This window comes from Taudactylus pleione, unplaced genomic scaffold, assembly GCF_031769625.1.
Source record: "Taudactylus pleione unplaced genomic scaffold, aTauple2 ptg000116l, whole genome shotgun sequence".
Taxonomy (NCBI): Eukaryota; Metazoa; Chordata; class Amphibia; order Anura; family Myobatrachidae; genus Taudactylus; species Taudactylus pleione.
Window position 1 is genome coordinate 17,009,214 of NW_028284518.1, and position 144,179 is coordinate 17,153,392.

The 144,179-nt window shown below is 45.2% G+C and overlaps 1 protein-coding gene across 1 annotated transcript; it reads left to right on the top strand.

The window, feature by feature from the left end:
* Positions 1 to 24,936: 24,936 nt before the first annotated feature.
* On the top strand, positions 24,937 to 114,742 carry PXDC1 (PX domain containing 1). Its single transcript, XM_088471791.1, has 5 exons — positions 24,937 to 25,952; positions 56,462 to 56,553; positions 59,049 to 59,166; positions 94,142 to 94,253; positions 112,826 to 114,742. Exons 1-5 carry the CDS (start codon positions 25,697 to 25,699, stop codon positions 112,941 to 112,943), a joined length of 696 nt encoding a protein of 231 aa, XP_088327917.1. The 5' UTR covers positions 24,937 to 25,696; the 3' UTR covers positions 112,944 to 114,742.
* The last annotated feature ends 29,437 nt before the right edge of the window (positions 114,743 to 144,179 follow it).

The following is a 144,179-nucleotide window of genomic DNA, read 5'->3' on the forward strand; positions in this document are numbered from 1 at the left end:
AATTCTCTTTTAACCCATCCATTAATATCGTGACTATCATTCCCCTGTGGTGAATGCTATCTTTAATCTCTTCTATCCCAGTGTACTGGGTGATAGCCTGCAGAGCCCGGTCGCAATATTCTTCTGCAGTTTCACTCTCTTTTTGTTTGATTGTGAAGATTTTGTTCCAGTTAACTACCACTGGATAATATACACCCAATTGAGTCACAATGCAGGAAATGTTACCTTGGTTTACTTGGTCTGTTAAGGGAACGTCGCCATCCAATACACAGTCCGTGATAAATTTTGTCACGTCGGTATTGCGTGGTAGACAGGCCCTTAACACCACACGCCAATCTTTATTTGTGGGCTCATGAGAACTACCCAAATTTCTCAAAAATCTTTGACATTTGGCTAATTCTTTTTTTGGATCAGGGAAATCATTTATGATGGAATTTAGTTCTGCCCTTGTCCATGGACAATGCATCACTACTTCCCTCGTGAGTACTATACCGTTTGCATCCGCATTTCCATTTGGAACAGTTATTGTCCGAATGGGATGCAGACCGGCAGTGTTGCCACCTCTGACCTGGTTACCTGGCTGGGGGTTTAATCTGCTGCTGCTACATATGGTATTAACAACTTCCTCAATGGGTGAAGAGTGTATTAACACTTCCCTTGCTGTTACCGATGGAGATGGCGGCACCACCCGTGATTGTGGTGATGCAGCATCTATCATTTGCACAGCATGGGAAATGGCAGACATTACAATAGGCTCATCTTCTACATCATAAACATTTTCTTTATGGTTACTTAAGAGGGGGTACAAATTACTTGTTACATTTTTATTGGTATTTTTGGTAACTGTACTTGCACCTCCATCCACATAAGGTGGGGGAGGTGAGCGTGAACTGCTGGCAATACTCTCCACAACGCTACTTTGCCGCACGTGCGCGCCAATTTGCGGCTCGCCCGTATTGCAACTCAGCGTCGTGGATGTATTTTCTGGCAATGCGTTCGCAACGCTAGTTTGCGTCGTTTGCACATTTTTAAGTCAAGCATCCCCTTCATGCTGCCATATTTTTAAACATTCAAAATACTTAATCTTTTTCTCTCGGGATCGCACCATACTGATGTGATCCTGGACATTATCTAACACATTTTTGTCAAAACTACCAATTCTGGGAAACGGTCTAACACTCTTTCTCGTCATATTAAACCATATATCACAATACCTTATTGCATAAGTACCGTACTTGGTATGCATGATACGACGGGCCGACCCGATCGGCGCTTCCATTAGCAGCACATCATTGCCTAACATTTCTACTGTTTGCGTGGCTCCCATTCTGAGAAAACTCCTACGCTTTTCAATAAAAATTTAAGCTGGTGAAAGACAATCAAGATACTTTCACTTACCTGTGAACGATTTAAGTCGGCGGCGTCCACACACCTGGATAAGATTTGATAAGGCAACTTCCACACCTAGATAAGTTTTGAAACAGGCAACTTCCAGACCCGGATAAGCTTTAGTAAGGTAACTTCCAGACCTATGAGAGTTTATATGTCGGCCACTCTTATGCACCTCTATACAACAAAGACAACATGTACACCTGCTACTGTGTTTAGAATGGTAAAGCTGCTTACCGAGCGACTAGGCTAACCCTTGCACCTAGCCCTTAAGGATCATATGGTACCCTTAACTTTAGGGAATAAATTACCCCTACCAACAATACACTCACTATTACACACTTTTTCCTGCGCAGAAAATAAACGTTAACCCAGATATTGGTAGATAAAAAAAAAAATGTAAACCTCAGTGGCTTTGTACAAACACGTGGCAGCAGAACCGGAAGTGCGTATACGCTATTGTGCGATCGACCGCATACACAATTATGCGACTACCACACAAGCGTATAATTACTTTTTTAACTGCGTACTCAAAAATGCATTTTAGCTGCGTACGCAATACTGCAGCACCCCTCTAAACACAAGGTTCTATCAACAGAGGAAAAACAAACTTTTTTTTTTTCCTCTCGTCCCTGGATTCTAATCAGCGCTTCCTCTACACAATAACCGGCAGTACGCTCTCAGCAACACTGTGGTAATGAAAGACTAATGCGTCTCTCAAAAGGCGCCTCCGCCCTTTTGCTGAGAGAGGACTGACCGAGTGTTATCGTGTATCAGATAGTGTGATAAACCTATGAGCCCCCAACTGTTGAATCGTCCGTATTAACCTTTAGTATATTCCTTCCTATAAACCTCTAAGATTCACCTGCCTAGAACCTCTAAGACAAAAACCTGCCTATAACCTCTAAACAGAACGCTAATTGCATACACAGTATAACCGCAAATAAAGACAGGAGTTGAATCTGTGGTTCCAACGCACAAGTATTATTCAGGTAAAAGTACAGTCAGTTACACGCAATCTATACATACACAAGTTAGGCGTAAAAGGAAATAATACAGACCCAAGTAAAGTATACTTACGCTGCGCCTCCAGACCCAGAGATAGACCTCAGACTAGAGATCCTCAGTACACCCAAAATTCAGCATGGACTGGCAAACCAGTATTTGGACACATGTATTTATTCTAGGGGTGTGCACCGGCCACTTTTCGTGTTTTGGTTTTGGATCTGGATCTTTCTTCGTGTTTTGGATCTGGATTGGTTTTGCCAAAACCACCCTTCCGTGTTTTGGGTTCTGGGTTTTGTGTTTTGGATCTGTATTTTTTTGAAAAAAAGCATAAAAACAGCTAAAATCACAGAATTTGTAGGTTTTTCTGCTCCTATGCTATTATTAACCTCAATAACCTTAATTTCCACTCATTTCCAGTCTATTCTGAATACCTCACACCTCACAATAGTGTTTTTATGTCCAAAAGGTTGCACCGAGGTAGCTGGATGACTATGCTAAGCGACACGAGTGGGCGGCACAAACACGTGACCCATCTAGGCGTGAAACTGCAGTGGCAGACAGGATGGCATTGAAAAACTAGGCCCCAAACTGTACATAATGCAAAGAAAAAAAAGAGGTGCAAGATGGAATTGTCCTTGGGCCCTCCCACCCACTCTTATGTTGTATAAACAGGACATGCACACTTTAACAAACCAATCATTTCAGCGCCAGGGTCTGCCACACAACTGTGGCTGAAATGATTGGTTCGTTTGGGCCCCCACAAAACAAGCTGGCAATTAATCTGTCCCTGCACAAACTGGCTCTACGGAGGCAAGAAGTCGTCCTCATCCTCCTCATCCACAGATTCCTCACCCTCTTCAGTGTTATGTACATCCTCATCCTCACAGAGTATTAATTCGTCCCTGCTGGAACCACAGGTCCCTCTGTACGTTCTGGAGGCTGGTCTCCCTGGAAGAGTTGATCATTCATTTTATGAACATCATCTTCTCCACATTTTGTGGAAGCAACCTCCTACGCCTTTCGCTAACAAGGTTCCCGGCTGCACTAAACACTCTTTCGGAGTACACACTGGAGGGGGGGCAACTCAGGTAAAATAGAGCCAGTTTGTACAGGGACCTCCAAATTGCTTCTTTTTCCTGCCAGTACAGGTACGGACTGTCTGACATGCCTACTTGGATGCTGTCACCGATGTAATCCTTTAACAGACAGACGCACGCTTGTCGCTGCTGCTTTGAGGATTCAAGTGCGGCTACAGCCCACACAATTCACAAAGACAGAAAAAAAAAAAGAATATTTTTATTGTTTGTGGAGCACACTTTGAGGGTTACACCACCCTCTAACAGACAGACGCACGCTTGTCGCTGCTGCTTTGAGGATGCAAGTGCGGCTACAGCCCACACAATTCACAAAGACAGAAAAAAGAAGAAGAATATTTTTATTCTTTGTGTAGCAAACTTTGAGGGTGTCACCACCCTTTAACAGACAGACGCACGCTTGTCGCTGCTGCTTTAAGGATGCAGGTGCGGCTACAGCCCACACATTTCACAAAGACCGAAAAAAAAGAACAATATTTTAATTGTTTGTGTAGCACACTTTGAGGGTGTCACCACCCTTTAACAGACAGACGCACGCTTGTCGCTGCTGCTTTAAGGATGCAGGTGCGGCTACAGCCCACACAATTCACAAAGACAGAAAAAAGAAGAATATTTTTATTGTTTGTGTAGCACACTTTGAGGGTGTCACCACCCTTTAACAGACAGACGCACGCTTGTCGCTGCTGCTTTGAGGATGCAAGTGCGGCTACATCGCACACAAGTCACAAACACATAAAAAAAATAGTTTTTTATTTTTTGGAGCACTTTGAGAGTTACACCACCCTTTAACAGACAGACGTACGCTTGTCGCTGCTGCTTTAAGGATGCAGGTGCGGCTACAGCCCACACATTTCACAAAGACCGATAAAAAAGAACAATATTTTAATTGTTTGTGTAGAACACTTTGAGGGTGTCACCACCCTTTAACAGACAGACGCACGCTTGTCGCTGCTGCTTTAATGATGCAGGTGCGGCTACAGCCCACACAATTCACATAGACAGATAAAAGAAGAAGAATATTTTTATTGTTTGTGTAGCACACTTTGAGGGTGTCACCACCCTTTAACAGACAGACGCACGCTTGTCGCTGCTGCTTTAAGGATGCAGGTGCAGCTACAGCCCACACATTTCACAAAGACCGAAAAAAAAAGAACAATATTTTAATTGTTTGTGTAGCACACTTTGAGGGTGTCACCACCCTTTAACAGACAGACGCACGCTTGTCGCAGCTGCTTTAAGGATGCAGGTGCGGCTACAGCCCACACAATTCACAAAGACAGAAAAAAGAACAATATTTTAATTGTTTGTGTAGCACACTTTGAGGGTGTCACCACCCTTTAACAGACAGACGCACGCTTGTCGCTGCTGCTTTAAGGATGCAGGTGCGGCTACAGCCCACACAATTCACAAAGACAGAAAAAAGAAGAATATTTTTATTGTTTGTGTAGCACACTTTGAGGGTGTCACCACCCTTTAACAGACAGACGCACGCTTGTCGCTGCTGCTTTGAGGATGCAAGTGCGGCTACATCGCACACAAGTCACAAACACATTAAAAAAATAGTTTTTTATTTTTTGGAGCACTTCGTGAGTTACACCACCCTTTAACAGACAGACGCACGCTTGTCGCTGCTGCTTTAAGGATGCAGGTGCGGCTACAGCCCACACAATTCACAAAGACAGAAAAAAGAAGAAGAATATTTTTATTGTTTGTGTAGCACACTTTGAGGGTGTCACCACCCTTTAACAGACAGACGCACGCTTGTCGCTGCTGCTTTGAGGATGCAAGTGTGGCTACATCGCACACAAGTCACAAACACATTAAAAAAATTTTTTTGATTTTTTGGAGCACTTTGAGAGTTACAACACCCTTTAACAGACAGACGCACGCTTGTCGCTGCTGCTTTGAGGATGCAAGTGCGGCTACAGCCCACACAATTCACAAAGACAGAAAAAAAAAGAACAATATTTTAATTGTTTGTGTAGCACACTTTGAGGGTGTCACCACCCTTTAACAGACAGACGCACGCTTGTCGCTGCTGCTTTAAGGATGCAGGTGCGGCTACAGCCCACACATTTCACAAAGACAGAAAAAAAAAGAACAATATTTTAATTGTTTGTGTAGCACACTTTGAGGGTGTCACCACCCTTTAACAGACAGACGCACGCTTGTCGCTGCTGCTTTGAGGATGCAGGTGGAATCTAGACGGGATTTGGAACCGAGGACACACTACCTCCATCAATTGTCTAAATCCCACTGCACTAATGTCGGATACCGGACGCACGTCTAACACCAACATAGCAGTCAAGGCCTCAGTTATACGTTTTGCTTCAGGATGACTGCTGTCGTACTTCATCCTCATCGCTAGGGACTGTTGGAGGGTCAATTGTTTAGTAAAAGTAGTGATGTTCCTACTTCCTCTCTGGGATGATGAACAACTCCCAGCAGCAGCAACAGCACTAGTAGGAAGTGGTTCTTGATCTTTCCCTATTTTATTTTTATCAGAGAAAGTTTGGTCCTCCATTTATGTTATACTGATATATATACGTGCGGCTAAAGCGCACACAAACACAGAAAATATTTTTTTATTTTTGCTGGAGAGTAGTGCACTTTGTGGGTTACACCACCCTTTAAGAAATGAGCCAGCCGGCTCTTTACTTATGGGACACAGGCGCACGCTTGGCGCTGCTCCTTTGTTGATGCACGTGCAGCCACAGTGCACACAAGTCACAAACACAGAAAATATATATTTTTTTGGTTTGGAGTGTACTTTGGGGGTTACAGAACCCTTTAACGGTCAAGCCAGCCGGCCCTTTACTTATGACACAGGCGCACGCTTGGCACTACTTTGTTGATGCACGTGCGGCTACTGCGCACACAATTCACAAACACAGAAAATAATTTTTTTTTTGGTTTGGACTGGAGTGTACTTTCGGGGGTTACAGCACCCTTTAACGGTCAAGCCAGCCGGCCCTTTACTTATGACACAGGCGCACACTTGGCACTACTTTGTTGATGCACGTGCGGCTACTGCGCACACAATTCACAAACACAGAAAATAATTTTTTTTCGGTTTGGACTGGAGTGTACTTTGGGGGTTACAGCACCCTTTAACGGTCAAGCCAGCCGGCCCTTTACTTATGACACAGGCGCACGCTTGGCACTACTTTGTTGATGCACGTGCGGCTACTGCGCACACAATTCACAAACACAGAAAATAATTTTTTTTTTGGTTTGGACTGGAGTGTACTTTCGGGGGTTACAGCACCCTTTAACGGTCAAGCCAGCCGGCCCTTTACTTATGACACAGGCGCACGCTTGGCACTACTTTGTTGATGCACGTGCGGCTACTGCGCACACAATTCACAAACACAGAAAATAAATTTTTTTTTGGTTTGGACTGGAGTGTACTTTGGGGGTTACAGCACCCTTTAACGGTCAAGCCAGCTGGCCCTTTACTTATGACACAGGCGCACGCTTGGCACTACTTTGTTGATGCACATGCGGCTACTGCGCACACAATTCACAAACACAGAAAATAATTTTTTTTTTGGTTTGGACTGGAGTGTACTTTGGGGGTTACAGCACCCTTTAACGGTCAAGCCAGCCGGCCCTTTACTTATGACACAGGCGCACGCTTGGCACTACTTTGTTGATGCACGTGCGGCTACTGCGCACACAATTCACAAACACAGAAAATAATTTTTTTTTGGTTTGGACTGGAGTGTACTTTCGGGGGTTACAGCACCCTTAACGGTTAAGCCAGCCGGCCCTTTACTTATGACACAGGCGCACGCTTGGCACTACTTTGTTGATGCACGTGCGGCTACTGCGCACACAATTCACAAACACAGAAAATAATTTTTTTTTTGGTTTGGACTGGAGTGTACTTTCGGGGGTTACAGCACCCTTAACGGTCAAGCCAGCCGGCCCTTTACTTATGACACAGGCGCACGCTTGGCACTACTTTGTTGATGCACGTGCGGCTACTGTGCACACAATTCACAAACACAGAAAATAATTTTTTTTTTGGTTTGGACTGGAGTGTACTTTCGGGGGTTACAGCACCCTTAACGGTCAAGCCAGCCGGCCCTTTACTTATGACACAGGCGCACGCTTGGCACTACTTTGTTGATGCACGTGCAGCTACTGCGCACACAATTCACAAACACAGAAAATAATTTTTTTTTGGTTTGGACTGGAGTGTACTTTCGGGGGTTACAGCACCCTTTAACGGTCAAGCCAGCCGGCCCTTTACTTATGACACAGGCGCACGCTTGGCACTACTTTGTTGATGCACGTGCGGCTACTGCGCACACAATTCACAAACACAGAAAATATATTATTTTTTTAGCACTTGGGGGGAGCACCCCTGATGGACAGAGCACCCCCTGGACAACACTACAGCACCTCTTTAGGACTGGGACACTGCACAGGACTTTGGAGTGGACACAGCCCCTATGGAGAACTGACTGCACAACACAGTCCAGCCAGCCCCTATGGACTTTGAAGTAGTGGACACAGCCCCTATTAACAACAGCAGCACAGCACAACACAGCCAGCCCCTATGGACTTTGAAGTAGTGGACAACAGCAGCACTACACTACACTACACTACACAGCCCTAACTCCCACCCTCCCTCTTCACTGTCCACAGCCGAGTGAGAAAATGGCGCCGACGTGGGTACCTTATATAGGATCCAAAACCCGCGAGACTCGGAAGGCGGGATGATGACGTTTTGCCTCGATTTCAGATCCGAGTCAGGCGGGAAAAGTCGAGCCTGATTCGGATCGGACTCGGATCGGGGGGGCTCGGGGGGGTTCGGATTTCAGAAATCCGAACCCGCTCACCCCTAATTTATTCCCCCCCAGACTGAAACAGGACAAAGGGAAAACTTCCTGCTGATCTCATTGGTTCCCAGAGGAGAAGCATATGTTATGGCACATTTAACAGGTTGTTTCAAATAGACTTTCCCTGCCTCCGACAACAGGGGTCTTTCTAGTAACGCCTCCTGAAACATTCCATCAGCTAAACATTTTGTTGCTTGTAAGTTCTGCGATCCGTAACTTGAGTTTGCATGATGCGATCTCTCCACCGATAACACCGGGATGCTGTAAAAAGCGTACGCATCAGAACGAAACCAAACACCTTGCTTATCATGTATAATACCTTAGTTATCAAAAACCTCTATTTCTTAGCATTTAAACTAACTTAACCAACTTGAATCATTCAATTTGATGCTAATGGAACCTTGTGTGCGAATATGTAGTGTGTGGGTATTCGGGGTTTGGTATAAGGACGCTAGTTATTAATGGGTGAGATTTAAGTGCATAATCTCTCATACACGAAGTGAACATCCAGCAGTGTGGATGGCTGAGGGTTGTAGTTCTACATGCCCTCTGTCAGCAGGCCCCCACCTGTTGTGTGTTCAAAGGAAAACAAAACCTCTTTTGTTCTCCCAGACTCTTGTGTGAAATGCAAATGTATTACCACCTCAAGCTGTGGAGTTTGGGGCCATCCTGTCTAGGATTCAGACAAATCCAATTGTGTAGATCAATGCCTGGATTATATTACAATTGCCACAACTATACTTTATCTGCATCCAGGGATTCCCAATTGGTATGTAAAAATACCCACTGTCTATTATTATTTACTTTTACTCAGAAAGCTTGTTTTTCCAGTTGCCCTTGGTAGGTTAACAAAAACATTGCCATCTGTTCTTAGCTCCTGAGTTATAACTTGAATTGACGCTGGCCACAAAATGGTGTCTTGCGATCTCATTTCCAAAATGGAGTCTTGCGGCCATTCTCAAGATGGCGTCGCCGCGATTAAATTTTAAACTGAACTTGTCTCAGCCAATTATTCAGCTTCGACACAGCATGGGGTTGGTCAGATGTTCAATACACTTTTGTACGTAAGCTGCAGATGTGAGATGCTGGAAGGAGCTGTCTCTTTGCAAAAGACAGTAACTGAGGGGTCTATTTACTAAGCAGTGTTAGGAGACAGAGTGAAAAGTGATAAAAAAGTGATAAGGTGCCAGCCAATCAGCTCCCACCTGTCATCTCACAGGCTGTGTTTGAAAAATGACAGTTGGGAGCTGATTGGCTGGCATCTTATCACAGACTTATCACTTTTTACTCTGTCTCCTAACACTGCTTAGTATATAGACCCCTGAGTCATTTGCAATTTCACACAAGCCAACTGCATATGGGATCACAGCAGCGACGGGCACGGCATGCTCTCTGTATCAGGCTCATAATCACAAACTTGTCTGCACACTATGTGAAGCATGTCTACGTAATATCCTGTTCTCAGTAAAGAACGCCCATGAGCATGACTTTATAAATGAATGGCAGGCAGTCTCCTTGGAAATCCGTGTAACATTGTGCAGCACACACCCATTTACTCACATGTCCAAAGTGTAAGAATTCAGTAACATTCCAGACATAGCCCAGTACCACAACAATAACTGAGCCACACTTGTTTTATTATAATCCTGGGAAAAGCAGACCGTTCCCTTCTACAGGGTAATATGTGTGCTTTTCTAATCGTCAAGCTCTAATTATAATACAATGGCTCCTTGAGAAAGGGAAAATGAGGAATTCTAGTACAGGAAGGAAAGTTTCCTGTGCTTTTAAGGAATAGATGTCCTACTGTACATGGTGAAGAGAGAGTTTTATCCATTAATTACACCGAAGACAAACACTGTGTATTGATTAGAATTCAGGACTGACATACCATAGTGGGTTCATCCATCTGGACACAATCAAAAGTTTTTTCATGGCCTTTCACCTCTGAGAATTTCACAGTCTTAAATTTTTTACTAGGTTTAGCCTGTGCTCATAGTGTAAATCTTGAAAAACAATTAATTTATTGTGTGGACTATTATAACTCTAATGAAAGACCCCTATATGCAGATCAATTAAGGGAGAATCTATAAGAAAAAATAGTGCACAGTTGTGTGTTTATGTATCTCTGGTGGGTCAATGAGTTTGTTTCATATCACATCAATACAGAACTCACTATAAGAACAATTCTTTCACTCATGACTTCTCTTAGCAAAAACCCTTCTGCTATGCAAAGGTTTACTCTCCCTTCCCGACAGCCTAACACTGCCAGCGAATTGTTCCAGCAATATGTGCATACGAAGTCAGCAGCCACCCATGAGGATTGTGATTTCACTTGGAGGGGATCTTGCAAACCAGGACCCCCAGTGATGGGTATAAGGTAACGCCACCCCAAGATGGTGTTACCTAGCGACAAAAATTGAGCCATTTCCCAAAGAGGGCTAGGGGACTGTGATTAAAGGTGAAATTAGAGAGACTGCATTAGAAATCTGTAATTTAGCCTTGTTATTAAACAGAAAGAAGCAGTGATAGCCCCTTTAGGGGAAAAATGAATTCCTGCTTCATAAATAAACCCCTTAGCAAGATTCTGATCTAATGGAAAAATGTATGCTATTGCATAGTTGCCAACTCTCCCTGAAATAGTAGCAATCTCCCTGAGTCCCTGAAGAGCCTAGTAATCTCCCTGATTGCACCTTAATCCCATTACGAAGCTGTTATATATAAAAATAAAAAATAGAGATGTATACATTCAAATGAGATCATTAGTATCAATTCCCTGAATTAGTTATAAGGCACAATGGGCCTGATTCAGACCCACTCGCGAGCTGCTGTCCGCTCGCAAGTGGGTCGATGGTCTGCACTGAGCATGCACACGACGGAGGGAGCTCCGTCGTGCGAATGCGCCAGACGCGACGAGCGAAGGACTTTCCTTCGCTCGTTGTGTCTGATCAAAGGGGGCGTGCTGTCGATGTTGATTGACAGCACGCCCCCTTTGGTGGGCGTGCCGGGGGCGTGCCTCCCTGACGGGGAGCCGGCCCACTGACATCACTAGTGATGTCAGTGGGAGTGATTTTGGCTCTGATAGAGCCAAAATCACTCCGGGCCTTGCGGTTGAAAACCTCAACCGCAGGCTCCGGCTCGCAGTGGCGATGGTCACGATGGTCACGACCATGACGGCCATCAAACTGCACGCTCGTATAGGCTGTGGGTGGTGACCCACAGCTATACGAGCATCCAGGAGGACGCTCCATAATTATGGAGGGCGGCCCTCATTCAGAGCGTGCGCTCTGCTCAGAGCGTACGGATCTGAATGAGGGCCAATGATCCCTATGGCTACATGCATTTTCTGTAATGTATCAGTGTGTTTTCATCAACAAGTAGATCTTACTAAATGCTTTGGGGCTCAGTTACACTAGGATGTAAATCACCTTTATGACACGCCTCTCAGATGTAGCTGTACACTTTACTTATTACTGCCTGCTAATAGGTGCTGCTTTCACAATCTCCCTGAAATGTTTTTTCAAAAGTAGGCAAGTATGTGCTATTGTAAAAGTCTGTTTAGTACTACAATGCTACTAACTTCAATTCTATTTGCATGCTACAACAGATTTATGTAGACTAGCAATAAATAAGTACATTTCCACTGAACAGTCACAATCCATTTCAGATCACTTGATTATAATGTGCACTCATCTCCGTTTCACAAAATTACAGCTGAACATAGGAGAGAAAACAGAAGTTGTGTAATGCTTTTTACAGCACAATGAACCCTGGGGTCAGTGGTGGTAATATACACGTCTGCTTTAACAGACTGAATCTGTTTTAGTGATCTGTACAAATCAAACCTCTGCTATACAATGGAGCTATAAAGGATAATTTAGAAACATGCAAAAACACATCCCTTTAGTGCATACTCCATTTTACCCTGCAAAATGAGAAATCATCTTCTACTTTGTTACGATCTAGGTGCATTTGATGCAGACTGGAGCATTTATAAGCATGCAAATACCCATGTAAAACAAAAATACTCAAGCACCTAATGTGAAACGTAATATAAAGAGTCCTGATGTCCTCTCACATACAGTATTTTAGGTGGAAACTCAAAAAGTTTAACTTAATGAAGAGGATGATCCTAAAGTAGTATTAGTTAGGTATAAAGTAGTATTAGATAAGTGTAAAGTAGTATTAGTTAGGTGTAAAGTAGTATTAGGTGTAAAGTAGTATTAGATAGGTGTAAAGTAGTATTAGTTAGGTGTGTAAAGTAATATTAGTTAGGTGTGTAAAGTAGTATTAGATAGGTGTAAAGTAGTATTAGTTAGGTGTGTAAAGTAGTATTAGTTAGGTGTAAAGTAGTATTAGATAGGTGTAAAGTAGTATTAGGTGTAAAGTAGTATTAGATAGGTGTAAAGTAGTATTAGTTAGGTGTGTAAAGTAGTATTAGTTAGGTGTGTAAAGTAATATTAGATAGGTGTGTAAAGTAGTATTAGTTAGGTGTAAAGTAATATTAGTTAGGTGTAAAGTAGTATTAGTTAGGTGTAAAGTAGTATTAGATAGGTGTAAAGTAGTATTAGTTAGGTGTGTAAAGTAGTATTAGTTAGGTGTAAAGTAGTATTAGTTAGGTGTGTAAAGTAATATTAGATAGGTGTAAAGTAGTATTAGTTAGGTGTAAAGTAGTATTAGTTAGGTGTAAAGTAGTATTAGATAGGTTTAAAGTAGTATTAGTTAGGTGTAAAGTAGTATTAGATAGGTGTAAAGTAGTATTAGTTTGGTGTAAAGTAGTATTAGATAGGTGTAAAGTAGTATTAGTTAGGTGTGTAAAGTAGTATTAGTTAGGTGTGTAAAGTAATATTAGATAGGTGTGTAAAGTAGTATTAGTTAGGTGTAAAGTAGTATTAATTAGGACCAGGTAATTTTTACACTTTCCAAAATGTGAATTTCCAGCTGTATCCACAATCCAGTAAAAGTAGTAGGTGTAAAGTGGTATTATAAGGGCAATTCTCAAAAGGTAGTCACATAAAAGTAGGGGCACCTAATTGCTGAGTGCTCATTGTGTTTGGGAATAAAAATAGTTAAAATATTTACTAAACTATTACTACTGTTCCTTATGTGTACCCTTTATGTTGCTGACATACAGTGCATTCTATTACATATTTCTGATGCCCCATTCATCTGAGGTTGGGGAGTACTCTTGGTGACACTAACCTAGATGAGCTAATATCAATGTGTATCTGAGAAGTGTTTTTATCACAGATAGGGGGAAAACAATATTCACCATTTGGAAGCCTTAACTTCTACTTTCACATATAAGTTGACCAGACAAGGATGGCTAAAGGAAGGTTGGCGTAATATTCTAAAAAAAAAATGCAATTGCATGTTTCATTATTTTGTACTTATTGGGCCAAGCTGGTTTAGTATTTAACATGCTTGCTGCTTTAAAAATACGGGCATACTAGCATGTATTCTCCCAACGGCGCTGGCTCGCAGGGTATTACATTTAGCCCATATACCGTTTAACATGGGTACTTTATATACTAGAATTCTGCAATTGCTATCATATATACCTATAACCTAACTTGAGATCTCTGGGCCTGATTCAGCAGCATATGCAATTGCGATTACCGATGCAGATCGAACAATTGTTTGCCATCGCGCATGCATAAAAGCTGCACTGCATGTGCGCAGCGATCTCATTGCGATTACGGCGTGTCTGTCTTTTAGAACGCCATTTCATGGGTGTGCATAAATTAGCCACAGCGATTGCAACGCAGCATGAGCGCTCTCTGCGTGCAAGGAGACTTGCAGTGTCTGCGGCTGGTCAGACTTGTTGTAAATGCTGCGTAGCTCTGCGATGTGCATCGATGGTTCCCAGAGCTGGATTAAGGACCAGTCCTCCCTCTCATAGGGGCCCTCCTCTCTCAGATGCCCCCCCCAGCCTTTAGTCGCAGCTGCACTGCAGTGCAGTAGTAGAGCACTGTGATCTGAAAAAAATGAGGAGAGGAATGGTGGAGGCGGAGTCCGAGTAGGGGGCGGGGTTACATGACACTGTGTGACGTCAGCAACAGGAGCAGAATGGATGGGAGAGAGAAGCAGAAGAGCAGCAGCTGCAGACAGTGTACCAGAGTGGATAAAGTGGGAGGGAGGACACCATATTGTCTGTATGTATATATTTAAGTGTGTGACTGTATGTGTGAGTTAGACTGTGATGGCAGTATGTGTGTGACTGTGTGACTATGTGATGACAGTATGTATATATATATATATATATATATATATATGTGACAGTATGTATGTGTATAAGTGTGTGACTATATGTGTGTGACAGTATGTATGTGTATGACTATATATGTATGTGTATTGTATATGTGTGTGACTGTATATGTGTGGCTATGTGTACAACAGTACATATGTAGTGTATGTATGCATACCCCAAACCATCATGATTGAGGTGTGACAGTCCTGGTTTTTGGGTGCTGTCACACTTGTGGGCTGGAGGAAAGGTAGGGAGGGCAGCCCAGCATCAAGGGAAGTAATGTGCATTCCCCCAGTGTGAAATGAAATAGGGACGTGCTATGTGGCCATGCCCCATTTTCGTTAGCGTGCCCAAGGCTTGCACGTAAGGACTTGATCCCCGTGTCCCCAGGCCTGGCGGCAGGGGGAGCACAAAGGGGACACTTGTCCCAAGACTCCAAGGGGCCCCATTCATGTGTCCCCCACATCCCTTGCCTCTTCCGTTGGCCAACTGCTGTAAGCGGGCACATGCAGAAAGAATCCAGGGCCAACAGCCTGGTGCAGAACCGAGAACCTGGGGCAGATGGACGGGGTAGCCCATCACAGCACATAGTCATGCCGCTGAATCAGAGAGGAGCTGGGGCTGGGTCTGAGCTGACCGCCCAGGAAGAAGGACAGCACAGCAGGGCAGGCAGCCGCAGCAGGTAAGTGTGGGCTGGGCTCAGTTAGAGAAACATGGGTGGGCGGTGGAGGCCTGCAGATGAAGGGGGAGATGGAGTTGAGGGAATGAGGCTGAGACACACAGGCTGGGAAATGGTCTGGGGAGACACACAGGGGCTGGGGGATGATTAAACTGAGAGACAGGGGATGGGGAGTGATTAAACTGAGAGACACAGGGGCTGGGGGATGATTAAACTGAGAGACACAGGGGCTGGGGGATGATTAAACTGAGAGACACAGGGGCTGGGGGATGATTAAACTGAGAGACACAGGGGCTGGGGGATGATTAAACTGAGAGACAGAGGGGGCTGGGAGATGATAAAACTGAGAGACGGAGGGGCTAGGGGATGATTAATCTGATAGACAGAGGGGCTGGGGGATGATTAAGATGAGAGACAGAGGGGCTGGGGATGATTAAGATGAGAGACAGAGGGGAGATGAGTGGGATGGTGCTGTAGCGACACCGGCTAGAATGAGGCTAGTGCAACACAGGCAAGGATAAGGCTGAGAGACACAGGGGATGAGCCAATGGCTGACCTGCATATGCATACTGGGAGAGGATAGGGGGCCCCACAAAATGAGTGTACCGGGCCCCAGGATTTCTGTTGCCAGCCCTGCGTGTGGCAAATGTTGCCTTCTATGGTCCCCCAGACCCTGGGCCCCCCAAAGACTTATTCTAGCTCTGATGGTACCAATATTTACGCAGAAGAGCAACATTGGACGGATATGAGAAGGCAGCAGTGGGTATCTTTATGTCGGCTGTGCTTTGGCAAGCATTAGCATATTTTAGCAATTGCAATCCATAAGCGTTGCAGTTGTGATTGCATCTGCATCCGCTGCTGAATCAGGCCCTCTGATTTAAGATCTTTATTCTGTGTATTGCATGACAGTAATTAATACAAATCCTTCCTTTTATTTGATAAATATTAATAGTCTTATACAATTATATGTATATATCTATGACTTTCTGTAGATAATGTGATGTAATTTTATTTTTGTCTCTGCAGTCGAATCAATACAGTATCAATTGATGTGTTAATCATTTTTAGTGTTAAGTAATATTATTATTACAATTGCCTTTGCCAACTTTAGGGGTTTAGCATACTGTAAGTGAAATAATAAATATTTCTTTAAAATAAATAAAAATAACTTTGGCTGGGTCTTGTGGTTCCATGACAGCAATATAATCATGAAGTCCTTAATACTGCTGTAGGAATATGACACATTGGGGGAGATTCTTGCACAATGTCTGGCCATGTGCAGACATGCACATAGCAAGTAATTATGGGAAGTGACAGTCAGGGCATTGTAGCAATGAAAATATCTTACATTAATAATAATTCAATCGTTGTTTTATACATGTAAGGTCATTAAGGGCAGATAATCTGAATGCCCTTTTATTAGGTTATTAGGTTATTATAGCAAAGTTGATTGAACCAGGGCCATAACTAGAGGTGTGCAACCAGTGCCGCCACCAATGGCTCTGTGGGCGGCATCGTTCGCTGCCCCATTAAAAAAATAGGAGCCTTTTGTTCTATGGAAGACTTGAAAGATCAGTTTTAAGACATGCATTTTTTTGCAAAAATAAGTCAACTGTAATTCTGTGTAAGTTTTTGTTTTTATCTTGAAATTGCAACACACGTTTGTTTATGTAATCTGTAACCCTTTTTATTTATATTTATTTCTGTAACTAAGCATTTTACTTCCTTCTGTAAATAACGTGTTCCTTTATTAGTCTATTTTCATATATCCACCAGAATCCAGTCTATTAGATTGCTAAGGTTACGCTACACCTATTATCAATTACTAGAAGCAGGGGGAGACCAACTAACTGAGTGCTAGTTTGTGTCACAGAGACGGTGCAATTGTGATAGAGTGTTTGGGAACCTGTGACCCCTTTATTTTCCATGGGTGGTGGAGGTAAAGAGAGGTGTATGGTACATAGGCAGAATAATAGAATATTCGTTTTGAGTATTGAGTATTATATCAGACTCTGCCCTCACTACATCAGGAATTGGGGATCTGCACAATCTCAGTCCTAACACGAGTGTAGTACCAGTGTAGTACCAGTGAAAGTGAATCAATTATTATTTTAGTAACTATTTATAAAAGAGCTCTTGCCAAGACAGCAGGTTGGCATCCCAAAAAATGAGCAGTGAAATCCCAATAGAAAAATTCTGCGCTACAGGGGCCAGAAAGAAGGAAATGATTTGCAAGAGGCTCACAAGTGTTTTCCCACAATGACCTAAGAACTCACTGCTTAAATCCCAAGCTTCATTAAGAAATAAGTAAAAAATAGTACATCATGCCCTGCTAACCTCAAATCAAGCAAAGTCTTTCCAGCCTCCCATCTCCATCATTGCCAGGTATTGGGTAGCACCATCTCAGGCTGTTGTTACTAGAATTAAGCCACCATCCCCATATACTGTAGGTCTATGAGGATGGAGGTAAGTGGCGTTAAACAGATGAGGTGGTTACTTTTACATAGGTTTTAACAGACCCGGCGACAGAGGAGGTACTAAAGGTACACCCATCCCAGGCTCTGAGGCTGAGGGGAGGAGCAAAAATGGGTCTGTGGTGCCTAATTGTAAAGGTGCCTAATTGTAATTTATAAACTGATGGGTGACTGGCACTCTGCAAGTGGCCAAAAATAAACTGTCAAGCTGCAGCTGCCTCGCCCACTACCGTCAATCCCCCCCCGTTACTCCTGTCACCTTGTCCAGTCCGTGCACATATGAATGACCTTGCTGTGCCCTTTGTTGTTCTGTTCCTGCCTTCCTCCCTGCAACCATGGACCACCTAAGAGGTGCAGTAAGTTGGAACAGGCAGCATGGCGATGAGCGCGATTTACATATGGAATGGAACCGCATGGTACAGGGTATATAATCAAATTTGTATTCAAATATATATATAACACTACCTTTCTCACAATTCTTGAGAGCAGTGAGAATAGCAAAAAATCATACAGAAGGAATTGAACAGCTAGACAGCATGTATGAAAAATTCAGAAATAGGGGCTACAGTGTGCCAGTATTAGAACGGGCCAAATTAAGAGCTTTCGCTATTCCATCAGATGAATTACTGACCTGTAAACACAAGAAGGATAACCGTATTAAGAATAGATATATTTGAGTCAATAACTACAACCATATGAGTAACACTATTAATAGCCAAGCCAAAGCCCTGTGGCACATCATCACCTCAGGCAAAGATTTGAAACCTTTACATAAGACCAAATTAATGTCTTGCTATTGTAGGGGTAAAAATCTTAAGGATTACCTTGTTCGTAATGATGTTTCCCAGTTGGGAAAAGGGATGAAGTCCTCAGTTTTAAGTATTCCTAAATTGGGGTGTTTTAAATGTCCCAATTGTACTACGTGTAATTTTTTTACAAATAGGGTCTGTGTTTTTTAACATGTCATCATTTAACATGCACAACCAAGTTCATTTGTGTATGCTGTCCGTGTTCTAAAGTATATATATAGGTAAAACAGAGTGTACGCTGGGGGGCGCATGGCCCCAAATCATTTGGCGATTCAGATGACCATTGCCACTGGTTTCAGTGAACAGCCAGTGGCGAGACATTTTGCTGTGGCCAAACACAGCCTTGCATCTCTCAGATATAGAATCATTGACCACATACCCCCCTTGAGCAGGGGAGGAGATTGATCACGTAAACTATTACAAATGTGACGCAATGGATTATTAGACTTGATACATTATCTCCTTGTGGTCTGAATGAAACATTGGGGCTCCAAGGTTTCATTTAGTTATGTCATTTAACAGTTTGTGATAGTCAGTATTCAACAGATTACTCCATTTTCCAATACCTGTGTTTCATAATGGTATTTGTATGTCATTTATTGAGGGATATAGGCCCTCATTCAGAGGCGGTTGGAGGATGCAAGCGGTCGCTCAGAAACTGGGCGGCCGCTTGCATCCTGACCGGCCGCCTGTGTTTCGGTCATTAGGCTGTGGGTTTACACCCACAGCTCTAACGACCGCTAGGGTCTCACTTGTCGTAAGCCCCGGAGAGCTTCTGGCTCTGTCAGAGCTGGAAGCTCTCCACTGACATCACTAGTGATGTCAGTGGGGCCTCCCCCAAATGGCAGCCCCCCCCCGGCCCGCCTACCAAACGGGGCGAGCTGTCAATCAACATCGACAGCTCGCCCCCTTTGGAAAGAGACCCGCTACGACCGGCGCTGTCGGTCGTAGCGGGTCTCACGCATGCGCACGAAGGAGCCGGCTCCCTCGTGCGCGTGCGCACTGGACAAACATCAAGGCGGCCGTGTGGTCGTAGACCGTACGGCCATCTCTGAATGAAGCCCATAGAGTGGAGGATATTTAGGCAAACTTTTGGTTTACATTAGCTTTTGTGCATCTTTGTGTGTAGTTTTTGACTGTACTTAATATGTACTAGTAGCAATTTATGCTATTGGCTAGTTACCTCATTACTGTACATTTGTTATGCAGTTTATACAATTACAACTACATCTGCACTATTGTTGTTGTTTTTTTATATGTATATGTCGTGTTGTGTATATTGATTACCATGGTAACGTCGGGAGTTGACATCACTTCCTGTGCGACTGCTTTCGGGCACCAGACATGGGAGTTGTATTTGGCTTTACAAAAGTGCTAATGCTAATAAAGCACTGAAACATTGCACTTTAAGCTGCGTGAAGTATTGCTTTTTCATTGAGCAGAGTGCCGCCTGTGGAACACTATATTACAGTACGTCCCAGCCTGGGGCTTACTGTACCCGGCGCAGTAACCTTATCTAACCACTGAGTGCCGGATCGTGGACATGTATTCAAATTTATATAAAAATGATTATATACCCTGTAGTGCGCTGCTTGGCTTATACTTATGGACAGGACGCAATGGGACTATATGATTTTCACGGTAAGGGCACCCATGTGGTTGCTGTTCATTCCATTCATAGGAGTGTATATATTTTTATATATATATATATGGGCTTTTCGTACCTTCATAAATAGACTGTTATGTTCTGGGTTGTTTGTGGACCCGGGGTGGCAGCAGGAGCGATCACAGAAGCGGGTTTGAATAAAAAACTAGGTTTTTTTAATATGTGCTTGAGCAGACATAAAATATGGCAGTAAATAAAAGTCCAGGTATATATAAACGTGCACTAGAGTTCTGTGGTGGGAGTAATGGGTTAATGTCCAAGTAGAAACAATTAGAACTGTCCAGGTGTGCAGGTAGTGTGACTGGAATAATCAACCAGTATTCAGGTAGTGATGCAGGAAAATAATAGCCAGGTATGCAGGTAGTGAACTAAGGCAATTGAGCAGGATGTCAGCAGGCTCAGGCACTCAGGTATGGGCAAGGGTGGTGGAGGAAGCGGGGTAGTCCAGTGGAAGCTAGGAGCTGACAGGCAGACTGGCAGACAGCGAATTACACAGGAACAGGAAAAGCACAGAGAACTCCCTCTCAGCTAGGCTGAGATACACGTTGCACTGGCAAAGAAGGAAGGCACTGACCCTTCCTAAATACCCCATGCCGTGCTGTTACTGGCCGGAGGGAACATGTGACTCACCAGGATTGGCCAGCCGCATCACATGGCCAGAAGGCAAAATGGCGGCGCCCATGCCAAACGGAACGGAGACGCCGCCAGGCCTTACCAGCGCAGAGTGACAACAGGCCCGCTCAACAACATGCGCAGCCAAAGCCCCCCGCCAGACACCAGCTCCGCCACCAGACAGCCCGCGCCACAACGACCTCACAGGTAACACCTGCCTAGCGCCATGCTGAAATACCCTGGCCGTGACATAGACCTCTTGGTGAGCTACACAAAATATGAAGTTTTATATTGTTATACCTACGGTATGTTGCTACAAGAATCAAAGCTGAGCCAAGTGATGACAGCTAATAGGGCCTGATTTAGTGATGGACACAATGCTGATTTTTATGCAGATCAAGCGATTGTTAGCCATTGCTCATATGTGTCCACTGCACTGCGCACCCACAGCGATTGTTTTGCAATTATGCCCACACAGAGGATCCATTTGCAAAGTGAGTGACATGTAGTCAGCTTTTGGGTGAGGTAACGGGGAGGTTAGAAAAATGTAGGCGTGCCTGGCTGTTTAAACGCCATTTCATGTGCGTGCATAAATTAGCCATTACGATCTCCTACGCATGAGAGCATCTCTGCGTGTCTGGAGAAAACACTGTATTTGAGGCAGGTCAGACCTGCCGCAAGGGCTGCATGGTTGCTCAATGTGCGTCGATGTTACCGTTGTTTATGCTGGTGCGTGACATCGGATGGACATGAGAAGAGAGCAGTGGGTGTCACTAAGCTCGGCTGGGTTTTGTTTTGGACAGCATTATCATATTTTAGCAACTGCGATCCGTGAGAGAATGCAGTTGCGATTGCATTAGCGTACATCTCTGAATAAAACTCATAATCCTCTAATTATGTATAGTTTCAGGCCCCTAATGGGGTTACTAATCCTACAGTCCATTATGATGAGCTTCCTCAAGTTTTCCTTTTCAGATTTGGTCAGCCCATATGGAAGAGACAATTGGTATTGTGTTATGCTAAAGATCACATCCATCTGGACCACCAAGAAAAAAACATTTATTTCGGGGGCAGGTTAATTGTCCTTGACCACAAGCTGCCGTCTTGCCATAATTACATTATTCTGAGTCCTGCTGTCCAGGTAGCATACACTGTACTGTAACTGCATCTGTAATACATTGAAGGAGAAAAAACAAAACTTTACTGTCACTGAATAAACAGAACATTACATACAAAGAGTTCAATGTACTATGCAAAGTAAACAGCAAGAAGTGCACTATGTCAGACCAACAGAATGTGAAGGTAACATATTAATCTGGAGTAAATCATTGCTTGATTGATACAGAAATACATAAAGTAGATATATTTATAACAGTTACTATTCCTGAAATTATGTTGTTAGAAAAATCATTAAATGATACATGATTGCAAACTAAATCACAGTGACTTATGATTTAAATGCTTCTTTGTGAGATGTGTCCTGTCAATATGTCTGCTTGTTGGTATCTTACATGTGTCAGTAAATTACAAATTAATAGTTGGATTTTGTATTTTTATTTGTTACTTTTCCTAAATAAATACATCGACATATCACAATACCTGGTGGGCAATATTACAGATTAGCACAAATGCTGCCATTAGAGTTGTTACTGAAATCTCATAGAATATTACAATAGGCTGAAATAAGTTTTATTTCATCTCATTTAGAAATGGACCATGTGATTTGTCATCATTACTGTGAGTTTAATCTATTGTACCCAAAAGTTGTGCTACACCAGTGTGTTTGGATCCCGTGAAAAGTTTGGTCACTGTTTGCAATTGCTCCTGGCCACCTGAAAAATGTCAAAAAGAAGAAACAGATGTTCCTGAGCAAATCAGGTGTAAGTAGCGGAACAGTTCCAGCCAGGTAAGGTGCTTGTAGTGTAATATGATCTACAACTTATGTAACTTGTAACAATTCAAACTGAATACATTGGGAGTTGGCCTCTAAAAAAATGTTAAGTTTTCACATTCTTCCTGCCTGTTCCCTCACACTATGCACTGAATGGGACATACTCAACACATTTCTGAACCGATAGACACAGCAAGGGCTGCGCTAAAGGCAGCATGACTGGTGCCACCGCCAGGGTGCAAGGTCAAGGATACAGCACGGTTGCTGCCATGGTGGCACCTGTCTCCAGACTGTGGGGTGTCTGGAACCTTGGTGTCTGGGAATAGGCTGGGCATGTCCTTAGGGCGTTCCTAGGGCTGAGATTCCTGCTTATGGCCTCTTCTCCTCTTCTGTGATGTCATGATGTAAAGTGTGCTGGAAAAAAGGTGCAGTTAGGCCTGGCGCAGGGCTCACACACGCCTTGGCACAGTGGTACAAACCCTTCAAATTGAGACTGTTCTGCACAAATCAGAACAGTTGGGATGTATGAAAGTAGGGCGGTAGACAATGTAGATATTCGCATTGCATGACTTCTCTTACAGAGTCCTTCAGTTAATAGCAGCCACACAACCTTACTGCTACTAGCTGGTACCTTGCTCTCGGCCACCTCCAGTTTGATGTGTAGAAAGGAATACGGCATGCAACTTGTCCTGTCAGCTGAATATGGGGTACACTTTTTATGGAGAGACTGTATGTGTGAGCATTGTATTTTGTATTTAAGCACATACTGCAATGTCTTTTTTGTAGCATATGAATATTCTTGCTAATGGCAGGTGGACACATCTCTATACAATGTGTTAAATTGACATCAATATCTTTCAATACATTTCCATGCGTTTGAATGCAAGGTGGTATGTAGCCTACCAACGTTAGAGAAATGCATATTGAGCACAAATGAGTCCAGCATTCGGACTAGCGTTTATAGATGATTATATAGGGGTCAATCCAATTGTACGTGATGCACTCATGGATGCGAGTCATCGCGACAACGGCCGCATTTGATGGCCTCACAGATGAGCATAAAATTTGAAAACCATAGAGCTCTGAGCAAAATTAACATTTCAAAAGCGTTGATACACCTTAGACACATCTCAATGTAAACAGTAAGGTTCTAGAATGCTACAAACGAGTTTGGATTGTTTATAACAATTGTTTGTGTGTTCTAAATGCATAAAAACGCTTGTTAAACTCCTTAATTCAAATGCCAATGCTTATGTGCTATTAAGATCATGCACTTGCTCCTGACCAGGAATGGGATGTAGATGGGCTGCTGATGGTCTAAATCCCGGCTCCAGAGTCCCGACAGCGGCGGGATCTCGGTTCCAGAATCCCCACAGTGTTGGGATCCGGCTCCAGAATCCCGACCGCTGGTAAGTATTGGGGATTAGGGAAGGGTTAGGGGTTAGGCACTAGGGGGAGGGTTAGGCACTAAGGGGTGAGAGTTTGGTTTAGGGTGCGGGGAGGGGAGGTTAGGTTTAGACACTAGGGGGGAGGTTAGGTTCAGGCAGGGAAGAGAGGGTTGGGGGAAAGGGTTAGTTGGTAGGGAACTTTTCCAGTGTGGGGATAGTGACTGTCAGGATGCCGCTGACAGTATTCTGACAGCCGGGATCCCATATCCAACCTCGATGACTAATATTACTGACAGCTACAAAAATGGAGGTAAAAGATAGCTGTATCTGAATAAGCTGTTGGAGAAGAAAAAGTGCATTCTCTCATGTGAACTGTAGAACTGCTCAGAGAACATGCCACTGTCAGGCACAATTCAAGACCATTTGCAGATCTGTGTCCCATCTGTAATGTCAAGAGCTACAACAGTCCCAAGTAATGCAATGAAATGACTGTATAACAATTTTCTTTGTTACTTTCCTAGCTGTTCTGTGGTATCTGTGTGAGTTGAACATTGAGGAAGAAGCATGCCAGCACTTTTTGCGTCTGATGATCGCATGTATTTCTGGAGGGTGCCGAGGGCGGTACCGTGCTGGCTATCCTCCTCTGCCTCCCTGTAGCCTGGCATGTGACATCCTTGAGAGGGAGCCGGACCTCAGTGTGATATGATCACTCTCACTCAGCATTCCTGGAACTATAGAGCCAGCCCCTCTTTCTCTCACAGCGGATACATAGCTGCAAAGTTAGTGGAGAGCCCCAGCCTCCGTCATACTCCCAGCCAGGGCTGTGATACTGCTGCAGCGTGTGTGTAGGAGGGAGGGAGGTACTCAGGATACTGCTCATCATCAGTAACACAAGACATCCACAGGCAGCAGCCGAGGGCTAGGAAACTTAAAGTTGGAGCGGACACGTAGCTTGCTGCCATCGCCCTGACCCTGACAGCAGTAGTCTGGCCCTGGGCATCCCTCGCCGCCGCTCACTGATCGCCCGTTTGCGGAGCCTACGACATCCAGCTGAATGTATTCTGCAACTTGATCACACAGAAGTAAATCCTGGTAAACACTTTATAGAGGTAATTAGTGGCTGTGCAGCTTTCTGCGGATCTCTTGATGCAGCCTCTCCTTCAGGAGGTAGTTTTGCAGCTGTATTTATTATTGTGAGATAGCGGCGCACAGAGCCCGGGGATCTCACTTCCAGCCTCTGCTGCTGGGATGCTCAGAGAGGAGGAAGCAGCAGATGGAAGTTCTCAGAGTACTTTTCAGTAGCAGCCGGGAGCCGGGAACCAGAGCCCCCGGATAACAGTGCTACCCGTGCCGCTGGTATAGGATCGCCTTACTGCACCATCTGATAGGTACTGACACAGTGTCAGGCGTCTGAGAAGAGCCTGGAAGTCGGTCACATCTGCCCACAGCAGCTCCCTTGGGGGATCGCGTTACACCCGTAAAGGAATCTCCTTACCCTGCTTATCAGGCAGTGGCCAGTTTTTGGAAAGAGACAAGGACACTGTGGCTCCTGTTGGGATGTGGGTGCCAAGGACTGTAGCGGGCTGAGGATGGCATCGGCTGTGTTTGAGGGCACCTCCCTGGTGAACATGTTTGTTAGGGATTGCTGGGTGAACGGGATCAGAAGACTCATCATAAACCGGAGAGGTGACGAGGAGGAGTTTTATGAGATCCGGACTGAGTGGTCAGACAGGAATATATTATATCTGCACAGGAGTTACTCCGACTTAGGGCGACTTTTTAAGAAGTTACTGGAATCCTTTCCAGAAGATCGTGGGGATCTGGCACAGTCATCTCTTCTGGAAGGTTGGTCACTGTCAGTCTGCAAGGCCTGTATTCACACTTTTCACACTGCTTGATTTTTTTTGTATATATATATATATATATATATATATATATATATATATAAAACCACAGCGCTTTACAGAGAATATTTCAGCCACTCACATCCCAGTGGAGCTTCCAATCTATAATACATATATTATATTTCATATTACATGGTCACACTGGGGCGTAACTAGGTATTTAAAGTCCCCATAGCAAAAGTTTGTAAGGCAACTATATACTACCCAATGGTGAAAAATGTATATAACATTTGTAATTTTGACAGGGAAGATGGGCCTCACTCAGCTCTGGGCCCCGTAACAGCTGCACCCCTTGCACCTATGGTAGTTACGCCCATGCATATGGGATAATTCAATTGCTTTTGAGTGCCTGTAGCTCCCGTCTGAAGTGTCGGGAGCTATTCAATTGTTTGTGCTGCTGGGTGCGAATGCCACGGGCGCCGATTACTTATCATAGATTTATGCTAAATTAGGGATTTTGGGAGCCTTAACCACATTGCGCCCATCTTTTGGATGCCTTAGCGGTCTCTTTAGATAGCGACTAATCCCCTGCATTTTGGACGCGATATCCGGGATAGGGTCCGTGGCACTCGCACCAAGTGGCACAATTGAACAGCTCCCATCACTTTAGACAGGAGCTGCGGCCGTGATAAAACAATTGCCCACCTATACACAGAAGGGTAACTTTTTTTGTCAGAATCCAATTAACCTACCAGTGTGTTTTTGGAGTGTGGGAGGAACATGATCATGACCTCAGGTATGTGAGGCAGTAGTGCTAAGGTTGATGCTAGATCCGAGTAGGTAGAAGGACCTCTGACGTCAGGGGGAGGGGCAAGGCCGGTGAGCTTGCAGTTTTACTATCCACGTGGACATAGAGTGAGAATAGTAACCTGTGGCGAGCAAAGCGAGCCACCGCGTGGCAAACGTAGTGAGACCCCAAGGGTACACTTTGAGTCCCAATCTGAACCTTGTTCCTCCCACTACCATCGCGATTCACGTGGTTGTGACGTCAAAGGTCCCTCAGCCCAGTTCACTTTAGACCTAACCGTAATGCTAATCAATACACCAACTTGCTGTTCTACAAGTACATTCTCTATAACAGAGGCAGACAATCTATGACTTTCTGTCTGTTGTGTATAGATGCTTGAATTTCTGGTTTGTACAGATTGAGGGGTCTATTCAGCAAGTGTGACGATGTTGTCCGGAATATTATCGGGCAACATCGTCACGAGTGTTTATCAATTATGATAAAATATGGATGCTATTCGGAAATATTCTCTGCAGGGACAGCGGTTGCGGTAACACGCTGTCCCTGCGATGTCACAGAAGGCATTGTTTTTGGGATTCCAAAAACAATCCCTTCTGTTTGTTTCTCTGCGCATGCCCAGTCATGCGCTCGGGAACAGTCTCCGTCCCTGCTTGCGGTGACCGCCAACGGAGTAAGTACAGCTTCAGCCTGTCCGAACTGAATGACATGTGTATACAGGCTTTATACTAGCCTGTATACATGTATATTTATGTGCTTTTATATTTAACATTTATACTGTATATAAATGTTAAATATAATCGCACATAAATATACATGTATACAGGCTAGTATAAAGCCTGTATACACGTCAATCACTTTCGGCAGGTTTAACAGGCTCTAGGTGGACTTATCTGTCGGCGGTCACCGGAAAGCAGGCACGGAGACTGGGCGGAGTTACAAAATGCTGCAGGGACTTATGGGAAGAGTTTCCTCTGTTCCTGCAGTTTTCGGGATATTTAAGTATTTTCTTCATATAACGCAATTCTGAGATGGCATTATATAAAGTAAATATTTATCAAGTGATTTAACACACTGAATAGCAAAAAGCGTTAAAGCACTGTAGAGATCAATTGCCTGCTCCCTACAGTGCGGTACTCTGCAAGATGGGAATTAGTGGAGAAGATAATTGCATTATCTTCTCCATTATCCCATTGCTGAATAGGGGATTTACATAAAAAATACGGAATCATAGCTGAATAGACCCCTTTGTACCTCTAAATTAGACTAATTAGACTCTCTCCATAGTGAAGAGGACGCACAAAGATGTTTAATTGACCTAGTGTTAACCTAACTCTTAGTAAGCTGGGCACACATGGACATATCCTGCCGTTGGAGCAACCACTATAGAGCTTGGTCACAAAATAGACAAGATTCTTCCATTCGGCACCTTAAGATGAATGGTAAAATCTCTTTTGGCATGACTGAGGCCATAAGTGTGCGTATGAGGTGTGCACGGTATGCGCCCGCACACCCCTTAAGAGGACCAGATCATCAGACACCAATCCAGGCAGTGTACCTGGGGGCAAGGCTGTGCAGCAGTAATGTTGCCGATGCACCAATCCAGCACCACCATGTCATCAGCCGGTCACCAGGAAGAGAACCTCAGCAGCTGAGCCTGAGACGAGTGAGGAACAGAGGGCCTGATTCAAACCCGGTCGCAAGCGCTGAGCGCTCGCCACCGGGTGGATGGTGGCCCACAACACATGCGCACGACGGAGCCAGCTCCGTCGTGCGAATGCGCGAGACCCGGCTAGCGATGGGCACTCCGTCGCTCCGGGTCTCACACCAAAGGAGGCGAGCTGTCGATGTTGAGTGACAGCTTGCCCCCTTTGGCGGGTGGGCCGGGGGGCGGCTGCCCAAACGGAGACGTTCCCATGAGAACGCCTGCTGTTTGGGGGCGGCTCCACTGACATCACAAGTGATGTCAGTGGAGAGCTTCCGGCTCTGTTAGAGCCGAAAGCTCTCTGGGGCTTGTGATGGGCGAGACCCTACCACAAGGGTCTCTTCACAAGCCCGATGGTCGCGATGGTCTTGACCATCACGACCATCATCCTGGCCGCTCGCAATAGCTGTGGGTGGTCACCCACAGCTATGCGAGTGGCCAAGAGGCCGATCCAAAAAAAAAAAAAGCCCGGCCCTGATTCAGAGCGAGCATTCTGTTAGAGTGTCCGGCTCTGAATCAGGCCCAGAGCTCCCCATTTATCAACGATGCATAACCTCTTTAGCGCTCGCTAAAGGGGTTATGTCACCCTTTCTGTATTCAACAAACAGCGGTAATCTTAAATGTTTGTCACAGCATCGTTCTCACCATCTTTAGATGAGGAGAGCGATGTGGTCCCCATTGATGGCTATGGGAATCTGGCGCTTCCTTTCCAACTTCAGCGAAGCCTTCCAAGCACTGCAGGGTCCCCATATCATGCACATGCGCAGACGGACCGTCACGCATGCACCTTACGCAGGAGCCCGTCGCTGGCAGTGTTAGGCTGCCAGCAGCCGAACAGAGGACTTTGCAGACGAGGAGGACTTCACTGGACCTCGCTGGAGGGGTAAGTATTGATAAATACTAGCGGCATGTGGCATTTTCATTTATATCACAGTGATACTAAATGAAAAATGTATTTACGTTGATTCATAAATGGGGCCCAGAGAGCAGTAATCCAGACGTAGAGGAGCATTCTATGTTTGGGAGTGGGCGTGATTTCTGGTGTTGGGGGAGTCTTCCAGAGACCCTGCACATGACTGCGGCCTTTCCACACACGTGCTGATATCACATTTACCAATTTGTACCTGGAATTTTGCAGCTGTTCCAAATCATTATTTTGTTTTTTCCTTAGAAGGGCAAACACTTAACTTCAGTATTGTCACTTGTACAACCTGCACCAGAGAGCAGTATCAGAGTAATATAGGCTTGCGTCCAGTCTTTGCTTCCTGGCATTTTTCTTAGGTCCATATAAACTGGATCTAATTTTGGCAAAAAAGCACAGAGATCAAAGTTTGGCTACACAGGTTCTATTAGTGTTTTCAGTCAAACAATATAATATTACACCACACATAAAAACAACCAGGTTAAATAATAAACAGACTACAACAAAAGTGTTACATAATGGAACAATAGACAATCTAAATAGATATTTGATTATTTAACCTGAATTAAATATACTCTATTTGCTGGGGAGATTCAAATACAATAGCACAACAGACAGACAAACAGTGGGCAACTTATAATCAGCCATCTGATCTTCACATAACAAACGCCTCTAAACTTTACACAATAAACTTAATGTACACAAAGCAAGGTCACAGATTGTTTAACATTAACTTTGATTAGCCAATAAACACTATCCTAATAAACAAGTAACCCTACGTCACCAAAGTGTTTCTGAGAAATATTTCACATTATGTTCTTATACATCCCAAAGGATCACTTCTAAACAAGCATCATGGCATTGGGATTTTATATACAATTGAGAATGTTTTTAGATATCCTTTTATAATGGAACAATATATATTTATATGTTAGCTGTGGCTCCTTAACCACTTGCCTGGCATGGTTGCATCAGATACGACCACGCCAGGCTGGGCTTTCTCTAACATGGTTGCATCTGATGCGACCAGTCAGTAACACACACTTGGTGGCTGCTGGAAAATGATCTTCCAGCAGCCGCCTAACTCACAGGAACCTCCTAGCCCCTCCTGCACCTCTGGACCCTCCCATATTGTGTATCGATCATTGCTGCTTGTGGGAAATCCAGCACTGCATGCCCCTACTCTGTCGGCATGACGGTGGGTCGGCAGATAGATCTTCCTGGTGTGTACCCAGTATGAGGATTTTTTTATTATTAACAATGTATCACTTCCTGCTTTCTAAGACTGTGTTGTCTTCAACAACTTTAACTGACGTTTTCTGAAGATAGTACATATACATATGCATGTTTGGACAAAATAAGAGGAAATAAAAAACACTATAAGCTACAGCAAATGTAAATCAGGGGTCTATTCATCATCATGTAATTTATACAAAAGCAGGTGACATGAAAAGTTTGACATAGTTTTGTATAAATTATTCATCAAGTTAAAAAAAAAACATTTTTTTCGGAGGTGGTGTTACTGTAAGCCATCCTGAGATGACGAACAGCCCCTGATAATCTTCACAGGCTGCCGTTTACACAGCAGCCTGTGAATATTTACATAGTGGCCTCTGCAATCAACAGAGAGATCTATTCAGATCCCTTCCTGCTGTATGTGCAGAGCTCCGGCGGCACCTCAGCCCATTGGCCTCCGGATCACATCAGTTGCTCCTCCCGTCCAGGATCCACGGTGCCGCTGTAGGAGAGAGATGAGGTGAGAGGATGTGGGGGTGAAGACACCGGCGGATATGGGGCTGGGACAGACATCGATGGCAAGGTGGACGAAGACCAGCGTGGGGAAGGGGGGAATGGTGGTCTGTGGTTTCAGACAGCGAGAGGGTTGGCGGGGGTGGGGGACACTGGCAGCGATGACAAAGCATGCGCAGTTTGAGGAAGTCCTTATGGACACCTCAGTTGCAGGGGAAAAGTATCACAATTCCCAAAAAGCTGACTCCACAAAAAGAGAAGCCTTTTAGAAGTGATACTTTAGGCAGTGAGGCATGATGAATGGTTCCGAAAGCTTGTTTAAACTCGCAGCGAGTTTTAAACATAATTATCACTAGTGATAATTAGGGATGTGCGCCGGACCATTTTTGCCGGATTTGGATTTGGTTCTAATTCATCGTCGGATTTGGATTTGCCAAACTGTAGTTACTGACTTTGGGTTTGGATTTGGATTTTTTACTAAAATGACAAAAAAAGCTAGAATCACATAAATTGGGTTTTTTTTTTCTAGAGTATTATTAACCTCGATAACATTAATTTCCAGTCATTTACAGTCAATTTAGACCACCACACAGCTTATAATATTGTTTTCACCATTATTTGCCAAAGGTTGTAGTGAGCTGACTGGTTACTAAGTGACAGAGCAGCAGCGCAGTGGCACAGACACCACAGTTTAAAGCACATCTATGACACATTGCCACACAGCAGTGGCAGAAATGAAAGGTAGTGCAAGATGGAATTGTCCTTGGGCCCTCCCACCCACCCAGTGGGGTACGGCCAGCAGAATCACAGTACTTGTTACACAGTGGGCTACGGCCCAAGGAGTCACAGTGCACAATCTTATTCATAATGCACTGCACATAGTGCCCCTGATTCACATTACACCATAAAGTAGTGTCTCTTATTTATGTTATGACACATCGTATTGCCCCTTTTACACAACGCCCACAGTAGTGCCCCTTTTAGACAATGCCCACAGTAGTGACCCTTATACAATGCCCACAGTAGTAGTGCCACTTATACAATGCTCACAGCAATAGTGTTCCTTGCACAATGCTCCCAGCAGTGGTGTCCCTTACACAATGCCCCCAGTAGTGGTACCCCCTATGCAGTCCCCTTAGTAGTAGGGCTCCCTATGCAGTGCCCCCAGTAGTAATTCCCCCAGTAGTAATGCATCTTGTAGTAGTGCCCCCAATAGTTATGCCCCCTGTAGTAATGCCCCCAGTGGTAGTGCCCCTAGTGGTAAGCCCCCATTAGTAGTGCCCCCAGTAGCAGTGCCCCCATTAGCAGTGCCCCCAGTAGTATGCCCCCATTAGCAGTGTCCCCAGTAGCATGCCCCCATTAGCAGTGCCCCCAGTAGTATGCCCCCAGTAGTATGCCCCCATTAGTAGTGCCCCTAGTATGCCCCCATTAGCAGTGTCCCCAGTAGTATGTCCCCATTAGCAGTGCTCCAATTAGTAGTGCACCCAGTACTATGCCCCCCCCCAGTAGTATGACCCCATTAGTAGTGCCCCTAGTATGCCCCCATTAGCAGTGGCCCCAGTAGTATGCCCCCATTAGCAGTGGCCCCAGTAGTATGCCCCCATTAGTAGTGCCCCCAGTAGCAGTGTCCCCAGTAGTATGCCCCCATTAGCAGTGCCCCCAGTAGTATGCCCCCATCAGCAGTGTCCCCAGTAGTATGCCCCCATTAGCAGTGCCCCTAGTAGTATGCCCCCTTTAGCAGTGTCCCCTTTAGCAGTGTCCCAAGTAGTATGCCCCATTAGCAGTGCCCCCATTAGCAGTGCTCCAATTAGTAGTGCACCCAGTACTATGCCCCCCAGTAGTATGCCCCCATTAGCAGTGGCCCCAGTAGTATGCCCCCATTAGCAGTGGCCTCAGTAGTAGTGCCCCAGTAGTATGCCCCCAGTAGCAGTGCCCCCAGTATTATGCCCCCATTAGCAGTGTCCCCAGTAGTATGCCCCCATTAGCAGTGCCCCCAGTAGTATGCCCCCATTAGCCGTGCCCCCAGTAGTATGCCCCCATTAGCAGTGTCCCCAGTAGTATACCCCCATTAGCAGTGCCCCCTTACTCACACACAAAGAAAAAAAAAAAAAACTTACCTGAATCCCTACTCCTGCCGCCGTCCGCTCTGCTCTATCACCCGCTATGGAGGGAGCCGGAAGATGGAGCTCATGAGTGAGCTCCAGTCGGCTTCCTCCGTGCAGCAGCCAATGAGAGTCTGTCTGACTCTCATTGGCTGCTATAACAAACACACAGCTGGCCATGGCGGCTGTGTGTTTGTTTCTGTGTAGGGCAGACCGCTATCACTGCGTTCTGCCCTACATTAGTGGGGCCCTGACGTCAGATTCTCTCGCGAGAATCCGACGTCAGGAGGCCGCCGTTCGGCCTCGAACGGGGATCCAAGACAGGCGGGGAACACTCGAACAGCGTTCGGGTGGACTCGGATCCCCAATGTTCGGAGCGGTTTGGATTCCACAGAATCTGAACCGCTCATCTCTAGTGATAATTATGTATTGGTGAATAGACCTCTCAAATGGTGGGAGGTATAAAAAAAAAGCTAGATGCACATGAAACAAGCATAATATTACCAATATATAAGTCTAACTAATGCCCATGGCAGTAAGTAACTAATGCCCATGGCAGTAAGTAACTAATGCTCCTGGCATTAAGTAACTAATGCCCATGGCAATAAGTAACTAATGCCCATGGCAGTAAATAACTAATGCCCATGGCAGTAAGTAGCTAATACCCAAGGCAGTAAGTAACTAATGCCCACGGCAGTAACTAATGCTCATGGCAGCAAGTAAATAATGTAATTGTTTAATAAAATTAGCCTATTTCAACCAAACAGTGTGAAAAATAGTCACTTTGATATTGATTAGGTAACACACATTTCCTGCTTACACATCACTATTGTTTTGGTAACCAAATAAAGTTGATATTGTTATAATTTGCTAAGTTAAGGCGGGTATCCACTACTACCGTGTTTTCCTGATAATAAGACACTGTCTTATTTTTTTTTTGGTTCAAAAAAACACCCTAGGGCTTCTTTTCGGGGTAGGTCTTATATTAATTATCATTGACAGCAGTGCCCCTTATGCAGGCCCCCTTGTAGAAGTGCCTCTTATGCAGGCCACCCCCTTGCAGGCCCCCTTGTAGAAGTGTCCCTTATGCAGGCCACCCACTTTCAGGCCCCCTTGTAGAAGTGCCCCTTATGCAGGCCACCCCTTGCAGGCCTCCTTGTAGAAGTGCCCCTTATGCAGCCCCCCCCCCTTGCAGGCCCCCTTGTAGAAGTGCCCCTTATGCAGGCCCCTCTGTAGCAGTGTCCCTTATTGCAGTGCACTTACCTGACTCGCCACCGTCCGGGATGTCGCTCTCACTTGCGAGCTGACTGGATCTAACATGATCCAGCAGGTGCTGCCGCACAGGATCCTCAGCATGCGGGTGACGTCATGACGTCACCCGCGCACTGCATGACTGGGAACGTTGCTCTCTGCAGCGTTCCCAGAGAGCAGCGTTCCCAGCTCAAAATGAGATTCAGGTAGGTCTTATTTTCGGGGTAGGGCTTAATTTGCACCGGGTTACAAAATTAAGGGTAGGGCTTATTATCGGGGTAGGTCTTATTATCGGGGAAACACGGTAGATATACAAACGAGAGCAGGATTACGACATTACAATCGTGCTCTCGTTTGTATATCTAGTGATATGCCTAGACTGAACATTCAGTCCAGGCACATCCATCATCCCCGCACATGCTGAACCCGACGGGTTTGCAAATGTATGTAACTAATACCTCTGAATCTCTATTATCATGTAGGATTTAAGTATTTTTGATTTTGCTACAGTGTGCTGGGGGGCAAATCCCTTTTTTCTGTGTTCAGTGTAAACCCCGCCCTTTACAAGCACCTGTAGGCATGTGGCTAAGCTGATTTGAGCAACTACCATTTTTTTTGTTTGGGATCGGCAGGATGACCAGCATGTACAGGCGATGATAGATGTCGGAAGGGACCAGCGTGCACGCGCATCGCTGGTTGCTTCCGACCAAAACATGCCCGATGCATGCGCGATTTGCAAGCGATTGCATGATATCGACGTCGTTATCGTGCAATTGCTTGCTAAAATTGCCTAGTGGATACCCCCTTTAGTTAAATTACCCACACTTTGGCTCCAAGACAGAACTATAACAGTGTTGTTCTTGTGTTCATTCTGTTCCCATTCCAATGAATTAGTCTGCTTGCCCGCTTGCCCTTCCTGCTCACAAACACAAGCCATAGCATAAATTCAGATGCTAGAGTAATCACACATAAGACCGAACAGTTTTCATTCTGTGTCCATTGCTGTAATGTTCTTTCCCCTGTAGGCCAAAAACCCCTCTTCTGGGTTTTTTTCTGTGGCATTTTGGGCAATAGAGGTGGCCATCTCTCTCAGTTTCCTAGTAACCCAGTTACTAATTTATGCTCATCCCTTCTTCATCGCTATGAAAGAGATCTCTTACATTTGGCAAGAAAGTCTCACTGAGATGCCAGCTGGTGACAGAGAAGCTCTGAATCCTGCGGTGTGCCTGGGGATGCTCCCTACTCATACATATAACTTTGGCTGTTCAGTGTTTTCAGCACATTCAGTTGATTCCACCCCACCCAAGCAGATGTTTTGTGAGTAATATTTATGGCTAAATGGCTCAGTATTTTCAAGGCGTTACTTCTGTCCAGACTCATTGTCCTAACATGTGATGCACATTTCTGGGCTTTTTCTGCAGGAAGCAGAAATAGGAGAGTGGAAACAAGATGTATTTTGTTCCTTCTAAAAGTTCAACCTATTGTGAAAGAAAAAAATATACTTTGCTTCTTTTTTTTTCTCCATTTTAGCCTCTTACAGTACGTATTGTCAAGTTTTTTACACTTACAGTACCTTAGTTGGGAATGAATTATGCTGTATGCATATGTACAGTATTATACGAGCGTACTGTAATTACATCAGCTTTGATGCTTCACATCAGTTGCCTCTTCATAGACGTCCATCTCAACACAGTCTTATAATTTAGAGAACATTAAAATTGAAAAAATACAGTGTTAAGAAGACATTAATAAAGAACATAAGGTGAGGAAATAAAGCAAATATAGCTTTGTCCAACTACAGACTTGAGTAAAAAGTAACTGTTATATTCCATGAGAACTTCAACAGTTTCTACTACATTATCATTATTACCATCACTGTAGGTAAAAAATTAGTAGAGTCTCTGTTTACAAATGTGGACGGAATCCATAGGTATTTATATAGCACTAGTTAGCAGCCCGTCAAAATGATGGGACATTGTCGCGCCAGTGAAAAAAGTCACGTTTGCGCGCACAAGCTAATCACTTTTTGTCATTTTGTTCGTCAGCTCTGGTGGCTGCGAGTAGAAATGTCAGCGCCGGTGGCTGTGCGCACCAGAACGGAGCAACAATTAAATTGCTACGTTAGGCGCCATCTAGTGGCCGCTGGTGTGCAACACACTTGAATTCCCCCTATAGAGGTGAGAAGCAGCAGTAGCCCTTTATATATATAGATGTACAGCACTATCCTATGAAAGCCAACTTCAAGCTCCACTCTGGCAATGACTGTTGTGAGTCATCATTACATATTCTCTGTACAGTGCTTCGTAATAAGGTTTGTCCTATATAAATAAACAATAATAATTAGTGGAAGCAAGATGTAGCATGCATACAAAGCAGTCCATCCCGTTGTCAGATAAATAAATACATGTGTTCTTTTTATAGTTATTTCAACAACTCCTGTGATGCATGTGTTTTATACTCTAAATTATGTTAAATAGTTTTATTCAGATACACACTGGGCTTGATTCAGAGATGTACGCAATGCCGATTTTTAACCAGAACAAACGATTCTTTGCTATTCCGCGTGCGTCACAGTCACACTGCGCACGCGCAGCAATTGTCTTTCAATTCCACACACACAGAAAACCCATTTGCAAAGTGAGTGACAGATAGTCAGCGTTTGGGGGAGTTAACGGGGGGGTTATTAGAAAAATGCTCTCTTACCGATTACACGCCGTTATATGGCATTCATAAATTAGCCAATGCGATCTCTTACGCAGCATGAGAGCTTTCTACGTGTCAGGAGAGCCGCTTTATGTGAGACAGGTAAGACCTCCTGCAAGGGTTGCATGTGGCTGGCCGATGTGTGTCAATGTTACTGATTTTTACGCTGGTACGCGACGTCAGACGCAGATGAGAAGGCAGCAGCGGGTGTCTCTATGCTCGGGTAAGCTCTGGAACTATTAGCGTATTCTCGCAGCTATCCATGCAAAATCACAGCTGCTGTCTGTGCAAAATCGCAGCTGCGATCGCATTAGGGTCCATCTCTGAATCAGGTCCACTATACGATATATCATCCGATACAGAAGTCAGGAAGTTAGAACCAGAGAGGTGGCTGAGGTGTGTATCTCAGAATGCCGGCACCAGAATCCCGACCCCTGCATCCAAACCGCCGGAATCCCGAAGGTAAGTAGTGGAGTTGGGGATGGTTAGGGGTTAGGTTTAGGCACTAGGGGGAGGGATAGTGTTAAGCACCAAGGGGGAGGGTTATGTTTAGTTTGCAGGGAGGGGGAGGTTAGGTTTAGGCACCATGCCTGGTCCCCGCACACTTACTGCAGCAGCGTGCAAAGCCGCAGCACCTCAGTTCCGGCTGCTGCTGGGATATGGGAGGCAGGACCTGAGGTTCCAGGAGCCGAGTGGGGGTTGAGAGTGGCGTGGTGTGGTGCGGCGCGGGTGGAACTGCCGGGCTGTCAGTCATAGGCAGACACCACCACTGAGAGGCTGAGCTGAAGTGATTGGAGGCGGGGCCCCTCACCAGCGCAGTCAGCAGGAGCTGAGGGCAGACTCCTGATCAGCGCTGGTTGGGATACATTTAAAAAAATAAATAAATAAATAAATAAAACAGAAAAAAAAGAAGATTTTAGTGGCCCCAACATGGTCCGGCCCACCGGGGAAAGTCTCAGTAAGTCTGCGGCCAATTCAACCCTGGAAGTATTGTTGGATCATAGACACGTCCCAGCAAATGCTCCTCTCTATAATCCATGTTCTGTTCTCGCTGTGCATAACAGTTTGGCACCATGCACATGCTGGTCTGTGTGGAAGCAAGTTCAGCAGTGATTTGCAAAAGCAGTTTGTATACCTGGTTTATCTGTTTGTTATTTAATAAGTGGTTTGGGGGAAAATGGGAGCAGTCAAGTCTGTCCAAGACACACTTGGCAGTTTTCTCTACAGAAACTGCCACATGTTTATGGCTTTACAAGATTTGTCCCTTGACATACAGTATGTTTGCAAATGTCCTTATATTCTGCTTTCTAACCAACTGCAAACTACCATTTGTATTGCTCTGTAAGCTGCATGGAATTCTAAGTATGTGTTTTTATTTTGAAGGCTGTATTACAAATGTTTTGAATGGGCTATTTATGGTGCAATGGAATGGAATTATCAATGTATTCGGTAATCATCCCGTATTGGGGTGTGTATATTGCTATATCTTCATAGGTCCTCCTGCCTGTTAGAGTTAGCTATTCTGCAGGATTAAACTCCAACTAATGCTGGGTACACACAATACGATATATCGTCTGCAATGGATCTGAACACCTATCATATAGTGTATACCCTGAAAACCATTTTCCAATGGAATATGCTGAACAAAGCTAATCAATAATTGACTATACATTAGGGATGAGCGGGTTCGGTTCCCTGAGAACCGAACCCACCCGAACTTCGGGGATCCGGGGCGATCCGAGCCCAAGCTCGGATCTCCCTGTCTGCCCCGGATCCCTCTCCCGAGGCAAAACCTCGAGATCTGCTGTCGGATCTCGAGGTTTTGCCTCGAGCGGCCATTTAAAAAAAAATGCCTTTGCCTTTAATGGGCAAAGTGCTGATTGGCTGACAGAGCCGTCTGTCACGGCTCTCAGCCAATCAGCATTATGGTGCTCATTTGCATGTAGCACGGACTCGTGAGATCCGTGCTACATGCATCTGTGTGATTGACAGTGACACAGAGCACAGATGGGTCAGTGAGACCCGTCTGTGCTGCTGTGTATTTCAATGACACAGATGCACGCACGGACCAGGAGATCCGTGCTACTTGCATCTGTGTCATTGACACAGAGCACTAACGGGTCCGTGAGACCCGTCTGTGCTGCTGTGGTAAATAAAAAAAAAAAAACCTGTGTAAAAAGAGAAAAAAATGGCGTCCTCCCCCCCAAAAAAAGAGCAACCAGCCCCGGGCATTAGTGACCCAGTGCTGGGTGTGCTTAAATACAGGGGACAAACGACATAGGGGTCCCCTGTACTTAAACACAACCAGCACCGGGCTAGTCAGAACCAGAGCTGGTTGCCAAAATACGGGGGACAAACGACGTAGGGGTCCCCCGTATTCTGCGCAACCAGCTCTGGGCTCTGATCCGGTCCTGGTTCTGGAAATACAGGGGAAAAAAATGAGTAGGGTTCCCCTGTATGTTCCAGAACCAGCACTGGACTTTTTCTAGCGGGGGGCTGATGCCACAGCCAGGGGAGCCCTTTCACCGGGCCCCCCAGCCGCAGCATCAGCCCTGACCGCTAGTCAGCCCAGGCCGGGGATCCCTGGAGAGCTGGGGACCCCCCCAATAAAGGGGTCACCCTCTCCAGGGCACCCCAGGCCCAGGCTGATAGCCCGGGGCTATCCCCGCCACCCCTGGTGGCGGTGGGTGGCGGGTTGATTGTGTGGTGTGGTGTAAATAAAGAATATCAAACATTGTCTTTACAAGTAGAACTGCAAGTCCCAGCAAGCCTGCCCCGCATGCTGGTACTTGGAGAACCACAAGTACCAGCATGCAGGGCATTAAGGGCCCACTAGTACCTGTAGTTCACCTGTAAAAAAATGTTTAAAAAAAACACAGGACACACACACCGTGACAGTATAAGTTTATTAAACATACATACACACACACACACACACATGTACACATACTCACCTATGTAACCCTGTAGCATCGGTCCACTTGTCCGGTAAAGTATCCATAGGGGACCTGTGAAAAAAAACATACTCACCATCTCCTATGCGAGGTTCTGTCCTCTTCGTTCCAAAGTAGGCATCCCCGGACTTGGCAAAAAAAAAAAAACGAAAACGCGATCCACGAACTTAGTACCGTTCTATAGAACGGTACTTCCCGAATGAGAGCTTAGCGGCGGGGTATCACCATGGAAACCCCGCTGCTAAGCGTTCATTGGCTGAGAGAGGCCATCTCCCGTCTCTCTCAGCCAATGAACGGCTCCCTCCATTGTAGTCAATGCTGGGAGCCGCAAGGTTATTAAAGTTTACCCTGCGGTTCCCACCATTGACTACAATGGAGGGAGCCGTTCATTGGCTGAGAGACGGGAGATGACCTCTCTCAGCCAATGAACGCTTAGCAGCGGGGTTTCCATGGTGATACCCCGCCGCTAAGCTCTCATTCGGGAAGTACCGTTCTATAGAACGGTACTAAGTTCGTGGATCGCGTTTTCGTTTTTTTTTTTTGCCAAGTCCGGGGATGCCTACTTTGGAACGAAGAGGACAGAACCTCGCATAGGAGATGGTGAGTATGTTTTTTTTCACAGGTCCCCTAGGGATACTTTACCGGACAAGTGGACCGATGCTACAGGTTACATAGGTGAGTATGTGTACATGTGTGTGTGTGTATGTATGTTTAATAAACTTATACTGTCACGGTGTGTGTGTCCTGTGTTTTTTTAAACATTTTTTTTACAGGTGAACTACAGGTACTAGTGGGCCCTTAATGCCCTGCATGCTGGTACTTGTGGTTCTCCAAGTACCAGCATGCGGGGCAGGCTAGCTGGGACTTGCAGTTCTACTTGTAAAGACAATGTTTGATATTCTTTATTTACACCACACCACACAATCAACCCGCCACCCACCGCCACCAGGGGTGGCGGGGATAGCCCCGGGCTATCAGCCTGGGCCTGGGGTGCCCTGGAGAGGGTGACCCCTTTATTGGGGGGGTCCCCAGCTCTCCAGGGATCCCCGGCCTGGGCTGACTAGCGGTCAGGGTTGATGCTGCGGCTGGGGGGCCCGGTGAAAGGGCTCCCCTGGCTGTGGCATCAGCCCCCCGCTAGAAAAAGTCCAGTGCTGGTTCTGGAACATACAGGGGAACCCTACTCATTTTTTGTCCCCTATATTTCCAGAACCAGGACCGGATCAGAGCCCAGAGCTGGTTGCGCAGAATACAGGGGACCCCTACGTCGTTTGTCCCCCGTATTTTGGCAACCAGCGCTGGTTCTGACTAGCCCGGTGCTGGTTGTGCTTAAGTACAGGGGACCCCTACGTCGTTTGTCCCCTGTATTTAAGCACACCCAGCACTGGGTTACTAATGCCCGGGGCTGGTTGCTCTTTTTTGGGGGGGTGCACGCCATTTTTTTCTTTTTTTACACAGGTTTTTTTTTTTTTTTTTTACCACAGCAGCACAGACGGGTCTCACGGACCTGTCATTGCTCTGTGCCAATCACACAGATGCATGTAGCACGGATCTCCCGGGTTCGTGCTACATGCAAATGGGCACCATAACGCTGATTGGCTTCCTGTCTGCCACTGCAGTGCCACTCCTAGATGGGCCACGTGTTTGTGCCGCCCCCTTGTGTCGCTTAGCATAGTCATCCAGCTTCCTCGGTACAACCTTTTGGCCTAAAAACAATATTGTGAGGTGTGAGGTGTTCAGAATAGAGTGGAAATGAGTGGAAATTAATGTTATTGGGGTTATTAATAGCGTAGGAACAAAAAAAGGCCCAATTATGTGATTTTAGCGGGTTTTTTTTATTTTTTAAGAAAAAATCCAGATCCAAAACACAAAACCCAGAACCCAAAACACGGAAGGGTGGTTTTGGCAAAACCAATCCAGATCCAAAACACGAAGAAAGATCCAGATCCAAAACCAAAACACAAAACACGAAAAGTGTCCGGTGCACACCCCTACTATACATCAAGTACAAAAATATATATGCAAAATAAAGAAATTACACATAATGACACATAGTGAAGATTAAAAGAAGTGAAAACTCTAAGGCCGGGATGTACTAAAGGAAAAATGCGGTGAAAACCCAGTTTTCGGGGTTTTTACCGCCTTTCCATATGTACTAAGCCCCGGCCGCCCTTTTATGGGTGCAGAGGGTAACGCCAGAAAAACCTGGCGTTATCCTATAGAAGCCTATGGGCTTCTTACCGCACCCTGCACCCGATGCTTCGCTGCTGCCCAGCACTGGACCCCTCTCACCTGCTCTCCATGGTTGCTGTCCCTTGCTTCTGCTGGGTGCCCCGCCTCCTCCTCCTATTCTTCTGGGTGCAGGGAGGAGGAGGAGCCTGTGGCTTCCTGCACAGGTCACCAGAAGGAAGTTCCCGAGGCTCGGAGGGGGCAGGGTCCCACGGAGACCCCCCACCCGGCGTCGGCTGCTTCGCAAAGGGCAGCTCTTATCGCAAGAGCTGTCCTTTGCGATACTAATCGCATATGTTAGTACCATTCCGCCAGTCACCGCAACCTTAGTACATCCCGGCCTGTGTGCAAAGAGTGTTAGTGAATGGTGTACCTCGTCACCACAGTATAGAAGCGGCGAAGATATTTATAGACATACACATATAACGTTAAAAAATACATACATTTAAAATAGCACCATGACCAATCAGTTTGCTCAAAAATAATTCTTATACAAATATAATCAATTGAGGCATCCCTCAAATAACTGGGAATATGGAAGTCTGCACAATACCAGGTACATAAAATAATTGTGCTAGAGAGAAAATTACAGACTGTGTATTTTGCTTTTCCCAGTCTTGCACTGCATCAAACTGGGAATGAGAGTCACGTGCAACGGTTACAGTGAAGAAACATAAGACCTGTTTCTGCTGCCAGCACTGAACTGTGGGCTAAATCCTGTTGCAAAGCATTGCAGGATATCAGCCCCAGTCGCAGCTGGTGAGAGTAGAAGAAACAAATGAGGTACCTGTAGTTAGTAGCAAGAAATTCCCAGTGGGATAATGGTCAGTGGTGCGGGGGTCCTCTGTGCAGTGTACCATCTCCCTGCTTTCCCTTCCCTTATATTTGGAATATGCTGCACATCAGAAGGGACGATGCCACAGACGATGTGGTATAGTTACATTAGACATGTAACAATATATTGCACTGTCGTACAGCGGATTAAGCGTAGTGTACGGTGATGTGATATATCATTACATCGCATCGCAACATCGCTGGTCATCCAGGTGTGTATCCAGCTTAAGGATGATCATTTTTAATTGAAAATAAGGCCTCAGAAAGCAGAGGTGGTTCAATGTTTCATCTCCCATATTTGTTCCTAATTTATTGCATGGCTGAAAATGCTCTCTCAGCCTCCACACTAGTTGGCGGTATTGTTAGCAGATATTCATCAATGTAAAGATATTTCCCTCTTTGACCATCACTTTTGAAAGCTGCCATTTCTTTCTTCAAAATGTTATTCATGTTTTGACCCGAGATGTCCATTAATGGTGGTGGAGCTGGGGAAGTATGTTCATTCATGTTTTTGATCCAACAGCTCTTTCAGAGATAACATTTGGGGAGCTGTAAGTGGGCCTTGTTCTTCTATGACTTCATCTACTGATTTGTTTGGCATTGGGTGTCAGGTTTCCCAGATTCTCTTCTTTTCCTCTTGAATCTTTCAAAACTCTTCCAATAGTTTTTAATTTCTTCCTTTATATTAACTTTTTTTTGGGAATATTAAAGGTGAGATCTATTTGCAGCTCTTTCTGGAGCCACTGAATTGTTTGGGATTTTGAAGATAAAGCAGTGTACCTATGTACCTATTCAGTCAGTCAGGTGTTGCACAGGTTGAGTCTCCCATATCCAAATATTCCGAAATACGGAATATTCCGAAATACGGAATTTTTTTGGCATGACTCAGATAATGAAACCTTTGATTTTTGATGGTTCAATGTACACAAACTTTGTCTAAGGCACAAATTATTACAAATATTGTATAAAAATACCTTCAGGCTCTGTGTATAAGGTGTATATGAAACATAAATGAATTTCATTTCTGTAGACAAACTTTGTTTGAGCCACAAAATTATTGACATTATTGTATAAAATTATCTGCAGGCTGTGGGTATAAGGTCTATATGACACATAAATGCATTCTGTGTGTATATTGGGGTCCAATTCCCAAGATATTTCATTATTATATGCAATTATTCCAAAATACAGAATATTCCCTTATCCAAAATACCCCTAGTCCCAAGCATTTTGGATATGGGAGACTCAACCTGTACAATCTTTCGCCTCAGTGCTGTTGCCAAACTGTCGCTCAAATGCGAAGAATTCTTGGGCAAATTTGTCCAACATAAAACGCAACGTTGTTCTGCTGTGACAAAAGTTGCATCTCTACTACACAGTACTTCTCCAGCTAATTTTACAGGTCCATGAGAGGTTACTAGGTCAGAAATTGATAATCACTGTTGTTTGGTGAATTGGATATTTGACTCCAGGTCTATCAAGGCATTTGAAATACATACCTTTAATTTTAGAAACCACTCTAATATGTGTTCCAGACTTTTACTATTTTATTCTTGAACGTATTTCTGTAGGTAAAGATCATTCTTAGATAGTAACTTTCTAAACATTTTGACAACTTTTGCGATGAGATCATTGTAACTCGGAGTTGGGGTAATGCTAACTTCCACAGGCTGATATAAAGAAGATATTATCAAACCAGTTCCTTTATCGTCACAATCATCATCAGATTTTTCTTCAAAGGATTGAACACTTTTGATTCCTTTCATTTCTCCTACTTCCTCCATTTCAATAGAACCCTTGTAAATAACGGATGCCATGTGAAAAAGAAAGCTGCTGATAGCAGGACACAAGCCTTCCCACTTTTACCATCATCGATGGGCCATCTGTAGATACAACACCAATGTCATCTTTTAGGGTGAGGTTGAACTCCTTGAGGCATTTCTCAATGCTATCTAGGTACTGATCTGCCGAAAATGACTACTTAATGTGAGCTAATCCTAGATTGTGGGAGAGCTTCTGGTTGTACAGTAGGTTTTATGTTCAAATACCTTCACATTTTTCGAGAAGTCAATTCGACAAATGTCAAGGAAATTTTTTTGTTTTTCCCTTGAAGTGTTTTTACTTCAGACACTATTTTTTTTCCTTAATTCTGTGTGAGTATGTTATGATGATGGATCTTATTGTGTTTGCGGAAAAAGGCATTTTGTGGCCACTATTCAGAAATGATCTCCTCGAAATTTAATGAGGGGCAGAATGAATTAAAGGAGAAAACATATATGGCAGCCATTTGTGAGATCATCTCTTCCATTGACTTCTCAGTTGATAGTCAGTTAACTCAACCTTCCTTTTGGCAAATTATTGTTCCCGTTGTTGAAGACGATGAGCTGCTGACTGACGTTGAAGTTGAAGTAGAAGCAGGTGACAATTGTGAAACGTTTACGTCAAAGCAATGCTTTCTTTTTAAATGACCGAATAATTATTTTCTCAATTTTAGGCTCAATTTTAAAACCTTCATACATTGATGACATTTAGCACTTACTGACTTTTGTGCTTTCACAAAGTACTTCCAAACTAAAGCTGCTCCAGACTGCGTTTGGCCAGGTCCATCACCTTCCTCGTTAATTTCGTTAGAAGAAAACATCTCTCTTTTCTTCATGTTGTGTTATTTATGTTATACTTGTACACGCCATGAGCAAAACCACAAACAAGCAAGAAATATATACTCTTTGTGACAAATTATATAACCCAAAACTTTAATAACTATTAAGAGCTAGGCATTCTAGTGTCGAGACGTCAGTGTCAGCATGGGTCACAGTGTCACTGTCTAATTCTACTAGAAAAAAAAGAGCCGCATCAGTGCTATCTGTAAACAATTTCAATTTCAGGGCTCTATTTATACAGAATACCTAGGTGAACGGTTGGTAAAATACATAATAAAATATTACATACATTACATGATCACATGGCGTTGGTGACGGTACCGGTATATAACAATTTTATCATGTACATATAATAAACAATTCATAAACAGTCCTTTGAGGAAGCACGAAGGAAGATGCACTTTTCTGCTTTCCTCCTCTAGAAGAATCGTCAGTCATACACAGACCTGCCCACCCGCTGCTCCCGTTCCCCATGTTCACTGCAGGGGTGGAGATAATGCTATTATGCTACACACAGGCAGGGGTCAGGACTGAGGGAAGCAGTCACAGACAGACTACAGTAAGAATGAACACAGGACCTCATTCAGAGGCGCTCGCATTCGCAAAATGCGAGCGCTCGCTCTGAATGAGGGTGGCCGCATCTATTTTCCGGGCCGGCCTCCTGGCTGCTCGCTAGGCTGTGGGTGACCACCCACAGCTTTAGCGAGCGGCCAGGTTGATGGTCGCGATGGTCAAGACCATCGCGACATCGGGGTTTGCGACGAGACCCTTGTGGTAGGGTATCGTCTGCTGCAAGCCCCAGTGAGCTTTTGGCTCTATTAGAGCCGGAAGCTCACCACTGACATCACGAGTGATGTCAGTGGGGCCGCCCCCAAACGGCATGTGTTCTGTCGGGAACGCCTCCGTTTGGCAAGTCACCCTCCACCCCGCCTACAAAACTCTGCGAGCTGTCGATCACCATCGACAGCCACCCCTTTTGTAGTAATCCCCGGAGCGATAGAATTTCTCTTTCGCTCCGGGGTTTGCGTACGCACAGTTGTGCCACTGAGCGTGCGCAGGGCCTCTACATCAACCCGCTTGCTAGTGCATCGGCCCTTGCACAGTGCCGCTAATCCCGCAAGCCTAGTCCTGTGAATTCAGGACTATAATAATAGTGCAGGATCTTGCAAGACTGAGGGATACCACATTGCTGGATTGCAATCCCTACTGCCTGTATAGTTCCTCATAAGCATTCATAATCACACAAACTTTCTTTAATGTGTCTATCACCGTGCTCTCCCTCAAGCATCTACCTTTGTGTTTCATTTCTTTTGCATCCATAGTCACACATAATACAATATAATATATACTTTAACTAGAAATACGTCATTCTGTACCGTATAAGAAAAGCATGCTGTTTATACAGTAATGCGTATATAGAAATTGGACAGTGTCAACACATACTTCTAAATAAGAAAAGTATTCGTCAGACAGAAAAAAAAAAATTTCACAAGTATTTTCCACAGCAGTCTCTACATGCAGGGGAGACTATATAATCTTGTCTGTAAAAATCACAAACAAAAATAACAAAAAATACAATAAAATATTATCAAAATAACTAAACCGTGTCTGTGAAGCATAATTAATCTAGATAATTTTCATATTAAAATACACCAAAATATAAACATATTTAAAATAAAAACAGAATACTTATAATGACTCTAAAATCATATATGCCACTTAAAGTTGCATCTAAATAAAATGTCAATTTGCATGCAAATACAGAACTAATAATGGAGAAATTGATGTGGAACACAAAGCCCTACATTATATTAATAATTGATTAATCCATCAAATTGTTATAGAAGGATATTTAAAATAAAAACAGAATACTTATAATTAATCTAAAATCATATATGCCACTTAAAGTTGCATCTAAATAAAATGTCAATTTGCATGCAAATACAGAACTAATAATGGAGAAATTGATATGGAACACAAAGTCCTAAATTATATTAATAATTGATTAATCCATCAAATTGTTATAGAAGGATTGTGGTGCCAAACACATCTCTGTATAAAAGAAACATAATACATCGGCCTGGTCTATTGACCACAATGTTTGAGGTCAGGACCCTGCAAGTTCTCTTTACCAGCTCTTGAACCTGACCTTCAACTGGAAATTCCATTCCAATACTGGGCACTTAAATATCTGCTGGGAAAATGTTTATAGACTTTGAATACAGAATAACTTAATGTGCTTGACAAACAGAATTGGAATTTTACAATAAAAATGACATAATAATCACTCAAAGTAAATAATAATTTGTTTACCCATCTTACACTTTCAGTCAATGGGAATTTGCAGAAGCTATACTTAACACCAACGAAATTGTCTTTTGTTCTACTTTCAGCCAGCACATGCATGATTTAATAAGCTGGAGTTTTTCCGCTATTGCCAAATGTATGATAATTGAACCTCCTTTATGCCTGTCTTCAAAGCTACTGAATAATTGAAGCAAGCTAATCTACTTTTGAACAAAAGCTGACTTGAAAGTTTAGAAATCTAGGTATAAAAAGTTACATATATCTTTACACAGCAGATAATTACAAATTGTTTATTGCAAAAAAAAAAAACCCAAAATACTCATTTTAATCTACTTCCAGTTATTCTATACGGGTGTTTCTGAAAGTTTTGTACCAACATACTAATGGTGAAATACAACAGCAGTGTGCAATCTGTGAGATCTTAGACCCTGTATGTGATTTCAGATATGTAATAAATGATATTGAATATATTGGGATGATAGATAATAAATATACTGCATGTAGACAAATAATTTTACAAAACTGTGTAAGGTTCTTCCAGAATGTAAAGCTTATGTTCCCACACACAGCTATCATTTTAGAAAACAAAGTGGCTGAGCCTGTGGATTCGGCAAGCAAAGGGATATGTGTATTACCTGAGACACATATATTTCCCATAAGGGCAGGCTGAATCTGTCCATCTGACTGTGTTCATGTTTTTGTATTTCATGATTTTTATCCACAACTGACTTTATGGAGTTCTGATTCCTCAGGGCGAAGTGTTTTCCACTCTGGGAGTTGAAACCTGAAATTAAGATTCACTGAGGCTACGTGTGGCTCAATAAGATTTTTGGAAGCACACAGGAAAAGCTTTTAACATCCAAATAACTGTTCTCAGCAGTCACAATTGAAATATGTTGAAGTCAGCTGACATTGGCCCATGACTTGGTAGTTGGGGCTAGCAGTGTACATTTTGTCCCCATACAGCCCTTAAGGTCCATACACACGGGACGATTCACTCCATGAGCGACATCGTCCCTTGTGTCCCCGGCAGGGGTGTGCTCAGTGTCGTTATCACGAGCAATATTGTTCAGTGCCGGGCTCCCTCCCTCATTACCGAACATGTTCAACCTGTCAATATCGTCAGGCTGGACGGGAGGTTCGGGCGATGAATGATAACGACCAACTACAAACGGGAGCACGCATTGGTCATTATCGTTCATCGTTTTGGGGCAGAAACTGAACGATTTTTTGGACGACTGAACGATAACGTTCAGTCGTCCAAAAAAATCGCTGCATGTGTACCTTTACCCCGTAGAGAAGCCAGAAGGAAGATTTTTTTCATGGCATACTTTGTAGAGAAAGAAACAATTGTAAATAGCTTGAGTGTGTGACTTGACAAGTCTTGTGAACATATACTTTAAATCAAGATGTTGATTCAGCTAAAAATGAAAGTGTCACAGAAGTTTTACTAATGCGGTATGGGGATTGATCTTTTAATATTAAAGAGTTTGTTAGCAACTATAGCAACATGTAATCATGATACATGTGTGATAGTATGTGCTGTACTAACACACTAAGGATTTGAGGTTCTTCAGCTTAAGTCGTTAGTTTACTTAGTGTAGAGATTGTCATGGGCTCCTGGCCAAGGCACATGGTTTCAATTAGGTTAAACTGCATTAGACTTAAATCAGGTCAATGAGGTGCAGTTATTCATTCTACAAGACCATTAATGAATCCCGATTCTCAAGAAACACCTACAAGCTATGTGTTAAAGGTGTCAAAAAACCTGCACAAAGAAAGTACTAATAAGCATTTACATACACGGAAGAGCAAGATATCAGATTCTAGGTTCAAACTGAAACTCATTAATAAATCAGTAACTCCAGTTATTTTAGTTGCACTTGCAAATTGTAAACCAGAATTTGTTGAGACTTTGCTGTGACTGTTAATAACCATTCTATTGGGCACGCCAGCTATTGAAACGGTGGCTTTTAAAATTGCTGCTTCTTTGAAAAAAAAAAAAAAACATTTGCAAATATTAATAAATATATGCTGGATTCTAATTTATTCACACTGTGGACAGGTTGCATCAAGCATCGTATTTTGGATGTGATGCATCCCACCAATCATGGCATGCATACCGGCATTTAGTAACCCAATATGCATAATGATTTTAGCAAAGAACAGCTATCCCGATAAGATGTGCTCTGTGGTGTGGGGACCTCCGAGTTTATGATACGAGAGGCCCTATGCGCATGTAAGGCCGTCGACCAGCATATGCGTCAGCGTGGGGGACTCCGGAGCTTGGTGCATATGTAAAATGCGATCAAACCTTTGAAAACTGCATTTTCTGAGGTTTGACCACATTTTTTGCACTGATGCTTCCTCCCTATAAGTGATTACACTTGCGTTACATTATAAAAACAAGCAAACTTGTCAGATATATAGGTTTGTAATATACCGCACCTATGCTTATATTATCAGCTGTGAAAGATCTTATCTTTTGCAGGTCATGCCAAAAATTAGGATCAAATGTTTTTTTTTCTAACTAATGCAAGGCACATCTACATATGGATGTAAGTACTTTTTGTATGCAAGATGCGCATCTGCTTACTGGACATGCATACCAAGAATGCATATGCATACTTTACTATATCCATTTTTGTCTATCCTTACGTCTGGGGAGAGGTGAGCAGTGATGTTTACCTAAAGCTGAGTACAGTAAAGCTGGGTACACACTAGACGATTCCTTGGAGGATATGCCGAATTGGACCAACATATCGTTCTGATCGTCTAATGTGTATGCACTATGCTCGCTTCCGGTCGCTGACATCAGGGGTCGTTCCATCGGCCATACAAGGGCCGATAGAGCGAACCGGCTGCCGACGCCAGGAACGTGAATGATGCAGGTAAACAGTATATCGGGCGGACGTACACCAGATCGTGCAGTGTGTACCGACCGACCAATATATTGTGCCGTCGTACCATCGGGCGTCATATTGGTGGGTCGCCTAGTGTGTACCCAGCTGATGGACATATTTACGTAATTACAACACAACTTGAGATGGACTCATCCGCAAGTGTTTCCTCTTTCGGGTCAGCTAGTAGATCATTTAGAGGAGGCGTGGAAACTTCCTGGTAAACGGTATCAGCCTCAGAGGCGCTTAGCTGTGGCTTATCCGTTTGCGGACAATTATTTTTCTAAGTGGGAATCCCCTCCACAAGTGGTTTCTCATGTGACACGCCTAGTCTGAAGTGCCACATTGCCCATGCCCTCTTTGAAGGCTGCTACGGACCGCAAGGTGGAGATCTGCCTAAAGTCCATTTATTCCCTCGCAGGGGGGGCATCCAGACCGGCTATGGCCGTATGTTGGGTAGCCAGAGCTATGGAGCGCTGGGCTGATAGTTTGGAGGCTTCTTTGGATTCCGAATGTTTGGCTGAACAGGCCGAGTTGGTAGGCAATCTCCGGGATTCGGCCACTTACATCAATGAAGCGGCCTTGGATATCAGTATCCTCACATCTCGGATTTCTTCGGCAGCTGTTGCTGCTCGTCGCACCTTATGGTTGCGATCTTGGAAAGCGGACGCTGATTCCAAAAAGGGCTTAGAAGCTAGTCCTTTTAATGGAGAAGTCCTATTTGGTCCGGAACTGGACAAAATTGTAGCCATGCTGGCGGCAGCCAAATCTGCATGTCTTCCGCCTGCTGCGGTACCTTCCAGTTTGTGTACGTCGTCCTTTCGGCCTTACAGGGTCCTGGGTAGGCCTAAAGCACAGTCTTTTCCCCAACCGGCTGGGCCCAAGAAATCGGCCAAGCCCAGGAAATAGGCCTGGAGTACCAGACGTCCGGCCTCTAAGGCAGATGACAGACCTGCGGCCTGACGGTCCGGGCCTCCCTTTGGGGGATCCCAAAGTGGGAGGCCGCCTGCTGCTGTTCGACCAGTGTTGGTCGATGACCACGACAGACAATTGGGTTCACGAGGTGGTTTCTCACGGGTATGCCCTCTCCTTTCGACACAGGCCTTCCATTAGACCGGAACAAAGCCTTGGAACTGTGGAAAGTTTTGCACACTATGCTCCAGGCTGGAGTTATAGTGCCTGCTCCATTCTCCCAGAGGGGCCAGGGGTTCTATTCCAATCTATTTTTGGTGCAGAAACCCAATGGGTCGTATCATCCGATTCTCAACCTCAAGGCCCTCAACAAGTCCTTGCGGGTGCCGTGGTTTCGGATGGAGACCCTACGGTCCATCATTCTGGCGCTGGAACCTGGGGATTACATGGTGTCATTGGACATACAGGACGCTTACCTGCATGTCCCTATTCTTTTACACCATCAACAGTTCCTCAGGTTTGCAATCCACAACGATCACTTCCAGTTCCGGGCGTTATCTTTTGGCCTGGCGACAGCACCACAAGTGTTCACCAAGGTCATGGGTGTCATGGCGGCTTACCTGCAGCTGCAGGGAGTCCGCATGTTGCCGTACCTAGATGACCCTCTGTTGGTGGCAGGATCTCCAGAGCTCCTTCTACGCCACTTCAACCTGACGATTGCAGTACTGCAACGTCACGGCTGGTTAATAAACTGGCAAAAGTCCACCCTGATCCCGTCTCAGAGGATTCTGCACCTCGGAGCATTATTGGACTCCAGACAGCAGAGGATCTTTGTGACGGGGGAAAAGATCTCTGCCTAACAGTTTAGGGTGCGCAGTTGTCTGCAGAGTCGCCGAGTGTCTCTGCACTCGGTGATGAGGTTACTGGGCTCCATGGTGTCAGTATTCAACATGGTGGAATATGCCCAGTTTCACTCCAGACCTCTACAGCAATTGATCCTGTCCAAATGGAATGGACTGCCTCAGAGTCTAAAGTCCCAGACAATGGTGCTCACTCCAGAGGTTCGCCTGTCTCTAGCCTGGTGGTTGCAGACGACCCACCTCAACAAGGGTTGTCCATTTTCGGTGGCGAACTGGGTCCTGTTAACAACGGACGCCAGCCTTCGGGGCTGGGGAGCTGTCACGGGTCCACACTTGTTCCAGGGCAGGTGGACTCGGGCGGAAAAGGAGCTTCCAATAAACATCTTGGAACCCCGCGCGGTTTTCAATGCTCTCCAGCAGGCACATCGGGTTCTCCAAGGTCACCCCGTGCAGGTCCAGTCGGACAACGCCACCACCGTGGCCTACATAAATCGGAAAGGAGGAACCCGAAGTCGGGCGGTACTCGTAGAGGTGTCCCACATCCTGGTCTGGGCGGAGCGCAATCTTTCGACCATATCAGCAGTATTCATCCCGGGAGTCCTCAACTGGGAGGCGGACTTTCTCAGTCGCCAGGATGTTCATTCGGGGGAATGGTCTCTGCACCAGGACGTCTTTCAACTTCTGGTGGACAGGTGGGGTCTTCCAGAGATAGACCTCATGGCGTCACAGCACAACAACAAGTTGCCGATGTACGGATCTCGAACAAGAGACGAAAAGGCGTCTCTGGTAGATGCTCTGTCCGTCCAGTGGACGTTCCGGTTTGCTTATCTCTTTCCTCCGTTTTCCCTTCTTCCACGGGTAATCCGGAAATTCAAACAGGAAGGAGGTACGCTCCTGTTGATAGCTCCCGCGTGCCCAGGTGGCACTGGTTCTCAGACCTTCAGAGTCTGTCCGTGGACATTCCTCTGCGGTTGCCGCTACGACCGGACCTGCTAACACAGGGTCCTTGTCTTCACCCGGACCTGGCTCGGCTGTCTTTGACGGCGTGGCTGTTGAGACGGCCATGTTAAGGTCCAGGGGGTTTTCCAACTCTGTGGTACAAACTATGCTAAGAGCTCGGAATCCATCTTCTGCAAGGATATACCATCGTGTGTGGCATACGTTCTTCCAGTGGTGTCGACCTAGAGGTTATGCCCCTCGGGAGTTCCGTCTGTCTAGAGTGTTAGCTTTCCTATAGGCGGGGCTAGACCATGGACTTCGCCTTGCTTCTCTGATGGTGCAGGTGTCTGCCCTGTCAGTCTGGTTCCATCGTAGGATTGCTGCGATCCCTGATGTGCGCACCTTTATGCAGGGTGTTCTTCGAATTCAGCCACCTTTTGTTCCACCGGTGGCGCCTTGGGATTTAGCTGTGGTCTTGAGGGCTCTCCAAGGACCGCCGTTTGAACCACTGGGCTCAGTGGACCTTAAATGGCTCACAGCTAAAACAATATGCCTTCTGGCTATTGCTTCAGCCAGAAGTGTTTCTGACTTAGGGGTTTTCTCCTGTACACCCCCTTTCCTGATTTTTCATAGGAACAGGGCGGTGCTGTGCACTCGTCCTGGATTCCTTCCCAAAGTTGTTTCAAGTTTCCATATCAACAAGGAAATCATTGTGCCGGCTTTTAATTCACCTGATCTTTCAGTGGGTGAGGCCACTTTGGACGTTGTGCGGGCCTTAAGGATTTAAGGCCCGCACATGCGGGCCTTAAATCGACCATCGCGACCATCACCTGGTCACTCGCTAAAGCTGTGGGTGGTCAAAACAAAAGCGGCCGCCCTCTTAAGAGCGAGCGCTCGCTTTTTGCGAGCGGCTCTGAATATGGGCCTTAATGTGTATAACTGTAACCTCCTTGTATATTTAAACAAACGTCAATTTTTTTTATTCTTTACTAATACATTAAATTAATTAAATGTTGGAGCTGATTGGGGGATAGTAGGCATACTAAATAGCAATAGTGTTGTCTTGTATCAGTAGGTTTTGGGGCCTACTTATTTGAATGCTATTAATTTAAATTCAGGGCAGGTTAGGTGAACAGAGGCATATTTGTGAAATGTGTGTTTGTGATTTAATCTTGGGGCTAGTTGAAGGGAGGTAGGCTTTGCATTTTCACTTGTTGCTCAGTTTTCCAGGAGCTTTCCAGGAGGTGAATAGTACCAGTCCTTTTCCCAAGCAGGATCCAGACAAGCAGCAACTGCCCTTAAGTTCGCAGAATTAGCAGAGTAAGCGATAATAGCATATTGGGTGACGCAACCTGTTAAGGTGGTCATCCACTAGATAATTTGAGCGATTGAACGATATCATTATCGTTCAATCATTCATAAATCGTTTGCAAAAATGTCTAAAATGACCAGAGATGCGCGTTCCCGCTGGTCCTTTAGACATCTATCATCGGGCAAACATGCTGGACAATCTGACGATAACGTCAGGTTCAGCATGTTTGCAGATGATTGATGTGCCTACACTGAATGACTGCTCGCACAGACTGACAAACGACTGCATGATTACAATGTCGTAATCGTGCAGTCGTTTCAAGGTCTGCTAGTGGATAGGCAGCTTTAGGGATAATGTGGCTATCAATATGAAATGCGAGTGGATGTGCTGGGAGCAGTATACCTCCAGACAGAAATTGTTGGTGCTGGTGACGGTATAGCTTAATCAGTTCTAAGATTTATTGAATTAGATAGCACAAGTATCTTTAGACACAGGGATATCACAGGTATAACAGCAGTATGCAGATTCAGAGGCACTCTGAGTACCCAGAAACCCCCGATGGACCACATGTTTTTTTAATGATGTCCCACGATTGTAGCCCCGGCCCTCGTGGCATTTTGCTGCAATTCGTGGGTCTGTGTGGAGGGGGCGGAGCCAATTTGTTGCAATTCTATGACATCATGCCACAATGCAATGTTTACTTTTATCCGCCTGCTGATCACTTTATCCCAGCTACAATATAATGCCACTTTCATAAGATTTTCCAGGACCATTTTAATCATCCACTGCCCCAGAAGCAGAGTTATGGCATACCTTCCAACATTTAGCAGTTCACAGACAGAAAAGGGTATGGCCATGACACACTGGGGGCGTATCCACATCATAGTGGTCTTGGCCATAATTTCGTCAGGGCAGCCTAAAATCGGGACTGTCCTGCCGAAATCAGGACACTTGGGAGGATTGTTTATTATAATTTAGCGAGTCACTGGGGTAAATGTTATAGCCTGCGAGTTGCAGTTACAGGTAGCTGCTGGATTTTGGTGATTTAGCCACTAGATTTAAAGAGACAATATGTTAACCAAGTTGATTTTGTCTTTTAAATAATCGCCACTTTAAATCTAGCAGCTAAATTGCTAAAATCCCATGGCTGCCTGCAACTTGCAGGTTACTGCATTTACTCCAGTAAGTGTTTTCTCCATGAGTCAAATTTTAAATGGCTAACTTAAAACCCCAGTATACATAATACATACTGTATACAACTAAGTATTGTTTTGCAATGAATTTAGCTAAAAACTATGTGAAAAATGCTACACCAGCTCAGAGCAACTTGTCCCCATATTCTAATCACTGTATTTTTTCTTTGTTTTAGGACTTATCACAATCAAAGAGGCTCATGAAATAGAGGCAAGACTTAATGAAGTGGAAAAACTCCTGAAGACTGTCATAAACATGCCTTGTAAAGTATGTATGCCCCAATGTAACAACTATGTAATACAGAGTATTCATACTAATGGAGCATACACACGGTCAGATTTGTCAGATGAACGATTTTACCAAAGTTTTGAAGGATTTGAACGATTGAACGATTTTTGACTGCATTAAAATGAATGGAATCGTCCAAGTCTGACTGCAAACACATCAGATGTCAGATATCGTTATCTGACAAACGGGAACGCGCATCGTTCATCGTCCATCGTTCAGGCATGTCAGATGTTCCTTCAGATATGAACGACTGAACGATTTTTAAATCGTTATCGTTCAGATCTGTAGGAAAAATCTGACCGTGTGTATGCACCATAACTTTAAATGAGCAATAATATAACATTGTTTTTTTTTAAGTTGTGTGAATGTAATTATATTTCAATCAATTTTTTTTGCTAAAATTTGTGTAATTAACTGTACATTATTCAGACTTTACACTGCAGCTTTGTTAAAAAGTAGTTTAATTAATCATTTCTTCCCCCTTCCATCAGACATACTAGGCGTATAGTCTAGCAGTACAGTGTTAGGACAAGGACTAGCATGATCTGACTTTTGATTTTAGAGTGGTACAAGATAGTAAAGCATAATCCTCTTAAGAAACTGTTTGAAAATGTCCACTCTCTAAAGGAAAGAACAAGCAATTTGCTTAACAGAGTTAAATTTAAGTACATCAATTATTTTAGATGATGTGTATTGTTTATATCATTATCACACACACTTCAATGTATATTAATATCAAAGTGACTTTATATTCTTTCTGATCAATACACAAAAATAGGGAATTTCTGGCAAAGTAAAATTAATCAATGTTAAAAGCCATTCTTATACATTTACCTTTATTGTTTTCACATTGAGGATATTGAACCTTTGTCTGTTCTTCATAATAGTGACATCTGCAGGTTCCTCTCCACTCACAAGTATAGAAAAAAGGCAGATCCCTTTTCATAGTGTACTAAGTCAAAGCATAGGAGTAAATATAGCATTATATTGATAAAAGACTTAGGGCCTGATTCAGACCCGCTTGCAAGCGCACAGCGCTTCCGGCGTGCGCATGCGCGAGACCCGTCCAGCGACGTCAGCTCTGTCGCTACGGGTCTCGCTACAAGACGGGGCGGCTGTCGATGGTGAGTGACAGCTCGTCCCGTTTTGTAGGGGGGGGAAGTGGGGGTGACTGCACAAACGCAGGCGTTCCCTTAGGAACGCCTGGCGTTTGTGGGCGGCCCTATTGACATCACTAGTGATGTCAGTAGTGATTTTGTGCTGTATTAAAGCAGGATGTCCACTCGGGTTTGCGGGAGCTGAGACCCTACTACAGGGTCTCTTCGCAAGCCCGATGGTCGCGATAATCACGACGAACTCCAGGCCGCTCACACAAGCTGTGGGTGGTCACCCACAGCTTTGCGAGCGAGCTGGAGAAAAAAAAACCGCCCATCAGACCTGCGAGTTGCCTCCGGCAGCGAGCGGGTCTGAATTAGGCCCTTAAATCAAACGTAGTAAGTGTTAGCACTGAATAAACAGGCATAGGCTTATTAATGCAATTAACTTATACTGTTACTACCTATTGTGGATTCAATACTCCAGCAAAACAAATCTATGGGGTATATTAACTAAAGCTTCTAAAACAGACATTTTGTGATGTTGCCCATAGCAACCAATAAATTGTGTGCATCATATTCTAGAATGCAATAGAGAAATTATAGTTAGAATCTGATTGGTTGCTATGGGCAACATCACCACTTGTCTATTTTAGAAGCTTTAGTAAATCTACCCCTATGAGTGGCAATGAAAGTGGATTTGCTAATCTGGAGTAAAACTTGCACCTTATGTAAATCTTTATTTCAACTCATTTATTTCACTTCAGTATCTTTACATCAATCATCTCTCATCCATTTTACTATATTGCAGGTTTTTAGAAGTGGAGATGTTGCCCATAGCAACCAATCAGATTCTGCTTAACTCCACTTCTAAAACCCCACACTTTAGTAAATATACCCCTAAGAGGTCGATTCAGTTAGGTACGATCCAGTTTTTGGAATGCATTCCCATATTGCACCTAGATCTTGGATTTTTGTTCATCCCAATAGAGGTGAACACAATAAGCTGTTATTTTGTTGCGATTCGGTGGTATCATATCTGGCAAATATATATATGCACCCCCACATCGCCGGCATTGTGAACGCTAATTGAAATGACACCTATGTGAAAACACACAATTTTTGATACAGATCAATGCTCTTCTTGCTCATCTAGGTGTACTAAATTGCATTTATCTGCTCACACTCATATCTGGAATCAGCAGCTATAATAATTTGAATATCCAATTTAGTAACATTCACTTTTGTGAAGTTTATTTATTTCTCCTATATTAGTAAATTATTAGCGCCTGGTCACTAACTCTGTTATTTAATTCTCATAAATAGATTGCCGTTTTCTACTGTGTGTTCTTATATATCTTACTATTAATTATTTTACAGTATTCAAGATCAGAAGTTGTCCTCACATTCTTTGAGAGATCCCCATTGGACCAGGTGTTAAAAAATGATAATGTTCACAAGATTCAGCCAAGTTATCAAAGCCCTATAAAGATATCTGGTAAGGCCTAATCCAGCTGCGTATAATACCCATATATAATAACCTGCGAATTGAGGGCATAGGCACAAGTTGGGCAAGATAGACGCTAGATTTTAAGCAAAAATTAGTTTTAAGGCAAAACTACTTGCTACTTTAAATCTAGTGGCCCCTAGAAGCCAGATAGGGCTGCCGTTATAGCATGGGAGTGGCTTCCCATTGGTAACACTCTTTCTGCTAATTGCAGTGGCAGTCCCAGGGGGAGAAAACACTACCCCTGAGGCTGTCCGTCTGTGATTAGCAGGGAGTGCTTCCAATGGGAATACCCTGCCACTGCTAGGCAGTTCCTGCGGGTGGTGGATTTTATTGGGAGAACTGCAGCCTTGCATCCCCTAGGTAAAATACGCCACTGCAACAAGTAACATTTTAGTAGTTATGAAAAGATTTCAAGTTTATTATCTTTAATTTCTAAAGATAACACAAGGGTTCTGTAGCACTGTACAAAGAGGATGGAACATACAGCAACATTACAAAGACAAAATACATATATGCATAATTATTTTATTACAACCAGCAATTTACATAATTACATAGTGACCACAAAATGAGAGAGAACCTTACATGAGAGAGCTTACATTCTAGAGGGGCTAAGGGCCTGATTCAGAGCCGGACGCTATTTGCGGACGGTCGTTCAGAAAATAGGGGTGGCTATTCAAATGAACCGTTCGCTCTTTGCGGTCTGTTCACGCCTCTATGTCTGAACGAGCGAACAAAACTTGCGGTCGTTTTTTGGATAACTACGCCCCCTGGTCACTCGCATCCTACGCCATGTCCGCTATTTATTAGATTAATCGAGTACATCGACCAGCGTATGAACTGCTCGCTATTCTTGTGGTTGGTTTTTCCTACCACAAATTTGCAAGCAGTTCTGACTATAAAATAACCCAGTGATGTGGTCAGTGACGCTGCTGTATTAATTATGCACTCCCATAAAACGCCCGTTTTGACCTTTAAGCATGCCTGCGATCTGATCTCCACTCCCCGTTTTCAAGCACCTTCCCCTGTTACCACCCACATACGCCTCATCCTGTCACTCAAAGTAGCAGGTATTCGCTATATAGCGAACAAACGTTTTTCGGCCGCACTGACTGGTTCGCGCATGTGTATTACGATCCGTACGCATGCGCAGAAGTGCGAACATCGCTCAGAACGAGCGTACTGCCGCTTACGAGCGGCTCTGAATCAGGCCCTAAGGGTGGACACAGAGAGGTAGAAGGGGTAGAGTTGGTGAATGCAGAGGTTGGTGATTTAGGAGGAGGGGTGGTAGGCTTCTGTTTTGATTGCACATTTACCAGTGGGAGTCTGGGTGAGAGTCTGATTAATATAGAAATATTAAATAAAACAATTATAAAACTTTGCAAACAAGAAAAACTCAGTTAAAAATTGCAAATTAAATCAAACTGAAGTAAAACCGGGAAAACAAAACTGTATATAGAAACGAATGTAGCGGCAGCGTTTTAATAATGGAGCTATTAATTCTTGATGTATAGCCCTCAGAGCTTGGTCATGAGCCTGCAGAAGGAGGAGTTGGCACTGGAAGGCAGAGCAGAACAACCATTTCAACATAGAGGGATGTCCCCTGTAAACACCCGTTTTGAGAGTCTACCTACAAATATTAAATATTACTTGGATGCCTGTACTGGGGACCGCAGCGGATATAGGAGATACCACATGTAGCTTGAGAAGCTGAGCCAGCAGGTAGGAGGCTGCCTTCATGGCCTAGGTAGCTAAGGCAAAGTACTAAACTAAGACCATAAAGTCTTTACAGTGCAGGATGATGGTTGTGCAGATGGCCCCCAGATGGGCACTGAGAACATAACCTCAGCCAGAAGGTCAGGAGAAAAACCCAACTCTTAGCCATGTCTAGTTTCCTATTTCTAACTATACACCACCAAGTCTGCAAAACAAAGTATGGCAGCCAGACGGTCCCATTAACTAAGGTGCCATGGTGCTGGGCTTGCCCCTTCTAGTCACAGGGCATGAGAAAGTCGTCTCTGTTGTGTTCCCTTGGCATTGCCCCTACAGTAGCTCTATTAATACTGTAACATATATAACATCGATTAATTTCATACTTGCCTACATTTTTACCTCAACTGCGTAATTTACATAATCACAGCCCAATTTTGCTGTGCAATGCCATCCACTTCTGAAGAAAATATATGAGGATGGAGGGCAGGGAGAGGCTATCTACTATGCTGGAAGTTTGGAGGGACGTGATAAAATTAGGGAGTCTCTCGGACATTTTAACAGGGTAGGTAAATAAGATTTATTTGCTATGGGAAATATTTTAGACATCACAAATGACATGCCATGACAGAACATTGGGGCTTGTTCTGGGCCCATGTCAGACGTACGGAGATGGTCCGTCTTATGGAAGTGTTATAGGAGTATTGTGGGCCTGTCGGTGAAATTGGTTGTGTACACAGCCGCTCAACCACTCACATACTCGGATGGTGAAACTGCACCTGCCATAGGGTTGGTGAAAGTTTTGATGGTGATACCGATGTTACACCTATCAGTAATAGAGTGTCTATGGATGCTGACAGTGGCCGTGTGAGTCCTTGCTCATTCGGGAGGTACGGATGTACATCTGTGAAGGGCTTTGTAGTGACATTTGCATAAAGTCATAGACGGGTGACCAGCAATAGATGCAGACACAGATTTGACTGTGTCCAAACCAGAATCAGCCTAATGTGATATACAGATGAATGCTAGTAGCTCTTCTCAGATAATCCGCAAGTTCAGATTCAGAAAGGGTCCTTGTGGTCATGTATTTTATATCTTACTCCTTGCAGTAACAGCACATTAACCTTATTGTCCTTTGTGTTTTCCTGATGGAAATATAGAGAGATACATGTATATTAATGTTTTTGCTGCAGGGCTTTCCACAGCCTCTACAGACATTACTGATTATGCTACAAGAAATTACCATGCCTTACAGCAAACTTTCCTCTACTCATCACATACCTCCCAACTGTCCCCATTTTCCCCCTCCTCTGCTCAGCAGTGAGTACAACAGGTGGGCAAAGACACAGATCCTGATTCAGCAAGGATCGTAATTGTAAAGCTGCATGCAGGCTCATACTGTAGTGTGTAGTGCATGCAGGCAGATTTGCAATTGCGATCCTCCACGCCTCCTGTGCATTACTTATCCGAGCTGCGTTGTCCAAAGCAGCATCGGATAATCTGCGTACCATCGGCCGGCTGCGGTGACCCATGAGGTCCCGCAGCCGGCCGCTGCAGTTTAGAGGAAGAGGCCAGGAATCTCCGTCAGCCGACGGAGATCCTGGCTTCTTCTCTCCCCCGCAATGGCGGCGACACGCCTCAGTTTCCGGAAACGGAAGGCATCGCCGCCCCCTCCCCACCCACAAACGGCAGCAGACTGTCAATCACTGACTGTCTGCTGCCAGCCTGTGAGCGAGTTAGCAGGACCCATTCTGCACAATCGCAGAATGGGGCCTGTGCCTGCGCAGATTCCCAAACATCGGGAATCTGTGTTCAGCAGTGCTCTAGAGGGCACTGCTGAATCAGGCCCACGGTACACAATTTGTACACATTACAGTAAGTGGTTGGAAAGTGTAGGCAATAAGTACCCAAATCACTGGAGCCTGTTAAATACAAATGTAAGCCGTGCATCCACTACCCGACTATGGAAAGACAGTACGATTACGATTATCGACACAGAACAATATGTCGTTCAGTGCAGGCACCGTTCCTCATCCCCAAACATCGCCAATCTGTCGTTATCGGCAGATTGAACGGCATTTTCGGGCGATGATTGATGTCGGAAACAACCAGTGAAAGCGCGCATCGCTGGTCGTTTCCGACATTCATTCACAATTAATGAGCAATTGAATGCTCATTTTAATCGGCAAGTGGATACGCGGCTTTAACAAGTCACAAATATAGGGCCTCATTTATCAACTTGTTTTATCACTCAAAACAAGTGATAAAACTCGTTGCATATATGATAAATGGTGCTCCAGCCAGTTAGCTCCCAAATGTCATTTTTCAAATAGATAACAGTTAGGAGCTCATTGGCTGGAGCACCATTATCATACACAACAAGTTTTATCACTTGTTGTAAGTGATAAAACGCGTTAATAAATGAGGCCCAAGCTAAATAGGAAACATGCTTTCTTTTTTAAAAGTGAGTGTTCAGTACACTGAAATCCTGCTACTAGATCGCATTATACTGTATACAGTTATACTGTATTTGCATAACTGGGTGTGTTTTAGCCGCTATCTGCAAATCAGATATCGGCCATCATCATCATCCCAACTCACAAGTCATCCCAATCCACAGAGGCATATTTGTGCCAGTTAGGTGGCCATTTTGGGATACATTTTGGCCACTTCAGCATAATATGTGCATCGTGAATTGACATGCATGTGCACTTAAACAAAAGAGTGAGGTCCTTTGGTTTCTTAATTTCCCCAGGCTAAGGGAACAGGAATATCCCCTCAAATTCATTATAATAAATGTACATTTGCAGAGAAATAAGTTATAAAGAAATATGGTTCTCTATCTCCAGTTGGGATCCGGTCTAAAGATTTACAGTAAAAAGGTCGACAATGTATAGATAGACACCAGATGTTAGACAGCCAATAATTCGACAGGGACAAAAGGTCAACAGAGACAAAAGGTTGACACACTAAAGCTCGACAGGTACAAAAGGTTAACACAAAAATGGCCAAGATGTTTTTTTTAGGGTTAGGCACTTACCCCGACGATTAGGGATATGCACTTACCCCTATGGTTAGGGTTTGCACCAAGAGGGAGGGTTAGGCACTTCCCGGAGGGTTAGGGTCAGGCACCTACCCCGACAGTTAGGGTTAGGCACCAAGGGGAGGGTTAGGGTGCAGATTAGGGTTAGAAAACAGAAACAATGTGGCGACCATTTTTTGTCAACATTTTGACCCTATCGACCATTTGTAGCTGTCGACTTTCTTACATGTCGACATTTAGTGTGTCGACCTTTTGTCCATGTCAATCTTTTGTCCCTGTTGACCTATTGACTGTCTAATATCTGGTGTCTATCTATACATTATCAACCTTTTTAATGTAGATCTTTCAATCCACACCCCTCCAGTTATAGGAACTTAAAGTAAAAAAAATAATAATTTTATCTCAATTTAACTGCAAGAAGTTTACATTACTTGTATAATATTGCCATCTACAGGTCAAATTTGTGCGTACTTTAAAAATACATATACAAAAATAAATATAATAAGTGTAATATATTTTATTGTTATATTTTGTCATTGTTAAATAATCTAAAGATATCGGTGCTGACCCTGAGTTGGGCGCATACGCTTTTGCTTGGAGTAAGATGAACAAGTTTGTAGTATTGAAGGAAAAAATGTGTTCTCCTACCTCCATATGCAGATATGACAATTGCGCTTCCTTGCGATGTGAAGCAGAGTGGGGGACGGAAGGGACGGTCTTTATAATACAATCAGGTCCATAAATATTGGGACATTGACAGAATTTTCAGATTTTGGCCTCTATTCACCACCACAATGGTTTTGAAATGAAACAAACAAGATCTAACTGCAGACTTTCAGATTTAATTTGAGGGTAATTACATCCAAATCGGGTGAACGGTGTAGGAATTACAACAGTTTCAATATTTGCCTCCCACTTTTTAAGGGGCCAAAAGTAATGGGACTATCAACGCAAAAGCTATTTCATGGACAGGTGTGGGCTATTCCTTCGTTATTTCATTATCAATTAAGCAGGTAAAATGTCTGGAGTTGATTCTAGGTGTGACATTTGCATTTGGAATCAGTTGCTGTCAACTCTCAATATGAGATCCAAAGAGCTGTCACTATCAGTGAAGCAAGTCATAATTAGACTGAAAAATCAAAACAAACCCATCAGAGAGATACCAAAAACATTAGGTGTGGCCAAATCAACTGTTTGGAACATTCTTAAAAAGAAAGAACGCACTGGAGAGCTCAGCAACACCAAAAGACCCGGAAGACCACGGAAAATAACTGTGGTGGATGACAGAAGAATTATTTCCCTGGTGAAGAAAAACCCCTTCACAACAGTTGGTCAAATCAAGAACACTCTCCAGGAGGAAGATGTATATGTGTCAAAGTCAACAATCAAAAGAAGACTTCACAAGAGTGAATATAGAGGGTTCACCACAAGATGCAAACCATTGGTGAGCCACAAAAACAGGAAGACCAGATTAGAGTTTGCCAAACAACATCTAAAAAAGCCATTACAGTTCTGGAACAACATCCTATGGACAGATGAGACAAAGATCAACTTGTACCAGAATGATGGGAAGAGAAGAGAAGAAAAGGAACTGCTCATGATCCAAAACATACCATCTCATCAGTGAAGCATGGTGGTGGTAGTGTCGTGGCGTGGGCATGTATGGCTGCCAATGGAACTGGTTCCCTTGTATTTATTGATGATGTGACTGCTGACAAAAGCAGCAGAATGAATTCTGAAGTGTTTTGGGCAATATTATATGCTCATATTCAGTCAAATGCTTCAGAACTCATTGGACGGCGCTTCACAGTGCAGATGGACAATGACCCGAAGCATACTGCAAAAGCAACCAAAGAGTTTTTTAAGGCTAAAAAGTGGAATGCTATGCAATGGCCAAGTCAATCCCTGACCTGAATCCGATTGAGCATGCATTTCACTTGATGAAGACAAAACTGAAGGGAAAATGCCCCAAGAACAAGCAGGAACTGAAGACATTTGCAGTAGAGGCCTGGCAGAGCATTACCAGGGATGAAACCCAGCGTCTGGTGATGTCTATGCGTTCCAGACTTCAGGCTGTAATTGCCTGCAAAGGATTTGCAACAAAGTATTAAAAAGTGAAAGTTAGATTTAGGAATGTTTAGTTTGTCCCATTACTTTTGGCCCCTTAAAAAGTGGGAGGCAAATATAGAAACCGTTGTAATTCCTACACCGTTCACCTGATTTGGATGTAATTACCCTCAAATTAAATCTGAAAGTCTGCAGTTAAATCACATCTTGATTGTTTCATTTCAAAGCCATTGTTGTGGTGAATAGAGGACAAAATATGAAAATTCTGTCAATGTCCCAATATTTATGGACCTGACTGTATATATGGAAATATAGTAAGGGCATATTTGCGTAATTTCGAACAGGGGGAGGCCTGCCCAGAGACACATGTATACCTGTCAGTAGCCGCATCAATTGCTGGTGCCATATGGAATGGGGAAAATCTATTATTATATAATTGGAGCCTAATACTAAGTAGGTTATCACACACGTTTGTGTGATGACCTAATTATGACTGTGACAAGTGCATATCACACCTAACGTACAAGGCGTGCACCCCAGCTACCACTGCGCGTACCATCAGGTGTAAGGTGCAGGTGCACATCAAGAGAGAAGATGACCGGGAACTGGGGGTATAATGGGAGGGGACGAGAGCCACGGAGCGCAATCTTGGGCCGAGCTGCTAAGGACAGATGCTGGGTCCCTTTATTTATAGTAAACACTGATTTTGAAAACGGTTTGCTAGCTAACTGATTCTGATTGGCTGATTGCGAATCCACCTATGAAGCTTATAATGCTTTCTACATTTGATTTTGTGCATGTAGTTAAAAAATAAATTTCTGTTAATTCATACATATGTGAGAAAAAAGATTAAATCTGATGTATTATAGACATGGCTGTCTTAATGTATGGACACACTGGGCAGCTGCCCAGGGCCCCACAATTCTAGAGGTCCATTTTGGCCCGTACAGTACCGGATTTTTAATGGATAGTACCGGCAACGAGGCATGCACCAACTTCTACCGGTTGCTGGCACGGGCCGCACCACAAAGCATACTTAGGGGTAAATTTACTAAGATTCGAGTCTAATCGAGTTTGTTTTTTTTAAACTCAATTAGCATCACCGAAACTCAGGTGATTTGAGGCTCCTGAAACTCACAAATGTACTAAGAAGTGAGTTTTCCAATGGAAAAGCAGATCGAGATTTCTCCCCCGAGTAGCAAGTTTAGATGAGATTACTCACCCGAGATTGCAGTGTTCCCCCATAATTTCGGAACCAACACCTGGCTGCAGGTCCAGTCCTGGTTTTAAATATAGGGGGGGAAAAATGCATAGGGGTCCCCCTATATTTAAAACCAGCACTGGAGCCAAACCGACCGGGGTGTAATGCCACAGCCAGGGGACCCTATCACCGTGTCTCCCCAGCCAAAGCATTCACACCCCAAGCCGGTCAGCCCAAGCCAGGGATCTCAGGGCTCAGGGGAGGTGGGGACCCCCCCCAAGAAGGGGTCCCCCCTCTCCTGACACCCTAGGCTTGGTCTGATGCTCGGGGCTTTTCCCCGCACCCATGGGCTGTAGGTACGGGGGTAATATTGGGGGAAATAGTTTGTAACTATTGTATTTTACAGCGGAACTACAGGTGCCAGCATGCCTGCACTTTGGCACTTGTGGAACTACAAGTGTCAGCAGGCAGCCGGCACCCGTACCTCCACTATAAAATAAAAAAATAAATATACAACACTCACACATCGTGTATAGTAAAACGTTATTACATACCTACCTAACTCATTCACACATACCTGCTGCCAGCTGCTCTTTCCCCTTCTCTCATAGATTCCAATGGGGGCACCTGGAAAAAAGATCCGATACTCACCTCCATCCTCGCGCCGCTCTCCGCAGCATCCCCGTACTTGGCAAAATAAAAATATGACTGACCCGATCCATGCCGGACATGTGTAAGTATATGTTGTCACATATACTTACACTATGCGAAATGACAGATGATCGCTGTCATCTGTATTTCCCATGAACCGCTAGCCAATCAACGGCCGCTTTAAATGTAGCAGCCGTGGGTTACACGTGGGACCCACGTGTAGCCCACCCCGATGACTAAATTTGATTAGTATGTTTGCAATTGCTTTTCCTAGGCCACCAACTTTGTGGAAGTAATTAATAAAATTGGACCCAGTTCGCGTCAACTCTGGTGTCATGGGGTCATTTACTATAGTTAAAATTTAATTATTCGAAATACAGTATAAGGGTTAGTTAATGGTGTAACAAAAGGCAAGCCATCATACTTAGTCGACTTACCCAGGAACTGGCAGCCCTCACACATCTCATCCCTCACTCAGTATCTCACAATGAGATACTCCTATATATGACATAAACTAGGAGGAGAGGACCTCCTCTAAATTCACTATCACAGTTGCATATTGAGCCCTGTTATGAGGGCTAATTTCAGTGTAAATAAGCAAGAATAAAGGGCTTTACTATGGGGCATATAGTCAATATGCCCCTTAATAAAAGCTTTTTATTCTTCCTTAGTTGCTCTGAAGCTCTATATGCCCCATAAAAAATATCTTAGTATCTATTCCATTTTAATTGTGTAGAAATTATCCCCCCCCATAATAGGTCTGGACTCTATGGGGTCTATTCATCATCACTTAATTTCTACAACAGCAGATGAAAATGAACATTCTCACCTGCTATTGTAGACATTAAGTGTTCAGGCCATTCATCAAGAAGGTAAAGCAGGAGATATTACAGATGTCTCCTGCTTGCCTTTCTTTCCCAGAATGGCCCGCTGTCCCCATACACTAGTATGGGGACAGAATTTATCAAGATCCAAAATAATACAATATATTCAGAGCTTGGCTGCGGGAGCATTCGCCTTCTTCAGATGTCGTTGGCTCCCTCTCGGGGCTCGCAACCGGGAAGGAGTCCCGGGTTGCGAAGAGGGATCCTTTCGGATCCCTCCGCCCCTGTTCGGCTCCTTTCAGCGGACGTCGGGGCTCTTGTGCGCATGCGTGCTTGTCTCACTGTCTGCTCGCGGAGACAGCTGATTTTCGGATAAGCTGTCTCTGCGCCAAAGCAATGTTAGTATGTTAATTATCGGGGTCCATTTGGACGCTGATAATTAACATAATAAATAGACCCCTGTATGAGAAAATGAGGGTAGGGAGAGAGGCTAGGGTAAGAGCACTGCTTTTTATTACACGGACTTCTGAAAGACTGAACACCTGCTTTTTTTCTAACCAATATCTTTTAATGTGAATAAAAGTATTATACTGCTAGTGGTGTGATTGTAACAGATGGTAAAATAACTCTTTTGCTTAAGGTAATTCATACTGTACAGTTTAAAAATTAATTATCATTTATATGTTGAAATGTTTGTGTTTTTCAAGGCTTAAAATGTTCAAAAGTTATTTTTGATTAATCTTCTTTTTGCATTATGTTTTTTTTATGTTTAAACATTGATTTTGTTGAAAACACCAATTAAAAGGTTTCATTTTATTGACCATTTATATTTTTATTCCCGGGAATAAGTGGGTAGGGGTCCCAGTGCATTGTTTTTTCCCAGGGCCTACAATGCTGTGAAGATGGCCCTGATTATAGAAGGTTATTTTTATTTAAATCTAATAGAAAATGAGTTTTCGTTATCAAAACAAACTTTTCTTATCTTTTGACCTGGCTGAGGGTAAATGTATCTGGGTGTATGTTTACCTGACGTAAATGTGGTGCATATCCTACCTATGAGAAGCTGGATGCAGCTTGTGATGCCCAACACACAGCGTATGAGTGCTTATAAGTTATTTTTATGCGCAAGTTTTTAGGGCTTCATATCTTTTCTTAACTCAGCATCAGACCCAGTGTGTTTTATGCTGTAGATTTTTTTCTACCCAGACTTCTCCAGAGGGTCGGTGATTAAATTAACTTGTTTTGTCTTTTTTCTTTTTAGAATTTTTTTCATTTAATTTTTTATAATCTCGGGACAGGGGAAGAATGATCTTTTAGTCTGGGGTTAAGTTTGCTGGGCCCTTTGAGCAGAAGCCTAGCCTACTAACAATATTAATAAGTTTTTATTTTTGTTTTAGTCCCCTTGGAAATTCCATACAACATATGAGCAATAGAGACACACAAGCTGGTTCATCTAATATACAAAGATTTATCTAGTACCCAGAGTAGTAAGCAGAGCTTTATCCATACTTACTGTACCTACTCTCCCAGAATGTCCGAGATACTCCTGACTTTATGTCGGAAGAGTGGGTGGATCTCCCGCATCCTGCCTACTTCCTAGTGCAGTGGGGGAGCAAATAGGGAGAGTAATCCCAGGGATCACGCATCCATGGGGAGGGGGTGAGGCTATTATGATGCAATCATTTGAAAATCAAGTCATTTTGGTCCACCCCTCATCTTAGACGCACAATTTGAGGGATTATGCCATGACCTGGGGGTAGAGCTTAATGACACAAAGCACTCAGCCATGTCCCCTCAGTAGCCAGCTGCAACTCTTTCTGTGCTTCTGCCCAAAAAGTAGGCATGTATAGCTTTATCTTGTACTTAGTCTAATATGCGTAGCCTTTTTTGTGCACAGTCTGATTACAAAGTCATTGTGCAGCCATGGCCAAAAGTTTTGGGAATGTATTGGTTTTCACAAAGTTTGCTGCTTCAGTGTTTTTAGACCTTTTTGTCAGATGTTACTATGGTATCCTGAAGTAAAAGTACAAGCATTTCATAAGTGTCAAAGGCTTTTATTGACAATTACATTAAGTTTATGCAGAGAGTCAATATTTGCAGTGTTGACCCTTCTTTTTCAAGACCTCTGCAATTCACCCTGGCATGCTGTCATTCAACTTCTGGGCCACATACTGACTGATGGCCGCCCATTCTTGCCTAATCAATGCTTGGCGTTTGTCAGAATATGTGGATTTTTGTTTGTCCACACGCCTCTTGAGGATTGACCACAAGTTCTTAATGGGATTAAGGTCTCCGGATTTTCCTTTCCATGGACTCAGAATTTTGATGTTTTGTTCCCTGAGCCACTTAGTTATCACTTTTGCCTTACGGCAAGGTGCTCCATTATGCTGGAAAAGGCATTGTTCATCACCAAACTGTTCTTGGATGGTTGGGAGAAGTTGCTCTTGGAGAATGTTTTGGTACCATTATTTATTCATGGCTGTGTTCTTAGGCGAATTGTGAGTGAACCCACTCCCTTGGCTGAAAAGCAACCCCACACATGAATGGTCTCAGGATGCTTTACTGTTGGCAGAAAACTTTGTGAAAACCAATACTTGTGTCATTCTCAAAACTTTTGGCCATGGCTGTATAGCTTTAGCTGGTGCTTAGCCTACTATACATAGCCTTATTTGGTCCACAGTCTGTGATGCAGATCTATAAATAGTATCCAGTCTAAATTGCAAATATTTATCTGGTACCGTTTAATATGAAATAAATCCCCCAGCACACTGCAGATAGGCCAGCAAAAGGATAAATCAACACAAAAAGATATGCGCTCCTTATCGTCATACAGATATATAAAAAGTACCACACAGGTGTATTAATTCTCCTGAAATTCCAGCTTCCTTGATGTATGATCCAAAGATGCAGTCTCCAGTTTAAGAACATGGAATTACACAGGAGTGCTGGATTTCCCAAATCTCCAACTTCATAGAGGTATGGTATAGTAATGGTGTATCCTCCGTTACCAGTGTTCTCCCTAGGCTGTTTTCTGCAGGCGCATCGCCTGGCAGAAACAGCCTACCCCCCGGCACTATCCCCCGCCGCATTCCCGGTCACCCTTGCCGACCTCTGCTGTGGAACGCTGGCCTCTGAAGCGACCGGAGGCTAAAGAAGTCTCCGATCGCTTCAGAGGCAAGCATTCCCAGTGATGCAGTGCGCGGGTGACATCATGACGTGAGAAGCCTGCCCTGCACGCCTGCTGGATCTATTAGATCCAGTCAGAGCGAGGCAGCGGGAGTGGGAGCGCGAGCGCCAAGCATGTTCAGGTAAGTTCTGGCTGGGACTGGGGCTTTGACCAGTCCGGTGACTATATATTTATCATGGTGTAAATCCGTAAAGTAAGTCTAGGGCAGTGTATTGCAGCTGGGTTTCTACTGTTCTCAAATCTGCAAATTATACATTTGCACAACTGGTAAAACGAGGGACGTGCCTATAGCTACTATCCCCTGTGAGGTATTAATAACTTCAGAGGACAGAGAGGGAGCGGTAGTCGTTACACCCTGAGTGTAATTCACTGGTTTTATCTGTTTTGGGCATTGCTCTGCTAATGAGCCCCACGTTGTCAATTTCCTTCTTACATCTCAGTAGGAAATATTTCATGGGCACTGCATAAGGGGCACTGTTTAAGCCTGGGGGCACCGCATAAGGGGCCAGTCTTTAAGCCTGGGGGCACTGCATAAGGGGCCAGTCTGGTGGCACTGCATAAGGGGCACTGCATAAGGGGCCAGCCTGGGGGCACTGCATAGGGTCACTACTTCAGCCTGGGGGCACTGCATAAGGGACCAGCCTGGGGGCATTGCATAGGGGCACTACTTCAGCCTGGGGGCACTGCATAGGGGCACTACTTCAGTCTGAGGGAAATGCATAAAGGGGAAAACTACAGGGGACACTGTATAAAGGGGAAAACTACAGGGGACACTATAAAGGGGAAAACTACAGGGGGCAATGTATAAAGGGGAAAACTACAGGGGGCAATGTATAAAGGGGAAAACTACAGGGGGCACTGTATAAAGGGCACAAATATAGGGGGCACTGCATATGGGGATAACTACTGGGGGCACTGCATAATGGGCACTTTTGACTGAGAGCCAGTGGGGGAGCAGCCTGAGACCTGTCGGGCTGGAATTGTAAGGGAGATACTCCTTTTCCCGGCGCGCGCATAATTGCGAAGGCCCCCACCCGGCTACTTCTTGATGCCACCCAGCTGGAAAAAATTTCTGGGGAGAACACTGTATCCACAAAAAACTTTTCTCAGACAATGTATACATATGGCACTGCTGGTGCTTTTGTAGTCAGACGTCTTTTTCTTGTACAGGTTGAGTCTCCCATATCCAAATATTCCAAAATAAGGAATTTTTTTAGCATGACTGAGATAATGAAACCTTTGCTTTTTGATGATCCAATGTACACAAACTTTGTTTAAGGCACAAAATGATAAAAAATATTGTATAAAATTACCTTCGGACTTTGGGCCTGATTCAGACCCGCTCTCGAGCGCTACGCGCCGCAAGCGAGTCGATGGTGGCACAGTGCGCATGTGCACGACGGAGCCAGCTCCGTCATGCGCATGCGCGAGAGCCGGATAGCGACGGGCAAACCGTCGCTCTGGGTCTCGTACCAAAGGGGGCGTGCTGTCGATGTTGAGTGAGGTGGGTGGGCCGGGGGCGTGGCTGCCCAGACGAAGGTGTTCCCATGGGAACGTCTACCGTCTGGGGCCCGCCCCACTGACATCACAAGTGATGTCAGTAGGAGTGCTTTCGGCTCTGTTAGAGCCGAAAGCACTCTTGGGCTTGCGGCAAAAAGAACTCTACCACAAGGATCTCGTCACAAGCCCGATGGTCGCGATGGTCTTGACCATCGCAACCATCATCATGGCCGCTCGCTATAGCTGTGGGTGGTCACCCACAGCTATGCGAGTGGCCAGGAGGCCGTTCTTAAAAACCAGAGGGCCGGCCCTGATTCAGAGCGAGCGCTCTGTCAGAGCGTCCGGCTTTGAATCAGGCCCTTTGTGTATAAAGTGTATATGAAACAGAAATTAATTTCATGTATGTACACAAACGTTGATTGAGCCACAAAATTATTGAAATGATTGTATAAAATGACCTGCAGGCTGTATGTATAAGGTGTATATTAAACATAAATACATTCTGTGTTTAGATTTGGGTCCCATTCCCAAGATATTTCAATATAGTATGCAAATATTCCAAAATACGGAATATTCCGATATCCAAAAAATCCCTGGTCTCAAGCGTTTTGGATATGGGAGACTCAACCTGTACATATCAACAGTATGCAGTCGGGAAGCCGGCGGACCTAATCCCGACAGCCGGCTTCCTAACTGCTTAATCCCGGCAAGGGTTAAATGACAGGTGTCTAAATCTAGACGCCTGTAATTTTACCGACGCCGGGAGACCGGTACACGGCATCCCGATCTAAGTGATGCCGGGCGCAGAGCACGGACAGCCGCGGGGACGGGAGGGTTAGGTTTAGGGCTCCCGGGGGGAATTAGAGTTAGGCACCCCCCGAAGGTTAGGGTTAGGCTAGGGGGAGGGAGGGTTAGGGTTAGGCACCCCCGGGGGGGATTTAGGGTTAGACACCCCCCCGAGAGACTTAGGTTTAGTCGGCGGGGAAGGGGGGGTTAGGTTTAGGTTCTTAGAGGGGGGATTAGGGTTAGGCACTGGGGGCGAAGGTTAGGGTTAGGCACCCCTAAGGGAGGGTTAGGGTTAGGGGGTAGAATTAGGTTAGTGAATACTTACCTAGAGACGATCAGGATTTTCATCCTTGTCGGGCTGCCGCTGTCGGGATTTGTACCGCCGACCAGGGGTCCGGCGGTAAATCATACTGATTCCGATATCAACTGTGCCAATGACAAGTGCGAGAACAGCAAGGCCCCCGATGACCACACCGACTGAGGGGCCACTTTTAGGTTCTTGTTGCAGGCTGTCACCTGCGTCCCGGTCAGCAAGAGGGGAAAAGGCTTCCTTGTGGTCACAGTGGCTCAATGTCCGGCTGGTAGGGACTGAGCCCACGCTGAGGTTGGTGGCTGTCACTCTGTGCTACAGTACAAATCTTGAGTCCCACCTCTTTAGCAGCACTTCCTGGTATTGCGGTCACCTGATGCGTTTCTTGGCCAATCAGAAGGGGCGTTTGTCTTTATCTATTTACTATATGACAATAAAGAGCGTGTATTTTTTTGTGTTAAATTATGTTCTGAATTCAGTATTGGTGATAATGCAAGGATAACTGCTGCTCCTGTATATTGCACATTAGAGACACTCCGCTTCTGATATCTTAGGCCAGCATAAAGAGACTTAGGCCCTCATTCAGAGGCGGTCGCAAGAAGCGAGCACTCGCTCTGAATGAGAGCGGCTGCTTGACTGTTCAAGTGCGGCTTCCTGGTTGCTAGCCAAGCTGTGGGTTACCACCCACAGCTTTAGCGACCGACCAGGTTGATGGTCGCGATGGTCAAGACCATTGCGACCATCGGGGCTTGCGATGAGACCCTAAGGTTGGGTCTTGGCAACTGCAAGCCCCAGGGAGCTTCCTGCTCTGATCGAGCAGGAAGCTCCCCACTGACATCACTGCTGATGTCACTGCGGCCGCCCACAAAACGGCTGGCGTTCCTTAAGGAATGCCTCCGTTTGTGAAACCAAAACGACGCCTACAAAACGGGTCGAGCTGTCGATCAACATCGACAGCCGCCCCTTTTGTAGTGAGCTCCGGAGCGAGAGAATTTCTCTCTCACTCCGGGGCTTGCACACGCGCATTGCGGCCGCTGCACGTGCGCAGGGCCAAAACATCAACCCGGTTGCGAGCGCTCAGTGCTTGCAACCGGGTCTGAATGAGGGCCTTATATTTTACCTGAAATAATAGCAATGCAGAGAGCTTTGCATACATTTGCAAATATATGGTAAGCCACGAGGCCCTGGCAAAACATCTCTGCTCTGGTGGTCCTAACGTTACATGATAATAGCACCTACTTTGGGTGTAGTCTAGACTTACCCCTCCCTTCCATGCGACTGTGATGGGCTTTTAAATTGATTTGAGCAACTAGCATTCTGTGTAAGCCTGTTTAATATGCACTGTTTTCTGATGCTAAGTTTAATATGCAGAACCTTATATGGGCACAGTTAGATATTTAGAGTTATAATTCAGTCTAATATACAAATATTTATCTGGTACTTAGAGTAGTATGCCGAGATTTATCTGGTGCTTAGTCTAATGAGCATAGCCTTATTTGGTGCACAGTCTGATTTTCACAATCTATAGTATATATCACATCAAGCCTAGTATGTTGAGCTTTAGCTAGTGCTTAGTTCAGAGGTTCCCAAACAAGATCCTCAATAATTCAGGTTTTAGAGATATCCATGGTTGAGCACAGGTGGTTAAATCAAGTTGACTTAGGTATTAAGTCACATTGGCCAAGCACGGATATTCTTAAAACCTGGACTGTTAGGGTGCTTTGAGGACAGAATTTGGGAACCTCTGGCTTAGTCTAATATGCATTGCAATATGCATATCAGTATATGTCATATCCAGCCTAATATGCAGAGCTTTAGCTGCTGCTTAGGCTAATATGCATAGCCCTATTTGAGCTCAGTATGCCATTTTGACAATCATATTGTTGACAGTAACAATGTTAGGTTGAACACTACATGCTAATAATGAGATGTAAAATATTTTAACAGGTTCAGATATAGAACTTCAAATATACTGGTAAAGCCTCACGTTTTAAGTCCTAAAGCCAACACTGTTAAATTGCTTGTCATCGCATTATTATATCTGGGTGTAGTGTTCAACCTAACAGTATTCCCATTGTCATTGTCGACATTATAATTGTTGAAATGGCAACAACATCCCCTTATTTTGTAACAGTAACAGCTGACTTTGGAACCCCTGATGATATGTTGAGGTTCTAGGTCTGTAAAACAGCATTACAAGAATACTGTTGTGCTCAGTTAATTGGCAGACTGTTACTGAAGGGGTTTGGTGCTGATACTGTACTTGCCACCTGCATCTCTTTCAGACAGAGTGGAAAGGCATGGTACTGGCTGTGATCATATAGAGGGTGACTTACCGAGTGTCTCGCAAGGCCTATATCTAGGTGTGCTACATCAGGTTGTGTAGCAGTCATCCGTATGTTCTGGGAGGCCTTTTTCTCACAGCAGGGACATTAGTCAGCGGGTGAAATGTAGATCTCCATGCCCTTTCTATTTCTCCTGTCTCACCTTAGATGATTCATTGGCTCCAGGGGTGTATCTACCGCACACCCTGCACCCATAGAGTCTTATACTTACCTGTGCGTAGTGCTGCTCTGCAGCGCCGAGCCAGCGCTGCAGAGCTGCAAAAATGACTGGGAAAGTGGCGGCAGACATTTTCCAGGTGACTTGCGCATGCGCAGTGCCGCTGTCTCCGGGAAAACAGTGTGGGCAGGATTTTCTCAGAGACCAGCGCATGTGCGGCAGATTTTGGTACTAAGCCAGAATCTACTGCCAGTGCTGTGCTACAGAACCGCCAGGGAGAGGAGGGGGCCCGCAATGAGTCTGCACACGGGCCCCCTGCTCTCTTGAAACGCCCCTGATTGGCTCCTCACTTTTAATTCCCAATAGCATGCAGTTTTAGAGAGAAATACAATTTACAGTGCATTCAAAAAGTATTCACAGCGCTTCACTTTTTCCACATTTTGTTATGTTACAGCCTTATTCCAAAATGGAATAAATTCATTTTTGCCCTCAAAATTCTACACACAATACTCCATAATGACAACGTGTGAAAAGTTTTTTTGAGATTTTCACAAATTTAATAAAAAAAAAAAGAAATCACATGTACATAAGTATTCACAGCCTTTGCCATGAAGCTCAAAATTGAGCTCAGGTGCATCCTGTTTCCACTGATCATCCTTGAGATCTTCCTACAGCTTAATTAGAGTCCACCTGTGGTAAATTCAGTTGATTGGGCATGATTTTGAAAGGCATACACCTGTCTATATAAGCTCCCACACTTGACAGTGCATGTCAGAGCACAATTCAAGCATGAAGTCCAAGGGATTGTCTGTAGACCTCCGAGATAGGATTGTCTCGAGGCACAAATCTGGGGAAGGGTACAGAAAAATATCTGCTGCTTTGAAGATCCCAATGAGCACAGTGGCCTCCATCATCTGTAAATGGAAGAAGTTCGGAACCACCAGGACTCTTCCTAGAGTTGGCCGGCCGTCTAAACTGAGCGATCGGGGGAGAAGGGCCCTAGTCAGGGAGGTGACCAAAAACCCGATGGTCACTCTGTCAGAGCTACAGCATTTCTCTGTGGAGAGAGGAGAACCTTCCAGAAGGACAACCATCTTTGCAGCAAACCACCTATCAGGCCTGTATGGTAGAGTGGCCAGACGGAAACCACTCCTTAGTAAAAAGCACATGGCAGCTCGCCTGGAGTTTGCCAAAATGCACCTGAAGGACTCTCAGACCATGAGAAACAAAATTCTCTGGTCTGATGAGACAAAGATTGAACTCTTTGGCATCAATGCCAGGTGTTATTTTTGGAGGAAACCAGGCACCGCTCATCACCAGGCCAGGTGGCAGCATCATGCTGTGGGGATGTTTTTCAGTGGCAGGAACTGGGAGACTAGTCAGGATAGAGGAAAATATGAATGCAGCAATGTACAGAGAAATCCTGGATGAAAACCTGCTTCAGAGCATTCTTGATCTCAGACTGGGGCGACGATTCATCTTTCAGCAGGACAACGACCCTAAGCGCACAGCCCAGATATCAAAGGATTGGCTTCAGAACAACTCTGTGAATGTCCTTGAGTGGCACAGCCAGAGCCCAGACTTGAATCCGATTGAACATCTCTGGGGAGATCTGAAAAAGGTTGTGCACCGACGCTTCCCATCCAACCTGATGGAGTTTGAGAGTTGCTGCAAAGAGGAATGGGAGAAACTGCCCAAAGATAGGTGTGCCAATCTTGTGGCATCATATTCAGAAAGACTTGAGGCTGTAATTGCTGCCAAATGTGCATCAACAAAGCATTGAGCAAAGGCTGTGAATACTTATGTACATGTCATTTCTTAGTTGTTGTTTTTTTTATTCAATTTGCAAAAATCGCAAAAAAACTTTTTACACGTTGTCATTATGGGGTATTGTGTGTAGAATTTTGAGGACAAAAATGAATTTATTCCATTTTGGAATAAGGCTGTAACATAACAAAATGTGGAAAAAGTGAAGCGCTGTAAATACTTTCCGGATGCACTGTATAGCGATGGCAGCAAAGTGCCTCTGGAATGGTAGACAAGCCTTTTCGGGACCAGTATGTTCGTTAATTTGTCTCGCACCCCGTAGAGGTGTAATAGACGGTAACAGCCGGGCATCGCAGTTATATGTGGCAGCATATTGCTATGACTTGAATTCCCACATTTATTACCTGTGGATAAAAAATATATGAACAGGACTGATCAACATAATTGTGCATTAGCAAAACATTAAGGGGGGTATCCAATTAGCCGGTAAATTAATTACCTTGCCCGGGGCTATCCAATTAGCCCCAAAGTCGGCCTGATGCCGACACTTATCGGGGGTATTTTTTCGGGACCTGATGTGTCCCGAAAAAGAATCCACAATAACTGCTGTTTCTTCATCTGAAAAAAGGCGAAAACACATAGGTCCGCGAGCTTATCGTGGCACCTATGTGTTTTAGGGAGAACTATCCTATTATTTCGACCTAAATAATAGGGTAGGGTAAAAGAAAACATTGGCGAAAATCGGGAAATAATCTGCGAAAAATCCCCATTTTCTGCCGATCACGGGGGTCAATTAGCGCTGCAACAATGTCCGGTGCTAATTGGATACCGCTCTAAATGATGATGCTGAACTTTTAAAGATTACAATTTAATTTACAAATATTGGGCTTTCACATAGATTTAAAACTGTAAAGAAAAAAAAAAAAAAAATATATATATATATATATATATATATAGAAATCACAGGGGCTCTGCACTCACCATAACAACTAACAATAATGATAATAAACATAATACACAGTGGGGTTTTGGTTCATGAATTGATCAATGCATTTAAGCTTGCAGCCCCCGTCACGGGACCCCACTTTATTGCAAGTCCCTGGATTAGTGCTTTTTGTTTATTGTGATTCATTTTTATAATTAATCATTTTTGTGATCACATTTTCTCTTGCACCCCTTTTAACTAGTTATCTAACTTGTGTCAGCTGTTTTCCTAGGTGCTTTGCAACAGGTGTGCTTGGTGACTGTCTCATATTTAAAAGCAAAGTTGCTGTGAGCTTTAAACCTTGATAGCATACCCTGAGTTTAACACTAATGTGATGGCTATGTCCATGTTATAATTCTGAGCAATAGAGTAGGGACTTGCAGTAAAGTGGGGTCCCGTGACGGGGGCTGCAAACTTAAATGCATTGATCAATTCATAAACCAAAACCCCACTGTTTATTATGTTTATTATCATTATTGTTAGTTATTATGGTGAGTGCAGAGCCCCTGTGATTTCTATTTAAACAATGTGGTCAAATACCATGTTGCACCCCAAAACTAGGAATGGTGAGTGCCGTGGATCAGTGCTTTATATATATATATATATATATATATATATATATATATATATATATATATATAGATATTGGCACTTAGATCTGCAGTGGTTAGGAAATTTCTTTCCCTCTGTTAATAAAATTATGGATTGGTTTTCATGTTTATAGTTTTTTACTGCTGTCCTTTATTTTCTATAAAGTGTAATTAAAAAAAATAATACAATTCAGTGATAATAGTAATAATCACATACAAGATACAGATTTGTGACTGGTAGTTATGTGTTTGGCCCTGAGAAGCTATCACTAGTAAGCAGCACTGATACAGCTGGACCACTTTAGTCAATGTATATTTGCCAACTCTCCCTGATTGTCAGGGAGACTCCCTGAAATAGTAGAGTCTAGCAATTTCCCTGATTACACCTTATCCCCATTATGTAGCTGTTATATACTTGGAAAAAGTATATAACAGCGTTAAAAGTGCCATTTCCCTACATTGGTTATAAGGCACGATGATACCTATGACTACATGAATTTTCATATAAGGGTTCTCTTCCTCTTTCTTCCACTTATATGGAACCCATTGTAAAACACAATACCTGAGCAATCCCTTAGAAGTATCAGTGTGTTTTCATCAACAGATACTGTAGATATTACTAATGCTGGCCATACACGCTACAATTATCGGGACGATCCGCCCCCGATAATTGTAACGTGTGGGGGGGCGACCGAGGGTTAAATATTGCTCGGTCGGGCATGCCGGATTGTCCAGCATGCCCGTCCGATGCGATATTTCCCGGTAAACTGTCGGCCGCATCGGGCAGTGTATGCCCAGCCGCGGCCGACAGACAGACATTTCCTGTGTTCCTTCCTACGAAAGGAAAAGGGAAATGTCTCCTTCCCCGGGGGTGGAGCGCGGATGTCGGGCTGATACACTGTGAGAGAAATCTCAGTGTATGCCGGCGACATCTGCGGCTGGCAGGCTGCCAGATAAAGTGTCTGTCGGTCTGACAGACATTTTATCTGGCCGTGTATGCCCAGCATAACTGCTTTGGGGCTTGTTTAAATTTGGATGTAAGTCAATTTTATGACACACCTCTCAGATGTAGCTGTACACGTCCACTTTACCACCGCGCTCATAGGTGTTGCTTTCACAATCTCCCTGACATGCTTTTTCAAAAGTAGGCAATTATGATTCAATGGCAGGATCGTTATTTCTGCACACATTTCTCACCTGAATGTTTATGCAAAGATCTGCTGTGTGACTGATGCTACATACTCTAGAACACTGAGACCCAATAAATAGTTGCACAGAACTAATTGCAACAATAAAGGTAGCCCCACCTTCCTGTCAAAGCCAGTCCTAATCTGTACAAACAAGAGCAGACTAGAGGGCAGTTGCTTCCCTTTCTAGTCATCATCTAAAATATAGTAGGTTGATTTGCTATTATCTTCCAGAAGTTGACTGTAATCAACAATTATACTACAATCATAAATGTACGTGTATATATATATATATATATATATATATATATATACGTTCTTGATAAAAGTCATGTTGGACTGAAACGTTGAACAAGCAGACAAAGGTGTCATATGGATTCTTTTTTTACAAAGACCCTAGGGTGCCGCATATCTAATTGACTGTGTTGTGTATATATATATATATACACTCGTGTGTATATATATATATATATATGCGTGTGTGTGTATGTATATATATATATATATATATATATTAGGGGTGTGCACCGGACACTTTTCGTGTTTTGTGTTTTGGTTTTGGATCTGGATCTTTCTTCGTGTTTTGGATCTGGATTGGTTTTGCCAAAACCACCCTTCCGTGTTTTGGGTTCTGGGTTTTGTGTTTTGGATCTGGATTTTTTCTTAAAAAATAAAAAAAAAACGCTAAAATCACATAAATGGGCCTTTTTTTGTTCCTACGCTATTAATAACCCCAATAACATTAATTTCCACTCATTTCCACTCTATTCTGAACACCTCACACCTCACAATATTGTTTTTAGGCCAAAAGGTTGTACCGAGGAAGCTGGATGACTATGCTAAGCGACACAAGGGGGCGGCACAAACACGTGGCCCATCTAGGAGTGGCACTGCAGTGGCAGACAGGAAGCCAATCAGCGTTATGGTGCCCATTTGCATGTAGCACGAACCCGGGAGATCCGTGCTACATGCATCTGTGTGATTGGCACAGAGCAATGACAGGTCCGTGAGACCCGTCTGTGCTGCTGTGGTAAAAAAAAAAAAAAAAAACCTGTGTAAAAAAAGAAAAAAATGGCGTGCACCCCCCCAAAAAAGAGCAACCAGCCCCGGGCATTAGTAACCCAGTGCTGGGTGTGCTTAAATACAGGGGACAAATGACGTAGGGGTCCCCTGTACTTAAGCACAACCAGCACCGGGCTAGTCAGAACCAGCGCTGGTTGCCAAAATACGGGGGACAAACGACGTAGGGGTCCCCTGTATTCTGCGCAACCAGCTCTGGGCTCTGATCCGGTCCTGGTTCTGGAAATATAGGGGACAAAAAATGAGTAGGGTTCCCCTGTATGTTCCAGAACCAGCACTGGACTTTTTCTAGCGGGGGGCTGATGCCACAGCCAGGGGAGCCCTTTCACCGGGCCCCCCAGCCGCAGCATCAACCCTGACCGCTAGTCAGCCCAGGCCGGGGATCCCTGGAGAGCTGGGGACCCCCCCAATAAAGGGGTCACCCTCTCCAGGGCACCCCAGGCCCAGGCTGATAGCCCGGGGCTATCCCCGCCACCCCTGGTGGCGGTGGGTGGCGGGTTGATTGTGTGGTGTGGTGTAAATAAAGAATATCAAACATTGTCTTTACAAGTAGAACTGCAAGTCCCAGCTAGCCTGCCCCGCATGCTGGTACTTGGAGAACCACAAGTACCAGCATGCAGGGCATTAAGGGCCCACTAGTACCTGTAGTTCACCTGTAAAAAAAATGTTTAAAAAAACACAGGACACACACACCGTGACAGTATAAGTTTATTAAACATACATACACACACACACATGTACACATACTCACCTATGTAACCTGTAGCATCGGTCCACTTGTCCGGTAAAGTATCCCTAGGGGACCTGTGAAAAAAAACATACTCACCATCTCCTATGCGAGGTTCTGTCCTCTTCGTTCCAAAGTAGGCATCCCCGGACTTGGCAAAAAAAAAAAACGAAAACGCGATCCACGAACTTAGTACCGTTCTATAGAACGGTACTTCCCGAATGAGAGCTTAGCGGCGGGGTATCACCATGGAAACCCCGCTGCTAAGCGTTCATTGGCTGAGAGAGGTCATCTCCCGTCTCTCAGCCAATGAACGGCTCCCTCCATTGTAGTCAATGGTGGGAACCGCAGGGTAAATTTAATAACCTTGCGGCTCCCAGCATTGACTACAATGGAGGGAGCCGTTCATTGGCTGAGAGAGACGGGAGATGGCCTCTCTCAGCCAATGAACGCTTAGCAGCGGGGTTTCCATGGTGATACCCCGCCGCTAAGCTCTCATTCGGGAAGTACCTAAGTTCGTGGATCGCGTTTTCGTTTGTTTTTTTTTGCCAAGTCCGGGGATGCCTACTTTGGAACGAAGAGGACAGAACCTCGCATAGGAGATGGTGAGTATGTTTTTTTTCACAGGTCCCCTATGGATACTTTACCGGACAAGTGGACCGATGCTACAGGGTTACATAGGTGAGTATGTGTACATGTGTGTGTGTGTGTGTGTGTGTGTATGTATGTTTAATAAACTTATACTGTCACGGTGTGTGTGTCCTGTGTTTTTTTTAAACATTTTTTTACAGGTGAACTACAGGTACTAGTGGGCCCTTAATGCCCTGCATGCTGGTACTTGTGGTTCTCCAAGTACCAGCATGCGGGGCAGGCTTGCTGGGACTTGCAGTTCTACTTGTAAAGACAATGTTTGATATTCTTTATTTACACCACACCACACAATCAACCCGCCACCCACCGCCACCAGGGGTGGCGGGGATAGCCCCGGGCTATCAGCCTGGGCCTGGGGTGCCCTGGAGAGGGTGACCCCTTTATTGGGGGGGTCCCCAGCTCTCCAGGGATCCCCGGCCGGGGCTGACTAGCGGTCAGGGCTGATGCTGCGGCTGGGGGGCCCGGTGAAAGGGCTCCCCTGGCTGTGGCATCAGCCCCCCGCTAGAAAAAGTCCAGTGCTGGTTCTGGAACATACAGGGGAACCCTACTCATTTTTTTCCCCTGTATTTCCAGAACCAGGACCGGATCAGAGCCCAGAGCTGGTTGCGCAGAATACGGGGGACCCCTACGTCGTTTGTCCCCCGTATTTTGGCAACCAGCTCTGGTTCTGACTAGCCCGGTGCTGGTTGTGTTTAAGTACAGGGGACCCCTATGTCGTTTGTCCCCTGTATTTAAGCACACCCAGCACTGGGTCACTAATGCCCGGGGCTGGTTGCTCTTTTTTTTGGGGGGGGGCACGCCATTTTTTTCTCTTTTTACACAGGTTTTTTTTTTTTTATTTACCACAGCAGCACAGACGGGTCTCACGGACCCGTTAGTGCTCTGTGTCAATGACACAGATGCAAGTAGCACGGATCTCCTGGTCCGTGCGTGCATCTGTGTCATTGAAATACACAGCAGCACAGACGGGTCTCACTGACCCATCTGTGCTCTGTGTCACTGTCAATCACACAGATGCATGTAGCACGGATCTCACGAGTCCGTGCTACATGCAAATGAGCACCATAATGCTGATTGGCTGAGAGCCGTGACAGACGGCTCTGTCAGCCAATCAGCACTTTGCCCATTAAAGGCAAAGGCATTTTTTTTTAAATGGCCGCTCGAGGCAAAACCTCGAGATCCGACAGCAGATCTCGATGTTTTGCCTCGGGAGAGGGATCCGGGGCAGACAGGGAGATCCGAGCTTGGGCTCGGATCGCCCCGGATCCCCGAAGTTCGGGTGGGTTCGGTTCTCAGGGAACCGAACCCGCTTATCCCTAATATATATATATATATATACACATACACTCGTGTATATATATAATATATATGTATATATTTAAAGAACAATGTAGACAGCGTAAAGATCAGGCATCATATTGCATGTAAAGAAGTGACAGAGGATTAAAAAATATAAAATGTATGAAATATAAAATGTGAGGCGATAATAAAGCATCGCAGCCTGAAGCCATCACACAGAAAATATACGAATTGTTCAAATAATCATGTTATGCATTCTGAACGAAATTCTTTATTACATGCTACTGTAGCTTTACCACTAGGTGGCAGGAGAGACTTAGTGAAACATAAGCACATAAGAAGCACATACGGTAAGTATGATAATCCTATCACAAGAAAATATATATCTGTTGTTAATGCTTTAAAGGTATCTAGATAAATGTTAAAGGCATTGCTTTGTTTCAGGGATTCAGCCATTATAATTAGTGATACTTCTCTTTGACAGAAATGATCACAATACAATAGAAATGAGTTCTCCTTAAACACACATCTTCAATAAATCTGGAACTATAGGGTCTATAACATAGGATTTGGTATTTAGAAGGACGAAACTTCAGGACTTCGGAATGCAATGGTAATTAAAAGGCAGTGACAGGTATATGAATAATTGTTTTGCTACAATAGTAATAAATTCATTGGCAGAAAACATTATTTAAAGAGTATTAATAAAACCAGTAAAGCCTGAGCTGTTTCTGTTTACAATGTACAGTCATTACAGAAACCACCAATTCTGAAGAAATGTGATGCTCTTTCTTCTGCTTCTTGTCAGTTAACCCCATGCATATTGTAAATTACTTACTGCTATGGGATGTAATGTGCAGTAGAACAATTGAAACTAGCACATTCTTAGTTACATTCATCTGGTCCAGGAAATCACAGAGTAATTAGGAGTGTATTGTAAACTGACAATATATTCTCTAACACATTCTACAGCAAGGGGATTAAACTGGTTGGGTACGGGATACCAGCACTCGGTATCCCGGCGGTTAGAATCCTGACCCTGGCATCCCAACTAGGTTAGGATACCGACACCTGTTGGTCAGTATCCTAACTCTCCCCCTCTCCCTACCCCTAACCCTCCCTCCCTGCTGCCTACTAACCTCCCCCGTAGTTCCAAAACCTAACCTCCACACCCCTGCACCCTAAACCTAACCCTCCCCCTGGTGCCTACCCTAACCCCAGTACTTATCGTCAGGGTGCCGGCAGTCGGGATGTCGGCGCCAGGATTCTGACAGGTGTCAGGATTCCGGCGCCAGCATTCTAAGCACCGGCATCCCAGCTGTCGGTATTATGACCGCATCCCGTATTCAGCATGTGGCCATCCAGCTGCTGTGTAAATACATATCCCAGCAGCCCCGGTCACAGTTTTGTTATTAGGGCTTGCTAAAAACTGTGGCAGGACCTGCTGGAATGTGTAATTCCACAACAGCTGGAGGGCCCGCATGTTAAATACCCCGCATGTTAGTACATTACAAGAAGCTTCTCGGGGGCAGTTTGCCTGTCAGTGCTTGGGAAATTTACATTCACAGTCGTACTCATATATATCTGATACATGTCTCTAGTAGTTCCAGAAAATGTCTCCAACTACTGACATTTAGGTTGACAAAAGAGGTGAATATAGAAGACTATTATTAGCTTTAACATGCAATAAATGCAACATATGTTATTTTTAAAGAAATTGTAGGAGGCACTTAAAGTCCTTTAAAAAGGCCTCTTATGAGCAGGTTCATGCACAGTGAAGACAGCGTCATTTTACCAGTAGTACTGCCATTGGGCCTGATTCAGAGCCGTTCGCTATTTGCGGTCGTTCGCTCAAAAACAAGGGGTGGCTAGTCAAATGATCCGTTCGCAAATTGCAGTCTGTTCACACCTCTAAGTCTGAACGAGCGAGCAAAACATACGCTCGTTTATTTGATAAAAACGCCCCCTGGCCGCACGCACCATACGTCATGTCCGCTATTTATTAGATTAATCGAGTACATCGTACAGCGTATGAACTGCTCGCTATTCTTGTGGTTGGTGTTTTCAACCGCTATTTTGCGAGCAGTTCTGAGTTAAAAAAAACCAAGTGATGTGGTCAATGACGCTGATGTATTAATTATGCACTCCCTTAAAACGCCCGTTTTGACCTTTAAGCACGCCTGCGTTCGGATTTCCACTCCCCGTTTTCAAGCACCTTCCCCTGTTACCACCCACATACGCCTCATTCTGTCACTCAAAATAGCAGGCACTCGCTATATAGCGAACAAACGATTTTCGGCCGCACTGACTGGTTCGCGCATGCGTACTAAAAACCGTACGCATGCGCAGATGTGCGAACATCGCTCGGAACGAGCGTACTGCCGCTAGCGAGTGGCTCTGAATGAGGGCCCTTGTCTTTTGTCTTCTGGGGGGGAATTTACTGAAGATTTTTTAAACTACTGTACATCTCTGGTAGTTCTGACCTTATGGATTTATTATTCAGTGGTTTGGTGAGTGATTCTCAAACGTCTGTCATTGTGTGGGGTGTACAAATGGCTAAATTGGCAGTTTCACAGAAATAGCCACAAAACTGCCTCTACCTGGCCAATCAGAAGATGAGGAGGGATGTAGTCTGCATCCCGGCTTGCGGGATGCAGGCGTTCTAAATACCGGCCACGGAATCCCGACAGCGCCAGCATATCGGCTCCATTATCCCAACCCCCGGCATTCTAAAGGTAAGTATCGGGGGTTAAGGGATGGTTAGGGTTAGGGACTAGGGGGAGGGTTAGGCACTAAGGGGGAGGGTTAGGTTTAGGGTGTAGGAAGGGGGAGATTAGGTTTAGGCACTAGGGAGGGAAGAGGTTAGGTTTAGGCACCGAGGTTGGAGGGTTAGGGTTAGTGGTAGTATACTTACCTACGGTATCGGGATTCTGACTGTCGGGATGCCGCTGTCGGTATTCTGACACGCGTTATCCAGACTGTCAGGGACCCATACTCAACCCGATGAGGAGGCACCATACATTTATTATTTGGGCAATAATTAGGTTTTGACAATGGTTGAAGAAAGCCTTATAATAACTTTATGGGGGCAATATTATTTGATAAATATATTAAGAGCCAAATTAAGGATGTGTTTATGACGGAGGAAACTATTTACTTATCATGTCACTATAAATGATGTTCACATAGTAAAATATTAATTGTTCCCCCAATATAAATACATTTTTTATTGTCCCTATTAGCAGTAATTTACTATTGTCAACTTTATTTAATAAATAAATAATATTTATCTAGTAATCTAATTGCTAATTAATTTGCTCCCCTAATACATTCATTAAATAATGCTCCCCTAATATATTCATCAAATAATGTGGCCAACATTTACAGTGCATAGCCATGAAATAATCAATAAATGTTGCAACTCCATAAGAACCTTGTTCGACACCAACTAACAATACTTAATATTGCCCTTTAATATAATTAAAATTTATTTTGCCTCCTGACATGTTGTCTCCTTAATCAATAAATAAGAATTCTGTATCAGACCTTATCTGCCACAACCACCTCATATTTTTCAGTGGTTTTGGTGATGGTTTTCCAATGGGAGTGTGTGTTTAGTGTCGATCTTTTACAATAGTTTTGCATTAAGTAAATCTGGTATTTTCAACACCGATGGGAAAACCACCCAATGGAAGCCTGTTTTTCAAAAGACGCTGTTTTTAATTTACCCTCAGGCCTCTATGAGCTCAATCCAATCAGACGCGAGTCCCCACGTGGTACGAGTTAATGCGGCTATATGCCATACTTACAGTACCGCCGGACCCACGGATTTTTGTTCGCAGCCCCGTTGGTGCAAATCCAGGGTGGGATCAGGTCACGAGGGGGGCGAGTTGCAGTGGCCTTGCAACGGCAACTCGTCCCCTTCGCGGCTAATTAGTTTGAACCCTACAAAGTCATCTATGAGGTTTTGATTTTACTAGAGAACAGAACGCTCCCCAACCTGATTTTGAAATGTATACTTTATTCAATCCTATAATAAAGTTGTCTGTGCTTTTTTAGTATAGCTATTTTCATTCATTCTCACAATCTAGCAAACTTACTGATATACTTATGTATAAATTGCTTTCTGCCTAAGTATTTTAAAATGACTCCTATTTTGCAGAACAGTGTAATAGTGTTTGCTATAAACAAGAATCAGACAAAAAAAGAACATATTGTATATTTTTCTGTTTGTTTTTTTGCAGTGCTTAAAGGGGATGCGCTTTCATCATTCACAATACATATGTCTTTCTTTAGCTACTTATGTGACGTAGTATAGATTTCTTTATATGTCACTCATCGTGACTTCGAATAATTACAGATCTTGTTTTCAGGACCATGTAAGAGCTTACACCACTCAAACCAATGCCCAATAACATATAGGCTGGGAAATATTGCCTATCACTACTTGTTTATTGGAGACTCTACTAATAATACAAGATATCACATTAGCTCACTTTGTAAACATTTTAGTCACAATCTTTATCACAGTCTTAATCTGGCCCTAATTTATATGTGGTCTAAACTTGCCGAAATCTCCACATGCATTAAAGTGGCAACCTGCAGCACTGCAGTCCCTATAGAATTATGTGGGGCTGCAATGTACCGTAATGCACTAAGTTCTGGAAAACAAAACTTTCTGGAGCTTGGATCAATGGATGGCGTATCCTTTAGAAGCCTATGGACTTCTTACCATAGAACTCCCCAGAGAGGCATCTGATGGATCCCTTTCTGACCCCATTATTAGCTTTAGCCTTTGTGGTCAGGGGTAGTAATCTAACCCTAATTCATATTACAGATCCATGGTTGATTCAGACCCCATTGGATTATGACCTCTTCCTCAATGGACACCGACATCCTATACTTTAGTTCGGTATAATGAAAATCGTGACAGATCCAAGTCTTTCTTTTGTTGATATGTGTGTACTATCATGTAGCTGGTCACATTTGAGATGAGCTGTTCTTGGCCTGCTTTTAACAGATAATTCACATACACAACAATAATAAAGAGTTTATTTACTATGTATTTGTGGTAGTAGATACTGGGCCTGATTCAGAGCCGGACGCTATTTGCGCTCGCTCGTTCAGAAAAAGGGGCCGGATATTTAAATAGAGCGCTCGCTCTTTGCGGTCTGTTGAAGCCTCTATGTCTGCGCGAGCTAACGAAATATGCGCTCACTATTTTGAAAAAAAAACGCCCCCTAGCCGTTCGCATCATACGTCATCTCCGCTATTTATTAGATTAATCGAGTACATCGAAAGGCGTCTGAACTGCTCGCAGTGCTTGTGGTAGTATTCTCCTACTGCAATCATGCGAACAGTTCAGGCTAAGAGACAACCAAGTGATGTGGCCGATGACGCTGCTTTGTTAATTATGCACACCCTTAAAACGCCCGTTTTGACCGTTTGGCACACCTGCGTTCGGATCTCCACTCCCCGTTTTCAAGCACCTTCCCCTGTTACCACCCACAAACGCCTCATCCTGTCACTCAAATTAGCAGGCACTCACTATTTTGCGAACACACGATTTCCGACCGCAATGACTGGTTGGCACATGAGCATTACGACCCATATGCATGCGCAGATGTGCGAACATCGCTCGGAGCAAACGAGCGGCCGCTTACGAGCGGCTCTGAATCAGGCACACTGCTTCTGCCCAAAAGCATTTATTCAGGTCAGCATCTTTTAGCATTGGTCCTGATTCAGAGTTGTATGCAAATCCGATGGTTTGAGTATATCTCCAATAGCAGGGGGAAAGCCCATGTACAGGACCCATTCTGCGCATGTGCAGATTGGGCAGCTCCTGCGAGATTGCTCGCAGTGCTCCAAATCGTTTGGGGCATTCTTGTGAAGTCAAATGTTATGAAGTATCTGTATCCACTTACCAATTTTACTTCACACACATTTGTATGCACCAATTCCAGGGGTGCCTCAGCTCTAGTTGCTGATTTTGGGAAGGGGCAACAGCTTTGTTTGCCTATTAAATCACTCTCATATATTGGTCTTTCTCGATGACTCATGAATATTTCTGTCACCAGAGTCGTGATTGTTCCAACTTTTGTGGCTGTAACTACCTTGTCTCCAATCCCTGTGACTGTTATAAGATCACATGTGCTTATTGTAGTGAACCATTTTTGATTGTCACTGAAATGACTAGTGGCACCAGAGTCAATATACCAACAATCTTTTCTGTGACTGTCTGTGCCACTTAAAGCTTTGTCTGTATAGCATTCACATTTTGAGTTTGCATTCAGATGCTTTGTGTCCTACTTTATGACATATTAAGCACTTATACTTGAATTTTCTGGAATTCACATCTTTAGTGTGTAATGCAGTATTCTCAGTGGGATGTAGGTCTCAATACCGACATCCGAATCCCGACAAGGGACTTAGATAGGCATCAATATACTGACATCTATCTTAATCCCAACGCCGGAATGCTGAAGGATGCCAGCCCGAACAAGGTAAGGCCAGGGTGCCCTTAGCGTTAGCCATGAGGGGAGGAGGATTAGGTTTAGGGAGAATAGTGGGGTTAGGGCAAAAAGGTATTGGGGTTTAGGCACCCCTAGGGGAGAGGCTTAGGGTTTGGCACCCCCGTGGGGAGGTTAGAGTTAGGCACCCCCCTGGGAGGGTTAGGTTTATGGGGTGGTAAGGGGGAGTTAGGGTTAGGCACTAAGGGTGAGGTTAGGGTTAGGCACCACTAAGGGAGGGTTAGGGGGGGAGAGGGGTAGGGATAGGGAACTTACCTGCCCTGTCGGGATCTTCTACCTTTGGGCTGCTGGCGTCGGGATATGAACCGGCAGCTGTTCAGCTGCCGGGAAGTCATACCCATTCCTTCTCAGCATTTAATTCAACTGGTACACGTTCTTGAAACTGCAGCAGTTTTGTCCTAACAATCTCTGTTGATAACTTGGCTGTATCAGCTTCTAAAACTACTACTAGTAAATCAAATTCAGACGTTAAGTTCTGTAGCATCGCCATAGCGACCTCCTCGTCATCAACTCGGACTCCCACAGACAGTAATTGCTAATATATGGACATCATCTTATCGATATAATCATTCATACTTCTGCATTCACTCAATTAAGTATTATACAGTGCCTCAGATTAATTCTTCTCATAAGACCCTTACCCCTATATGCAGCTTGCAGGGTTGTCCACATGCCATTTTCTGACAACTTTCCATTTATGATAGAATAAACATGTTGTTCAACACTTAAACCTATGATTCCCATAGCTTTATCGACATCATCATTAGTATGAAGACTAATGGGGCCCTAGACAAGATACTGGCTTGAGGAACCCTCCATCCCCAGAAAAAGACCTACTGGCTATAAATATATTTTTAAACACACACACATTGGCTCGCTGTCGAGCGGCCATGGTGGTGCCCCCTGGGGATCCTAATTATGGTGCTGAGTTGGGAGCATATGCAGGAAGTTGGGTCAATAGAGGAGCACCCGTCCAGGAAGCTGTCTCCATTCTCTCCTCTAGTTCCGCCTCTGGGTATGAAGCTGGAAAGGAAGGAGGCGGATGGATCTTTGATTAGGCGTGCAATGTTTTTTATTGATTGGTCCCTGGGGAGGAGCCAGCCAGCGGGAACTAGGGGTAAGTAGTATATTCCTGATTGAATTTCAGGCAAATTTGTTCACTACCACTGCCCACTGGTGGTAACAGTTGACAGGCCCCCCTAGGAGCATATGCCTTTAGGGCCTAGTGGATAATCTATCCCTGGCCTTCATTCACTATCCAAGTCTAGGCTTGAGATTGGCATCCGTAGGCTTCTGAAAAATCTGCATTAATAGCAGGCTTGAGCTGTCACATAACCATCAACCCAGAGGGCAGATGCTCAGCCCCGCCCTCCACTGAAGGAACAAACTGTTTTTATGTTTTTAAAATCTTTTCACTTTACCTTGTTTCAGTGGTAATCAGGATGCTTGCTCACCATCCACCTGCTGTTGCTAGGTGGCAGTCTTGTTCCCTACAACAAAAAAGTTTGCAGGTTATAGATTCCTGCACACTACTGTATCTTGCACATCTTGCATCAGTAGAAACTCCAATAAACAGACTAAGATTACCCTTAGAATCTAAGACCAAGAGAACAAGTGGAGAAGTTCACCATAGCAACCAATTAGATTTTACCTATCATTTTATAGAATTTATTAGATAAATGATATTTAGAAACTGATTGGTTGCTACAGTTTGGGCAACTTCTCCACCTGCCCTCCTTTGAAGGTTTGATACATCTCCTCCAATGTTGTAATCTTGGTACTAGCCAAGTCTAGCAACCATTAATGTGTGCAGTATTAAATAAGTATATTGGAATATAGATAAGCGTTATTTCTTATTTTATAATGTATGTAAATGTACATTCAGATTTTTTTTATGTTGATAGAACTGAAATACCTTTATTTTTAGTTTGATATTTGTAAGATTTTCAGGGGTTTATCAATTAGGTACGAGTTAACCGGCACATCAGGTTATGTGCAAAACACCAATCAGGTGATCCGTGGCGAGCATGGTGCCAGGACATAGGGCTATCATCTCGCGTTTTTGCTCAGTTTCAGTGTTCTGGCACTGAATGTTTTATGAGAAAGGATCTCTCTTTATTTGTGCTAGTTTATAATGTTACATGTACATGTGTGTACATGTTACATGTTTGTATGATCACACTATGTATGATCTTCCCAACTGTACTGTGCTCGGCAATACAATTACTTTATAAATGAATAATATTATATGTTTTCTGAAGCAAAATTAACTGAGAAAATATTATGTATTAACGGAAATTATATGTAAAATATCTCACAAATTGTTGCTTAGTATTTTTAATCTTTTCCTTCATTTTTTGTTGTAGAAATTATGAGATCCAACGGCTTTTGTTTAGCCAACACAGAAACAATAGTCATCGACCACAGCCTTCCCCATGTTAAAGATCCTGACTTGGATGTAGATTCAACGGATCATTTGTGAGTATATTACACGTACAGCAATGAAACTTTGTCCTATTTGTGTGTTCTTGCCAAAGTATCTTATTTCTAGTCTACAAGTTCAAGCTCTCAGCAGCAACCTCACTTCGGCATGCAAATTAATATCACAGCATAGGGGAAGCAGCTACTCATCATTGCCTCCTGTTACAATAAAATATCTAATTGTGTCCACTAGCCAGATAAGAGTATCAAAATGAACTCCTCTTTACCTATAGCATAATGGTGGTCATACTAAAGGGTGAGGGGATCTGAGCCTGCTCACATTCTTCAGCATGTTAAATCTGAACGATAGTGTAAAGTTTGGTGCCGCGACATGAGCTGCTGACCACAATCTATTTGCTAACTACAAACATCTAAATATTCATAATCAGCAGCTCACATTTCAGGGCCTGATTCTGAGTCAGGCTCAAAGTGGCTGTAGCTGTGGCCAGCCGTGGAAGCCAGATTTCAATTTTATGCTAATACCAGTTTCCGCAGGGTTAATGCAGGGGATCGTGCACATGCAAGCAGAAATCCGTGGTGCCCTATGATTTTACTTCAGCTGCCATACCTGTCATCACTAGTATCTGCACTTGCTTCACTCACATGCTAGGTGCAAGAGCTCTGGGCCTGAATCAGAGTTGGGAATAGAGAAAGAGATAGCACTTAACTGTGTACTTGGACAAACCATGTTGCAATGCAAGGGGTGTAAAATACATAATTATTTTTTTTGCATGCAGGGTAAATACTGGCTGCGTTTACATGTAGCCCACAAATACTGCACAGCTTTATTATTACTCTACAATTTAGATCACAGAAAAAAGAAGATTCCCTCCAGCACACTGCAGCAATATTAGCAAAAATACTTGAATCCTACATGATAATAGAAATTCAGAGGTATTGGTTGCATACATTTGCAAATATATGACTAAGCGCCGGGCCAGCGTCAAGGCTCCTCTATACCGGCGTCCCTAACATTAAGGGGTTCACGTCCGAGGCGCAGAGCAGCCCAAAAGAACCCAGCCAAGGACCACTCCCAGGGCATCACACGAAAAATGGAAGAAAGGTGATAGTGAAGTGTAAAGTATAGATCTGTCAAGATAATCAATAAGTGTTAATATAATAAGAAAGAATTAAAATTACATAAATAATAAACAAACAAGTGGAAAGGTAATGTAAAAATATCTATGTGAATTACGTGGTGATGCCCTGAAAAAGGCCCAGCCAGAGCCACTTCGGGGGCCCCACGCCCCCAAACGCTCACCCCAAAATAATTATTGCTACAAAATAGTGGCACCCACTCTGGGTCATATAATTACAATTAATGTACTGCATGATAACAGCACATGTATAAGCTGAGAGCCGACTCACCTAGGAGGTACCTCAAAAACCTCCAAATGGCACTATACGGACCAGCACATCCTCCCAATGCTGGCTCCTTTAATGCCTTTCAGGTGGTCGCTCACATCAGTTTAATGATATTGCTCAGGTGCTTGTAAAGGGCGGGGTTTATACTGAACCACAGAAAAAAGAAGATTCCCTCCAGCACACTGCAGCAATATTAGCAAAAATATTTGAATCCTACATGATAATAGAAATTCAGAGGTATTTGTTGCATACATTTGCAAATATATGATTAAGCGCCGAGCCAGCGTCAAGGCTCCTCCTCGGACGTGAACCAGCGTCCCGGGTTCACGTCCGAGGCGCAGAGCAGCCCAAAAGAACCCAGCCAAGGACCACTCCCAGGGCATCACACGAAAAATGGAAGAAAGGTGATAGTGAAGTGTAAAGTATAGATGTGTCAAGATAATCAATAAGTGTTAATATGATAAGAAAGAATTTAAATTACATAAATAATAAACAAACAAATGGAACTTTCTATCTACAATTTAGATGTCAGTTTGGACACCTCCCTCCCAAATCTAAATCTCTCTGCACATTTTAAATCTGCCACACCTGCAGTGCAACATGGTTTCACCAAGATGATCAGTTGAGAGAGATATCTCTCTCTATTCCCAACTCTGAATCAGGCCCTCTGTCAGAAACAGGCTTCCGTCCCTGTACACACGCCTCAGAATTGCACAGAGCTTTAGATACAGGCCCATGACACTCCCACATGATAGGGCGGCTCTGTGTGGTCATATTGTCGCCACCCAGTTGCTACCCCAAAACGCCCAATTTCACGGAAAGATAGAGCTGGCCAAGACTTGCTTTTCTATACTGGTGCATCAGTCAATGCGTCTTTTATCATACTGTTATTATGCTATGCTTTTTTTCCGTGGAGTTAAATAACCCCAAACAGCAAACAATAAAACAAGCTGAGAATATTCAAAGCAAAAGAATACAGAAGTGTGTATTGCACCTTGATGTGCACATACATGGCCAGGTTATCTGTTCACTGGCAAAACAGGATTCCTTGATGATTAGCAGTCATCAGTGGTGGGCTCTGCCAGGGGGCAGGGTGCAATCTGCCCCCCGGGCCGGTCTTTGCTGGGCTGGTCCCTACGTTGACCCGCTGCCGCGATCGGAGCTGAGCTCCGATTGGGCAGCTATAGCCGGCCCGAGGGTCGCATGCGGCCGACATCCCTGCCACGTTCGGAGCACAGCTCCAATCGGGCAGTACAGGCTGGCAACAGTGGTCTCTGAAGCGATCAGAAGCCTCTGATCGCTTCAGAGGCAGCGTTCCCAGTGATCCAGCGCACGGGTGACGTCATGACATCACCCACGTCGAGCAGAGCCTGCGCCTGCCAATCTGGATCTAATTAGATCCAGTCAGTGGCAGCTTCTACGCAGGACGGCGTGGACTGGAGCGGTGCCCGGCGGCCGTCATGAAGAAAGGTAAATACTGCACAGACAGGTGAGTGGGGCGTGTTCTATACTGGGAGGGGGCACAGCATAAGGGGCGTACTTGGGGGCACAAAATAAGGGGCATTATGGGGGCTCTACATAAAGGGACATTATTGGAGGCACTACTAAGGGCATTACTGGGGGCTCTGCATAAAGGGGCATTACTGGGGGCTCTGCATAAGGGGCATTATTGGGGGCACTACTAAGGGTATTACTGAGGGCTCTGCATAAAGGGGCATTACTGGGGGCTCTGCATAAGGGGCATTACTGGGGGTACAACATAAGGGGCATTACTGGGGGCTCTGCATAAGGAGCTCTATTAAGGACATTACTGGGGGCACAACATAAGGGGCATTACTGGGGGCTCTGCATAAGGAGCACTACTAAGGACATTACTAGGGGCTCTGCATAAGGGGCTTTACTGGGGGCTCTGCATAAGGCACACTACTAAGGACATTATTTGGGGCTCTGCATAAGGGGCCTTCCTGGGGGCTCTGTATAAAGGGGCACTACTAAGGCCATTACTGGGGGCTCTGGGGCATTACTGGGGGCTCTGCATAAGGGGCACTACTAAGGACATTACTGGGGGCACAACATAAGAGGACAATAACCTCTTTAAGTAAGTGCTAAAGGTATTCTTTCTACTTCAGGGTCCATAGGGTATCCACAGGATACCTTGGGGTATAGGCGATGGCGGCAGACATCCAGGCACCACAGAGTTAAATTTTCAGCCTCCCAGGATGCACTGGGGTCACTCTCCTATACCCCGCCCCCGAGCCTCAGGCCACTCAGTTTTCGTAGGTGCCTGGCCGGACCAGTCGCACCGTACAGAGGGGGGTCTTTTTAAGGCCCCTGAATATTTCTTCGCAGCTGTGGCTGCACAACTAGAGTGCTCCAGCATAGGACAGTCAGTATTGACGTCCATGCTGTCACTCCTACACCCCGCCGGTACCAGAACGCCGGTACCGATCCGGGGATGCTGGTAGGTAGCTGGGGTCACAGCTAGCGGTGATCCCCGGCTACCTGGACTGTGGCCGGATGCACGGGGAACAAGGTAAGCGGCGGGGTCCCGCGGTGGGCACCCGCCGGTAACACAGTCCTGTTTGGTCCCCAGGCAGGGGGCTCCCTGGGGACCGGCTGCGCGTGGGGCCAGGTACTGATCCTGCGCCTTCCACTAGACCACCAGGGACAGCGGGCTGCAGCATGTGCGGTACAGCGCGGCGTCCCAGGGGTTGATAGCACGCCAGGGGAGAATGCCTTCCCTGTCTCACAGCCGGCGTCTCCCCCGCTGCACAGTGCCATTCCACAGCGGTCTGAGCGGGCTGTGTCAGCGCTCCTCCCCCGGGCCCTGCCTTCTCTCTGCTCCTCGGTGGCCATTTTCTCACTACATGTGCTGGGGATGGCAAACGCTGCTGGAAGCTGATACAGATGCCATTGCGGTCCGGGTCCCCCGCATACCTCTCCTTCAATTAAGGTCAGTGTATGCAGCACTGTTTCCTACCAGGCTCTGGTCTGTGTAGTTGATCGCAGTGCCTGTAATGCAGGATGTTATCTGTGCATTGTATGTGACTTAAATGCTAGCGCTGTTTGCCTGTACTTTCATTTCTGACTGTCACCCTTTTCCTATCCCTGTGCTTCTGCTACAGCCCTTGCGGTGCGGTGTCGCAGGGTGTTTATTACCTCACAGTAAACGTGGTTTTTCTGTGTGGGTGGTCACATACGCTCCGTTCACACTCCTCATGTCGGAAAGTGAACGAGGATATCCTCTTCCAGCTATAATGTACTGATATCATGTGCAGTTAGCGGAGGGATATGTAGACGCTGAGGGTTTATGGAGGGCATGTTGTATTATATATCACGCCCCATTTCTGTCACTGTGCCTGCACAAAAAAGGGGACCGCCCTCGGCTGGCTAAAATGCTTACAGCCTTTGTGGGCAACGCCCCCTGCGTTTCCCCAAGGGGTTATCGCAGCCTGTGGTGGTCTTATCACATGCAGGGGTCCCTGGACAGTTGATGGTACCCCAGTGTATCCTGTTTTTCGCCCCCCCAGGTCTCGCAGGAGCCTGTGTGGGTGAATTTATTGTCCAAATGGTATAGCACCTGATGGACGTTTTACAGGGGGAGTCACCATTTCGGCCTTCTAAACGGCCTTTCGGGTCTCAGACGAGTAAAGACATGACGTCTGATGACGGTGACATTATTGACTTTTTCAGACACGAGCCCCTTAGTGCAAACGAGGCGTAGTCTGGGTCTAAAGTCTATATACCTGGCCTTCTACGGCAGTCCGTACGGCTTTGGTTATTACATCCCCCGTGGCTAAATCCAAATATGCCTTCTTTAAGGATAAGGGTGTTGCCACTGTAATTCCTCTATTTGGTCAGGTGGATCATTTAGAGGAGGCGTGGAAAATCCGGGTAAGCGGTTCCAGCCTCAAAAACGGTTGACCTTTTGCATACCCCTTTTGCGGATAATTACATTTCCGAATGGGAGTTACCTTTACGGGTAGATTCTCATGTTACACGCCTAGTGAGGAGTGCTACGTTGCCCATGCCCTCCAGGTCCTCTTTGAAGGAGGTTCCAGATTGCAAGGTGCAAATATATCTAAAATCCAATATTCCCTTGCTGGAGGGGCTTCCAGGCCGGCTATGGCCGTGTGCTGGGGGGCCAGAGCCATGGAACACTGAGTAGGTAACTGGATCTCTGCACACTGACTCTCCAGCAGAGCAGGTGGATAGTGGCAAATTCTCAGAGACTTTGCCACGTTCATAATGAGACGGTCTTACATATAGCCTACTCCTTTCCAGAATCTCCTCGGCAGCAGTAGCGGCTTGCCGCTCCCTGTGGTTGCGCTCTTGGAAAGCGGACGCAGATTCCATTTGGAATGCTTTGCCTTTTACGGGACAAGTCCTGTTTGGCCCTCGTCTGGACGCAATTGTGGCCCTGCAGGCAGCAGCTACGTCTGCGTGTCTGCCATCGGCTACAGTCCCATCAGGGTCTGGGACTTTGTCTTTTCGGCCCTGTGAGGCCAGGGTAAGTCTAAAATACAGCTTTCCAAGACAGTCAGTAGCCAGGAAATCTGCTCAGCCATAAGAACAGGCTTGGAGTACAAGACGTCCTACTCCTAAGTTGGACTATAAGCCTTCAGCCTCATGGGACGGGCCTCCTCTCGGGAGCCCCCAGAGTTGGAGGCCGGCTTCTCCAGTTCGCCCAGTGCTGGTGTCTGACCACCACGGACACTGGGGTAAGAGAAGTATTTTCTTGAAGGTATGTCCTTTCCTCCCGGTAAAAGCCTCCCAGAAGGTTTTTCGTTACAGGTCTTCTGTCAATTCAGGACAAGGCCCTGTAATTTTTGAGGGTGTTACACTCTATGCTCCAGGCAGGAGTTATAGTACCTATTCCGTTGCCCCAAAGGGGAATGAGGTATTACTCCATCCTCTTTCTGGTACAGACACCCAATGGGTCTTACCAGGACATTCACAACCTCGAATCCTTCAACAAATTCTTAAGGGTTCCTCGGTTCGGGAGAGGGACCCTGCATTCCATCATTCAATGGAGCCTGGGAATTTTGTGGTGTCGTTGGATATATTCAGGGTGACTACCTGAATATCCCTCTTTTCTTAGCACACCAGTGTTTTCCTCAGGTTTGCAGTGGTCGATAAGCATTTCCAGTTTCTGGCATTGCCCCTTGGTCTGGCCTCCGCGCCTCACGGTTTACCAGGGTCATGGTAGTTATGGCAGCCCACCTGCGGATGCAGGGGGTCCGCTTGTTACCCTATCCGAATGACCTCCTGTTGTTACCACGGTCTCCAGAGATACTTCAGTGCCATATGCAACGGACAATGGGCCTGATTCAGAGCCGTTCGCTATTTGTGGTCGTTCGTTCAAAAACAAGGGGTGGCTATTCAAATGATCCGTTCGCAAATTGCAGTCTGTTCCCACCTCTAAGTCTGAACGAGCGAGCAAAACATACGCTCGTTTTTTTGATAAAAACGCCCCCTGGCCGCACGCACCATACGTCATGTCCGCTATTTATTAGATTAATCGAGTACATCGTACAGCGTATGAACTGCTCGCTATTCTTGTGGTTGGTTTTTTCAACCGATATTTTGCGAGCAGTTCTGAGTTAAAAAGAACCAAGTGACGTGGTCAATGACGCTGCTGTATTAATTATGCACTCCCTTAAAACGTCCGTTTTGACCTTTAAGCACGCCTGCGTTCGGATCTTCACTCCCCGTTTTCAAGCACCTTCCCCTGTTACCACCCACATACGCCTCATTCTGTCACTCAAAATAGCAGGCCCTCGCTATATTGCGTACCAACGATTTTCGGCCGCACTGACTGGTTCGCGCATGCGTACTAAAAACCGTACGCATGCGCAGATGTGCGAACATCGCTCGGAACGAGCGTACTGCCGCTAGCGAGTGGCTCTGAATGAGGGCCAATATCTGTGTTGCTACGTTAGGGCTGACTGATAAACTGGAAACGGTCCTCTCTGATTCTTCACAGAGGATGCTCCATATCCCAACATCTGAGGATCTTTGTGATTGTGGAAAATATCTCTGCATTACAGGCAAAGTTACGCAGTTGCCTGCAGAGTCGCCGAGTGTCTATTCACTTGGCAATGTGGTTCCTGGGTTCCAGGATGTCGCTGTTCGACATGGTGGAGAGTACCCAGCTTCACTCTAAAGAACTTGATCCTCTCCGGATGGGATGGGTTGCCCCATAGGATAAAGTCAATAGTCTTTCCCCGGAGGTTTGTCTCTCTCTGGCCTGGTGGCTGCAGAAAGCTCACCTAAACAAGGGGCACCCCCTTTGGGATTGCGGACAGGGTCCTTCTGACGACGAACGCCAGTATCCGTGGCTGGGAAGCATGACGGATCCACACTTGTTCCAGGGCAGGTGGACACCAGTAGTTTTTGTGCTTCCCATAAACATCTGAGAACTCTGAGCAGTATTCAGGGTTCTCCAGCATGCAGGACACGTCCTCCACGGAAATACCGTGCAGGTACAGTCTGACAACGCCATCATGATGGCTTATGTAAACCACCTAGGAGGTTCCCGAAGTCAGGCGACACTAACAGTGGTGTCCCGAATTCTGGCTTGGGTGGAAGGCTATATCCCTGCCGTCATCGGCAGTGTTCATTCAGGAATCCTCAGATGGAAAGCAGGCTTTCTCAGCCGTCAAGACGTGCATTCAGAGAAATGTCCTCTTTATCAGGAGGTGTTCAATCTTCTGGTGAACAAGTGGAGCCTTTCAGAGATGAGACTCTTCTGATAGACGTAGGTAGGTCCAGTGGACCTTCCAAGTTGTGTACCTCGTCCCTCCGTTATCCCTTCTTCCTCCAGTAATAGCAAGAAGGAGGCACGCTCCTGCTGATAGCTCCAGCGTAGGCCAGATGGCACTATTACTCAGATCTTCGGAGCCTCTCAGTTAACACTCCGAAGCTGTTGCCTCTACGCCCAGACCTGTTGTCTCAGGATCCTGGCTGATACCCAGCCCTCTTAAGGTCTAGGAGTTTTTTCCAGCTCTATAGTTAACAGGGGCTGTGTCCATGCTAAGAGCTCGGAAGTTTTTATCTGCAAGATTTTACCATTAGGTATGGTATACTTTCTTTCAGGTGTCGCCCTAGAGGCTAGGCTCCTCGGGTATTCCGGATATCCAGAGGTTGGCTTTCCTACAGGTGGGCTTAGATAACGGTCTTCGCCTTGCTTACCTCAAGGTGCAGGTTTCTGCCCTGTTAGTATGGTTTCAGTGTAGGATTGCTACTCTTCCTGATGTCTGCACTTTTGTGCAGGGTGTACGTTATATTCAGCATCCCTTTGTTCCACCTGTGGCTCCTTGGGATTTGGCTGTGGTCCTTAGGGCTCACTGAGGACCGCCATTTGATCCACTGGGCTCAGTGGATTTCAAATGGCTTACGGCTAGGACTGTATTCCTTCTGGCTCTTAATTTGGCCAGTAGGATCTCAGAATGGGAGGCTCTGTCATGTAGACCTCTCTTTTTCTCATCTTTCCTAGGAACAGGGCAGTGCTTGCCTTTACTTCCCCAGTCCTGTCTGCTGGTGAGGCCTATTTGGCTGTGGTACGGGCGCTAAGAATTTAAGTTGACCGTACCAGTCCATTTAGGATCTCAGACTCTCGGTTTTGTCCTTTCTGATTTCCATAAAAAGGGTTGGCCTGCCACAACGCTAACTTTGGCAGGATGGATTCACAGGTCTTCCTGTTCCATCCTCTATTAAAGCTCTTCCACTAGGTCTGTGGGTCCTTCGTGGGCAGCTCGACGTGGCGCCTCAGCGGTGATTGGCAGCCACGTGGTCATCTGTCCATATTTTTGTAAGGTATTATGCTTTTGATACCTTCGCCTCTCAGGATGCTTCCTTTCGGCGGCGGATTCTCCTTACAGCACAGGAGCGTCCCCACCCTTAAAGGATACTGCTTTGGGACATCCCCAAAGTATCCTGTGGATACCCTATGGACCCTGAAGTAGAAAATATGAGATATGGTAAGAACTTACCCTTGTTATCTCTATTTCTACGAAGTCCATAGGGTTCCACAGGACTCCCGCCCTGTCGCACCTGTACTGCAGATGGGCTTTGATCTGGTCACCGGTTTCTCCGTCTCCTTCTGGTGAGAATGTGATTCTTGTGTGTTCCAGACTGTCTTCTCTCTCTTTTTTGCTCCTGCTCCGGCCTATGGCTTGTTACGAAACTGAGTGGCCTGAGGCTCGGGGGCGGGGTATAGGAGAGGGACCCCAGTGCATCCTGGGAGGCTGAAAATTTAACTCTGTGGTGCCTGGATGTCTGCCGCCATCGCCTATACCCCAAGGTATCCTGTGGAACCCTATGGACTTCGTAGAAATAGAGATAACAAGGGTAAGTTCTTACCATATCTCATATTGTTTCATTGTTAAATGGGGCCCTATATTGTCTCTGTTTCTGAGAAATATCCACCATTCTATTTTCCTCTTATAATGTTTAATTTAAGTGTATGTATTGAAACTAATATCCCTTTTTGAGCCATTGATTAGGACACGCTCTCGCGGTCGGTCTGCGCGCGAGACCTCGCAATCTCTATTTAAGGATAAGCCGTTGTTTATGGGCCAGCGCCCTGGACTTGCCCCCCAGGCCCTTGGCAGTCATTGCTGGAACAGATTTTTCTTCAGTCCCTGATGATATCTGAATGTTCACTAAGTGTAGATAAGGTGATATTGATTGGCCATTAGCAGCTAACTTAGGTATAAAATGGCATTGTTTTCCATTGGATTCACTCCAGGAAGGGTGTGGTGCAGCTGTGAGCCTCACTGGAATCTCCTTTGTGGTCTCCTCACATCCTAATATTGTCCAATAAAATAAAAGACAAGGCTGCACTCCAGCAAATTACGTTATTCATAAAATAGCTATTTGAGCTTTTCATTGGCCAGACAATCAGGTAAACATCACAGAAAATAGCAAATGTTTTGGGACCCCTCCCTCAATGAAGTATGATGTATAGGATTTTGAAATGAGGAAGGGGCTATTGTTCTTTGTTCTTCCCCAAAAAAATTTCTCGTTTCTATGATGTTTACCTGATGTCTGGTTGCAGTAATAAAAAGCTCAAATTAGCTACTTTTTGAAAGATTACATTTAGACTTGTCCTTTATTATATTGGCCATTGGATTCACAGCAAGGTGGATCACCTATAGCAGGGGTGGGGAACCTTTCTTCTGCCGAGGGACATTTTGATATATATAACATTATTTGCGGGCCCAGTGCAGGCCATGCCCCCTCCGTGTAAGGTAGCATACTTGCCTACCTCCCGATTTGGTCAGGAGCCTCCCGAAAATCGAGTGCCGCTCCCGACCTCCCGGGAAGGCAGGCAATCCTCCCGGCTGCCGCCCACCCCTTCTATCCCCCCCGCAATTACCTTAGCAACCCCCGGGGGCGATTCGTGTCATTTTGGCCCCGCCCCCTACTTCACAATACCTATGTTATCGGAATTGTATAACGGGGGTGGGGCCAATATGACACTTTCGTGTGGCCCCGCCACGCCTACAAGTGCCCGTCACCCGCCCGGCCACTCCCCCTTGTCCTGGCCACGCCCCCCTCATCCTGACGATCTGGCTGCTCCCTCCCGGAAGGAGCAGCCAGAAAGTCGGCAGGTATGGCCCGGAGCATCCTGGGGATGCTCCGGGGAGTTGTAAGGGCAGTGGTGTGACCGTCTGAAGCGTCCTCCAGATGGGACTGCTGCATAGATTGTGGCTGCAGGATGCCATTCTAGGCACCCTGCTAGCCAGATGTGGCTTGCAGAAAAAAGCTCAGAGGGCCAGACCAAATAATTCCAGGGGCCTTATATGGCCCCCGGGCTGAGGTTCCCCATCCCTGACCTATAGACTAACATGCAGGGCCTTAGAGGCATCTTGCAGGCCCCATGCTGAAATGGGCGTGTTGGCAAATTTTTCACAACAAAGACTGTGTGCTTTGATGGGACCTGTTGCTCCACCTCCATGGCTGGCTCCCGTAATGGCAGGCCCCACAGAGCAGCCAGGGCCTGAGTGATTAGTAGCCAATCCCACCAACAACTTCCCCGCTAGTCATTTGCGCCTAATTAAATTGACCTCATAGATTTGTATGTACCCTGTGGCTGTAGCAGGGAAGATCCGTATCAGCTTCCTGTGTAAATCATACTGGTTTAGAACTAAACAAATTATGCACTGAGTCTATGTGGCAGACATTGAAATATTATCATAAGTGCTAGACATGATGTATAAGTGATTGGTGTCTGGTACCCCACTTGATAAGACCTCACATTATTCGTAGCTGAAATGTAACATTACTAGCTTAATATTATTCCTTACACCTGCTGTCCGACTGATTACAATGAAGTATATTGATTGGTGTAATTGCTGTCAGCACAGCTCTGGATAGTCAGACTACAGAGCAGGGTTATTTTTCCTGTCACAGCAAGAGCCGTGGCGATACTCAGAAGAATGTTATCCTGCAGCGCTGGTCACCTCTGTTGTGCGCACAGGACATTCTTTCATTCCTTCACATCTTATGGAACATTTGTCCCTGACTGCGCTAGAGCTTGGTCAGTGGTTCTGAGAGGAGAATTGGGAGTGGAACTGTGGATAATTTGTTTATTTGGCTTCTGTGCAAAATAAAACATTTGATCAGGTAGTCTCAGTGCCAAAATGTCTGCATCACACTGCTCCATTACACATTTTGGCACCTGAATGTTTGACGGAAATTGTTTCATAATCTTTTTTTTTTTCCAGCTGTACAAGATATTTTATTTAAGAATGCATATAATGTTTGACAAGGCCCATAAAACCTCCGGTGCTTTTTAATTGGTCCTGTTATTGTATTAGCACAACTGTGACATAGAAAATCATCATTAATGTTTAACTAATGGGACGAACAATTACAAATCTCTTTATAATTTCATATATTGATGTGTTTGTCTGCATTGACTTTTCTCCATTCAATAGAATAAATGCTGCCAAACCTCCACATTGACAAATAACTGTGATGGAACGCTACAATTCACTGTGTATTTTTAATTTCTTTTTTTTCATGTTGCTAAAAGAATGCAAGAGGGGATAAAAAATGCAAATGTGCCAATAAATCCTAAATGGATAATTCTACAGGTAGTCCAGTCAGCCAGGACTTGTTTTGCTATCTGATCTAATAAAGTCTGAGTTGGGTTTAGAATGCATTGCTATTCCTATATTTCAAATGCTATTACTTGAATTGCTTTATGCACAAGTTACCTTTGTCCGACCTTACCTGGATGTCTAAATCCCACTTTTTGGGCATTGTCACACTGTACCATCCACGTGCGCCCACACCCCAAGAGGCCTCATATCAGGATGCCACACTCTCTTTTCATGCTCAAGGTGCACACAGAGTCCTGCTCGTCATTTCCCAAATATTGAGAGGTATGCATTTGGACCTCTTTGATCAAAAGCCTGTAGGCAAAACATTTACCTGTATGCTTATATAGGGTCTGATTCAGAGTTACTGTACACACGTCTGTTTTGCAGACAATCTTGGCATTTTTGGCACTGCACATGCATCCAAGCCAAGCATATCCAACTATTGTCCTTACATAATAGTAGTTCTATAGTGCCTATTTGGCCATACATTGGACAAAGAGAATCATTAAATATAGTTTACAAAAATCAGGGTTTTCATAAAAAGGAACTTTACCACACTGACTTTGAGATACAGATTATCATAGAACACACACTACCTTGTAATTCCAGAAACACATTATACGAAGCATAGAATTAAATATCTTTTAGTTAATAAAGAGATTACCCTCCAGAAATGGACATTTGTAATGAATGCTGTTGCAATGTGCAAAATGCACAACATCATAATTTCCATAGTAGAAAAGCTTCTTTACATGTCATCAGTTTGCAATCCATGCGTCAGCCAGGGTAGAGACAATGTAAACCACATAATAAATGCAAGCCAGATAGGTATGGTAGTTTAGAGATACAATATAAAGCTTAAATGCCTCTTAAATTAAATTGGAAATACAAATCAGTACAACAAAATAAAATCCAGAGTTTCCTGACGTGCCAGATGGGGGTCTCCACAAACTGACACGGTCCACTATAAGAATCTAATCTTATCAGCACCAGACAACCTCAGCTCTGTTCAGATTTTAGCTTTGATCCTGAGCTTTTCATATACAGACGTGCTTAGAAATATCTTAGCCAGTTTCAGCAGTAAATGTCAAAGTGCTGCTGAATACAGATTGCAGAGAACCGATTACCTTACTGCTCATGGATGATAGTAGAAATGGCTGTTGTGGGCTTTTTTTTCCTGTCTCTTTCCCCCTTCCCATTTCTCTCTCTTTCTTCCCAACATTGCTCCCTTTCTTAGGCTATATCCCTCTTCCCCCCTTTCTCTCTCTTTCTTCCCCACATCGCTCCCTTTTTTAGGCTATATCCCTTTTCCCCCCCTTTCTCTCTCTTTCTTCCCCACATCGCTCCCTTTCTTAGGCTATATCCCTCTTCCCCCCTTTCTCTCTCTTTCTTCCCCACATTGCTCCCTTTCTTAGGCTATATCCCTCTTCCCCCTTCGTTCCCCGTTACCCCTTTCTCACCATTTCCCCCTCTATCCAAAGATCTCTCTTTACTTTACCCCTTATTTCCTGTCTCTATGTCTCTTCCCTGATTCACTCTATACTGTTTTCTCTTTTTTTTCTTATCTCCCATCTATCCCCCCTCGCTTTGCTCTGTCCCCCCTTTTTTCTCTCCCTTACCCTTTTTGCTATGTTTAACCTGTTTTCTCTCTTGTTCAATTATTTTCTCCCTATTGCACATCATTGCAAATGTGCACACTTCACTTGCCCTTTGGTGAAGTGTCAGAACAGCGTGGTGGGCAAATGATGTGATCAGTTAATTGGGAAGGTGCAGCACAGGTGAACGCATGCAGAGCGACAACAAGACACATATATGATTTACATGAGATCAGGGGCAGGATAATGATAAACTGCTTATGATTGGCTCATTACAAATGCACTGCTCTCCCTGATAGGGGATTTCTTTGTTGCTTGGGCATATGTTATGCCATTGTGTGTGTGTCGTGTTTAAATAGAGTTGTTTCAGCTGTGTTACAGAGATTTTATTGATGCCTGAGAGCAAATGTATTTGCATGACTTTGTACATAGGGGGGCGCCAGAACCCGCAACTACAGCAGTGCCCGGAGAGTCTTCAAGACGTTTCAGGCAGCTGTAATTACGGCAGGGTGTATGTCTGTAGTGTTCCTGCTAGCCAGAAGCAAGGGTCATGGGGTAGCAACGGTGCAGCTCACAGAGCGCTGAGCTCTGTGCGGCTGCTCCGGTCCCACATCAGTAGTTAAGGCCCTGGTCCTGTTTTCCTCACTGTCCATCACTGCAAGGCACTGTGGTTTTTATTGTTACTTAATCAGCAAAGACATTTTGATTCAACTTTTATTCATTTAAAAAATAACTCTTAGGGGTATATTTACTAAAGTGAGAATTTTTAGAAGTGGAGATGTTGCCCATAGCAACCAATCAGATTCTAGCTAATAACGTGCTACATAAAGGTGCTAGATAGATTAGAAGTAGAATCTGATTTGTTGCTATGGGCAACAACTCCACTTCTAAAAACCTGCACTTTAGTAAATATACCCCTTGTCACAACCAAAGTTTCTCGGCATGGTGGTCGACGGGTATTACCTGTGAGGTCACTATGGGGGGGGGGCATCTGGCGGTGGCGCTGGTGTTTGGCAAAGGGCGTTGGCTGTGCGTGGTTCTGTGCGGGCATGTTGTCACTTTGGGCTGGTGAGGCCTGGTGGTGCTTCCGTTCCGCTCCGGCAAGGGTGTCGCCATCTTGCCTCCGGTCACGTGACCTAATCGCCCAATCATGGTTTGTCACATGCTCTCTCTGGCCAGTCACGGCACAGCACTTGGTATTTAGGGAGGCTCAGAGCCTCACTTCATTGCCAGTCCAACGTGTTACTCAGCATAGCTGAGAGAGTTCCCTATGCTCACCATCTGTTCCTGTGTAACACTACCTGTCTGCCTGCTTGTCTTCTCCAACCCCGCTGGACTACCGTGCATCCTCCATTACCTTCCCCTTGCCTGAGAACCTGAGTCCTGCTGTTCACCCTGCACCTTGCTTTCACTGACACTCTGCTGGATGATTTTCCCTCAGCCTGCATTCTTGATTTCAACCACTACACCTGACTTCCCCTGTCTGTCATTATCTGGACATTTCCCTATTAACCAGAACCTCACACTGCTGGACAAGTCTTTTTTCACCACCCTCGCAAGACTCGGATACTGGACTGCTCCTATCTGCCACTACCTGGCCTTTTACTCATTGCATTCACCTCAGTTCCCATTTACACTTTAGTGCCATCCCTGGACTTATTTTCTCCCATTGTTCATGTCTGCCAAATCACTTATTAAAAGTTCCACGTTTTGTTTGAAATCTGCTTCTGTGTCTGCTTCTATCACCACCCCGGGCCCACAACAAAACCAGAACATCACACCCCTTAAGGTATTCTTGCCGAAAATCACAACGCTGCTCTGTTCTACTTTCTCCTTCAATCATATTTGCATTATCCGTTCAATACAAATAGGTTTAGCTCTACACCTCAACTGACTTCAATGAACATTTACCTGATAACTGCTACATTCTTTACTGCATGCTTAAAAATATCCGTAGTGATGTACAAACATTGCATAGCCCTTTCATTAAGCAGTGTGAGTAAACAGCTCCGTGTTTTTCAGGCTACACTGACCTGTCATGTGTTTGTTTTTCTCACAACAGGGAAAGTTACAGTAATTAAATCAAAGACTGCATTGCTAGGAGTTACAGATATTGATACTTTGCTTTTTCCATGTGTCTATTAACTTTACTTTCAACAAATTCTGACTTTTTAGGTTGGGAAAAACAAGCATGGGCGTTTATTTTTATTGTTTGCTTATTAAATACAAGCAGGTATTAAATGTAAACCTTCACAGTATCATGTGACCACTTTCACATCAGTAATACTGTGCTCGGTAAATAGACACCCTTGATGTTAGTAGCAGATCACCATTTATTTATTTTTTTAGTAAAATCAAGCAATTTTTTTAAATAATAATAATTTAACATTAAAACTTTTTCCTAAGAATACACTACAGGTTGAGTCTCCCATATCCAAAATGCTTGGGACAAAGGGTATTTTGGATAACGGAATATTCCGTAATTTGGAATATTTGCATATCATAATGAAATATCTTGGGAATGGGACCCAAATATACACACAGAATGCATTTATGTGTTATATACACCTTATACACACAGCCTGCAGGTAATTTTATACAATATTTTCAATAATTTTGTGGCTCAAGCAAAGTTTGTGTACAGAAATTAAATTCATTTATGTTTCATATACACCTTATACACACAGCCTGAAGGTAATTTTATACAATATTTTTTAGTAATTTGTGCCTTAGACAAAGTTTGTGTACATTTAACCATCAAAAATCAAAGGATTCATTATCTCAGTCATGCCAAAATAATTCCGTATTTCGGAATATTCCGTATTTCGCAATATTTGGATATGGGAGACTCAACCTGTACTACATTACAGATTACATTACAGATTCATTTTAATATATTTAATTCCTATAGCTAATAAAACAAGTTACAGACTTAGAAGTAGGTCATACTGAGTCATCTTCAGATTGTTCTCATGACAACCTCAATGATAACAAATATATACATTTCATATTTTTGACACAGACTATATAAGTGCACTTACATTATATGCACATAGCTCTTTATTCTTTCCTGTTTCAAATAAACAAAGAAAATGGGGGTTTCAATCTTTAAATACATATTAAAATAATATTGTCTCTTTTACTGTAATGATCTATATTTGCAAATCAGTGGCAATGTTATTTTAATTTGTATTTAAGGCATTTTGCTGCTTGGGAAGTGGGGTTGGGAAAAAAAAAAAGTTTTTTCCCCCAACCCTGGTTAGAAAGCATTAAAACACGGTAGATTAAGGTTTCTAATACATAACAATGTTTCACAGTACTAATATAATAAGCAGGATTCGTTTTTTTTTTTTCATTAAAAAAAACGGTTTAAACGAAAAAAAAAAAAATTCTAACCCTGTTGGGAAGTTAGCTTTCAAATTTTGTACTGGATCCTATGCTGAAATAGTATTCCAAATTCTTCTGAAAAACAGGGCACATATGAAACTATGGCTAGGCTATGATGTCATCTAAGCTGGTTCCAGTCAATTTCTCCATGAAAAATATCTATGTTTGGGATTCTCTAATGCCTGTTTTATCAGGATACATTTCTTTGACAGCCACAAATAAATAACAGTGGAATTGCTTGTAGAGAATAGCAGATTGTATCAATAACTCCTTTCTTGCCAATCAGTAGAAGTGTGGGTGTCCAGTGCCTAGGCACAACCAACTCTAATATGTGTTAGAAAGGGCTGTCATGCTAAGCAGAAACAGTGTGGGAATAATACACAATATGTATTGCTACACAGGGAGTGGTTACCTACAACAGGTACACAACAGAAAAAAACAGCACACTGCTATACAGGGTCCTAACTCTAAACAGTGATAGTCCCTATATCGGGTCATACATTCATGTGATGTTAAACTGCAGGCTAATGTACCAGGAGGTAACACAAGAGCCTCCAATATATCACTAGAAGGAACAACATTCAGTGTCAGCTGCTGATCTCATAGACATATAAATTAAAGTTGTTGAATTTATAAGTGACAGCAGGTAGAGCTGTCATCTAGATAAGAAACACACACATCAGGCTGTATTACATATTGCTGGGATGACTAGCACCCACAAGCTTTGATGACAAACAAGCTATCCAACAACATTGCTTCTGCAGGCTGTTAAGCCGGTTGAAGCGACAGTTATCAGCCACAGGTGAATACCTCCTGAACTGTTTATTATCCAGATTTTTTATTGGCCTTAAGTTTGCTTTTAAATAAAAACCGTTACATACCACTTTACTCTTAAGTTATGACAATCTGTTTGATCAGACCCTTTTCAATGCAATCACAGTTCAAGCGGTAATAGGCAAAGTTTTAAAATTATCTGTTATCAAGTGTGTACTAGTTAGAAGTTTAGCTATTTTTATTAATTGTGTGTGGTCAAACACAACCACAACTTCATTGTACCTGTGTGCTGCTATTCCAATCTTATTTATTTTATGTGTCCTTTTTTTTATAGATTTGGAAATGGAACTGATTTTTCTCCAGAGGCCGAGGACACTGATGACCCAACAGCCTATGTTACTAATCTGTCCTATTACCACCTGGTTCCATTTGAAACAGACATTTTAGACTAAAGCTATCAAAAACATGCAAGGATTTCTTTACCGCGAAGGTGAAATCTCCCCGGTGCTGCTATGCTGCTATCCCTGTGGCCTTTTATAAACTGTAAAATATAGCAACTAGCACATAGATCACAGCAAGTAGACGTACAGCAGAACTTACAGCATGCCTTAATATCAATAAAAGGAGAAGAAACACTTTGGAAAGCTTAAAGCAAGTTTGCTTTCAATATCCACACCATAGTACTTTCCTGGCCTGTTCCCGCATGCACGCTGGCCTTTCCGAGTGTAGTGCATGATCATAAGTACCGGCTCTTACACGTGTTGCCAGAATATCGAGGATCCAAGTACCAGGAGCAATATACATACTGTTTTATTTACCATGTCACATCCACTAGAGAAGATTGAGGCTTCCATGGCACAATAATTATTGCAATATTAAGACACAGTGTGAAGAGCAACGTGAGAAAAATATTCAAAAGCTGAACTTGTGCTAGGTTGTTTTTTCAACCTATCATGTTGTTGGATATCCTTGAAATGAGAAGGTATAAAGGAGACCAAACAGAGGGCCTGATTCAGAGCCGGACGCTCTGACCAGAGCGCTCGCTCTGAATCAGGGCCCTCCTACATGAAAATGGAGCGGCCTTATGGACACTCGCATAGCTGTGGGTGGTAGTGCGAGTGTCCATGATGATGGTCGCGATGGTCAAGACCATCGCGACCATCGGGCTTGCCACGGAGACCCTGCGGTAGGGTCTCGCTGCCGCAAGCCCTGGAGTGATTTTGGCTCTATCAGAGCCAAAATCACTCCCACTGACATCACTAGTGATGTCAGTGGGGCCGGCTTCAGACGGTAGGCGTTCCCATGGGAACGCCTCCGTCTGGCAGCCACGCCCCCAGCACGCCCACCAAAGGGGGCGTGCTGTCAATCAACATCGACAGCATGCCCCCTTTGGTGCGAGACCCGGAGCGAACGAAGAGTAAGTCGCTATCCGGGTCTCGCGCATGCGCACGACGGAGCTCCCTCCGTCGTGCGCATGCGCAGTGGGGCAACATCGACCCGCTTGCGAGCGTCCTGCGCTCGCGAGCGGGTCTGAATGACCCCCAGAGTTTCTTTGTTTGTTTGCGGTTTCAGTATGGACATCAGTATGTATGAAGAATATGCAAAATGTATGTGAGATAAGACCCACCATAGCTGGATAACTGAACATGTTATGCACGTGCAGCATCTACATTCCAGTGTTGGTTCTTGTGCAATATTAACATTTTGAATTCTTTGATTTGTATAGGGATTTCTGCTGGGATGGAGCTTCCTGTGGTGGGTGTAGGCTTAATTGCTAGATTATAGATTAAACATACACAACTATGTTTCCCCCCAGATCTGCATACTAACAGGAACTACATTCTAATGTAAATAATAGTAAATTATTGAAAATCCTAAATCTTTTATACAGTACATTTTTAAATCTATTTTATTGAAATGAAAAAAAATATTACTCGCAATAAATATATTTAATATCTGCATAGTGTGATGTTTTAAACTTTCTTCAAATAGAAATGAACTATATATATTATATACAGTATAATATATATATATATATATATATATATATATATAAAAATAACCTGTCAGAGCAATGGTTCTGATTGATTGGGTATAAACATATCCAACTGCTGTACGTGCATAGAGCATTAGACATATCAGTGCCTGGTGTGTTGCAGAACAACTTTCTTAACTGCTCTAAACCCAGCTGACTCCTGAAAATGTGTGAGTTTTACTCCTGTTTGTGTACAATAAATCTACATGAATTTGAGTTATTTGTGTATTTTAGTAGCTTGTTCAAAAATACTTATATATACTTATAATATATATAATAACAGGGTTTGTACAATGGTTAGATATGTTTCTGCAAGGAAGTACTTTTACACCTGCAATTTAATATTTATAAAAGTGAGAGAGAAGATAAGGGGGTGATCATTTTGTGAACGACATGACTCATGGGGCATTTCTACTGCTAGATAGAATGAAGATTTCAGTTAAAAAATTAATCTCTTTTAATATCTCAGATGGGCATAGCTTATTCTTTATTCTCATTTCATTTGTAAAAATGACTGAAAAAAAATCTTAATTAAATTATTGAAAAAGAATATTAACTAAACAATTTTTTAAATAAATATATTATTTACATTTTTTTATGATTAAAAATGCCCAGAAGCGACAACACACAGGAAAAAGTGGTAGCTCTGCCACTACTTGGTAATTATACAAATGCCCCAGTATAATTACTGCTCTGCTACAGTAAGTTCACTTGCACTGCTGTTTTCTTTCTCTGCCTGGATGATGTTATGACTTATTTAATAAACAGCAATTCATGTGGAAAAAGCAACACAGTTCTGGTGAGCTACAAAGTTCATTTAACTAAAACTTATTTTTTTTTTTTATAATTTAAACAGTACTACATTAAAAACAGAGCCGGATTAGAGCTGGCCATACACTATACAATTTTCTGTCAGATATCTGTCCCTTCTGGCTGGTTGGAGTGAAAACCTGGTAATGTATGGGAGCAAATGACAGTCATCCATTTGCTCACAAACACTGAAAAATACCCAAAAATGGTTGTTCAGACAAATTGGTTTAAACACACAAATGTAACCAATTTGAACAATTTTTTTTGTCCGTTTTCCAGTTTTTAAGACCATATGATCAACTGTCATTTGGTCCCATACATTACCAGGCTTTCATTCCAACCAGCCAGATTGGACAGATATCTGACAGATAATTGTATAGTGGATGCCCAGCTTAAGACCTCACAGGGCCCTAGGCAAGATTCTGTTTTGGGGCTCCCATCCCAATCCATTCATACAATTAATACCTTTTCTAGACAAACTGGAGCTGAAAGAAAATCTTACAAAGAACCCCTCCCACTACAGAAATACAAAATAAAATTACAAAGCAAACTTATCCATAAGGAAATAAAGCATATAGGGTCTACTTAACGATAAGCAGTAATAGGTAACATTTTTAATCATCAGTGCCTGCAATTCCGTCAGCATTTCATAGCAAACCATTCCAGTTGCACCCTAGTTACACCCACGAAGTCGCAAGCGGAGATGGGACTGAGATACACAGGATTCTGATAAAGTATGCACTGCCCCTTCCTATTTTTGTGACCACCATGGACTGCAGAGAACATTTTTTTGACTGCCTTTACACTACAGAGAGCATTTGTGTGGCCGCCATGCACTTAAGAGACCGCCATATAATACAGAGAGCATGTTAATGACCACCATATAATACAGATAGCATGTGAATGACCACCATATAATACAGAAAGCATGTGAATGACTGCCATATAATACAGAGACCATGCGAATGACCGCCATATAATACAAGAGCATATGAATGACCACCATATAATACAGGGAGCATACAAATGACTACCATATAATACAAAAAGCATGTGAATGAGTACCATATAATACAGAGAGCATGTGAATGACCTCCATATAATACAGAGAGCATGAGAATGACGGCCATATAATACAGGGACCATGTGAATGACCACCATGTAATACAGAAAGCACGTGAATGGCCACCATATAATGCAGTTAGCATGTAAATGACCACTATGTAATACAGAGCATGTGAATGACCACCATATAATACAGAGAGCATGCGAATGACCACCATACAGTGCATCCAGAAAGTATTCACAGGGCTTCACTTTTTCCACATTTTGTTATGTTACAGCCTTATTCCAAAATGGAATACATTCATTGTTGTCCTCAAAATTCTATACACAATACCCTATAATGACCACGTGTAAAAAGTTTTTATTTTAGATTTTTGGTAATTTTTATTAAAAAAAAACAAACTAAGAAATCACATGTACATACATATTCACAGCCTTTGCTCAATACTTTGTTTATGCACCTTTGGCAGCAATTACAGCCTCAAGTCTTTTTGAATATGATGCCACAAGCTTGGCACACCTATCTTTGGGCAGTTTCTCCCATTCCTCTTTGCAGCACCTCTCAAGCTTCATCAGGTTGGATAGGAAGCTTCGGTGCACAGCCATTTTGAGATCTCTCCAGAGATGTTCAATCGGATTCAAGTCTGGCCTCTGGCTGGGCCACTCAAGGACATTCACAGAGTTGTCCTGAAGTCGCTCCTTTGATAACTTGGCTGTGTGTTTATGGTCGTTGTCCTGCTGAAAGATGAACCATTGCCCCAGTCTGAGATCAAGAGCGCTCTGGAGCAGGTTTTTATCGAGGATGTCTCTGTACATTGCTGCATTCATCTTTCCCTCTATCCTGACTAGTCTCCCAGTTCCTGCCACTGAAAAACATCCCCACAGCATGATGCTGCCACCACCATGCTTCACTGTAGGGATGGTATTGGCCTGGTGATAAGCGGTGTCTAGTTTCGTCCAAACATAACGCCTGGCATTCACGCCTAAGAGCTCAATCTTTGTCTCATCAGAGCAGAGAATTTTCTTTCTCATAGTCAGAGTCCTTCAGGTGCATTTTGGCAAACTGCAGGCGGGCTGTCATGTGCTTTTTACTAAGGAGTGGCTTCCGTCTGGCCACTCTACCATACAGGCCTGATTGGTGGATTGCTGCAGATATGGTTGTCCTTCTGGAAGGTTATTCTCTCTCCACAGATGAATGATGTAGCTCTGACAGAGTGACCATCGGGTTCTTGGTCATCTCCCTGACTAGGGCCCTTCTCCCCCAATCGCTCAGTTTAGATGGCCGGCCAACTCTAGGAAGAGTCCTGGTGGTTTCGAATTCATCCATTTATGGATGATGGAGGCCACTGTACTCATTGGGAGCTTCAAAGCAGCAGATATTTTTCTGTACCCTTCCCCAGATTTGTGCCTCGAGGCAATCCTGTCTCGCAGATCTACAGACTATTCCTTGGACTTCATGCTTGGCTTGTGCTCTGACATGCACTGTCAAGTGTGGGACCTTATATAGACAGGTGTATGCCTTTCAAAATCATGTCCAATCAGCTGAATTTACCACAGGTGGACTCCAATTAAGCTGTAGGAACATCTCAATGATGATCAGTGGAAACAGGATGCACCTGAGCTAAATTTTGAGCTTCATGGCAAAGGCTGTGAATACTTATGTACAAGTGATTTTTTAGGGTTTGTTTTTTATTAAATTTACAAAAATCTCAAACAAAAATTTTTACATGTTGTCATTATGGGATATTGTGTATATAATTTTGAGGACAAAAATTTATTTATTCAATTTTGGAATAAGGCTGTAACATAACAAAATGTGGAAAAAGTGAAGCGCTGTGAATACTTTCCAGAAGCACTGTATAATACAGAGAGCATGGGAATGACTGTCATATAATACAGAGAGCATGTGAATGACTGTCATATAATACAGAGAGCATGTGAAAGACTGTCATAATACAGAGAGCATGTGAATGATCACCATATAATACAGAGCATGTGAATAACCACCATATAATGCAGAGCGCATGTAAATAACCACTATATAATACAGAACAAGTGAATGACCACCATATAATACAGAGAGCATGTAAATTACCACCATATAATACAGAGAGCATGTAAATTACCACCATATAATACAGAGAGCATGTGAATGAATGTCATATAATACAGAGAGCACTGATCACCATATAATACAGAAAATGCTGACCACCATATAATACAGAGAGCATGCGAAAGACCATTATATAACACAGAGTAGTTTTGAGACTGCCACACAATATTATCCTTTCATTCTAAAAAAATATCACTCCTAAAAATCATTAAACTACTTCAGGATGATTATAGCAGCCTTATTCAACTGACCACCCCCATATAAGCATTCCCTTAACCACATTAGTTCATCCATTCACAGTTATTACTATCTATTAAAAAGACCCTACATGTTAATTAACCCCCCAAAAAGTATTAACCTCTACATCATAAGTGAACCTCATAAAAAAACACCACACAGTTTACTTATAAACTTTACCCAGCTATACTAATTACCCTCTACCCCCCCTCCCCTTCATCCCTTTTCATCCAGCTCCACTTACCTCTTGCTGTTGTGTTCTCACTCACTGTGAATCTCTCATTCTGCTGCATACCACATGGGTAAAAGTGGTATGCAAAGTAAAATGTGCAATGTTGTCATCATGATGTGCTATCATTACTACAGTTACCACGCCATTCTGATAGCACATTGCCAACATTGCATTTGATTGAATTGCCCCAAGGTCTCATCCTATACATTTATTTCAATAGTGAAGAGCACTTTTAGGTGCTCTCTGAGCAATGTCATAGGAATCTTGGCACACAAAACTGTAATAAAGACATATCCAGTGTCCTCTCCCAATAAATCAGGCTAAACCCATAAATATTTTAGGAGAAAAACTGACCCATAATGCCACAAATTGCAGGCTGGGCCGCAATGCACTAATCATAGTCCCAAACCCCCGCCCCCTCCCACCTGAACCTCCCAGACAACGGATCTAACAGAGTTCTGCCTACATAAGTCGACAAGTTTAGCTCATGCAGAGTTTTCAATAATTGCGCTCCAAATTGCAGGCGCAAATTGTGGTCGCTAAATAATTCTCAATTGTGACCATAAGCAAAGTGGTAACTATTTTAATGCGAATCATCAACAGTAGGATATGCATCTGGTTAACTTATATTTGCCTACTCTTGCGGAACAGACTGGAGGCTCACAAAAATTGGGTGGCGCTCCCAACCCGCTGGAAGAGTGGGCAAGTCTCTCAGAGCCAGCTGCTGAATTACCAAGCAAAAATGGGTGGTCCGGGCAGCTAAGACGTGACTTGTGCTGAGTCTCGTCATCGTGGCCATGCCCTCGCTTCCCAAAGCCAGTATTTACAGCCTTGCATGGGCGGGGCCACACTAACACAATCTCATCATCACCCCCAATGACCCTCCAACTTTCCCACCAAATGCCCCACCACTGACCTGACCTGGCTGCTGGAAGTCAGCAATTATGGGTTAACTCCAGGCACCTGTCTCATACATGGAATGTGTCTTTTCTTCTGTATGTGTTTGAATGCTGACTGACTGGCATGCATCCTAAGATCATTACCAAACATGTCCCTGCTGTATTCAGCCTGCGATAGAACAGCCACACCCCATCCTGACTGTCTATGTGTAAGCAGGCACAAGTGGCAGAATCATGCCAAATATACCATGCCAAGCGATGTAGTTCTTGGGTTTCATATCTTGCTTCTATGGATTGGGAACATTTTCATCTGAGGATGAGATTTTGCAGAATATTAATACTAGACTCAAAAGTGAAAATAATATTTAAATTATTTTGAACTGTTTGTTTAGCCATCAACAGCCTTTCCCAGACAATTTAGTGTCTTGCTTCCATTTTCATTGTAGAATGGCATTACTGCTCCTTTAAATGAATGTAAATGATGCATTTTTTTTATCGACTATGCAATGTATCAGTGGTATTGCTATGTTTTGTGTGGATCTCTAAATCACAGACTAAAATTGTCAGTAGTTGCTTGCTGGTGAGAAAGCACATAAAATAGAAAACTCTACATAAACATTTATTAGTTGCTAAGAATTGCATTGCTACCACGTAGCCTTGACAACAGGAGAAATATGGCAGGGTTTTCTCAGCTGCAAATGAAAATCAGTTTACTCTCACAGGGTTTGGATTAGATGCTTGTGAAATGGAAAGCAACAAAACATGCCCTTCAGAGGTTAGGTGCTCTGCACAAGAAGAGAGGCACAATATGAACAATTCTCTTTTAGGCACGGACTTAGGGCCTGATTCAGAGGTGGACGGTATTGCAGAGTTCAGTGTTCTCTGCTTACACTTATTACATTATGTTACGTGCCCTTGAAATGTTCTATATTTTTCACTCGACTCCCATATCTTTTGAACTGTTGTGAAGCCACAATTTTAGTACATAAAAATAAATAATTTGCAGTTTACTGGATGAAAGTTAAACCTGCTTAGATATGGTGAGAACAGAATCATAATGTAGTCTGAAAGCTTTATGGGACTGGCAAATTTAGTTTCCTATAGCAGTACAATTCCCAGCACTAGTCACACATTAAAATTTTGGAAGACAGTTGCAAAGACATCTAAATTAGGTGTATATTATTATTAAAGTACCCTTAAGCAAAAGTAATATCGTTTTTTTCTGAAAGTAATATCTCTAGATAAATATAAAATTAAGTCCCCGGTTTAAGGGTCTCTCTCTTCGTTCAGGTTAATCTCTTTAACCATTGGGCGGATTTTGATGGGGTATTCACTATACAGCATTGGTTGAGGAAGGTTTGTATAAATCTGTGACAAAAGGGAACAGAGCAGTGACGATTTTAGTAAAGCAAGTAACAGAAAAAAGTATTGCACCATGCTGCTGTAGGCAGCGGTTCTGACTACGGTTCTGAAACAGCAAGAGAGCATCTGAAGTTTAGGCTTGGAATGAAGCTAGTCACAGAAAAAACTGTTGTACTGTGTGAGTAACTGACTGCTGCTGCAGGGCCGAGGGCTGCGCTCTGATTGGTTCTCTGATTCTGCCACTTGTGCCTGCTTACACATAAGGTGCGTACACACTACACGATATGCTCCCTGAGCGATATCGTGTAGTGTGTCCCCGGCAGGCTGTGCTCAATTTCGTTCATGACATTGAGCACAGCCGCTGAACGATATCATTAACGATATCGTTCAGCGCCGGGCTCTCTCCTCCATTCCTCAACATGCAGCAACCTGACGAGGTCGTCGGATTGTGCTGCATGTTCAGGCGATGGACAATGTCGGAAACGACCAGCGGGAGTGCGCATCGCTGGCCGTTTCCGACATAAAAGTGCACGATTTGTGCACGATTACTGAGCGATTGCAGTGGCTCAGTAATATCGCCCAGTGTGTACCCACCATTAGACAGTCAGGATGGGGTGTGGCTGTTCTATCGCAGGCTGAATACAGCTGGGATATGTTTGGTAATGATCTTAGGATGCATGCCAGTCAGTCAGCATTGCAGCAGCTCCACCATCCTATTTTCCATGATGCCTACATTCAGAAGCAGGCAGACTGCACAATGTGCCATCTGTTGGTGGAGGGGGCTCTGCGCTGTCTTCTCTGAGCTGCCGGGACCTCAAACTGCGGACGACCTCTGACCCAGCCAGTTAGAAGTAGTACTGTCTTCCATTGTGGAATGACATGCCCCTGTGTGTTTCTCCTTTGCTGAGAGGATTACACCATAGGGCCTGATTCAGATTTCCGATTATCGGGAATCTGCGCCTATGCAGGACCCATTCTGCAAGTGTGTAGAGGGGGCGGGAGGGATAGATTGTTGCCAATATATCCCTGCTGCACAGATTATCATTATATGCATGGAGGCTACGTGATATGATAACCTTCCAATAGCAACAAAGGGAGATGGAACATCTCAAATAAATAATTAATGATAAGACACTAATTGAAAACCCAATAGGTAAGAAAATATATAATATGTATTAACCTCCTAAAATAATCAGACCATTTTCATCTTAAGCACCGATGTTGGTTTCAATATGTATTAATTAATAATTGAACAATAAATCGTGTGTGAGGTCTAGAAATGAGAATCAGTGTGATAATATGAAAATAGAAGGATTTTCCTTCATCATAAAATATATACACACTGGTTAGTATAAGAGGGCACTATATCGAATCCCTAGGGAATTAATCAATTAGGAGTACTGATAAGCTATTATATGAAGTGGTTAACCATTTATATGCCACACAATATTAAGTGGTAAATAACTATATGCCACACACAATTGAGAGGTTTCAGTTGAATTGTCTCTACATTTTTCTGTAGTAAACAAACATACTGTATTATCCTTAATAATACCATAGAATTAATAATACAAGAGGACAAACAGTGAAGTTAATTCTTAAATTTATTGCACATTTCTGTGTTTATATATACACACTTTTTTTCTTCTGTCATTTTAAAACCATTATTTCGCTGAACATTATTCCCTAATGGGACACTTTTTAATACATATTTAATAAAGAATGATCATTTTAATATATCAATATTTGCAAATTGTGCGCCGCACTATAGACAAAATTTTCTCTTTTTCTTCATGGCATTTACATTATTGCAAGTATCGCAATTGCAAAGCTGCCTGGGTGCATACATATCTATAGCCTGAGTGCATACATATCTATAGCCTGAGTGCATACATATCTATAGCCTGAGTGCATACATATCTATAGCCTGGGTGCATACATATCTATAGCCTGAGTGCATACATAGCTATAGCCTGGGTGCAGCTTTGCAGTTGTGATTCTTGCTGAATGAGGCCCAGAGACCCTGCAAGTGCCACTGTGTCACCACCGCTAGTTGCACCAAATACTCCACTGCAGCTACTGTGTGTTAGTACAGCTGTGTGCCTCACTAAACAGCAAAGCACACATTCCTGGCTTTATCTGTTGAACATCCTATGGACATTGTATGCCTACTGTATTAACCTTGTGTTATTCAGCTGGAATCGGTATGCAATGCCGGCGGCTGAATAGCCTAACCCTAAGTCCCCCCTTATAGGTTCCTAAACCTATAACCCCCCCCACCCACAGATAGAACCTAAGACACCCGACTTACCTTCTTTCAGCATGCCGGGTGTCGGAATTTCGTAGTGGGGTTAATGATAGGAGTCAGGATTTCGACGTCTATCTTTAGTCCCATGTCGGGCCTGAATAGTTGGGATATCAGCGGGTGGGGTAGCGCCCGTCGGTATCCAGACTGCATCCCATTCAGCAACCAATTCTACCTGTTTTTTAAACCACATCCTAGTTAAGTTATCCACATATATAGGTTCTGCCAATACCACCTTGCCATGCTCCCTCCTCGCAACACACCACCTCCCTCTCTCCTGTCTTCTTTCTCATGCAGTCCTGCAGCACCACAGTAATAATTAAAGTTTAAGAGCAGCCCCATGAGAGATAGGGCTTTGGAGCATGTGCCCCCTGTCCAGGGCCTGTTCTCCCGTTACGCATGATACGCAGCTGCGTAAGGCGCCATATAGTGAAGGGCGCCTCAGCTGCGTACCATGCGGGCCGCAGTGCAGACTTTTGTCTCTGTGACACAGCTGCACCGCGTGTGTAGCGCTGACAGGACGGAGTTCAGTCAGCGCTACACGGCACAAACACACAGCCGCCGGCGCCGGCAGCTGTGTGTTTGCTTTAGCAGCTGATGAGAGTCTGACAGACTCTCATCGGCTGCTGCTCCCACTGCCGGTGCCGGACATCTTCCGGCTCCCGCAGTGGGTAATGGGAGTGACTCTTATCACTCCCATAATGCAAAGCGGCGGACGGAGGAGTTGATATTTCGGCGGCGGGACCAGGAGCTGGAGCGGGTTTTAGGTAAGTGTTGTTTTTTTTAATTTTTATTACATCTCTACTGGGTGGTGGATTACTACTGGGGGCACCACAAGGGGGGCTACTACTGGGAGCACTATAGGGGGGGCTACTACTGGGGGCACTACAAGGGGGGCTACTACTGGGGGCACTACAAGGGGGGAATACTACTGGGGCACTACAGGGGGGATTACTACTGGGGCAACTACAGGGGGGGAATACTACTGGGGGCACGACAGGAAGGGAATGCTACTGGGGGCACTACAGGGAGGGAATACTACTGGGGGCACTACAGGGAGGGAATATTACCGGGGGGCACTACAGGGAGGGAATACTACTGGGGGCACTACAGGGAGGGAATACTACTGGGGGCACTACAGGGAGGGAATACTACTGGGGGCACTACAGGGGGGGAATACTACTGGGGGCAATACAGGGAGGGAATACTGGGGGCACTACAGGGAGGGAATACTACTGGGGGCACTACAGGGAGGGAATATTACCGGAGGCACTACAGGGAGGGAATACTACTGGGGGCACTACAGGGGGGAATACTACTGGGGCACTACAAGAGGGGGGACTACTACTAGGGGCATTAGAAGGGGGGACACCACTACTGGGGGCACTATATAAAGGGCACTGCATAGGGGGTACCACTACTTGGGGCACTGCATAGGGGGGGAGTACTACTGGGGCACAAGGGGCACTGCACAGGGGGGACCACTACCGGGGGCACTGTAAAAGGGGCACTGCATAGGGGGGGCGCCAAAAAATTTACTCGCTTACTTAAAAATTTGGGCTAGGGCCAGCCCTGCCCCTGTCTCCCCCTCCTTAATCTGGCTCTGACTGACTGTTCTGCTGGCTACACACTGGCCGACAGGGCTGTCATCAGAAATCATGGTGCACGGTACAAATGATAAAGGCAGGGCCCCCGCCCCCCCACCTCTTTGGTTCTTCCCCCCAAAGGCCTGGTGGACGCAAAGGTGTGGGGTTGAGCTCTGGTTTCTGGAGTATATATATATATATATATATATATACATACACACACAAACACTACACATAGCAAAAATAAATAGTTAAACAGTAGATTTAAAAAAAAATGAGAATATTTGCTGTTTAAAAAAAGAAAGGATTTTTTTTGTGAGGAAAGCCTAATATTTTACCACATAGAACTGTACTTACCTGCCATCCAGAGGTTCAGTTACTGTATGTGGTGTGGAACACAGCACGGATGTGACTAGGGGGCAGAGGCACACATGGGGAGAGGCACACCTTGGTAAAAGGGACAGAGGTGCAAATAGGGAGAGGCACACTTAGGTAAAGGACACAAAAGACAGGAAGGGAGCAGAGTCAAAACTGGGAAGCGGGCAGAGGCAGAGATATAGAGAGAGGGGCAAAGGCACAGGTATGGGGGAGCAGGGGCACATATATTGAGACACAAGGGGAGAGTACAGAGATAGGGATATGGGGAGGGGAGACAGAAGCAGGATTCAGGCATAGTACAGGGGGCAGATTGTATAGGAGGGGTAGAAGGGCAGAGGCAGGATTCAGGCATAGTACAGGGGACGGTGGGGAAGATTGTATAGGAGGGGTAGGGGGGCAGAGGCAGGATTCAGGAATAGTACAGGGGACAGTGGGGCAGATAGTATAGGAGGGAGAAGGGGGGAGAGGCACCTCTGTGTGTGCACCACAGTTGTTCTCCCACATTTCCTTCCTCAGTGTAGTGCACACACAATATCTGGCCAATTAGAGCAGGGGGGAGAAGAGGAGGGTAGCTGAGGGTGGAGCAACTATGGAGGCAGAGGTGAAGTAACTTACAGTATTTGATGGGGTCCTACGTCTGTGAGAGGGGGCCCAGTGCTCCTAACTTTATTATATACGCTGGTCCTCCTGCAGCTGCTCCTGATTCACTGTATCAGAAGCAGGACACTGGTGCCGAGTATATGTGTGATGATCACGCAGCGCTGGCCAGAGAGTTCATTAACCACTTGCCTGGCACGGTCGTATCAGATACGACCACACCAGACTGGGCTTTCCCTGACATGGTCGTATCTGATACGACCAGTCAGATATGCCCACTAGGCGGCTATGGAAGGCTAATCTTCCAGCAAGCATGGCTGCCTTTCCTGCATTTCCCGATCACTGCTGGCCACAGTGATCGGGCACCGTCGGCAACCCCCTCCTGGCGCACTGCCATTGAAGCAGCAGCCACGGCTCATGTAGCGCAGCTGTTGCTGTGACCCGATCACTGTGACCAGCAGTGATCGGGCAGCTGGCCCCAGCAGCCGCGGCTCTGGTAGCCTCCACTGCTGCTCTGTATCCGGGCCGCCTGCGGGGGACCCTCCCGCTGCAGCTCCAGAACTACAGTGATCACTAACTGATCACTGTGTAGAAGAAGCAGTAGCGGTGGCTCTGGTAGCCGCTGCTGCTGCTATGTATCCGGGCCACTAACGGGACACGCTTCCGTTGTGGCTCCGGAACTACAATGTACAGGAAGCAGCAGCCGTGACTCTGGCTGCTGCTTCTTCTATGTACCCAGGCAGCCCAGCAGCGCCCCGCACACTCCCTCCTCAGCCTCAGCTCCTCATCCTCCTCCTTCCCCATGATGCCCGTTTTGATAAGGGCCACGATAGTTATATATATATCTATATATTATATATATGTATGTATGTATATATATATATATATATATAATATATGCGTGTGTATATATATATATATATATATATATAATCTCCAAAAAAAAGAAGCCAAGGAATGTTCATAAAATATTTAATTTTATTTAGGTCATCTTAAACGTACAGCCATCGACGTTTCGGTCCAGTCCAAGGACCTTTTTTTTGGAGATTATCTTTTGGCAAGGTTTTTACTTTGCTTAGGGTCAGCTACCCCAGCATTGAACTTTACAAGACGTGAGTGTGGACATTATGTGGTTTCTTATATATATATATATATATATATATATATCGCAGAGCCTCTGATTAGAGATGGCAACCGACCATCGATGTTTTGCAAACCATCAATGCAGAGGCGTCACTAGGGTTGGTGTCACCTGGTGCTGTAATGCATGGTGACACCCCCAAAAAAATAAAAAAATCGGGACCAAGGTGTGCAGCTCCACAAACTCTTCCCCTTATCAGTCCAGCAGTCACACTGTGCCCCTCCCAGAATGCCGGGCGCACCCGGCGGACATTATGATGCCACGCCCGGTATTCTGTGTAGCAGTGCTTAAAATGTTCGTAGAGGTGGAACGACCCCCCCCCCTCCTCCCTTCCTTGGCAATATATCAGTAAAAGGACAGCGTGCGCCTAAGGCACATGGCGCAAAACAGGGGCGTGATCTCAAAAGAAAGGGGCATGGTCATACAATACTATCCCCAATTCAAATTCTGCCACACAGTAGCACAATCTTATTCACATTACACTGCACATAGTGCTCCTGATGCACATTACACCATAGTTTCCCTTATTTATGTTACGACACAGAGTAGTGACCTCTTTTACACAATGCCCACAGTAGTGCCCCTTCTACACAATGCCCACAGTAGTAGTGCCCCTTATACAATGCCCACAGCAATAGTGTCCCCTCCCTCTTCCCACACAGTACAGAAACCGTAAGTCAGATGTGCATTCTTCAGCAGACTACAGGTACGGCTAGTACCGACCCCAGGCAATCCAGTCCTGTGCGGCCACACGCACCTCTGCTTATGGCCCTGTATATCTATAGATTTTAGTGTGTGTGTGTGTGTGTGTGTACCAGGCATGACAAACTCAAATACCAACCGGGCCGAATATTCAAGGTCTAAGAGAGTGTGAGCCACAAGAAAAAAAAAATAGTCTTATATGGAATTTTGAAAGGGTGATTATTAATGAAAACCAATGTAGTGCCCCCGGTAGTAGTGCCCCTTATGCAATGCCACCTGTATTAGAGTCCCTTATGCAATGCCACTGCAGTTGTATCCATTATACACTGGGGGTATAAGAGCCCCTTTTGCAATGCTCCCTGTATAAGACCCCATTATGCAATGCCCTCTGTATTAGAGCCCCTTATGCAGTGCCACCAGTAGTCCATTATGCAATGCCCCCAGTAATGCCCCTTATGCAGTGCTCCAGTAGTGCTGCTTATGCAATGCCCCCGTATTAGCTCCACTTAGACAGTGCCCCCAGTAGTGTCCATTATGAAGTGCTCCCAGTAATGCCCCTTATGTAGTGCCCCTTATTCAATGACCCCTGTATTAGAGCCCATTATGGACCCCTTATTCAATGACCCCTGTATTAGAGCCCATTATGGAATGCCCCCATTAGTGCCCATTATGCAGTTCCCCTTATGCAATGCTGTCTTACCCTTCTTCTGTTCCAGGCTGCTGCTCCATAGTCACTGCGGCTCCTCTCTCTTCTCTTCCGTGCCGCTGTCCACCGTGAAAGAGCCGGGTGCCTGTCAATTCCCCTCTACATCTGTATAATAAAGTTTATTATCCGGCACTTGTGACGTCATGACGTCATGTGCGCTGGGTAATAAACTTTATTATTCAGAGGCAGAGGAGAAATGACAGGCACCCGGCTCTTTCACGGTGGACAGAGGGCTCCAGTAAGGCAGATTGTCTGGACAGGCAGTAGCGGCGGCGGTGGAGGGAGCGGCGGGCGGGTGGAAGGTGTCAAAGTGTCCGGGACAGTAAACCCGACTGTCCCCCTCTCCTGATGGCGGCCCTGGCAGGCAGAAGTGTGGCGGCGGGGGGTGCGGGCATGAGTGTGTGGATTTTGGTGTCACCCTCTTGTAGGGTGACACCAGACGCGGCCCGCACCCCCCGCACCCCCCTTGTGACGCCACTGCATCAATGGTCTGATTGAGAACAAGTGGTTTGCCATTGCTGGTGGCCATCAATGTTGCACCATCGATGGCAACCCTCAATTGATGTTTAGGAAACATCGGCAGTTGTGATCTACACAGATCTCGACCAATCACTAAACAATTGATGGCTTCTAGCGATGGTTGAACCATCGATGGTACAGCTGTCAGTGGCCATCACTACAGTATAACATAAAAATTGCTATTTTTATGGTATACAGGGCCTGATTCAGACCCGGTCGCAAGCGCTGAGCGCTCGCAACCGGGTCGATGTTTGCCCACTGGGCATGCGCACAACAGAGCCGGCTCCATCGTGCGCATGCGCGAGACCCGGCTAGCGACGGGTGCTCCATCGCTCCGGGTCTCGCTCCAAAGGGGGCGAGCTGTCGATGGTGATTGACAGCTCGCCCAATTTGGTAGGCGTGGCCTGGGGTTGGCTTCACAAACGGAGGCTTCCCAAGCGAACGCCTGCCGTTTGTGGGCGGCCCCACTGACATCACCAGTGATGTCAGTGGGAGAGCTTCCGGCTCTATTAGACCCTACCACAAGGGTCTCGTCACAAGCCCGATGATCGCGATGGTCCTTCTGCGCATTGAGCAACTGACCGGGGTCACAGTGCAGGAGCCGGGAGACCAGCTGATCGGAGCCACAGAGAACATCAACGGAGCACTGATCACCCAGGTAAGTGTAATCTGACAAGGGGGGGTCGTAGGGGGTGGGGTGGCCACAGGGGGAGCACAGGGGGGGTTGCGGTATCTGGCGGTGGCGCATGCGCAGACACGTTCTCCCTGTATTTTTTTCCGAAAATTACAGTGTGAAGTGTGCGCAGGATATTCACAGGGACAGAGCTTTATCGCAAGCTCTGTCCCTGCATGTGGATGTTAGTAAATGGGGTAGAGGGTGCGGAGGGTGCGCTCGCCCTATGGGTGTAATGCTGGAGTAATAGTGTGTTGTGGTCTTTTGTGTTCGATGTTGTGTGTGGAGTGATGGGGTGTAGGGAGGGAAGGGGGTCTAATGGACTGGAGGTGGTGGGTGAGGAAATGAAGACAGAGGCAGAAATGGGGGCCAAAGGGTGTATTGAAAAAAAACAGTACTAATCCTGTTCGGTCCCAGGCACCCAGGTGGGGTGAGCGATCCACTTAGGGGTGTGTGTGGGTGGAGACTGGGGAGGTGAGTGGACCCTTTTAGGGGGCTCCTTTCCGTGCAGTTCAATAGACCGGCACGTTACCCCTGCTGGACCTTTGGTCAACAGTCTTAGGATGTCTCGGAGGGGAGGGGAGTGGTGGGTTGGCAGCGGGTCTGGCGGTTGTGGATGTACACCCTGGCGGCGTCCCGCGCAGGGGTATAAGTCTCGGAGTCACTTACCTACCGGTAGGATTTGTTGGTGAAAAAGGCTTGGGCTGCTGGTAGCTGGTGTTAGTTTCCTTTTGCAGATGCGGTGTTGGATGGCTGCTGCGGTGTCAGCGGTTGGAGGAAGCTCTGTGTGTGGTAGTGGCTTGCTGGTGCACTGTGGGGCTTGGTGCACTGCGTTGCTGGCGTTCTGTTCCCGCTGCCTGGTGGGTGCCTGCTGGTGTGGATCGCTTAGGGATTGCTGCTGGACGAACAGCTGTGAGTGGAGCTGGTGTTGGTTGCTCCCAGGGGGCGGTGCGTGGTCGCCTGGGTCTAGCAGGTGGAGTGGTGATCAAGAGGGGTGCGCAGGGCTTGCTAGGTGTGATGCCCAGCGCGGCCCTGCGGGTGGTGGGTAGAGAGGGTTCCGGAAACAGCAAGGCTCGACCGAGTTCTCTGCAGGAATGAAGAGCTCTGGTGTAAGCTGGCTGTGGTGTCAGAATGTAGGGGGTCTCCGACGCGTTTCGGCAGGGGCTCTGCCTTCTTCAAGGAGGTAAGAAGTGTGGCTTTGCATGTGTGAGGTTTAAATGTGGAACTTCCGGGTTCTGTGTTTGTCAGGTGGTGGAGATGACCAATCAGGGCTAAGAGTGGGTGTGGCCCATGTATCTGATAGGTCGTGGGTGATTGTGCGAGGCTAAGCCTGTGGTTGGGTGATAACGTCACGTGGTTTGGGCAGCCAATGGTGTACTGTGCTGCTGTGGGTGTGTTAGCTGGGGCTCGTGTCTGGGTGCATATGTGGCTGCTATGGGGATTGTGACCGGCTGTGAATGGTCAGCGGCGGTCATGTGGTGTCGGCAGCCAATCATGTGCTCTGCTGGTGTGGGTGTGTATGCTGGGGCTGGTGTGCTTTAATGCATTATGCAGCTGCTATGGGGATCGAGACCGGGTGCGGTTGGTTGGAGGTGGTCACGTGGTGCTGGCAGCCAATCTTGTGCTGTGTAGGGTTTCCGTATGTTTACATGGGTTAAGGTGACAGCTGGCTCTGGCGTGCGTTGGGCAGAGGAGGTATGTGGAGTGTTTTGTGCTGTGTGGAGGATTTAATGAGCGCGCAGGGGCATGTGGGGAGTAGGGTGGGGGTCAGGGGCACCAGGGTGTGTAAGGCAATTATTGTGGAGGTGGGGATGTGAAACCGCATTGTCGTGGTAGTTTAGTCCCGTGGTGCAGGCGGCCAAACATGCGCTGTGATAGGCTGGGTGTGTGTGTGGGGGTGATTATGAGGGTGATGGTTGGTGGCTCGGGTGACCGCAGGGGTCCGGGGAGGTGTGGATGGGCATCTCTCCGGGGATGGTGGCTAGGTGATCGGGCAGGGGGAGATGGAATAAGACTGGTGCGTGTGGCATGTGTCAAGCTGGCAGTGCTGTAGTGGACATTCCTGTTATGTGTATAATGGTGTCTAGATGATGGCCGCGTGTGGTGGGAGGGTGGGTGTAGTGGTTAGTATCGCTAACCTGTATGATGTGTGGAATGCCAGGGTTGTGTAAGTATATATGTGGTGTGGCCAAGTGGTTAAATCGACTGACACGGGGAAGTGTGTGTTAACGTGTGGCGAGGAGGAGTAAGGTTGGTGTGTTGACTAATAGGTTCTTAGTGTGTGGAATGTGTTTGGTGCAGTAGTGTGTAAATGGTCTTGTTGTGGAGAGGGGGAGGGAAGGGGTGCCGTCTTGGGGTGGTGTGGTCACTATAGAGGCAGGAATGTGTGTGGGGGCCGGGATAAAATGTAGCGTGAGGGGGGGTAGTAGGGGCAGGTGTGTGTTCATGTTACGGACCGGTGATGTGTGTCAGACAGGAGCCATAGCAACATAGAGAAGCGGGGGGCGGGGTGTGTCTTAAATGTGTGTGGCAGTGGGGTGTAATGGGTGCTTAACGTGCTGGGCGATGAGGTGAGGGGGACGGGGGTGGCTCGGATGAGGTTGTGACTAGGTGTATAAGTGTGAGGGCCGCTGTCTGTTGTGTCGGGGGGAGTCCGTTTGGGATGTGGGTGGGGGTGTTGGAATGGGTGGTGCGGTCGATATAAGGGGTATGGGGGTGGTGGTGATCAAGGTGTCAGGGTGTGTATGTGTTAGGGCAGGGTTGGTTGGGGAAGGGGATGTCAAGGTAACGATGATGCGGGGGGTGAATGGGGATCACTGATTCTGGGTGTCAGCATTTGAAGGTGGGTATGGCTTGATGGGGGCGGTAGGGGGAGGTGGTAGATGTCTTAGAAGTCTTCATTGAAAACCAACAGATACATACCAGAACCTACCAAAAACCAGTGGACGTCAACAGCTACATCCTATCCACCAGTGGTCACCACCCCACCTGGCTTGACAATATCCCCACAGGACAATTCAAACGCATTAGACGCAACTGCACAAGACTCACAGACTACAAGGAACAAACCAACACCCTCAAAAAACTATTTTTGGACAAAGCATACAAACAAGTTAGAACGCACCCTCATACAAATAGGTAAAGAAGACAGACAGCCACTTCTTGACTACAAACAAAAACCACAAGATATACAGAACAACATCCCATTTATCACGCAATACAACACACACACAAACAGCATAAAACGCATCGTGAACAAACATTGGCACCTACTACTACACGACGAACAACTCATTGACATCTTACCCAGCAAACCAAAAGTCATCTACAGGAAAGCCCCCAACATACAGAACCAACTGGTACGCAATCACATCCCACCCCTGCAACATTCACAAACTACCCTGAACAACTCTAGACCCACACAAGGTTTTTTCCACTGCGGTACGTGCACCAACTGTACCACCTTGAAATATCGCAGCACCAGACCCACCACATCATTCACATCAACACAGACAGGAGAAACATACAAAATACAGGAACACATAACATGCAACACCACGAACGTCATATATCTTATACAATGCACCTGCAACCAACAATACATCGGCAGAACCACCAGACCACTTAAAACCAGGATCCAAGAACACCTCAGAAACATCACGAAACAGACAGACAACCACAGCATACACTTCCAAGAACACCACCATAGCAACACGACAGGCATCAGATTCACAGGCATTAAACACATCAAGAAAAACTGGAGGGGAGGGGACCACACCAAGACCCTAAACAAGGAGGAACTCCGGTGGATCTTCACCCTCAAAACACTAGCACCCAAAGGACTAAACATCGATAACGAGATTAAATCAGTCATCTCCAAATGAACACGGCCACCATATACTTGACACATTAACAACACCGATCCCCACGCAACCCCGCGTACTCTACCTCTTAAATTGTCAAGACAATCCGACCTTCCACCCTCTGACCATCCAAACCCCCCCTCCACTAAATCATCTACCACCTCCCCCTACCGCCCCCATCAAGCCATACCCACCTTCAAATGCTGACACCCAGAATCAGTGATCCCCATTCACCCCCCGCATCATCGTTACCTTGACATCCCCTTCCCCAACCAACCCTGTCCTAACACATACACACCCTGACACCTTGATCACCACCACCCCCATACCCCTTATATCGACCGCACCACCCATTCCAACACCCCCACCCACATCCCAAATGGACTCCCCCCGACACAACAGACAGCGGCCCTCACACTTATACACCTAGTCACGACCTCATCCGAGCCACCCCCGTCCCCCTCACCTCATCGCCCAGCACGTTAAGCAACCATTACACCCCACTGCCACACACATTTAAGACACACCCCGCCCCCCGCTTCTCTATGTTGCCATGGCTCCTGTCTGATACACATCACCGGTCCGTAACATGAACACACACCTGCCCCCTACTACCCCCCCTCACGCTACATTTTATCCCGGCCCCCACACACATTCCTGCCTCTATAGTGACCACACCACCCCAAGACGGCACCCCTTCCCCCCCCCTCTCCACAACAAGACCATTTACACACTACTGCACCAAACACATTCCACACACTAAGAACCTATTAGTCAACACACCAACCTTACTCCTCCTCGCCACACGTTAACACACACTTCCCCGTGTCAGTCGATTTAACCACTTGGCCACACCACATATATACTTACACAACCCTGGCATTCCACACATCATACAGGTTAGCGATACTAACCACTACACCCACCCTCCCACCACACGCGGCCATCATCTAGACACCATTATACACATAACAGGAATGTCCAATACAGCACTGACAGCTTGACACATGTCACACGCACCAGTCTTATTCCATCTCCCCCTGCCCGATCACCTAGCCACCATCCCCGGAGAGATGCCCATCCACACCTCCCCGGACCCCTGCGGTCACCCGAGCCACCAACCATCACCCTCATAATCACCCCCACAAACACACCCAGCCTATCACAGCGCATGTTTGGCCGCCTGCACCACGGGACTAAACTACCACGACAATGCGGTTTCACATCCCCACCTCCACAATAATTGCCTTACACACCCTGGTGCCCCTGACCCCCACCCTACTCGCCACATGCCCCTGCCCGCTCATTAAATCCTCCACACAGCACAAAACACTCCGCATACCTCCTCCGCCCAACGCACGCCAGAGCCAGCTGTCACCTTAACCCATGTAAACATACGGAAACCCTACACAGCACAAGATTGGCTGCCAGCACCACGTGACCAACTCCAACCAACCGCACCCGGTCTCGATCCCCATAGCAGCTGCATAATGCATTAAAGCACACCAGCCCCAGCATACACACCCACACCAGCAGAGCACATGATTGGCTGCCGACACCACATGACCGCCGCTGACCATTCACAGCCGGTCACAATCCCCATAGCAGTCACATATGTACCCAGACACGAGCCCCAGCTAACACACCCACAGCAGCACAGTACACCATTGGCTGCCCAAACCACGTGACGTTATCACCCAACCACAGGCTTAGCCTCGCACAATCACCCACGACCTATCAGATACATGGGCCACACCCACTCTTAGCCCTGATTGGTCATCTCCACCACCTGACAAACACAGAACCCGGAAGTTCCACATTTAAACCTCACACATGCAAAGCCACACTTCTTACCTCCTTGAAGAAGGCAGAGCCCCTGCCGAAACGCGTCGGAGACCCCCTACATTCTGACACCACAGCCAGCTTACACCAGAGCTCTTCATTCCTGCGGAGAACTCGGTCGAGCCTTGCTGCTTCCGGAACCCTCTCTACCCACCACCCGCAGGGCCGCGCTGGGCATCACACCTAGCAAGCCCTGCGCACCCCTCTTGATCACCACTCCACCTGCTAGACCCAGGCGACCACGCACCGCCCCCTGGGAGCAACCAACACCAGCTCCACTCACAGCTGTTCATTCAGCAGCAATCCCTAAGTGATCCACACCAGCAGGCACCCACCAGGCAGCGGGAACAGAACGCCAGCAACGCGGTGCACCAAGCCCCACAGTGCACCAGCAAGCCACTACCACACACAGAGCTTCCTCCAACCGCTGACACTGCAGCAGCCATCCAACACCGCATCTGCAAAAGGAAACTAACACCAGCTACCAGCAGCCCAAGCCTTTTTCACCAACAAATCCTACCGGTAGGTAAGTGACTCCGAGACTTATACCCCTGCGCGGGACGCCGCCAGGGTGTACATCCACAACCGCCTGACCCGCTGCCAACCCACCACTCCCCTCCCCCCCGAGACATCCTAAGACTGTTGACCAAAGGTCCAGCAGGGGTAACGTGCCGGTCTATTGAACTGCATGGAAAGGAGCCCCCTAAAAGGGTCCACTCACCTCCCCAGTCTCCACCCACACACACCCCTAAGTGGATCGCTCATCCCACCTGGGTGCCTGGGACCGAACAGGATTAGTACTGTTTTTTTTCCAATAAACCCTTTGGCCCCCATTTCTGCCTCTGTCTTCATTTCCTCACCCACCACCTCCAGTCCATTAGACCCCCTTCCCTCCCTACACCCCATCACTCCACACACAACATCGAACACAAAAGACCACAACACACTATTACTCCAGCATTACACCCATAGGGCGAGCGCACCCTCCGCACCCTCTACCCCATTCTATCGTTACACAGGACCCGGTACTCCTGCTTTTAGGAAGGTGCAGCACCCCGACTCAAACAATACATCTCACATCCCATCTGCCCATACAGCAGAGCGCAGTTCTAACCCATCATTTGGATGTTAGTACATCCATGTGATATTTCCTAAATTCGCAATGCGAATTTAGTCGGATATATCACACTACAACTGCATTTTAAATGCACCCACTGCATGTACCCATGCCAACCCCCAGCCTTGAGGTTTAACCCACCTCAGTTCCTCAATCAACTCCACAGTACCACTTCTGTATTCTGTATGCTTAATATTTGTTCTTATTCTTATTATCATGTGTGTTCCATATTGTGAAATATAAGGTTAGAAGTAGTCGCTGAGAAACTCTGCAGTGACTTCTACTATATTTTAAAACAGTGAAACTTTATATTCATAATAATTAGAGATGAGCGGTTCGGATTCTGTGGAATTCGAACCGCTCCGAACATTGGGGATCCGAGTCCACCCGAACCCTGTTCGGGTGTTCACCACCTGACTCGGATCCCCGTTCGGGGCCGAACGGTGGCCGCCGTCCGACATCAGGGCTCCTGTTGTGTAGGGCAGAGCGCTGTGATAGCGGTCTGCCCTACACAGACACAAACACACAGCCGCCAGCCACAGACTCTCATTGGCTGCTGCACGGAGGGAGCCGGCTGGAGCTCACACATGAGCTCCGTCTTCTGGCTCCCTCCTCAGCGTGTGACAGCAGAGCGGATGGCGCAGGAGCGGGGATTCAGGTAAGTTTTTATTTTTTATTTCTTTACTTGTGCAAGGGCCGGGGGCGCTACTGGGGGGGTCTGCTACTGGGGGTGCAGGGGGGCCATACTACTGGAGGGGCCTGCTACTGGGGGGGCTATGCTACTGGGGGGGCCCTGCTACTGGGGGGGCTATACTACTGGGGGGGTCTGCTACTGGGGGGGGTCTGCTACTGGGGCTCCATACTACTGAGGGGCCTGCTACTGGGGGGGCTATACTACTGGGGGGGTCTGCTACTGGGGGGGCCATACTACTGAGGGGCCTGCTACTGGGGGGCCATACTACTGGGGGGGGCTTACTACTACTGGAGGGGCCATACTACTGGGGGGGGCATAATACTGGGAGGGCTTACTACTACTGGGGGGGCCATACTACAGGGGGGGCCATACTACTGGGGCAGCCTACTACTGGGGGGCTGCTAATGGGGGACATACTACTGGGGGGGCCTGCTAATGGGGGGCATACTACTGGGTGGCATGCTAATGGGGTGCATACTACTGGGGGGACCTGCTAATGGGGGGCATACTACTGGGGGGCATTCTACTGGGGGCACTGCATAGGGGACCCTACTACTAAGGGGACTGCATAGGGGGCACCACTGCTGGGGACATTGTGTAAGGGACACCGCTACTGTGGGCATTGTGTAAAAGGGGCACTACTGTGGGCATTGTGTAAAAGGGTCACTACTGTGGGCATTGTGTAAAAGGGGCACTACTGTGTGTCATAACATAAGTAAGAGACACTACTTTATGGTGTAATGTGAATCAGGCCCTATGTGCGGTGTAATGTTAATAAGCTTGTGCACTGTGACTCCTTGGGCCGTAGCCCACTATGTAAACAAGTACTGTGATTCTGCCGGCCGTACCCCACTGGGTGGGTGCACTACTTTTCATTTCTGCCACTGCTGTGAGGCAATGTGTAATAGATGTGCTTTATACTGTGGTGTCTGTGTCGTTGCTTTGTCGCTTAGTAACAAGTCAGCTCACTGCAACCTTTGGCCAATAATGTTGAAAACAATATTATTAGCTGTGATATGGTCTAAATTGACTGGAAATTAATGTTATTGAGGTTAATAATACTCTAGGAAGAAAAAAAGACCAATTTGTGTGATTTTAGCTTTTTTTGTCAATTTTTGTAAAAAAATCCAAATCCAAATCCAAAGCCAGTCACCGCAGTTTGGCAAATCCAAATGTAAATCCAAAGCCGGACGACGAATTAGAACCAAATCCAAATCCGGCAAAAATGGTCCGGCGCACATCCCTAATAATAATACATGAGCAGTCTTTTTTTGACAACAACATAAGCATTTTAGTAATTTGTAAAAATGTTACTACAGGTTAGATTAGATTTTGAAAATACATCTGTCTCATAGATTTGTGGCCATTTGAGACGTTTTGAAACTGGATATGGCTGAGGTAGTGTCTGGTGTAGGGGTAATGATTATAATTGTAGGATCACCCTTGAGTGTATTTTTGGTGATCTAGCTGCAGTAAGATGTAAGAGTGAGGAATGAAGCAGGAAACGTGTGTGCACAGCTGGGAAATAACGATTGTTTTCGTCACTCTCTGGCAGTACGTCACCAAAGATTAACAATTCAAGGCTGTTTATACACCACATATGTATTATGTGTATTACTGTTGGTTATACAAGAATTTACACCCTCATGTGAATAAAATTAATATTTATTGAAAGGGATTATTTAAATACAGTAAAATTGAATTTTCAAAAAAGTTCTAAAAACTACCAAGGGACTGCACATTGTCATTGGAAAGGTGAGAAATTAACCCAGTGCATGAGGAGGTGTGGCTGGGGGGAGAGGGGGGGGGGTGGAGCAGAAAGCCTGCTGCCGTGCATCACAGGATGACCCTCACTGGGATCAGTGGTTGGTCATCATTGGCACTTTTGGCCTCAGACTGGTTACACCCACATGTTAAGCAAAGGGTGCAACCCGGACAAAAATGCCCAAAGGGGGAGGGGTAGGGACAACGTACAGTACAACACACTACAGACGACACAAATTACATTCATCAAAGCACCCTTGTCCCCTTGATGGGCGGCTGGTCCTAAACACATTCTGCAACAAAGAACAACCACAGCTCCCACTTGTGCAGCAGTATACTTACCCCTTACTAGCTGCTCCACGCGCCAGAGGCCCTATGCTGGCTACCTGCTATATTCCATATCGTATATATATATAAAACACAGCAACCCATAAATAAAGATATACAGCACACAGTGAACGAGTATATATATGAAAAGGCAAACCATACATATATATATATATACTAGTCACAGCACACAGTGAATGAGTATATGTATACTTATACAGGGGCCTATCACCCCTTGACTTTACAGCGCCGAATGCCCTCCCCTCCGTTCGGTCTGCCGGCGTAGGTCTAATGACAGGCATCGGGATTTCGACGCCTGTCATTAGTACTTTGCCGGGATTAGACAGTCGGGAAGCCGGCAGTCGACATTTAGACCATCGGCTTCCTGACTACATCCCCTTATGTTTTGAAAATCATATATTTGCATTTGTGTGCCTATACGTTTAGGTATTCAGTTATTGAGACCATCTTTTTGATAAGGGACAACTTGTTCCCTATTATCTACTTGGGAGTTTTTGTATATGTCATAAGTATTTCTTTGTAAAAATCCAAGTGTTTAGCATCCAAAGGACCACCCATTTCCCTCTTTTCTGACCTAACATATAGAAACTATCCACTCTGTTAAGAAGGCGGTAGGCCTGAGGGCAGTGGGTATTAGGCCCTAAATTATAGAAATCCTCCCCTGTTAGGAGAGTATTAGACCTATAGTGCAGCTTGGCCATTAGGCCCAATCAGGGACGGATTGGGCCGCCGGGAAACCGGGCTGGTTCCCGCTGAGCCACCCGGTACTTGCCCACCCCCCCACTGCCGCGATCGGAGAGCTCCAATCGAGCAGTTCAGCAACATCACCAGCGCATGCGCAAACGAAAATGCTGCTAATGCAAAAAAGAAAAAAGGCTGACGGGGGAGCTGCTGCTCCTCCCACAAGCCTTTGCGGAGCCTGTCAGTCATCACTGTCGGCTCCGCCTCTGTGCAGCCCCTCTGCAGCCCGGCCCCCCACCTCCAGGACACAGTGACGCTGCGCCACGTGGCCAAGACAAGCAGAGCAGGGGGCAGAGGACGGAGCTGCAAGTAAGTTGTAGGCGCTTAGGACCCGGCAGGTCCCAGGGGGCCCGCAGCGTCGGCGATGCTTACACCGGTGCCCTCGTCAATGAAAGGGCAGGGAGCCAGGCAGTACTAATAATGAGTCACACTGACTCATTATTATAGTATTTTGTGGCTGACCGCTGGCCATAAAGAAGGAGGAGCCGGTCCGGGTGGAGGAGAGGAGAGCAGGGGGCCCCACCCCTTCTCACTCTGCCTGTCACTAGACTGCCCATGAGCCAGCCCCTTCCCCTGAGTCCCCGCCCCCTCCTCTGTCTATTCTATACTCACCCTCTTATTCCAGAACAATGCCTGAGACCACGCCCCCTAACAAGACCCGCCCCTTCCCCTGAGTCCCTGTCCCTTCTCTGTCTATTCTATAGTTACCCTTTATCACTGAACGAAGGCCACGCCCCCTAACACCGAGACACCGTCCCATCCTTTCCTGTCTAGCCCATTGTCTCACTCCTTGAGTTTCTTCCTTTCCTATGCCTTGGAGACCAGCAGGGGTCACACAGTTGACAGATCCTGAGGTAAGTAAGTGGCAGTGTCATCTAGCGGGGTGGTATATGTATGTAATGGGGAGGGGCATCTTTTTTTGGGGGGAGGGGGTTCGGAATGTATTTTAATTCTGTCTGTGATGGGGGTGGGGTATTAATTTTCTGTGTGTGTAAGAGGTATATTCATATGATCTGTTTTATAACTTATATGTGGGTCACCAATGTTCTCTGCATTATATTGGCCCTCACTGCGACACTCTCTGCATTATATGTCCCTCACTGCGACACTCTCTGCATTATATGGCCTTCACTGCGACACTCTGCATTATATGGCCCTCACTGCGACACACTCTGCATTATATGGCCCTCACTGCGACACCCTCTGCATTATATGGCATTCACTGTGACACACTCTGCATTATATGGCCCTCACTGCGACACTCTGCATTATATGGCCTTCACTGCGACACACTCTGCATTATATGGCCCTCACTGCGACATTCTCTGCATTATATGTCCTCACTGTGACACTCTCTGCATTATATGTCCTCACTGTGACACACTCTGCATTATATGTCCTCACTGTGACGCACTCAGTATTATATGTCCTCACTGTGACACACACTGCATTATATGTCCTCACTGTGACACACTCTGCATTATAAGTCCTCACTGTGACACACACTGCATTATATGTCCTCACTGTGACACACTCTGCATTATATGTCCTCACTGTGAAACACACTGCATTATATGTCCCTCACTGTGACACACACTGCATTATATGTCCTCACTGTGACTCACTCAGTATTATATGTCCTCACTGTGATGCACTCAGCATTATATGTCCTCACTGTGACATTCTCTGCATTATATGCCCTCACTGTGACACACTCTGCATTATATGTCCTCACTGTGACTCACACTGCATTATATGGAGATCACTGCGGCACTCTCTGCATTATATGGAGATTACTGCGACGCTCTCTGCATTATATGGAACTTACTGCGATGCTCTCTGCATTATATGGAGATCACTGCGACGCTCTCTGCATTATATGGCACTTACTGCGATGCTCTCTGCATTATATGGAGATCACTGCGACGCTCTCTGCATTATATTGCACTTACAACGACACATTCTGCATTATACGGCCCACACTGCAATGCTCTCTGCATTACTAGGCAGTCTTTGTGATGTTCTTTGCATTTATATGGGGGGTCACATCGATGCTCTCTGCATTATATTCCACTCACTGTGACACTCTCTGCATTATATTAGATAGATAGTCCCTTGCTTGCAGTGGGGGCGGGAAACCATATTGTTGCACAGGGTTGTTTATTGGAGTGTCCGTGTTCATTTTTACTTCCGGGCCCTGGCAGACTCTCAGCTCATTGATTCTGAACAGGTGCCAGGTGCTGCTGTCTCCTAACCTGCTCTCCACTCTGTTGCCTGCCTGCGTGTGACGTGACAGAGAGAGGAGGGATCTGAGAAGATAGAAGTTGAGGTGCGCTGCCACCTAAAGTGGATACTAGAATAGAAGGTGAGATGCGCTGCTGCCTTTGATTTTACTGGGGGAAGGGAAAGACGGTGCAGGTGTGGGTTTTGTGGCACCTGCCAGAGTGGGGGGGGGGGGCAGGGTGCTTTGGGCAGGCAACACCCCACCTCACACTGGCAGGCACCTTTACTATGATTCCAGCTTTCACCTACATTCACCTGTTACAATTGGGTGGTTGGGGGTGGGGAGGGTGCAGTCCATTGGTGGGGGGGGAAACCTGGCACATCAGTTACATGGGACTGGGGGGGATAGGTCGGGCGGGGATTAGGCATACGCTGACTGGTGGGGTAGGGGGAACTGATACACTGGGGCTAGGGCACACTGAAACTGATACACTGGGGCTAGGGGGAATGAGGCTAGGGTACACTGGGGCTGAGACATACACTGGGTCTGGGGGGAATGGGGCTGAGATACACACTGGGGCTAGGAGAAATGAGGCCGACACACTGGGGCTGGGGAAAGGGGTTGAGACAAACACAGGCTGGGAGGAATGGGTGTGAGACACACTGGGGGCATGAGGCTGAGAGATACCCTGGGTCTGAGGGAATGGGGTTGAGACCATGGATGGATTTCCCCAAAACCGCAATTCTGTACTTTTTTCCGGCTGCTTTTTCGCCTATTACATTGCACTGACTTTTTGCCTAGGCGGAAAGTATTTTAAATTGAATACGCCGATACTTTTCGCCTGGCAAAATGACGTCATCAGCGAAACTTTTTCGCCAATCTCGGCTTTTCGCCTCAAATTGAATATGGGCCATAGCGGCTGATGTTATCGCAGATTATCTGATGCTGTGTCCTTGGATGCAGTTTGGATAAGTAATACATGCAGGAGGCATGATGCTTCCTGCTGCATTACCATAATTGCAAGGACGGAATTGCAAAGCTGCTTGCATGCACCTTTAATTTCCTTCCTGTGTTGAATCAGATCCAATGTGTGTTTTTCTGTGGCGGAGTGCAATGTGTGTGTGTGGTTATTTTTTTTTCCTGAGGCAGACAATGGGCCTGATTCACTATAGATCACAATATTGCGTACGCACGCAGTTTCACTGCGATAGTATGCAAATCCATTGCGATCGCTATGCCGCCACAGCAGTACATAAGGACGCCCACCTTACCATACACACATCCCTAATGTTTAGCAAGACTGCGAAACCATCGGTACAATCGAGTACCATCACAACCTCACGCAGACTTGCACAAGCTCTCACCTTACTCAGAAATTGCTAAACTCTGTGCACACTATGAGGCCTCAGGTTGTGTAGGGCATCGCAGTGGCTAATTTATGCATGCCCATGCAACGGCTTTCAAACTCATTGGCACGCCTGCGTTTCCCCGACCATCCCCCCGACACCACCCCCAAACGGCACTTTCTGTCAATCACTCAGTGATGGGTCTGCGTAGCCACTGTGATCGTAGTCCCGGTCGCAGTGGCCGGTTCGCACACTCACACTGCGATGCAGATGCATGCGCAGTAATCAACATTTGGCTGATTGCGAGCGTATAAGCAGTTGCGTTCCTTTTTCCCCGAGGTGGACAATATGTCTCAAATTGTTTGTGGGAGGGGGGCCCCAAACCGGTA

Coding starts and splice junctions, on each gene's coding strand:
- PXDC1 (XM_088471791.1), top strand. CDS start 25,697: ATGGCATCGGCTGTGTTTGAGGGCACCTCCCTGGTGAACATGTTTGTT. Junction 59,167..94,141: donor AAGCCCTATAAAGATATCTG/GTAAGGCCTAAT, acceptor TTTTTGTTGTAG/AAATTATGAGATCCAACGGC. Junction 94,254..112,825: donor GTAGATTCAACGGATCATTT/GTGAGTATATTA, acceptor TTTTTTTTATAG/ATTTGGAAATGGAACTGATT.